Source organism: Pinus tabuliformis, chromosome 2_2 (genome assembly GCF_031772625.1).
Source record: "Pinus tabuliformis cultivar Carrire ecotype Pingquan chromosome 2_2, CPIR1, whole genome shotgun sequence".
NCBI lineage: Eukaryota > Viridiplantae > Streptophyta > Pinopsida > Pinales > Pinaceae > Pinus > Pinus tabuliformis.
Genome location: NC_142300.1, coordinates 96,662,417 through 96,806,595, shown reverse-complemented (window position 1 = coordinate 96,806,595; position 144,179 = coordinate 96,662,417). Strand labels below are relative to the sequence as shown.

At 38.7% G+C, this 144,179-nt stretch overlaps 1 protein-coding gene across 1 annotated transcript; it reads left to right on the top strand.

The window, feature by feature from the left end:
- Positions 1-35,721: 35,721 nt before the first annotated feature.
- LOC149191581 (autophagy-related protein 18a-like) lies at positions 35,722-133,975 on the top strand. The gene is made up of 4 exons (XM_089404339.1): positions 35,722-36,625; positions 132,764-133,034; positions 133,171-133,297; positions 133,415-133,975. Exons 1-4 carry the CDS (start codon positions 35,933-35,935, stop codon positions 133,512-133,514), a joined length of 1,191 nt encoding a protein of 396 aa, XP_089260465.1. The 5' UTR covers positions 35,722-35,932; the 3' UTR covers positions 133,515-133,975.
- Positions 133,976-144,179: the final 10,204 nt, after the last annotated feature.

Genomic DNA, 144,179 nt, shown 5'->3' with positions numbered 1-144,179 from the left:
AAAGAACCTGGATGGTGTCATCCTTATTCTCTTCAGTGAGGGTGTCGCATGAAGATGACTCTTCGGCGACGGTGTCATTTGAAGATGAAACTTCTGAAGGTAGAACCGGGTCAACTGCCGTATCGACCTTTGGACTTTCGTCCGGTCTGGATTCAGTAGGTTCATTTTAAGTGACTGACGCTTCAGCTGACCACTTGAGCGGGCCAGCTGGATTTTCAACTATCGAGGGATTAGGCACGAGTTTTTGGTATCCAGGAGGAAGTCGTAACGGTGATACCGGACGATCTTCCAAAACTCTCTTCGCCTCATCTAAGAATGGACATCGGTGAATGGCGTGATCGCCTTCACACAACATACAGGGTGATCTTGGTCTCCCTTTTCGTCCTTCACTCTCGCTAGTTGACGGACTGCAATCAACATGACTACCAGAGGTTGATGCTACCGGATTGTGCAACCTGGGGGACCAGTCCCTTAGTATCCGGGGAATACAAAGACAATCACGATGGAAGTGGGTCCCTTTGCAAATGACACATGGCGATTTAGGCCCGGTCGGTGCAGTGTGTGGGTTTTTGTCAGCTGTCTTTTGCTTGCCCCCAGTCACCTTCGCCATAGGCCCCTTCTGCTTCTTTTCTCTCTTCTTCTTTTCCTTCTTCTCCTTGGGAGGCTGACTTTTGCCAGCTCCACCTTGCGAAGAGGAAGGATCAGAGGAAGTATTGTAAGAAGTGGAAGGCTGGTGGGTAGTTCTAGACTGCTCTGACTGTTGATTCGACTGCTCAGGATTAGTGGCGATCTGGACTACATTAGTTGAAAAGAGCCATACAGGTAGGCCAATTGTCAATCCTGGAAGTGACAATGTTGCCATATGAGGCGCACCAACATCTCCCCAAGAGGAGAAGGGATTTGGACTTCCGCCAAAGTTGCTTCCTTGGTTGGTGGGCTCCATACTTTTCAACTGAAAGATCAACGTGGGAATAACAGGTGATTATGTTCCGCTTAAAATAAATTTTATTAACGACGCTTTTAGACACAAACTTGCTTTTTCATGTTTTAAGAGTCGAGAAAAAGCTAAAGATGACTCTAGTCGCCTTCGATGTTTTAACGAGCCCGAAGTGACAAATGCTCGGTTGGACTTTTTCAGTTATAGAGTTTGAAAAAGGCCAAAAGAAACTGCTCTGGAGATCTAGGCAGAGGGTGTGCCAAACCTTTCGCGAAACCACAAAATACGTTTTACGGTACGGGTGGTCGATCTTCGTGAATGTTGTGTTCACTGCATCGCGATCAGTAGGGCGGCCGACACGGCTTCCTAAGGATAAAGGATAAATGCCTATAGGGGTCTCCCAATATACGCGACGGTACGCGGGAGCACAAGTCCGTATTAGTGCCACCGACTCTCAGGAGGAATCACCCACCTTCGTAGAGATCGACAGTCACTATGTTTAACGACGCCGGAACACGTCTCTACCTAGACCTCTAGATGTTTGCGTTATGTTACAAAGCGTTGTTATGTAAATTGGGTTTATTTTAATGTTGATCTTGCTTAGCAATTTGCCTTTAAGGATCACCACGAGATGTATATATACAACTTCCTAAATGCAATCTAAGATGAGAAGCAAAACTTTTCAATCTTTCAACTTTGAAAACCTTAATCTACTGAGGGAAAAGAAAGACACAACTTTTCGCACAGATCATAGAACACACACTAAAATGCAAATTTTCCTAAATCGTCAAGCACACAGTCAAATGCAAAATGCACAATGCAGATATTTCTTTTCTTTTTCCTTAATGTTGATGTAAGACAGAAAGGAAACTGTTGTATAACTTCGAATCTAATTTCAAGCGAAAATAAACAAGCTTGTCCAAAATCAAAAGACACCTTAAGATCGACTTGTTTAGACACTGGAAATGTATAGATTCAAACCATAAAATAAAAAACAAACAAACTCAAACAGCCATGAACAGTAATAAAACTAGCTCTTAAGATCACAAAGACACTTTTACAGTTCAGGATCTAAGAGGCCACAGCTATACTGGTTCGCTTTTCACAATGGGAAACTGTAACTGAAGCAAGAAATACTGAAAGAACAATCACAGTTTCATCACACAACTGAGGCGGAATAATGTCAAGGAAAGTTGGTTTACAGCAAGTACAATGACAAGCAATCAGCAACAAAATAACAGTGAAAACAGGGCTAAGACACAGTGGGAAACCTCAGGAGGACATAGCCTAACTGGATCAGCGCAGGCTCTGGTCTGTCAAATTGACTCTCAGCGTAGTTCCCGAAGGGAGTACCTGCGCTGGAATGCAGACTGCCTGTGGACAGCCTGCACTGAGACACGAGAGTTGCGTTCACAAGGATTTCTGGGTCATAAAAAGCTCAAAAATTCATTGTTTTTGCTGAAATAAAAAGCTATAGGTCAAGTACAAGCTAAGGGATGATCAAGAGGATGAAAAGCTATCACAAAGAGTACAAGAGTCTTTTGTAGATCAGCTCTTCAAATCATGAATCTGCTCAAAAATGAGCAAGAGTAGCAGCCCCTCTACTTCGCTTTTGATATAGTCAAAAGCTTTTCGATTCGGTACTCTTTGGTTCAGGAAATGAATAGCAAAGATACTACCAACACCAACAAGATACTAGGCTCCCCAGCGGAGTCGCCAGTTTGTTGTGGGGAAAAGTATCCGACACGGATGACCCTATCCCTACTCTAAGGGTGACAGTCCTTAGCAACAACTGAAAGTAAAGCTTTGATATTTTCCTTTATGAAAGTACAGAGAAGGAAGAAAAGATTGACCAACCGGTGTCTTTCGCTTTTGTCGATCCTGTCCTCTCTCTTTGTCTCTTGTTCCCAGCTCCTTGCTCCCTTTGCCGGTCCAGCTACACAAAGATCCTGCACAAACAAGAGAAGGAAACTACAAGAAACATGTACTCATAACTGATGCATGGATTAGAGTGAATCAGATATACAAGTAAATACAATACATCAATGCAATACAAGTATATAGGAGAACATTCAAAGCTTTATTGATAGAAGTAACAGGGTTCTGAGAAGGTTACAACCATTAATGGCTCCAATCCAGCAGCACCTCCCCAGCAGCAAGAAATCTCCTCTTCACCTCTATAAAAGCAATCACTCAATAGCTCTAACTGTAAACCAACAGCACTTCCTTGCTTTGCACAAAATTCCAGCCTCCCTAGACCTCATAGAAGAGCTCTATATATAGGAGAGAAGAAGAAAGGATGAGTCAGCTTGAGACTGACATAACGCTGCCTTGTGTCCTCTCCCTCTTCAGTTAAACTTCAGTTCTTGAGTCCACTTGGAGATCCTTGCTTACACATGGAGATCAAGTACCTCTTACTCATCATAGGGCGAATCCCTTGAACCAAGTGTCAGTTTGGAAGCTTCCTGGGCAATTGACACCTTGCAGAATGACTGTGCCACTTGGCCAATCTCGCCCAGCGCAGGTAGCCTTCATTAGATTTGACTTTCAGCGCAGGTACAAGGAGGAGCAGTTGCATTCCAGCGCAGATGCTCAGTGGAGCAGCTGACATGATCCAAAAATAGCCTGTTTTTGAGTGTTTTCAGGTGGAGAACTGATGGGAAGTGCTGTGGTTTGCTGACCTTGTTCTTCTAGGGGTAAGAACAACATGTTTAGGGACTGAGGATCCCTGTAATTATTGACATTTCATGCTCCATGCTGCGAGGCACAAAAATTTCTATAACAAATGGGCAGCATGATGCAACATGATGAGAGGAGGTGTAGTGCGGATGCATGCTGGGAGATAGGACCAGCAACAACAAGGATGCAGCAGGAGGAATCGGTGTGATTGATGCAGTCAGAGATCAAAGTGACAGAGGCTAGAGCAGTCAGATACTGCAGAGCACAGAGGTGCAGAGTTTTCAGTTGACAGAGGCAATAGCTGTCAAAGACTTTGATGACAGAGGCATCATTCTGATTTAGGTTGTATATTTTTTGTTTCTAGAGTTGCTAGAGCAACAACACTTGAGAGAAGTGTTGCATGCAGAACATTCCAAAGGTTCAGGATCGGGTTCGAGTTGAATGCCTTTCTTGTTGAGAGGGAGTGTTGAAAGCAGCAACAAGAAATGCTAAAAATATAAATGCTAAAAACAAAATTGCTATAAATAGCATTTCCGAATATACTTCGACTCTGTTGGAAATAGCAAAAGATAGAAATGCTAAAAATAACATTGCTATAAATAGCATTTCGGGATATATTCCAATTTTGATTTGTCCTTGAATCAAAATTGAGAATTAAAATTCGAATTTAGTCTCACTAGCTGTTTGAAAAATAATTAATTAATTCATCTTGAGTTAATTAGTTGGAGAAAATCAAACATGAAGTCTTTGCGAAGACATGCAACAGTTATCCCTTTGATTGAGGAAGTTATCCCTTAATTAAGGAGATAAGGATGAGTTGTATTTGAGTTGTAATCAGTTAGCTCAGTTAACTGAGTTAAGTCCAGTTAAATTAGTTCCAAATAGTTTGAGGAACTAATTGTGAGTTCAGTCAGTTAATGCATGCATGCATGAAACTAGTGTTCTCCAGATAACTGAATATTCTCTCATAAATAACTCATGCATGTAAGTTGATAGAAAGACCCAGTTGAGATTAAAGATAGGGACATTGTACTTTCAGTTGGAGGAATTTTCCTACAAAGGAAACTCATCCACGCAGAAGGAATTAACTCCTTCAGGATTGGGCAGTTATTTCAGAGGTCAGAGCAGTGTGCGAGGTGAGAATCACACAGGTGGCAGCTGGAGGACCTAGGAGAAACTGCGCAAGGAAATAGGAGGCTTGGAGGACTAAAGGAAGGCACATGTGTTGTCTATTCTGTCTATGAGCAACAGTGAGGGATTATACTGAGAGCTGGATAGCTTGTGAGCTAAAGCTTTGTGTAATCTTGAGATATTTCCACTCTTATGATAATACGGATAGCAGGGTTTTTATCTGAGGCTTTCCCCAGAGTATTCTTCTGTGTTTCATGTGTGATTGATTCTTCTTCTCTATTATATGTGTTATGTTTTATTTTGCTCAAATCGATTAAGCTTCTGCAAAGTTTGATAGTAGAAGTAGATAAAGTATTTTGTTTTAGTTACATTGCATTATCAGGTGATCTACAGTGATAATTTCTACATGGTATCAGAGCTAGCTAATCCATAGAGAAATTTCTACATGGTATTGGAGAAAAGGTGATCAAAGTGGAGAACAGTATACAAAGAAGGGAGAAGTTCGAAGTTTGAAGTTCTTGATTATAGGTACAAAATCAATTTCTTATCACATCTCAAAGTTCACCAATGGTGTTTAATGGCTTGAGACTCGAGTATGCCCTGGATGGCAGCTCGAATTACATAGCCTGGAAGGATCGCATGGAAGCGGTGTTAGAGGACAACGGTTTGAAGGACTTCGTTTATCAAGAAGTCCCCAAGCCAGCAGTAGCTAATGCCAAAGAATTGGTGGAATGGAAGAAATGTGTGGCGAGAGTGAGGAGGATTCTTCTGGAGGGAGTTCGAGACCATATTGGCTCGAGTCTCCATGGGAAGGAGACTTCGTTTTCAATGTGGAAGACATTGAAGGATCTATATCAGAAAAACAATGACCAGAGGAAGCTGGAGCTGAAGGACAATCTTCGGGAAATCAAGTGTGAAAAGGGCGGCATGATCTCTACTTATCTGAACAAGCTCACCACCTGCAGAGATGGGCTTGGAAGTGTAGGAATCACGACAGCCAATGATGACATGGTGAGTCTTGCTCTCCTCAGTCTTCCTAAGAGCTGGCATAGCTACCAGGACTTAGTGAATAGAAGAGAGAAACTACCAGATTGGGAACAACTGTGGTCGGATCTGATGTAGGAGGAGATCAAGAGGAGCACTAGAGATGGTTCTTCATCCAAGGAGAATGAAGAAAATCTAGCCCTAGCTAGTAAGGGAAGGAAAGGGAAGGAGAAGGATTCTCATTCCAATCGAGTTCTTCCCATGGTGGGAAGAAGATTGAAAAATCTAAAGTGAGATGCTTCAATTGTCATGAGGTGAGCCATTATGCAACTAATTGTCCATTGAAGAAATCCAAGAAGGGATCATCAGAAGGATTTGAAGGTGAGGCATTGGCCTCTTAGTTCAAATTGGATTTTACCCTCATCGCATGCATGGTTTCATCGATGATATGTTGTGGTTGGTTTCTTGACAGTGGAACCTCATTCCACATGACCGATGATAAGAGTTTATTCAGCACCTTGGAGGAGAAAGACCTCTAGATGCACATCGAGATGGGTAATGATGAAAAGTATAGTGTTTCAGGAGTGGGCACGGTTGCTTTTCAGAGGGAGCATGGAGCTCTCATTACCTTGACAAATGTGAAGTATGTGCATGGACTAAAGAATAACTTGGTATTGATCGCGATGTTGGAAGACAAAGGCTACAATGTTGTCTTCAATAAGGGAAAGGTTTTCCTTAGACACATCACCACGAGACAGGTGAAGCAGATCGGTTCACGAGTCAAGAACCTGTATGCTTGAGTTTCAAGATGCATGCAAAGCCTTGAGGAGAAAGGCAACTGTTAGAGACTCGGTGGTTGAGAGGGAGAGTACATTACCTCTCAACATGCAACCTCAGAAGAAGTCTTAGACAGTTGTGGAGGAGCCACAATTGGTGAAGCAGCTTCAGGAGGTTGTGGAGTAGCCACAACTGGAGAAACCGAGAGGAGATCAAGAGGAGGCATCCACTCATGTAGAGACCTCCAGTAGGGGGGATTTTCGAGCCAAGTGGGCAGAGGGATCACATGCAGCCATTCCTCCAGGTGTGAGGTGGGACGATGTGAAGAGATAGTCCCAAGAAGGCTAAAATAGGGGCATGATCCTTTAGGTACCCAGCCTCTTTGATTAGACCTTGCTACGGGAGCCCCGACGAGGAGTAGCAAGACTAGCTGAGCGGGTCGAGACAAATGCGGATGGAGCGGTAGAGGGAGCTTTAGCATCAGATGGTGTTTCTAGCCCAACAGGGAGGTCAGTTTGATCCTTCTCAAACCGATTAAGCTTCTGCAAAGTTTAATAGTATAAGTAGATCAAGTATTTTTCTTTAGTTACATTGCATTATCAGGGGATTTATAGTGAAAATTTCTACATGGTATCAGAGCTAGCTGATCCATAGAGAAATTTCTACATGGTATCGGAACAAAGGTGATCAAAGTGGAGAACAGTATACAAAGAAGGGAGAAGTTCGAAGTTTTAAGTTCTTGATTGTAGGTACAAAATCGATTTCTTATCACATCTCAAAGTTCACCAATGGCATTCAATGGCTTGAGACTCGAGTATGCCCTAGATGGCAGGTCGAATTACAAAGCCTGGAAGGATCGCATGGAAGCAGTATTAAAGGACAATGGTTTGAAGGACTTCATTGATCAAGAAGTCCCCAACCCAGTAGCAGCTAATGCCCAAGAATTGGCGGAATGGAAGAAATGTGTGGCGAGAGAGAGGAGGATTCTTCTGGAGGGATTTCGAGACCATATTGTCTCGAGTCTCCATGGGAAGGAGACTCCGTTTTCAATGTGGAAGACATTGAAGGATCTATATCAGAACAACAGTGACTAGATGAAGCTAGTGCTGAAGGACAAGCTTCGAAAAATCAAGTGTGAAAAGGGCGACACGATCTCTACATATCTGAACAAGCTCACCACTTGTAGAGATCAGCTTGGAAGTGTAGGAATCACAATAACCAATGATGACATGGTGAGTCTTGCTCTCCTTAGTCTTCCTAAGAGCTGGCATAGCTACTAGGACCCAGTGAATGGAAGAGAGAAACTGCCAGATTGGGAACAACTGTGGTCGAATCTGATGTAGGAGGAGCACCAGAGATGGTTCTTCATCCAAGGAGGATGAAGAAAATCTAGCCTTAGCTAGTAAGGTAAAGAAAGGGAAGGAGAAGGATTCTCATTCCAAATCAAGTTCTTCCCATGGTGGGAAGAAGATTGACAAATCTAAAGTGAGATGCTTTAATTGTCATGAGGTGGGCCATTATGCAACTAATTGTCCATTGAAGAAATCCAAGAAGGGATCCTCAGAAGATCTGAAGGTGAGGCATTGGCCTTTCAGTTCGAATTGCATTTTACCCTCATCGCATGCATGGTTTCATCAATGATGGGTTGTGGTTGGTTTCTTGACAGTGGAGCCTCATTCCACATGACCGGCAATAAGAGTTATTTCAGTACCTTGGAGGACAAAGACCTCTAGATGCGCATCGAGATGGGTAATGATGAAAAGTATAGTGTTTCAGGAGTGGGTACAGTTGCTTTTCAGAGGAAGCATGGAGCTCTCATTACTTTGACAGATGTGAAGTATCTGCCTGGACTGAAGAAGAACTTGGTACCAATCGCGATGTTGGAAGACAAAGGCTATGATGTTGTCTTCAATAAGGGAAAGGTTTTCCTTAGACACATCACCACGAGACAGGTGAAGCAGATCGGTTCACGAGTCAAGAACTTGTATGCTCAAGGTTCAAGATGCATGCAAAGCCTTGAGGAGCAAGGCAACTGTTAGAGACTTGGTGGTTGAGAGGGAGAGTACATTACCTCTCAACATGCAGCCTTAGAAGAAGTCTCAGACAATTGTGGAGGAGCCACAATTGGTGAAGCAACTTCAAGAGGTTGCGGAGCAGCCACAATTGGAGAAGCTGATAGGAGATCGAGTGGAGGCATCCACTCATGCCGAGACCTCCAGTAGGGGGAAATTTCGAGACAAGTGGGCAGAGGGATCACATGCAGCCATACCTCCAGGTGTGAGGCGGGACGATGTGAAGAGATAGTTCCAAGAAGGCTGAAATAGGGGGAGGATCCTTGAGGTACCCAGCCTCTTTGATTAGACCTTGCTACGGGAGCCCCGACGAGGAGTAGTAGGACTAGCTGAGCAGGTGGAGACAGATGCGGATGGAGCGGCAGAGAGAGCTTCAGCATCAGAGGGTGTTTCTAGCCCAATAGGGAGGTGAATTGGGAGATCAGTTACTTACTTCTCAGTGACTGAGTTGTAGTGCAGCAATGGGCAGCATGATGCAACATGATGAGAGGAGGTGTAATGCGGATGCATGCTGGGAGATAGGACCAACAACAACATGGATGCAACAGGAGGAATCAATGTGATTGATGCAACCAGAGATCAAAGTGACAGAGGCTAGAGCAATCAGATACTGAAGAGCACAGAGGTGCAGAGTTTTCAGTTGACAAAGGCAATAACTGTCAGAGACTTTGATGACAGAGGCATCATTCTAATTCAGGTTGTATATTTTTTGTTTCTGGAGTTGCTAGCGCAACAACACTTGAGAGAAGTGTTGCATGCAGAACATTCCAAAGGTTCAGGATCAGGTTCGAGTTGAATGCCTTTCTTTTTGAGAGGGAGTGTTGAAAATAGCAACAAGAAATGCTAAAAATAACATTTCAGGATATATGCCAACTCTGTTGGAAATAGAAAAACATAGAAATACTAAAAATAACATTGTTATAAATAGCATTTCGGGATATATTCCAATTTTGATTTGTCCTTTAATCAAAATTAAGAATTAAAATTTGAATTTAGTCTCACTAGCTGTTTGAATAATAATTAATTAATTCATCTTGAGTTAATTAGTTGGAGAAAATCAAACATAAAGTCTTTGTGAAGACATGCAATAGTTATCCCTTTGATTGAGGAAGTTATCCCTTAATTAAGGAGATAAGGATGAGTTGTATTTGAGTTGTAATTAGTCAGCTCGGTTAATTGAGTAAAGTCAAGTTAAATTAGTTCCAAACAGTTGGAGGAACTAATTGTGAGTTCAGTTAGTTAATGCATGCATGCATGCAACTAGTGTTCTCTAGATAACTGAATATTCTCTCATAAATAACTCATGCATGTCAGTTCAGAGAAAGACTTAGTTGAGATTAAATACAGGGACATTGTACTATCAGTTGGAGGAATTTTCCTATAAAGGAAACTCATCCATGCAAAAGGAATTAACTCCTTCAGGATTGCGCAATTATTTCAAAGGTCAGAGCAGTGTGTGAGGTGAGAATCACACAGGTGGGAGCTGAAGGACCTAGGAGAAATTGCGCAAGGAAATAGGAGGCTTGGAGGACTGAAGGAAGTCACATGTGTTGTCTATTCTGTCTATCAGCAGCAGTGAGGGGTTGTACTAAGATCTAGATAGCTTGTGAGCTAAAGCTTTGTGTAATTCTGAGATATTTCCACTTGTATGATAATACAGATAGCGGGGCTTTTAGCTGAGGCTTTCCACAGAGTATTCTTCTGTGTTTCATGTGTGATTGATTCTTCTTCTCTATTATACGTGTTTTGTCTGATCTTGCTCAAATCGATTAAGCTTCTGCAAAGTTTGATAGTAGAAGTAGATCAAGTATTTTTCTTTAGTTACATTTCATTATCAAGTGATCTACAATGAGAATTTCTACATGGTATCAAAGCTAGTTGATCCATAGAGAAATTTCTATAGTTACTTGCACCAGATTGTTTCATTAAGCAGGTTGTCAGGGTAACTGGTTCCAAACACTCATTTCTATACAGTTTTTCACCTTGATCACTATGACGTTGGATTTCATCACCAACTAGTAATTATTGATCTCTCTGAAGATTCAGTTTGTATAATTTGAAATCCTAGATTTTTAGTGTGTGTTACTTTATGTTTTGTTTTTTCTTTTTAGAGACTTTAGGTGTAATTTAGATATTGTGTGCCTTATTAATTAAAATTTTGTCATTGTGGTGGAATTAACAAGACAATCACGTAGGATACTCGAGGGCCCCTCTAAGTATAAACCAAGTCAGTTAGAAAAGATAAAAGCCGAAAAATCTAAATCACCTGGATCCAGAACTACAACAGAGACTGAAACTTCTACTATTATAGACTCTGATATAAAAGGAACTGAAGTTAGTCAACCAAAAACATCTACTATCTTAGGCCTTGAAGTGAGAGAAACCGAACTAGATCAAACTCAGAAAGTAGTATCATAGTCAGGAGGAATTGATTTACAGATTACTGAACTCATTCAAACTAAACTAGATATTGGAGAATTTTTAGATACAAATCCCATTTTTGAACCATATATTGACGAACTTGAGTCTGATATTTCTGAACCTGAGTCTTATACGCCTACTATAGCGCACATTCAAGATCTTCCACATTCACCGCATGTGAAACTTATTATAATTGATAGTTCCCCTCCTGGTCTCATTAACATCGAAGAAATTGTTTCAGATGAAGAGGAAGAACCAATAGTTTCTACCAGTGAACCGTAAGATATTTCAAATCTTTTGTTTAGATCTCTTCACCCTAACCCTTGGTATTTCACACCCTTGAACTTTTTAGGACAAGGGATTCTGTAACACGCGACTCCTTACTCTATCGTACCAGGTTTTTACTGGTCTATGATGGCTTATAGAAGTACCTCATTAGACACATCTGTGTTTTCTATTTCTCCGAAGTCAACATTATATGGTGGTTTTCTGCTGCCTGGATATCACTCTCTTGTTGGAGCTTATTCAGGAGATTCTTCCTCAAATTCGTCTTCAAACATTTCAACTGGTGTAATTAATCCTACCAATGAAGGTTTGACATTTGAATAATCTATTAATATGATTTCCGGTAATGTTGGTAATCCTAAAATTAATCCAACAGGTGGTTATTACCCGCCTGGGGGGTAACCATCATATTCTCCACCCTGAGGACAACCTTTGGGTGGATCTTACCCTACAGCTGGGGAGCAACCCCCTACCACAAATTATCCTAATTATGCTCAAATGCCTCAAATCGGTTTTGTTCAACCTGTTATGCCTCAACTCGCCATCAGAATGCCTTACCCTAGAATGAATACAATTTGGAACCCTTCATTAAATCAACAGTCAATTCCATTTGCTTCTCAAGTGCCCGTGTATCAACCTGTTCAACCTATTGGACAACCTACACAACAATTACCTTTTCAAGGTATGTTGTTTCAAGTCCAACCAACTGCCCAGGTTAATCCATTGACACCTACCCATCAACCACTCCAGCATCCTCTCCCAAGTACTGCTCAAACCTTGGTTCAGTCTGTTGTACCAACGATTGTTCAGAATCCAAGTTCAGGTTCACCTCAAACTCCCATTCCAAGAGTATCATAGGTAATTGTCCCACTTACATCACAAGTAACGGTGCAACCCCTTGTTCAGTCTATCCCTCAGGTATCTGGTGTTCAATCTATTCCTACAATTCCATCCATGCCCCAAATACCTGTTGTACAACCTAATGTCCCATATATGCAAGTGTCATTTCAAGGGAAACCTTTCCAAGGTCAACCCCAAAGTCAGTTTGTTCAAGATCCGCCTTTTCAAACTCAATTTCTCCAAGGTAAACCTTTGCAAAATCAACCCTCTCGAGGGCAGTTCATTCAAGGTCAAATGGGTCAGAGTCTTCCATTTCAAAATCAACCATACCAAGTCATACATTTCAAGTACCTATGCAACCACAATATGGTATGGCTCATCCTAGATATCTAGGAGGTATGCAAATTCCAACTGCTCAAGCTTTTCTAGGATATCCCGGGTATCGTCCTCCCGGTACAGGACTTGTACCTCAAGGTTATCAGTATGCATCTTAGGATCCTAATCGTTAGTTGCCTTTCATTACAATTTTGGATTTTCTTGATCTCTCTCGGTTAACTAATGATAATCTTCTTTATTTACCGTTTTGGCCAGCCATTCCTACTAAGTTGCCCAGTGACATTCCTAAGTTTGAAGGTAAGTCGGGCAAAGACCCATCAAACCATGTTATGAATTATCATCTTTGGTGTGTGTCCAACTCATTAATTGATGATTCTATTAGATTACAACTTTTTCAACGAACCTTAACTGGTTTGGCAACGAAATGGTATGTAGAATTACCATGAGCTTCCTTCAGTACATTTAACGCCCTTGCTACAACTTTTTTGACCCATTTCCAGTTGCCCATTCAATATGATAATGGAACTGAACTTTTAACCTCTTTAAAACAGTCAACGTCAACCCATATATCATATCACATTCATGAATTGAGATGAAGAGGTCATTTGGTTAAATTTTACATTCCAGACCATGTTTTGGCCGAATGGTTCATAAAATTTCTTTTACAAGTAATAACTGAATATGTTGCCAAAGGAGGTGTTATAACTGAGGAGAAAGTAATTGCTCGTCCTCAATACCTTGATCTCATTTATACTCAGTCTGGTATTTTGTATGAAAAGATCCCAGAGTTACCCTACCCTGTTCAAATTAATCTAACCCTTACAGGATCACATGTTGTTGATGGTATAATTGGTTTTATGAGCTAAAAATCTAAGAATAAAAAGAAAAATTCTAAGAAAACTCAGATTTCGGCTCCGTCTGGTTCACTTGAAGAAGATCCCTCTCCTGAAATTACTTCAGAAATTATCGTCATAGAATCATCTACCGACAAAGGTAAGAAATCTGGAAATAAGAAAAAAGGAAAAGGCAAAGCTAAACAAGATACTCATTCTAAGCAGAAATCAAACAAGAATGAATCGTCTGATGAAAAGAAGAAGCCTCGTTATCCTTTCCTAATCTGTGATGAAGATAATTACACCAAGGAATGCCCACATCGTGCCAAAGTTTCTAAATTTGTCAAAGGTTCACCCACTCCTGCTGTTTTGAAGGACCCCTTTCCTCCCAAAGACAACAAAATGGTTTCTCATGACAAATCCTCCTCATCCGCATTGACATATATCATGATGATGTCTTCTAAAGTTATGGTAACAACAAGATCCAAATATTATACATCGAAGAGTCTTGTTGAAGATGGAGATGACTCCAATCCAATTGGTAAAACTTTGACATCTACTCCTCCTTCTTCTGAACCATTACATATTGAAAAACGAAACCCTAATATGATATTTGTCACCTTCGGCAATGTCGGCCCTTGAAGTTCTGCAGACTTTTCCAGCAAAAAGGAAGTTATTATTACTAGCCATTGGAGTAGTAGATCCTCATGACTCCAACTTGATTGTTTTCGATCTCAAGAATCATGTCCCGTGTCTCCCGCACCAATTGGCTTTTCAGATACCAGTCCATATAAAACTCGACGAGTTTTTTGAACAGTGATTAACGAATGAGCATCGACATGTATTATGTCCATTGCTTGTTGGAAAGCTTTAGGTTCTTCGACAATCAATCAATCTCCCACAACTTTGAAAGCCTTTGATGGAAGATGTTTTTGTCTTTATGGTCTTCTGAATGATTTACCAGTCGAATTAGAGGGTAAAATGGTTTCAACAGACGTTGAGATTGTTGATGCTCAACTTGACTATAACCTTTTGCTTGGTCAGAGCTGGACTTATGCCATGTCGGCAGTAGTCTCGTCATATTTTAGGATGATCATGTTTCTTCACAAAGGAAGAATTGTGAAGGTAGACCAATTATCCTACTATACCTCAGACCCTAATTCCACTGGTAGTGTGCCTTTTTTGGAAAATCAACGACTCCATATGAAGAAGTTGGTGTTGGTATTTTCAAAGACTCATCTCTGATGGGAACTTTCGTATTCCCTCCACCCAATTTCCCTCATAATGATGCCCAGATTAACATGATTACATCAAGTACTTTTGAATCGGGAGATCCGTGGAAAGTACCTTCAGATTCAGAAATAGTCTTATATGGCAGTGAGATGCCTCGCAGCCCTTTTGAGTTGACTTATGAGGCAATTCAGTCCTTTTCCAACTTATCAAAATCTAAAAACAATTGAATGAATAAGGTTATTGATTAACATTTGCATTTTTCATGCTTAGAACCAATCTCCATGTGTGATACTTTTAACACAAGTTTCTTAACTCATGAAGGGATTATGGAAGTTATGACCTTGGACGAAATGCCATGGAACAATACTCATCATCGTTCAACCTTCTTGCCATCCTTTGACAAAATTGAGAATAATTTATCGTCTATGTTTTCATCTGAGACTCTTAGTGATCCTAAATGTCCCATATCTACCCTTTCTTCCAATTCTAAACAGAATTTAGGGAACATATAGAAAATGATACCCATAGATATCTCAGTGAAACTAGGGATAACTAAAAATATTCATATAGGAGCTTCATGTTATTTATAAGAGATTCAAACTTATAAAGCCCTATTTCAGGAATTCTGCGACATCTTTGCCTGGTCATGTGAAGAAATGCCAGGAATTGACCCTAGCATAGTTGTACATGAGATAAAAACTTGTCGAGATGCTAAGCATGTTAGACAACGATTACATCCTATACATCCATGAAAAATTGTCGCTATCAAAACTAAGGTTGAATTTTTTTTGAAAGCAGGATTCATTTACCCCGTTCCTTTGACTGATTGGGTATCAAACATTGCACCTGTTAATAAAAAACAAGGGACTATTCGAGTATGTGTTGATTACAAAGATATTAATAAAGCTTGTCCCAAGGACAATTATCTAACTCCGTATATCGACCAAATTGTTGATGACTGCGTCGGGAATGATTTTTTTTCATTCATGGATGGATTTTCTCGCTACAATCAGATAAACATACTCCATGTCGATCAGTAAAAAAACCGCGTTTATATGTACATGGGGGACTTTTTCTTATCGCAAACTCCCATTTGGCCTAAAAAATGTTGGCACAACTTTTCAAGGAGCGATGTCTTATGCATTCCATGATATCAAGCATATTGTTCAGCCCTATTTAGATGACCTATTGGCTCATTCAATGAAAATGCAGGATCACCCATTGCACTTAAAAGCAATTTTTATTAGGTGCAGGCATTACAATATTTGCATGAATCTGCACAAATGTGTCTTTTGTGTACAATCAGATCAACTTTTAGGTTTCATCGTTTCGAAGGAGGGAATTCGTGTTGACCCTCTCAAGGTGGAGGCAATTCTAAATTTTCCTGCTCCTTCTAGCCTTACACAACTCCAAATTTTGCAAGGGAAAGCAAACTTTTTGCGTAGATTCATCCACAATTATGCCGAACTAACCTAGGGTTTTACTCCACTATTAAAAAAGAGCATCCCTTTTTTCTGTGATGAGATTGCCGATAAATATTTCGATTCATTAAAATATGCACTGACCGATGCATCATTACTACATCCACCTGATTATCATGGAGATTACTTTTTGTACTTAGCTGCATCCGATGCCACTATTGGCATGGTGTTAGTCCAAGAGGATGATTCTAGCAGTGAACATGTGATTTATTATTTGCGCAGAAATATAACTAAAACCGAGATTAAATACGCACATGTGGAGAAGCTAGCCTTGGAAGCTGTTCAAGTTGTTCAACAATTTCGTCACTATATACTTATCTGAAAAACAACTGTCATTTCATATTGCAACGATATGATGTATATTCTCACTAAGCAATTGCTAGGGGCAAATACTCCAAATGGATAGTTATATTACAAGAGTTTGATTTAGAATTTGAAAAATCTAAATCAAAGAAATCTTTGGTTTTCGTCGAACTATTGTGGGACTTTCCTCATACTCATATAGAAAATGTAGCAGAAGATTCATTTTCTAATGAATCTCTCTTTCTTATTAGTACGTCAGATTCATGGTATGGAGATATCATTATATATCTCCAAACGCAAACTTTTAGGCCTAAGTTATCTAAAACTGAGCAGATTTGATACCAATCCTAACAATACAATATCATTGGCGACACTCTTTACTGTCGCGGTACCGATTCTATATTTCGACATTGTTTGACTCTCCAAGAGGCCAAAAAAAATTAAATGACTGCCATTCTGGAGCATGTTGCCAATATATGTCTGGGTATGCTACTGCCCAAAAGATATTACGGGCCGATAATTTTTGGCCTTTAATGTTTAAAGATTGCATTACTGTAGACTGCAAATGCCATAATTGCCAATCTACGATCGCAAGATGCAACCACCTCTAGCTCCTCTTCACCCTATCATTGTTGTCGGTCATTTTGCCAAATGGGGAATCGATTTAGTTGCCTGTAACCCTCACTCAGCCGGGGGGCATGTGTATATTATCCTTGCAGTCAATTACTTTACGAAAAGGGCCGAGGTGATGCCTACATGTAGGGACAATGACAAAACTGCAACAATTTTCACTTTCAATCATGTGATTGCTCGGTTTGATGTCCTGCAAGCTATTGTTACAGACCATGGTAGTCATTTTCGTAAGTTTATGATGGTTGAACTATCTGCACAACTCGGCCTACGCTATGATAACTCTACTCCTTACTATCCACAAGATAATGGTCAAGTCGAAGCCGTCAATAAAGTTTTAACCAATATGATTAAACAGATAATTGGGATTCATAAATGAAACTGGAATTCCATGCTCTTTTCAACACTGTGGGCTTACCGTACTACTGCAAAAACATCAATAGGTTTTACTCCTTTCCAACTTGTTTATGGTTTGGAAGTAGTGTTACCCATTGAATTTGAAATCCCATCCCTGAAATTAGCTATCGAATTACTACCTGCTATCTCTACAGACGAAGAACGTTTTGTACATTTAGCACGTTTAGATGAAAATCGTTGTGATGTCGCACTGGCTAGCGAAGCTCACAAAAAACGCGTCAAAGCTCAATTTGATCAAAATGTCAATCCTCGTTCATATTCAAAAGGTGACCTAGTCTTGGTTTATGATCAAGCTCGTGACAAGTTAGGCGCGGGAAAGTTCGAAACAATGTGGCATGGCCCTTACATCATAAAACGTGTATTAGCTAAAGGAGCCTATGAGTTGGTTGATTACAATGGTATTCCTTTGGGAAATCCCAAAAACGGGATTTACCTAAATAAATATTATGCATAAAATTTTGGTGGAGATTTGTACAATATTTACTATTTTTTAGGTATGTGTTTTTCACATTTTCTACTACTTCTCCTGCTTATCTTGTTTTGCACTTGATTTGCAGATGTCAACGTTCCCTCAAACTTACATTGGCTTTGCTGATGGCACTAGTCATAGTACTCAGAATTTATCTTCTGCAACCTAGGTTATCTATTCACCCAATGATGAGCTAGTTTCTATTCATGGAATATGCCTCGGTCAAACAACAAATAACATAGCAGAATATAGCGTAGTCATTAAGCTATTAGTTGATTCCATCATGTTTGGTATTTAACGTTTGATCATTAGGTTATATTCGTAGCTCGTAGTATTACATTTAAATAGTGTCTATAAAGTAAGGAGTCCAACAATGTTAGGAATGTTTTTACGGGTCCGTCTTTTGGAAAGGCAATTTGGTTATATCAAATATCAACACATTTTGAGATATTTAAACACATTGACAAATGCATTGGCTAATCATGTGTTAAATAGACATCTGCGACGTTTGTAACTTAAAAACAATATCTATTCATATATTGATCAAGATGAGCAATAGGAAAAAGTAGTATTTTTTCATTAAAATAGAGTTTGGATAGAAGTGTTTCAACAAAATATGTCATCCGAGTACATAAGGCCTCATGGCCTTTTATTTTCCTAATATGCTAACACCAAAAATCAAAATGTGGTCCTAGAAACTAGAAAAACTAAGCATGATGATTCTCATGATAGCAAATGACAACACGAGTAACTCGACACAGTAATCGTCTAAGCGGCCCTGGAACCCCAACTGCATGTCTCTAATATCAGAGAGGAAAGTCATTCGTCCCAGTCTTTGGGATATCCAAAGTCAACCTCTCTAGGTTATGTTCCAGCTCTGTCAGAATCTCTACTCCCTTCAGGTTAGTTGTCGCAACTATTATAGGCTTCTCACTTCATCTTTCAAATCGCCTTAGCCCTGCTGGTTGGTTTGGGTTCACATCTGCACATGCATTTCAAATAATTAGCCTTTTAAGACAAAAACACATAAAAATAAATTAAAAAATTAAAAACATGTCAAAATGAGAAACTCTCACTTAGATCACCCCACTAAGTTCCGGTTGGAAGTGGGATATTAGGATCACCTCTATAATCCATCTCGACATATAGGAATTCCTCGACTGAAATGATATTCTGGCTTAACTAGTCAAAAACTCGGGAGTATACCTCACTACTAGTCCATCACCTCCATGACGTGCCATCAATGCAACCCACCTCATCATGCATGGATCCCTAGGTTCCTCCTCATCTACTAGAATATGTTGTGGTCAGAGAAGAGGAATCCTCTCTAGGGTGAAAGCAATAAGAATGGCGCCATAACTGAAATTCTTCAGCTTCCGATTCTTGCATCTAGTCAGTTGTCCCTTCATGTTTACCACCACTGCCTTACACCAATTGAACACTGTGGATTCCCAGCATTCCACAACAATCTGCATTTGTGCCCGCGTGGCTAAACGAAGGGCAGCGTTACCACACAACTTGCTAACAATGAAAGTAATGGTCCTTAGGGGCAACAGCTCAATGGTATGAAAATCATTTTTGCCATCCTTGGGTGGTGCACCCCTGCAAAAGCGTAGCAGATACCCATCAGTAGTATCTCCTCCTATCCTCTATCCAAATAATGAAATTTCGACTCCTCGACAAGACAATCCAGTCAAGAAATAGATTTCCTTTACATCAATGGTAATGCGGTGATCTCCGATCACAAAACATTGTTCTTGGGCATTCTAGGTTCTTACCAGCCATGTCATCAAATCTACCTGAGCTTTCATCCCAGGAATGAGCCAGTATTTCAGGAGGCCACAAGTTCTTAGAGCCTGCATGGTAGCTAGATTTGCCAAAGCTGCCAAATCATTGGCTTCATGCTCTCTTTCCCTCCACTCCATTTTTAACAATGAATTAGTCTGAAATGACCATTTTAAAAAGGTTAGAATCATTTTTTAAAACAATGTCATGTTTTTGAGGCCCCAATCTTTCAAAAAAAGTAAACCCTTGCTGCCCACATTGCGCCATTTTATAGACAGGATGCAGCAGTGCGGGTTTTTATGGAAAAAATCGGCGCAGATCATGATTTTCTATGTGGAAAATTTTACTCTATTGCATGGGCCTGACTGAAGGAAATCAATGCAGGGTCAAGGGCACATTTTTTGACAAAATCTTGCCCCAAAAAATTATCTGAAAGCTTAAAATGGAAATTTGAACAGATGAAAAGCTAAGTTAAGGAGAGATCTTCTACCTGGAAGAAGCAGTTTGCGATCTCGTCCACTGGTTAGCTCGGAATCAGTCGTGGAAGTTTGGTGGGAAAAAATCCTCTCTCTACTCTCAAATGGTAAAAATAAAAATGGTGATTTTTTTGTTACTTTTCCCACTTTTATAGGGTTTTTGAGTTAAAAATATATATATATTTTTTTATATTTAAAATATTTTAGGAGGGAAAATCTTATATTTTTTAGTAGTTATAACGATTTATTGAGTTTAAATGTGTAGGATAGGTTACAAAGCGAGGATAAATCATTTTGACTACTTAGTAGACTTTTATCACTTTTCATGCTCTTAAAAATTTACAAAAAGAGAATATCATAGAGTCCTCTTTTAAGCCTTTTTCAGACTCTTTTAAAAATGAAAATATTGTCAAGTACTTGCTTGTTCAAACTCATAAAAGTAAATGAACAAACATCCACTCAGTATAAGTTTACCCCTTTTACGGACTGAGTTAGAACTATTTACGAAAAAGATATACATTGACCGAACATGGTCAATAGAGTTCTCTCTTATATTATTTTATCCTTTTCGAACCTGAGGGACTAAAACTTACGAAAGAGAACCTGATGGAGTCTACTTATGTTTTTCTTCTGACTCCCTAAAACTGAAAATGTCTAACTTTACTTTCTCTGGGCTCATTAAAATTTTACAGTGAAAGAATGGAACGAGTTTTCTTTTTGTGTCTTTTTCAAATTCTTTAAAAGAAAACGACATCAAGTCACTCCTTTACTGGACTTGTAAAAACTAAACAATATAGGACCCGTTAAGCATAACGGGACCGAACCATTCCTTCTTAGGGTTCGTTAAAAATACTTCGATGGACCCATCTGTAGGATGAGCTTACATTACAAGCATATGTTATCCTCCTCAAGCTTGTAAAAAAGAAAGAGGTACTTGCCAGTAATGGTGGGGGGGAATTGGGAAAAGGTGTCCATTTTACATTTTCATTTCTAAAGATAGCATGTCGCTCTTGAACACGACACTCTGTCACACTCATGTTTGGGTTGGGAAATCCATTTGTCTTACAATTAATCAAACCTCATTGAAAGTCTTCATTGTTTTTGGTATTATCATTAAGTCAAATGTTGCCAAAACAATTGTCGTGTCGTTGTGTATTCAAGAGAAGTTCAACTTCAGTTCGAAGTTCCTTTGCAAATTCTAGCCTTCAATTACATCAACCATCCTTGAGTCAGTCCTTGCAAACTATTTTCAAAACTTGACATTGTGTTTCGTGTCGTAGACTTTCCTACGACGGGTCTCTTCCTATCGACTTCAACTCATTATCTAGGAAGTTGATCTAGAAACCTTCAGTACCTTGCGACCTGCATGCCCTAATGGTAGTTTTCTCGTCTTCAACGACAAGTTCTCATCATTTGTCTTCAATCGAACGATTTTATGATTGTTTGACTTAAGATCACCTATTCGCACTTCATAGATTGTAATGGAAGTACCTTGAGAACCATTGTCATTATTGGTGGTTTCTCTTGCACTTGTTAACGATTCACATCATTGATCGATAATCAAGTGGTTGCTGCCATGTTGGACTTTGAAACATTTACTCACATGGTTAGATTCGTACTATGGATCAAGAGATGAAGATCAAGACCCTGGATCTAGATTCATCAATCCAGGTTGTGAGGAGATTTTATATTCATGACCATGTAGACCCATTTATGACAAATGGTTGCGTCCATGTTGTATCTACTATCTATATGATTTTGGTTTTTCCATGCTTTTTCATTGAGTTCACTTTACTCTAAGTATGGGAATGCCCACCTCAATGATGATTATTGATATACATTTGCGTTGTAATCCTTGAATGTTCCTTGCAGGTTTTTGACCATTGTCTCTGATCCCATTCTTGGAATGATAAAGTGTTTCAATCTCTTAAACTTATTTTACATACTTCGCACTTTAGGGGGAAATTTGTTACATGTCAATTTTTCACCATGCAACTTGATCAATTTATGGGTCTTGTTACGATCAGTGAACATATTTGAATGAAATCCCTTAGAAGTCAAACAACCAAAAATATCTTGAGTTAGATGAGAAATTTGGGGAAAATAACTGTCACACCTTGTTAAGTTTCACCTGTGCTGATTTTTCTAGCTTTTCCCGTGCATTCGCTATAATTAACTCCGAGAAAAGCGCAAATATGCACTTTGTCTGTCACTATAAACTCGCGCAAGTGAATTCAAGAAAGTAAAAATAAAAAGCACATTCTAGAAACATAGTTGGCTGAATATTTTCCAACTGAAAGCTTCCAGGTGATGACTATTCGAACTATAACCCTCAGATGATGCATCTTAATCCCTTTTCTCATGGAAACCTAATCACTCAATTAAGGAGTCTCATCCTCCTCTTTTGGATCTGAAACTTCTTCCTCTTGGCCTATAAAATGACTAAAGGGTAGAGGGATTGAAAAGGTGAGAACTCAGAGAAGATAAACTTATGATGTTATTTTGAGATTGGAGAACTTGTCATCTAAGGAAGAGATTGAAGGCATTTGGGAGGAACCTCGCGGCATCAAGGCAAAGGTTGTAAGGCTCCTCTTTATCTTTGATTAATACAAATGAACACTTTCTCCCATTGATTTGTCTTATTGGAATGATGAATGGTTTATAATGTTTATTAAGGCAAATTCAATTCCTAATTTCCTTGATCATTAGGTTAAGTTTTGTTTGGATTATTATATCACATGTGCTTTTGATCCTTTGATGGTCTATGATTGCACGCCTTATCAAGCATTGAGGAGCTGCATTAAATCACAACAAGGGATATTCATCAAGTATTTTATGAAATAGGTAAGAGGATCATCCATTAGCCTTAATTCTTATAATTCAAAGAAGTCCAACTTAGGGAAAGAGTCAATTCAATTGTCTTGCTTATTTCTAGTTTCCGTCAAGGATCTAGGGAGATCGCTTGTTTTCAAGAGGGAATTGTCCGATGTAATAGGGAGAACCTATGAAACCTTTCTGTTGTTGATTATTAGTGTGTTATGGACCCCATGAGTGGGTGGAACCACTGTGTGCATGTCAAGGGTATAGAGGTCACTCTTTGTATTCCCTTGTTATTTCAAGGTGGAGGTAGTTGGCCTATGGATTCCATGCGTTCTACTAATTGCAAAGAGACTGGTGGGTGGAGGAGAGAGATATCCTTTGGAGTCCCTATTTTAGCTTGCAGTTCTACTAATTGCAAAGAGACTGGTGGGTGGAGGAGAGAGATTTCCTTTGGAGTCTCTATTTTAGCTTGCAGTTGGCATTATTTCTTAAGCAAGCCCCTCAGTCTCTGGAATTTGGCTCGGGGGTGACAATTGCAATTAATCTTGGTTGTAATTGTCTAAGGTTAGGTGGAGAGTCCTTTTCCTAGACTCAGTTGCCCAATATATTCCAAGATAAGTGCCTTATGTATTTGTTGTGTTAATGAATATGATTTTGAATTTCTAGATTGAAATGTTACTAAAAATGATAATGTGAATGTGTTGCAAATATTGGATTGTAACAGTGTTTATAAATGTGAGCAACAGAGGCATAATGCATTCTTGGCATGGGATGGTTGTTATTAATATTTGAATGTACCATTAACATGCATATTAAATAAAAATGTATAGTCGTAAACCTCATAAATGGTTCTGGAAGCAGAGCCAAACATTATAACCTATCACAGGTGAGTCCTTTATTAATAGATACAAGTTACAATAAATATAACCTATTGGCTATGTTTATGTATACACGTCTCAGTGGATGTGTGCTTGTATAATGGTTACAAGTTTGTGACCCATCTTGGGAAGCGAGTTTCACTGTCGGGGCCCAGAATTTCCTTGAGAGATTGAAACAGACTTACATTTCTAGTAGGTCTGGAGGTCTTCGATAAGCCTAGAAGGGCTGCTAGTTGTAGCCCTGGGAGCTTGAGATCGCACCTTGGTCAGCGAGGGGTACTGATCTCCTCAAGGTCCTTTTGGTATTTAACAACTCCTGTAGACTCGAGAGGAGTTATTCAAACCTAAGGTCAGAAGGATAACATCTATAAAGGCTAGTAACTCATAAATGCCACGTAGGGACATTGGCCTAGATCATGATGATTACAGAAGCTCTGCAACCAAACCTAGAAGGAGCCCATGCTCGTCGATAGTGCAAGGGGGTTGTGTGGAGACCTAACTTATAACTAAATCCTATGGATAGATACCATTGGCTGGAGGGGAGACCTAGACGTGGTAGGCCCTGATTGGTTCACTCATATTATGTATTATCATGATTGGGTGTGGGGAGGGCGACTTGAGAGAATAGAATCTCAGACTATCCTTCATGGACCAAATGGAGGTGGAGAGGGCAGAGGAAGGCCCATCAGACCCAAGTTGCGATGCCCCTTCCTCATGACGCCATCAAAGAAGGTGGCCACTAGTGAGGTGGCATAGCTCTCGTGGACCATCATATCTAGCGGGGAGATGTGGACCGCTATATTTGGGAGCTGAAGCCTTGAGTCATAACCCTGATTGCACTAGTCCCAACCAGGGTTAATAAGTGTGCAAGGCATAGTGGGACAAATCGTAGATCAGGATACCGATAGAGGAGATCCGTCAAATCGATGGATGCATAACTATCCACGGGTAGTGACATGGATGTAAGGACCGCCGGTCTGGTTGAACTATAAAAAACATAACATTATAACAATAAGAAGACTAAAAGAAGCAGTACATCGTAAGAAATATATATATATATATATATATATATATATATATATATATATATATATATATATATATATATATATATATATATATATATATATATATATATATATATATATATGATGTAAGCAATACCTCATTCCTCTAACAGAACCAGAAGATTTGGATCCTCAGTGGCACCCTGACTCACCGGTAGGAGTGGTGGGAGGGGGTTGTTACAGTGCCCCAAATAATTATCTATGACTGGAAGAATTCACATTTACTAATATTTGCATAAATATTGTGTTCTCTCAATATCTGTAGCACTACAACTAAGTGTTCTTCATTCTCCTCTTCCGTTCTTAAATATACCAATATGTCATTAACAAAGGCAAACACAAATTTGTCCAAATAAGGATGCAACACATTGTTCATTGAACACATGAAAGTGGTAGGGGAAATGATAAGCCCAAAGGATAGCACCACAAATTTATAATGCCCGTATCTGGTCTGAAATGCAGTCTTATGGATGCCTTCTTCCTTGATGCGCACTTGACGATAATCTGACCTCAAATCGATTTTGGAGAAGATTGTTGCTTCCCTCAACTGGTCAAATAGACCATCAATCAGTGGCAATGGATATCTTTTCTTGACGGCTACTTTATTTAACTGTCTGTAATCTATGCATAATTTGAGTGTAATTTCATATCAACCAGTTCATGTGTACTCATCTTGTATGGTGCGCTGGATGCTTGTGCTACTTCAAGCATTAACTGAATAGAGAAATCGACCTTTGTGAGGAGGTAGTGCAGGGATTTCCTCTAGAAAGACATCTTGGAACTGCTTTAGGACAATATATTTGGTTAAGATGTCACTGTCATTATTCTTGGCACCGTTGTTAGCTTTTTCACTATTGGAAATTTGCACAACAAATAAAATGAATCCCTTCCTACTGCTTCTCTTAGCTTGCATGGTTGTGATCAACCTCGATAAAGTAGGCTTTTGCTTCGCTTGCAATATCTTCCTTTCTCCATACCCATCTAGGCACTCGATTGACTTCTCAAAATAGTCAACTTCGGTCCTGTGTGCATACAACCAATCCATGTCCAACAACATGTTGTACGTATCCAAAGGTAGCAAATTGAGGTTTGCCACTATTGGCATCCCATTTAATTTAGTCAGAAAGCCTTCACCCAATATTCGACCCTCTTCTTTATTCTCATGGCTAATTGGATTAGCTAGGATTCCTCATGTGGTTCTTGTTTCAAATGACAACGTCCCACAAGCATTGGGCTAACAAAGCTATAATTAGAATCTGGGTCAATTAAAATATAATTAATTGATTGCAAACCTTACCTTCCATCTTGATTATGGAAGCCTAATGGTATGCCCGTCGATTATCCAGTATTGCATAGATCATGGGCATTCTACATACCACATCTCCCACATTTTGCACTTCTTTTGTGTTGTACAACTTTGGACCACCGTGCTTGTGTTGTGGGAAATCCTTCCTTAGATGATTTTATCCACACATCCAACACCTATATGGGCCCTTCCCGTAGCTCTTGGCCCATTCTTGAGTAGAATGGTCTTTGCCAATAGTGCTAAGCCTTCATTGATTCTCTTGAGTAACAAGAGTTGTGTGTGAACCATTAATCATTTTTTTCCTTTTTTCCTTTTAACTTGGTGTTGTTTTTAGACTTCCAATCAGGCTTGAACTCAACCCTGCACTTGGAATGCTCGTAACATTGTTTCATCTTTTCTATTGCATCCTCCAATGTTTTGGGTTTGTCAAACTCAATCCTATCCTTGAAGGATGGTGGCAATCCATTGACATATCTTTGAATCTTTGATTTTTCCTCTTTAAGGTAAGGAACATACCTTAACAATTCCAAAAATTTGGTGGTATATTCATCATCTGTCATATGGCCCAATTTAAGCTCATAGAATTCCTTTGCCTTGCTGTCGAAGTATCTCTTGGATAGATATTTGTTCCAGAAATAATCCTCAAACTCCCTCCAAGACAACTCCTCTTCTCTTATGCCCCTTACATTCTTTAGGTCTTCCCACCAGATGTCATCCTTGCCCTTTAGGCTGAAGGTAGCGATCTTGGCTTTCATGTTCTTTGAATAATCATGGACTCAGAATAATTTCTTCATCCCCAGTAGCCAAGCTTCTGCATCCTTTGACTTCCTTATTTCACCATCAAACGTGGGAGGTTTGGCCTTCTTGAACTCTTATGGCACAATTTCTCTTCCTCTCTTGTCTTCATGATGATGATAGTGGCAACGATGATGACGTGGCCTCTTGTATTGATTTCATACTATTGCATATGGATGCTTGACTTCCATTTGGGAGTTTGTAACAAAGTGCCTCCTTTCACCGTGTCTTCACTTGGCATCCCATGCCTCTTCCTTGACTGACTTTTGTCTGCTCCATTAGTTCTCTCTTTTGTGTGCAAGGGACCTTGCCTGTCCCCATGAGTAGTACCTAGGGTCTCTTGTCTTTATCTTTGCAAATCTAACATGCTTTGTAATATGACTCTGTTAACTTTCGCTTGTCTCTCTAGTGCTTGGACAAACTTTTCACTGTCATCTGCAACTCCTTATTTATGCCCTCGAACTCCTCAGGGTATCCCTTAAGTCAGGAGAGTCTTCCCCTCCCCCTTGGTCAATTGATCTTTCTTCTTGCCCATGTTGTGTGTGGTCAAAACTATATTCTACCATCTTGTTGTTCATTTCTTGGTCTTCAAAATTTATGTTGTACCATCCTCTACTGTTCTTGGTGATCTTCATGTGTTGTCATGCACACATACACCCCGTTAGACTTAATAGAATTCAATATACAAAGCGAAGGTTATCACCTTGATTCCTCTCGGGAGGTTGTTGATATGTGGCTAGATGAAACTAATCATATTAGGTTAGAACATAAATATCAATAAAACCATGATAAATCATTAGCATATATCACAATAAGATCAGGTCACACATTAGTATCATGCTACCTAATGAAATCATCAGGCAAGCACATCAATATACATTAAATAATTCAATCACATACCGACTTTAACACCTAAACATTTGTTTTATCCATTTTCTAAAATTCAATGCAAAACCCCCTTTGCTTCGTTCACTTTGTAACAAAGTGCCAACTTATTCCCAACGCTTGGAAAATACATTGTTGTTATTTTTCTCGTGATAGAGCCCATTCAGTCCAAATGTTGAACCTGGATGCTCTAATACCACTCTGTAAGACACCCCATCCTATTTCCCACCAAAACATAGGTTAGAAGGAGATGGCCACTATGTTGATCCGAGATCCAAGGTAACATTATGGATATGGGGTCTAAACATTTTGATCCTCTTCAATTTCCTTAAAACTTCATATGGATGCTTTCATCGCATTCATCTCGTTGAGACGATTTTGTTGATATAAATTTTATCTCAATTTGACTTATAGATCGAGAGATACGACCATTTGAATTTTAACAAATCAAATGATGCCACATCATCAACCTGCCACATGGCACCCATGTGGCTGTCCTATCCAAACTACTGACGCCACTTGGTGTTGAGCATTTGCTGCCAACCCGCTCATGTTGTTGTTCCTCACACACACACACACACACATATATTCACAAGTTGTTACGGGGACGACCTTATAGGCTAAAATGTATAATAGATCTACATTGCACCAATAAAAGGATAGTTGGGATCATGTGTATGCCACAGTGCCCCAATATTACGTCACTCTGCACCTTTCGAGTGTGCCTCACCTTTGAACTACTGGGAACCAACCTATCTCAGTGGGTCCAATACTCCACACTATCACCACTTCTGATTGGTCCACAACTCCTAATCTTACATAATATCCCCAATGACCTTGCTCTTTCCATGACACTCAGGTGTTGAATAATCCTGAATCATCCTTAGGCAATGTGCAAGACCAACTTTTGGAAACAGACTCTGGGACGAGAAATTTCCCATTATTTGTCACACCAATTCCTCATCTATGTGGGCCCACCTCAAGCCTTTTAATGATGCGATATGACCTTCCCGCATGGGCGATGTGTTCTCCCAACAACTAATGAGGAAGCTCCAACTCACCTTGGCCACCGCCACACCAACGATTTTGCCAAGTCATCCCGGTCCTAATCATGTTGGGATTTTCTTTGTGCTTTTCATTATGAACTTTGAGGAACGTGATCTCTAGGACACATCACCCTGGGCTCCTCCCTTTAAGTAAACTTTGTGCGGCCTCGCGATAAGTTTTAAATGAACAAGGGCTATAATATTAGGTCTTCCACTTGCTTTCACATTATGAGCCATTTGTGAATGAACTTGATCATGGCTTGACTATGGTAGTTCTGTAATCACTTGGATTTATGCCAAAACTATACCATTGTTGTTAAGGTTACATAGGCACACATTGGTGCTATCCCTCTTGAGCTTACAACATGATTATTCTTCCTAGGTTTCTGATAGCGAAAATGTATAACGCAACGCAGGGACTTTCCCATTCAACCTCTCAGAGGCCTGTGGTCCCTTTGAATCTTGATGATTTGCAAAAAACAGGTTGATATCATGTCATACATCTATATGCCTCTTTCAAGGAACAAATAAGCATAACAAAGCTTATAAAAGGAATGAAGAAACATACAGTGCCCAAGAAGGTTACAAGGAGATCAATATTCCATAGATAAACAAGAAGTCTCTTGTATAGTCCAAATTACTAGCACAAAGCATACATTCAGGCTCAAGGTTAACAATACAGGCCTACAGTCATCACATTCAGGTCGATTTAATCACACAATTGGTCATCAAATAAACGTTACGATAGGCCTGAAGCCAACACAGTTGAACATCCATTGCTCATACCACATACAATGACATTACTCAATACATACAACACTAGCACATATGGTTATATATGTGTGTTTCTTGCATAAAGAGCATTAGTACAACAACACTACGACAAGGCACACATTCATTAGAATTTCACCATTCCTATCACAGTGAATAATGAACCATTCACTCAATGAACATAACACCAATTTAACAATTCAACATTAACTCAATAACCATGAATGCATTTACAAACACTTATCTAGAATCAACACTGGAGTTGAAAACTGAGATCAGGACTGCAACTCTCCACCTAACCATAAACAGCTACAACCAAGCCTTACTTGCAGCTGTCACCCCCAAGCTGAATCCCAAAGCTTGATATGGGGTGCTTCCGAGTGCTTTCAGTCAACCAAAAAGTGGAAACAAGATGTCATAAGGCCATACTACCTTCATCCACCATCTAAACTCATTATAACTCACATTGTTCAGACATATTCACAGTCATGCCAACATTTCACAACACAAAAAATTCCAACTCACTTTCAGGAGAAGAGAGTTCACTATAAGGAAGGTTCTTAAGTGGTTAAGTTGTCTATGGGTAAAGAAATCATTAATCCATGTGGTTCCTTAGTGAGTCAAGCACCAAAGCTTCATCCCCAAGGCAACTCTTATTGGTTCATCAACCCTCACAAGCACTTGAGTGATTCTTCCTAGTCCAACCGGTTCATCAAACCCCAAGTTTCCAGTGGGTTCTTCAGCCTTATAGGCAAGCCATGCTCTTTGAACCAAAACACCCAGCAAGCCTCCCTTAGAGGGTTCCTCAACTGGTGCCCCACTTTTTCTAGGGTTCAATTCAATGTTAAAAATCACTTACCTCCCTTTCGACTCTCTCCATGTTTTTTTTACACAACGAACTTGAACATTGTGTTCTCTGCTAATGCCTTCCTTCCCGTATGTGAGAGAGAGAGAGAGAGTATGTATGAGTCGATGCATAATGAATGTCCTCATTCCTCCTCTCCAAAAGCCAACTAACTGCCTTCACTTCCATGATTTGCACAACAGTCCATGACTTGACAGTGCAACCCATGTTGCTCTTAAATTTTTGTCCTTTTCTTTTCTTGTTGTTTGAGCTGAAGGACACTTGGACCAGTCCTTCCTCTTTCAGTTAATTCAATGCACAATCAACACATTTAATTCTTTTTGGCCAACCAAGACTAATGTTTAAAAACAACCATTTCCTCAAGCAATGGAATCCGTGTCCCTCTCTCAACCATTTGAAATATAATTACAATTATTTACAAGAGATAAAATGTTAACTAGGGGAGTTCACACTTTGAGTCCTTTTGGATTTGAAAATTTGTTCCGCAAACTGTGATTTGTAGTTTCTGTAATTCCATAGGTATGAACTGAATCTAATGTGCCAATTGAAAGCTATAATAACTTTCCCAAAACTTATTGCTTTTTGTGGACTCTTCCCATGAGCAACTTGTATAGCGTGGCACTCGTCCAATTATTAAAATATAATTTTGGAACCTATATTTGAGGTACTTCTCGCTGTCTCCTAAAATTCCTGAAGATTTCACAATTTGAAAATTTCCAGACAAGAAGATACAAAAAAATACCAAGTTGAGCTGTTTAAAATTTATTTCATGATTGTTCACAAACCCTAACTTCCATAGGGTATAAATCCCAAAGTATAGCATACCAAATTCTGAAAATGTTACCAAATATTCCCCGAGATTTCTTTTTAATATGGTCCATATATCACTTTATGAAGCTTTACAAAAGAAAAGTTTAGTAAAAATTTCAAACTTACTTGTTTGAGACCGAATTATGGAGCATATAGAAACACTAAGTTCCTTGGAGAATATATCCTAAAATATAGTGAGCTAAGACTTGTAACTTGGACTAGATATCCACCATGATGTTCCCTCAACGTGGTTGAAGTTTCATGGTTTGAGGTTTCACATAAAACAAGTTATAGTGAAAATACCGAACTTACCTGTTTGAGACATAATTTAGGAGCCTTCAGAAACCCTAACTTCCTTGGACCATATCTTCGAGAATATAGTGACAAAATCTTAAACTTGAACCAAAAGATTGCTTGGGATGATTTCTAAATCATATCCAGGTTTCACCATATGAAATCACACAAAAAATAAGTTATAGTGAAAATGCCACGGTGACCTGTTCGAAGCAACAAAACCCTAGGATCAATAGCTATGATACCAAATGTTATGATCCTCATGCCTTAAAATGGATAAGAAACCAATAATTAGAATCAAATTCGAGGGGAAAACCTTGTTATACAATAGATATAATGAACAAGACAATATTTGATGATCCTAAGACTAGGTTTCCTTTGTATATATTTAACCACCCTCCTCCCACATCTACCCAAGTAACCGTCCAACCGGGGTATACATGTGACGAGAGAGGCCACTATGAAGGGATTCAACCTCCTTGGTAACCTTAAGGAAATGGAATCGACGGAACACATCAACCATACCTTCCACATCAACAAGAACACCCCTAGAAGACATCTCAACCACTTAGACATCCTGCCCCTGGGTCCCACTAATATTTTAGACCTCTTGATCTCTGGACACTCTCATGCTATAGGCATGCCAGCGTCCAGGGACCTCTGGACGCTCTCACAGTCCTGCAAGCTAGCGTCTAGGGACTTTTCCCAGTAGTCTTGTGCCAATGTCCCTGGAAATCAAGACACTTTTCTAGCCCAGAATTCCAGCCACTGCCTAGAACTTGTTATAACTTTCAGAATCCATCAAAGAAATGATGACAAGAATACTAAACCAAAAATCAACCTTAGGCCTAGGACTAACCATCTCCAACCTGGACTGACATTTTGTCAAACACTTGGCATCAATGCAACCTACAAGTCTAGGATACAAGACATAATATGAATGATTGCAAACTCTTATGAAACATGACAAGAAGGATCACCACCTTCTCCATTGAAATGTTGTAACACCAATGAGGTCTTGCATCCATTAATTTAACAATTACGAGTAGATACATGAGATAACCATGACATGAACCAGTCAATTAACCTTGCTTATAACCAACATAAAACCATTTAAATAACATAGATATAACAACCATTAAATCCACACATAAACAAGTGCAAAAGCAAGGGAACTTTGCTTTCATTAATCATAAGAAAATCCGACCAGGTTCGAGACCTCCACGTATCACCCGACCGTAGACATGGTTGAACCAAATATTTCTTTCAGCTAGTCACCCCTGTGCCATATTCCAAGCATGAATGTGGGGTCTCATGGATAAACCAATAAAAAATAACCAAGAGAATCCAGAGGTTAAACCACCTCCACCCTCACCAAATCGTGATCACACCAAAACCAGTGCTCCAATCACAACCGAACCGAACTTGGAATGCCATCTGGAATCCATCACTATCCTTGAGGAATTTTTCGTTTCCTTGTCTCTCAGACTTTACCGCAATCCAATCCCAGATCATTAGGCCCTAAACTGAGACCAATCTCCGAGGCTTTACCGCAATCCAAACTCGAATCACTAGGCCCTAAACCGAGACTTCACCCTCAACCTTTACAATGTATCCCACCAAAACTGGTCAAGGGATTCCTAGGCCTTTGGGAATGAGCCATGAGACCACCTCCACCTCAGATTCCGAAATCCATCCAATAAACCAAAGCTCAAAATTGAGATAAACATCCCAACACAACATGGCATCCGGAAAAAGGCAAGGCTAGGCTGAAAACCACTATCATAACCCGACAAAACCATGCCACTGACAACAAGAGAACGATACACCCACATGCAAAGCCATGCATGTCAAAACTAGTGAGGAAATCACAGATGCAATATGTCAAGTATTCCTGTTGAAGCTGTTTGATCATGCTCTTCCTTCCTTGTGCCTTGCTTCCCTTCCTTTCCCTTTGCTTGCTTTTCCTTCCTTGATCCAAAGCTAGAGTGCTCCAAGAAAACTCTAGGTGATCAAGAGTGAGAGAGAGAGAGAATAATGAGAGAGCTCCAAAACTTGAGCTAACAAAAGGTTACCAACTGATCCTTAGAAGCCTTTTTATTAATGAGGCCTCTATTTTCTTCATTTTCCTCTTCACATGCAACCTGCGACCTTTCACCTTACTTTTCTCCTAATTTTCTTTATTTTCATAAATAAATGTGCCAAAAATGCCTTTTGCCTTTTAATGCCTTTGCCTTAGCCTTTGCCAACTTCCTTAGCCAAAAACACATCCAGTGATGCCCACTAGGATATCTTTGCCCAACATTCAGCTTGGAACAAGTGTGCCTTAACTGTGGTTTTATTTTGCTTTTATTAAATTTTATTACATGAACTTTTCACTAGGGCTGTTACTATATATATATATTTAAGACAGATATATATATAAGACAAATGATACAATTATAGTAAAGTGGGACCATGAGGGGTTCTAGCCCTACATAACAATATAACAAAAGAAATGGAATCACTGAATATAAAAAGCTTAATAAGGGGTTTTTTGGGTTAACACGGGGCTTAACAATAAATTATAAAGTATTCTATCCACATTCATTTAAACTAAATGAACACTTTTCATGGTACATATAAAGGCTTTAAATGTTTTAATAATTTCCACTTAAATTAATTTGGTTTGAGGAGCGAAGAAAACAAAATTTGAAAAGTCAAATATCTTCCCTTATACACATAATCAACTTTGAAAATTCAAACACCTTTCATCACACACTCACACACTAAGGTTTATATGTCTTCTTAACGTGCACATAACTAACATTAGTAGGTCAAACACTTCCCTCACACACATAAGGGCTCTACATATCCTATTGATATCTACTTTCAACAATTTTACTTAATAATTAAAAAACCAAATCTAAATGGTTAAACACCTTACACAAACAATCTACTATAGACAAACAAATTCCTTTTTTAAACACCCACAACACACAACCAATAAATCTACTATAGGAAGACAAATTCCTTTCTTAAATACCCACACCACACAACCAATTTTAAGAGAGTAAACACTTTTCTTTATACATAGGAAAAAAAGCACTATGTACCCTATTGATTTTCACAAAATTAACCATAAAAAATCAAACTCATTTCTTTAGTCACAAAAAACTTTACATAGCCTCTTACATCCACCGGAAACCAATTTAGCTTAATACCCAGATTTTCAAAAGTCAAATACTTTCACAAACATATATAACAACTTTGGAAAATTAATGTCTAATTAATATAATTGAATTTGATTTAATAATTCTAAAAATTAATTTAAAAAATAACTTACTAATAAGAATACAAACTCTTGTTTTTTAAATATAATTTATCTTTCAAATATAACAACCAATAAATCTACTATAGGAAGACAAATTCCTTTCTTAAATACCCACACCACACAACCAATTTTAAGAAATTAAACACTTTTCTTTATACACATAGAAAAAAGCACTCTATACCCTATTAATATTCACAAAATTAACTAATAAAAATCAAACTCATTTCTTTAGTCACAAAAAAACTTTACATAGCCTCTTACATCCATTTGAAACCAATTTAGCTTAATAACCCATTTTTCAAAGGTCACATAGCTTCGCAAACATATATAACAGCTTTGGAAAGTTAATATCTAATTAATATAATTGAATTTGATTTAATAAATGTAAAAATTAATAACCAATTTTTCAAAGGTCACATACCTTCGCAAACATATATAACAGCTTTGGAAAGTTAATATCTAATTAATATAATTGAATTTGATTTAATAAATGTAAAAATTAATTTAAAAAAATAACTTACTAATAAGAATACAAACTCTTGTTTTTAAAATATAAATTATCTTTCAAATATAAAAATTTGAATTTAACTGCTCATTAATGAACTCCATCATAACTCAATCCAAAAGTGAAACACCTTCATTCACATGCATTAAAATTAGAAAGTAGGATGCCTACACTCATCTCGACAACTAAGGCCATCTAAACAACCATGTCAGACCCATAGTCCTAATGGTTTCCCACGGTGATGGTGATGTAATGATGCCAACTCACAAAAGGTCCATGTCTTGTCTCATGCAACGAATGCAATATGTCCACCCCCGCCAGTGATCTAAACATTTATCAGACCTTTCAGGGTCCAAGAATGCCAGGTAGGTGACTGTACCAGAGAAAAGAAGACATGGGATCGTAGTTGGTAACTGCGAGCGAGAGAGGTTTTGTTCAATTTTATTCCTTGGGAACCAAAAACCATGCCAGGCTGAGGCTCAGGAGCCATGGGCAGCAGCAGCCGAAAAGTGGTGTTCGTGGGATTCAACCAGGACTACGGGTGCGTGGCGTGTGGGACAGAGCGGGGCTTCAGAGTTTACAACTGCGAGCCCTTCAAGGAGATCTTTCGCAGGGAATTGATATCGAGCATTGGCGGAGGCGGAGATGGATGCGGAATAGGCATCGTGGAGATGGTCTTCCGCAGCAACATATTGGCCATCGTGGGCGGAGGTTCGAATCCCCGTTACCCACCCAACAAAGTGATGATATGGGACGACCACCAGGGCCGATGCATCGGGGAGCTGTCCTTCAGGGCGCAGGTGAGGGCGGTCAGGGTCAGTCGGGACAAGATCGTTGTGGTCTTAGAGCACAAGATCTTTGTCTATGATTTTCCTGCAGACTTGAAGCTTATTCACCAGATGGAGACCATACCGAATGCCAAAGGCCTCGTTGCCCTCTCTTCATCCACTGCACTGGGAAATGGGAATTCTGTGCTTGTGTGCCCTGGGCTTCACCGTGGAGAGGTGCGCGTTGAACATTTGAGCGCGAACAAGGGCAGCAAGACCGACTTCATCGCAGCTCACGATTCCCATCTGGCCTGCTTGGCACTTACTTCGGACGGCCATCGCCTGGCCACATCCAGCGACAAGGGTACCCTCGTTCGCATTTTCAATACACTCGATGGCACCCGATTGCAAGAGGTATTTAACTTCCATGTCTCTTTCTCTCTTTTCATTATATATGCACGTGTGTATTTTCACATTAGGTTATTTATCCTTGTTTAACTTTATTTCTCTATATAAGTACCTAATTTTATGAGAAAATCCAGGTGCATTCTAAAGTCTAATAGCATAGCTTCAGTCTATATGAAAAAGTATATCGATATTATTTATAATATTCTATTTATATAAAATAATATAGCAAAGATCCATTTCAACTTTGGATTTTTTTAAGCTATAAAGAGATTTGTACTTTAATATTTTTTTTATTCATTCTTCTTAGTGTATAATAGATCCTGCGTTGAGATGGATTTATGTATCTTTGTGCTGCTTTCAACCCTTTTCCACACATTTGTACTCGTTTTCTCTGATCTGTGCTAGCTTAATGCTGCTTTCAACCCCATTTCACACCTTTGTACTCGTTTTCTCTGATCATTGGGGAGAAGTTGCACCCAAAATATCGGATTGCAAAAATATATGCATTTTTTTGAAATCAATAGAAAATTTAATTTTAAAATATGAATGAATGATATTTTAATGCCGAGACACTAAAAATAGTCTATGGGACCGAGAAGTACGAAAATTCTGGCCCACATTTTGTGGATGGTAAGTTGGGTAAACCATCGGGGCTTCGCCCAAAGGAAATCAAAGAGAGTCGAACCCATGATCAGCAACAACCGACAACAATATCAAAGAACTTTATGTTTGATTGTAGACCACTTGAGCTAACCCTTGAGAGTACCTCAGTCTGGCAGGCTATGCAATGTGGTCTAGCAGCAACTTGGAACAATGATGACCTAAGTTCAAAACCCAGCAGTTATGCTCCTTTGTTAATGTAGCTGACTGAGTCCTTCTGAGATGTGAAGTTGTCTTAATGCGACAAACGCTGGTTCCATGCTGATACAGAAATGCTGTTAATGGTGGTCCATGTGCTAATGCAATCAGTGTGAGGCCAGGTGCAAGTCCTGGGAAATATAATGAAATATATACTCTTTAGTCATGGGGTGGTCCCTGTGATAATGCAATCAGTGTGAGGCCTGGTGCAAGTCCTGGTCCTGGGAATATGATAGAATAGATACTCAGTCATGCGAATATGATGGAATGGATACTCAGTCATGCGAATATGATGGAATGGATACTCAGTCATGCGATCGTAACAAAAGAAAGGTCATTGGATCGCAAAGCTGATATCTTTGTAACATGAGGATGCATACCTGATCTTGGGGGTGCACTTGCTCATTCCTTGCACCCCTGAGACGGGGTGTGTGACAAAAGGTTTATCCATGCCCCTTGTTTTGCTCGCTCCCCATGCTCTCAAGAGGAGGGGGCACTTTGCTAAATGTTTTGCCACACCCAAGAGGAGGGGGCACTTTGCTAAATGTTTTGCCACACGTCACTTTTTGCGACAGGCATCTTGAAAAACAAGTGTCTGCAAGCTCAGGGGCGTTCTCTGCTCACACTCCTCAGCCTCAAGATGGGGGGTGCAGTGTGAAACATTTTTCCATGGTCTTTGTTTTGCTCACTCCCTGTGCCTCCAAGATAGGGGTGTGCCTGGTGAAATGTTTTGCCATGCCCTCCTTTTTGTGAAATGCACGGTGAAATATTTCACCTATGTGCAGGCATGTATTTCAAAAAGGGGCATGTGGACACTCCCTGGTGCATGCCGCTACCCTCCCCTTTTTCTTTTTTAAGAAAACATAAAAACCAAAAACATGTAAAGAAGCAAAGTAAAACCTATTTCTTTAACCTAATCTAGCTCTCCATATGTTATTCCACCTCCTTTCACTTACCATATGATTTTATCTTGTAGCTTGGCCACCAATTTGCTTAGAGTGTTGATTTCTCTTCTATTGGAGCCACTGATGCGTCTTGAGCCTGATTTTTCAATGGGAAGGCCTTCCTCACTACGTCCAGCTGCCAAGGAAGAGGTACAGGGTGTTGTTTATAACCAAGCTGCCCAAGGAGGAAGGACTAGAAACGACAGCCAAACTGACCCAATGAGGATAGCAGTTACAGCTATCATTTTGATTGTGGGTTTTGCTGGGATAGCTTGGGTTTCACTGTAAACAGACTAATTTAAACTTACAGTTTGGTATTTAACAGCCAAGGAGATAGTTACAGCCATTTATCAGTGATTATCTAGCAATGTGGAGGTGGGGTTAAATCATTGCTGTTTTTAATTTCTGAGCAGTTTTTTTAATTATATTTCGTGTTTATCATTCCAGCCGTTAAACTCAGCCTTTGGGCATCTCATCAACCATGGAAATCTGAAAACAAATTCCGTGGATGCATTTTAATTTAAAAGTTAAAACCCTTGCTGCAAGTTGTCAAAAATTAAAAAATCTGCACAAATAGCTTCAAAGTGAGGAATGTGAGTCACTCCACCAACAGCATTAGCATTAGCAGTGACAATGATTACGTGTTCAAGCAGGGGGTCATGTTGGGACAGATATTGGAAGTGGGAGTACAACTGCCACATCATCAAGGTTAGGTCAAAATGAAATTCGAAGAAATCTCTGCCCATCAAAAGCATTGGCCGAATATGCAAAGGGAACATTTGAGGAAAAAACCACTTTTGCTATATGCAACCAAAGTACTTAGCTTCCAACCAAGAGAGAACCGAGAAGGCGAAGTGGTGGGTCACGTCATTGGACATGCAATGTTTGTGGCCACCCTTTTGTTGGGAGTTATAATTGAGTTAGGTAGCACCTTCCGAGCATAAGTGGCAAATGGGCTAAAAAATGTATCTCTGAAATTAATCATGCTACAAAGATCCAAGCTTTGAGGATGCAAATGGTAGTGGATGCAAAGGGCACTTTCTCTAGCCAAAATGTCATCTCCCAACATGATCACAATGTAGAAGTGAGTTATCAAATGAAAGCTAATCCATCCACCATTATGCCTCCGATAATGCTTTTTTTGGACTTCTTCATCTAAACAGAAGGTTTCTTGTTCTTGTGCAATAGGTGGCATGTTAATTTGGCAGCTTAGTGACAAATTCCAACCATGGGACGAGATTCTTATTTTCGAGAGGACCAATCCTGACTATTGAAGCGCTCAACTTGGACAAGGGAAAATGTATTTTTGAATTAAAGCCCACATGTGCACATTTGATCAGGTTGGCCCTAAAGCAAATTGGACACCCTTGGAAGGTTATAAATACAAGTGACCTCAACCTTATTTGGACATGATCACGAGACATTCTTCTATTCTCTTCTTTGGTTTGGCTCACATAGGTTTGAGGCAAGTTGGCGGAGATTGGTTGGCAGAGTTCCGAAATTGCAGGGTTCGAAGCTCACATCTTTGTTTTTAGGGTTTTGGGTCGCAGCTACAGGTATGTAATGGAGAAATTTCGACTGCAGTCACAAGCATGTCATGGAGAAATTTCGACCGAAGCCTTTCAGCCACATGCATGACATGTCTTCCTTGCGACTGGAATCGAAGTTTTCGCCCGTTGACTGCAGAGTTCGATAGTTGATTACAGACAATGACAGTTGACTATAGGTTCTTGAATCAGGGTTTTTGGATTATTAGCATGGTTGGGTTCACCTTATGGATATTGTTTAGTTGATTTTGTTGGATAGTTGTATGGATGAAAATATGGGTCATTGTACTATCTTTTGCTGAATCATTCAATGACAATCTAATAAGAAGAAGAATTTGAAAGGGTTTTCCTAGTAGTGGGTTTTGCCTTGGTCTCTGACCAATCCTGACATCTCTATGTGTGAATGCTTTTCTTCTATTGTTCCTTTGTGTTCTGTTGCATTGACGATGATATTGTTCTTTCTACATAGTTGCATATGTTGCTGAATAATGATGTAAAATAGAATATTGATATGATGCTATGGGGTGAATTTAAATATGTAATTAATGAAATGCAATTATCAAAGCAAAAATCAATATAGCCCTTAGAAAAAATAATATGGTATTAGAGTTGCGTTGACGAAAAGTCACCCCTTTGAAGACACCCTTAATGTATGCAAGAGAAGATGGAGGAGACCTAAAAGAATACTAGGGTTTGAAAGAAGCTCTAGGAAATTTGGTTATTAGGGTTTGATAGGTTTGGGAGAAACCCTGGTTTATGGCAAAGATTTGAGATATGTAATTTAGAAACCCTAGCATGACTGATGTGAAGATGTACAAGCACTTGTGATAGATTTGATGAAGCCCTAGATGGGATAGTCTCTATTAGCCCTGGTGGGATATTCTCTATTAGCCCTGGTTGCTGATAAAGTTGGTTGAAATATTGAAGGCAACATTGTCATATGGACAATGGACAATGATGGCTCTTGAAGGGAGATGATAACCTCTCATTGAAGATAAGTACTTTTTGATTTATGGTACTTGTTTATGTCTTTACTTTTGTTTAGACTTATTGATTTGATTATTGTTTTGATTATTACTTTTTGCATGCGTATTTGAGTATTTGGATGCTTCTAACCTCATGTTGAGTTGTGATAAGTGGATCCTTCTTGAGGATCATGGCTAGTGCAGAAAGAGAAGAACTAGCATTGTAAAAGGTAAAGAGGCACTTGATGAAAAGTTGACAAAGTGCTATCGCTGCCTATGGAAAATAAGAAGGTGCACATGTATTTGAACACTCAAGGTATGTATGGTGCTTTATTTCAATGTTATGGCTGCAATATAGGATGGCGAGGTAAGCCCTAAGGTATGATGGGAATGTCACTTTCACAAATAGCTCATGCATATGAAAGTTTGATTCATGGTACTCATGATGGGATGGTATACTTGATCGTAAACAAAGTATCTTACCTTTTAGACATGATGAAATTTTTGATTCTATGAAGCTGCTTAATATTGATCTTTGATATATTGGTATACTTTATGTTTGGCTAACTTTATCATTTTGGATATCCCATAAGGAAGGCTAGCACCTTGATTCTAATAGATGATAACTTGATACTGTTGATAATGTTTGTGATAAGCATGGTAACCTTAATGATGAAAGTTTGACAATAAGATTGATATACAGGATCTTCTTGTTGCTCTTGGTTAGGTTTTGATAAACTAAGTAATTATGTCATATGGTAAAATCTGGATGACTTGACTTGATGGACTAAGCTATGTAAGTGATATTGTGTTCATGATCTTTCAAGTATGATGAATCACCTGTCTGCTGCCCTAATCATAAGACTCTAACTCTTGACAAAAGTTTGATGTCAAGTTTATATATGATGATGAATTAGCTTACGCTGACATGTTATGAATATGATGGATATATGTTTTAGAACCCAATATAGCTAGATTATATGATTTAGCAGTTTTGCTGATGCATGACTAGTATTTTGATAGACAAGTTGATGTTTGGATGATGATGACTGAAGTGGCTTCCCTTTCAGAGGGAGAATCTATTTATAAGATCCCTTCTCCTATTGTCATTTGCATTAGATGTATAGGAGATTCTTTACTGTTGAAGTATGTTTTTCTAGACATAAATAAACAAATATATGATATTGTTGGTCTGCAGCAAGTTCTAGTTTGAGAAGGGAGAGTTTTCCTTAAGCCTCAACTGCACGAAAGTAAGCTTATCAATGCGGTTATAGCCCTCCAGCCGCACGAAAGAAGGTCTATGGGTGTTGTTGTGTCTGTAGGTCACAAAATCTGGAGCCTCATGCACAAAATCAGAAGTGCACTTGGAGTATGATAGTCCTACAGATATGGAGCAAACAACTAAAAGTTCTATGAGCAGGGAAGTTTGAATGTTTGACTTACTATAGAGAAGGTAAACATGTTGACTAAACTTGTGTTTGTAGGGGACTGAAATATGCATATTAATATGTTGTTTGATTTGATCATTGAAGTTAGTATATGACAACATTTGATAACAATTGCAAGGGTTTGACAAGATTTGGCTTGTTGGCTTGACTTGGTGAGCATATTGACTTGGATGATTGATGATGCTTTAGATTAAGTTTAGAACTTTGACATGATGCTTGATGGTTCATAGATATGTTTTGGCTTATATTCACAATGATAACAAGTTAGAGTTTTGATCTGATTTGGTACTTGATCACTGATGATTTGCCTTGATGACAATGCTATGTGGGCATAGTGACTTTCAGTGATTAATGTTGGCATTGATTTTGTATTGGCTTCATTGGCATTGGCACATTGGTTGAAGTATAAACAATTGTGACTTATCCTTGGTATATGCATGAAACTTATATGATTTGTCCTTGATATATACATCTTATTTAGTGGCAGAAATGATTCATAAGGATGGCTTGATATTTCTTACTAACAATTTGTTGACATGACAATAGATGAAGTCATAACTTGGCATTTGGATGTCTACCTGACATTTGGTCCAAAGAGTTTGTCACATGAATATTGGCAGAAACTTTTATGAGTTGTATGTTAGTTTTGATCTAGCATCTAAGGCTTGATAAGTTGACTTAGTTGATTTGATTGCACAATACTGATTTGTGTAAGGTTGAGCATATTGGTTTGATCAGTATTATGTTTTGCATAAATAATTACAGGAAGCAAGCTTCCCGAGCCTAGTATGTTTGCAATGACAGTTACCTGGTGAAGCCACGAAGATGTGTCGATCCAAACCTCTACTTCAAAAGTGGTCCAAGGTATAACTTTGATTTTGGTTTTATACGCTGATGATTTATTCTTAACAGGTAATGAGCCTTTGATGATCAAAGAAAGAGGGAGTTGGCCTTTGAAGTTCGAAATGATGAATCATGGCATGGTGAATTACTCTTTGAATTTTGGAAAAGAAAATCTATATCGTAAAGCTATTGAAGAGTTTTTGGAAAGTGGAAATGCAAATCCTTGGACACTTCGATTGAATTTCAAGAAGTTATGTAGAGATATTACTGAACTTGACTTGGCAACTAATAGTTGATTGAAGCATTGATGTTCTTATGAACACCCATTCGTGTGTATATATATATATATATATATATATATATATATATATATATATGTTTTACATAGAACCTGAGTGAATTCATGATTGAGCCGCTTCATAAGCATTGAGTTATCGCCAAGCATGCTTCAAGATATTTGCATGGGGCGATCAATTTTTTGGTTTGAGATATTCTTCCTATGATATGTGATTACATGACTGTATTGATGTTGATAAGGATTGTGATTGATGATATAAGCACATCTGTGTGTTGCCTTAGTATGAGATCTGCCATGATATTTTGGATGAGAAGTCCATAGCTTTAAGCACGACCAAGGTTGAGTACGATGTTGCTAGCATGGCTAGCTGTGAGACAAGTTGACAAAGCTCTTTGATGAGCTGTTTGAGTAGGTTCTAGATGTGACAGTGATACATTACGATAATATTGAACAGGGTCCAATTGACGAAGAATCTCGTATATAGCTAGGACTGAGATATCTTCAGCCAATGCTGTTGTATGAGACAAGCTTAGGCTTGTGGTTGCTGCCTCCGTGAGAGAGAGGATGAATATGGTATCCTTTTTGTGATACATATATATATATATTTTGTTCTAATATGATATTTGATTTGATGACCTGCATGAACACGAGACTACTACTATTGCTACTATTGAGACATGACGATTACTAGATATGAGCACGATGATATGTTTATGATCTACAGAGAGCAGGACTAATCGAGAACACTGAGCCAACTCTACCCCCCTGTCTGAGCTCCTAGGGTGAGGAATTAAGATGGAGGGCTCCTGGGGTTGAGGGATCTTTGGGCAATAGGGTCGTAGATGTTGCTCCCATATCTGTCACCCATAGGGTGTGTGTGATCCTTGTCCATTTTGACAATTCAAATATCTCCCCCTATCTTGGTCTATGCAGAGTATACCCTAGTTGGCATCATACCCACAAGTTGGGCTTGTTGGGATTGTCCCTCCCTGTTTGGCCAGCGGGTTGAGGAGGTTTGGGGTTATGTGATCCTTACCTTTGGTAAATGGGTATCTCACCCAAGCTCAAATTATGATGCAGGTGTTCTAACACATGACTTTTGAGGGTCATTGTTGGGAAGATCAGTGGGCAATAGGATGGGTTGAGATGTGCTCCCCTATATCACCTATTGCTCGATATGGGGTTGGAGATATTTTGCTCCCCCATGAGATTCCAGGTTGAGACTAAGCTCCCCGGTGTGGTTTCAGGTTGAGATGTGCTCCCTGATGTTGTTCCGAATTGAGATAGGTTCTCCGATGTTGATGCGGGTGGTAGATTTGGCTCCCGCTGATGCTTCCCGGGTAGTAGCATTGGGCTCCTCGCTGGTGGCGATTCTGAGTGGTAGTAGTGGCTCCTCGATGGATAAAAGGCAGTAGCTTAGGCTCCCCTCCGTTGTCAAATTCCTCTTCTTTTAGATTCGAGAATATTCAACATATAAGTAGAGACAATCAAGAGATGAGCAATGATGACGTTAGATGATGAGGATACTTGAAACAGGACATGATCTGATGATAGGATACTTGCGATGATTACATGATGCAATTGGAATTTCTCCCTAGTTGAAAGAGAGTGTTAGTGTGGCAACTTAGTGACAAATTCCAACCATGGGCTGAGATTCCTCTTTTCGAGAGGACCAATTTTGACTATTGAAGCGCTCAACTTGGACAAGGGAAAATGTACTTTTGAATTAAAGCACACATGTGCACATTTGATCAGGTTGGCCCTAAAGCAAATTGGACACCCTTGGAAGGTTATAAATACAAGTGACCTTAACCTCATTTGGACATGATTGTGAAACATTCTTCTATTCTCTTCTTTGGTTTGGCTTGCACAGGTCTGAGGCAAGTTTGCGGGATTGGTTAGCACAGGTCTGAAATTGTAGGGTCTGAAGCTCGCATCTTTGTTTTTAGGGTTTTGGGTCCTAGCCGTAGGCATGTCATGGAGAACTTTTGACTGCAGTTGTAGGCATGTCATGGAGAAATTTTGACTGAAGCCATTCAACCGCATGCATGACACATATTCCCTGCGACTGGAACCTAAAGGTTGAATTTTTCAGTTGACTAAAGTTTTCGCCTGTTGACTGCAAAGTTCGACAGTTGACTATAGACAGTGACAATTGACTACAAGTTCTTGAATCAGGGTTTTTGGATTATTAGCATGGTTGGGTTAACCTTATGGATATTGTTTAGTTGATTTTGTTAGATAGTTGTACTCTCTTTTGCTGAATCATTCAATGACAATCTAATAAGAAGAAGATTTTGAAAGGGTTTTTAGGGGGCGGGTTCTTGGACTAATCCTGTTGTCTCTATGTGTGAATGCTTTTCTTCTATTGTTCTTTTGTGTTCTGCTACATTAATGATGATATTGTTCTTTCTACATAGTTGCATATGTTGCTGTAAATCTGAATAATGATATGATGCTATGGGGTGAATTTAAATATGGAAATAATGAAATGCAATTATCAAAGCAAAGAACAATATAGCCCTAAAAAATATTAACATGGCACTATTACAAGGATGTATAATGGGTTGCAACATAATGATGTAGATAATGTCATTGGCAAATTTCTTTTTGCAATGGCAGTTATTTCCGTGTTACTTGCTCTCCTTGTTATAAGGAGATGGTCTATGCAAATGCAACATTGGGATCAATGTTGCAAAAATCGCGATAACATTGCCACATTGTGATTTTGTTTGGGCGTAAATTTTTTTAGTCAAAAAGTTAGACTGCTGATAAAATCACAATTTATGTAGAAAAATTGTGTAAAAATAGTGCCACGAACGAAAAATATCACCAACATGCACCCAGGCTGGATTTAAGTGAATTTCTTGTTTTTTTGACTCATTTTTCAAATAGTGAGCACGATTTGGAGAGCAGAGAAGGATGAGAACAAGGTTTTTTGAGCAGAGGAGGAGAACACGATTTTTCTGTTGAAGGAAATGTAATTAGGTTCGGTCTTCATAAATGTACTTTTGATATTTGTATTCAAAAAAAGAAATATTATTTTTATAATATATGTCAATGAGTTTCTTGCTCATTGAAATAGGTCTAGCGCATGTTAAGTGCTATACGTGAGTCAAATAGTCAAAAGGAAATGTTGAAGGCCTTAAGGGCATGTTACACCATGTATGAATATGTATTGAAGTCAAGAGAATACCTCCAAGCAAAGTCAAGTCTCCTCCTATGCAAAGGCACCATCAAAGAAGCTCCTTCAAGCATAAAAACCATTTGAAGTCTACTCAACAAGTCGGCCTGCAAGTAGGCCTAAAAGGAGGGATAGTCCTCTATAAATAGGCGCTGTCCACTCCAATACAACGCAATCAAGGAGCTCTGAAATCAGTGAAGTAAGGAGGCAAGTAAAGGGTAATAAAAGGATGAGAAAAGGGTCTCCAAGGACAACGAGGAAGAAGGAAGAAACACCGAGCCCTAGAGGTCTGTTTTAGGGCTTATTACATTCACACGTGCGAGAAAAGGAGGGCTATCTGCAGTCATTACATCAACACTATCACAATCACATATCTCTCATTGTTTGGGCTATCAAAGTAGGCCTATAAGGCCTCTCTCTCAAGCGAAGAAGAGGCTCACTCAAGCGAGGAAGAAAGGAAGACTCTATCATAAGAATCTGGAAGGAATCCTCCCACACGTGCGAGAAACTAGGGCTGCACTACAGTCATAACAAGTCTGCAACTACACATCAAGAAGGAGCTCGATTGGACAAGAGAAGGAAGGTATCCTTATAGATGAAATACTTCACTAAGTATCAAAGATATGTATCTCTTCTAGAGCTAGCATAACAAGGACTATCACCAGTTGCCAGAAGAACGAAGTGCCGAAAGAAGGAGGACGAAGTGCCAGAAGAAGGAAGGACTTGACTTGTGCTTGGAGGATATTCTTATCAAGGGTCTAGGGTTTGGCATTGATCAATAAAAGCTTCAATAAGAGAAACTCACGAAACGGTTTTCCTCTCAAGAGAAGAGAGGTTTTGGCCCTGGTAGAGAGCCAACATCTTGTGTTCTTGTTCTTATGTTTTGGTAGCAGTTTGATGAAGCACACACACATGCATTAATAATAATAAGAAGAAGATTAAGCTAACAAGAAAAGGTAAAAAGGCTCCACAAATTGTTATCAAGTAACGAAGAATCACACTACACCTAATTTGCTCAAGATTCTTCAACATTTTCTTCGCCATCACCATCAATTTTTGCAGTGGGGATCAATTTCCCTTCATAGTGGGTGCACTTGTAGGTATCAATTTCCGCCCATTTCCTTAGATTTTTCTTGGGGTTTTAGTACTCATTTTTTTCATGATTCTGCTAGGGAGAGAGAGTGTTTTTTTGCCATCATCAATTTGTTGAGTGGAGAGGGTTTCTCGACTCATGGCCAACTTCCCACAACCATTTTGCATGTTGTAGGTATGCCAATCTATTATTGCAACTTTTTTTGTCATTAAATTTGTCTTTTGTATGCGATTTTTTAAAATAATTTTAAATGTTGATTGTAAAAATGTTGATTTTTATTTTTGTTGTGTAATTTTTTGGAGTTAAACTATGTAGATTTTTCGAAACATCTGATGTTTCGAGTGGACACACCACCCATCATCAGGGACACAAAGCTTGCAAGGATGGGTGGAGTGTCCACTCGAAACATCAGACATTTTGAAATATCCACAGTGTAAATCCAAAAATTTACACAAGTTGACAAAATATGAAAAGTTCCACATTCAGATTTTTTTTTTTTCAAAATTTTTTGTGCCCTTTGTTCAATCATTACATTGAAGAGTCAAGACTAAAAAATTAAAAATGTCGAAAAATTTGGACCCTATGTGGGAATGTGGTGAACCCAAGGGGGGAGGGTTCAATAGACAAAAATGAATTGTATGTTGTAGGAACAATTGAAACTCTACCTTGCACAAATTTCGGCACATGATGTAGGAATTTGCTTAAATCAAATCCAGAAATCATTAGTATTGCCACCAAAGCAATGTAAGATAAAAATGTGGCCAAAGATAACACGACAACTATGAGAAGTCAAATTGGAAGGGGAGGAGGGTGGGAAGCAAGAGTCATTCTTTAGTTAGCATCACCTTCCATAATTGCCAATCCTGCATCTACCTCATCATTTTTTGTTCCTAGATCCACACTTGGTGCACAACTTTCTATCAAGTCGATGCTTAAAAGAAAGAAGGAAGAAGTTGAAAAGCTAGTGGGTAGGTGTTTTCTATGGAGTGACATTCCTTTCAACATTGCCAAGAACAATCCATTCTACCAGCCTATGGTTGATGCTTGCTATTGTTGGCATGGGATAAAAAAGCCCCTTTCTATGAGGAGTTGAGAGGGCCTATTATTCAAAATGACAAAGCTGATTGAACTGCTAGATTGTATGAGTTTACGATGTCATTGGAACACACTAGATGTACTGTGATGTCAAATGGTTGGACTTATCAAAAGGGTAGAACCCTTATTAAATTCTTAGTTAATTATCCCAAGGGGACAATGTTTATGAAATCTGTTGATGCATCTGCTTTTATTAAAGATACACAATTATTATGTGAGTTGTTGGATGTATTCATTTAGGAGGTGGGTCCACAAAATGTTGTTCAAGTCATAATGAACTGCAAATTATGTTGCTTATGGCAGGTTGCTTATGGAGGGGTATTCTAACTTGTTTTGGACACCTTGTGCTGCACACTATATTGATTTGATGTTAGAGGATATAATGTAATTCGTTATGTTGGGGATATTGTTGAATCGTCCAAGAGCATAACAAAATTTATATATAATCATGCATCTATGCTTAACTTGATGGGAAGATTCACAAATAACAAGGTGTTGGTGTGTCTTGCCATTACATTTTGCCACTAGCTTCATATCTCTTCAATCTCTTTTGACTTCGATGTGGGATGTGAATAGAATGTTTATTTCAAAGGAGTAGCGTGCTTTATCTTTTAGTTGGAAATATGAGGGAGAGGCCACATGCATGTTAAATTTCGAACCCTAGCATTCCTGTCGATGATTTCCTACTAGATTTAGATCTATTGAATAGAAGCACGACTAGGGTATTAACTTAAACAAAATATTCAACGAAAATGGGATCCCTTATGGAGAAAATGGTCCAAACTGAGGAAAATACATACAACAAATCTGGATCTAATCCAACAGATCAAGCCCTAGACTTGGCTAATTTGGATCTTCTTGCTACCCCCTTTACTCCTTCTTTAGGCCCAACATACTTGAGTAGAAGTCTTTCTCCACTTGCCACTGTGATGCTTCTCTCGATGTCTTGTGCCTTTGTGTGTTATGTCTTCTCCCTTGGCATAGCCTTTCTTGTTAGAAAATCGAAAAGGCGCAAAATATTCTCTTGTTGATAATTGCTTGTGATTTTCTTTGAGTTCTTATTAGCTTTTTTATGCTCTTCTTTTATCTTAGTTTCATCAAGCAATTACCAAGACTAAAACACGAAGATCAAGTACACCAGAGGTAGGCACTCAGCCAGGGCTAAAACCCCTATATAGGAGAAAACCCAGTCAAAGAACTCTTCCTTTAGTAGATTCAAAATGAGATAGACCAAGACCTTAGACCAATAGACCTTCCTCCTCCACCAAGTCAGCTTTCCAAGATGATTTAGTAGTTTTTTCTTATCCAGTAGCTTCAACCCAACAACTATCCAGAAACTCAACTTCCCAGCTAAAGAATTTTGACCCCCAGCTACAAAATTTCGGCTTAGCTTTAGCTCTGCCATTTTCAGCCCCTCCAATAGCTTCATAACTTCACACATGTGAGAGAGAGAGAGAGAGAGAGAGAGAGAGAGAGAATTTCGACTTATTATGCTTAAGAGAGACCTCCTTCTTCTTCGCTAGTCCTTTCCTTGAAATTCACACTTTTTCTGGCCCCAAAAGTTGCAGATCCGGACATCAACACTTAGGCCGACCATATGTCCTCCCAAGCATCTGCCCTTAGATGCTTCATCTCTCCTATAAACTAAACCAGATATATCCATTTGTCCAAGCATGCTTCCAAAGTGTTCAAGCTTCTTATGGAGAGATTTACCTCTACAAACACAAACCCCAATCAACAATAAACTTTCAAATATATATATACAAGTAAACAGAAACCTTCGGGGTCCTTAATCATCCTGATGCCACTTATATCATCTTAAAGTTATCCATATATATCTTGTCGGAAGCTTTTCTTCTTTTATTTCTTTAGCAACACCTAATACAACCTTAGTACTTTGCAAGTCCATATGTAGTACTTTTATTCAATCTTTGGTTTCCTTCTTTCTTCAAGGTATTTACTATGCCCTCCCTCACAATTGGGGAAATGTACACTTTCTATCTAGGCTCCCTCTTAACTTGGGGAGGTCAATAACTTCCTTATAACATCGAAGAAACTTCAACCTTTCATTCTTTCTCATGGCATCAAAGTTATCTTGCTTATCATCATTCTTATAGCTTCCTTTATCATGCTTATATGAACATCTTCATTATTTTGAAGATTATGTACTTGCAAAAACTTTAATAGCAAGTACATCAAAGTACAAATATATGAAAGCATGAATTTAACTATATCAAATATAATGGAATCATCAAAACAATCGAATACTTTAGACATCAAATACCTAAACCTAGCATAATCAACAAGAGACACATACTAGTCTTCAACCTTTTGCTAGGGTTCTGTCACAAACCCTTCGACTCCATCTCTGAGACACAAAGCCTTAAATATCAACAATTCAATCAAATAACTATCCTACTATACATCTAAGGTTTCAACAATATGCTTTACATGTCAAACTCTACTAGGGTTTGTTGCAAAGCTTAGATTTTATCAACAAAGCTAAACCATATTGAAAACAATATCATCATATCCTAGAATATCAATCTCTACTAGGGCTTTGTTACAAACCCTAGAATTAATAAATTATCAACATTTAGGTTAGCATGCTAGCATATACATATCTAGGATTTCATGCACTAGTATCAATATCCATATCTACTAGCTAAACCCAAGACACAAACATTTATACATCAAAATTAGGGATACAACAATTTCATTCAGGCTAGGTTTTCAATCAGAGGAATACACACCTAGGGTTTCATTCCTAGAATCTTATTTACAAGGGTTTTGTTCACAAACCCTAAAGATTTAGGGTTTCAATACATAACTTAGACATTAACAACAAACCTTAAAGAACTAGGGTTTCTGTCATAACAATACCAAAACCCTAAACATCGAAATAATATCAACCCTAAGTAGACTAGGGTTTCATAATCAATATTGACATACCCTTAGCAACAAGAGGCTAGGGTTTTATAGTGAACCCTAAAGGTTAGGGTTACACAAGAATTATCAAATAATATCACGAGGGTAGATTCAATCTAATGATTAATCACCCTAACAAGAATCTTTCTGATTCAAAACCTTAGACATAACATTGTCATTAATGTAAAACAAATTTGAACAAAAGAATGATCGTACCTTTTATATGAAGAAAACTTTATAACAACGCTTATAGTCTAAGGCACACCTTTGAGTTGTTTCTTAACAAACCTCGTAGGACATCAATTCTTGAAGAGCTTTTCTTTGCAACAAAACTCAATGTTCCATGGGGACTTGCCCCCCCCTAGGGGTCTAGTTTCCTCGCTCCCCCATGCTCCGGGTACTTGGGGACGAGTAGGGGACATTTCCCCACGCCCCCAAAAATGAGGAAACTTAGGGGGACGTGCCAAGGAGTCATTTCCCTTTCTTGAGGGGGCGTTTCCGAAAAAGGGGACGTGAGGAGATGTGGGGGGGGCGAGGGGGGATGTGGGGGGGCGTGGCACACATTTATGCCAAAAAAACGATTTTAATTAACTTAACCCTAAAACTAATATTTAATTAACAGTTAAACTAAGCATAGGGTTTTGGAATTTCGCTGTTTCATGTTATAAAAACGGCAGGGTGAACACATAACAACACACACAACCTTCGCGCGCTGTGTGTGTTGTTATTACTAGATCTGATCACTCCCATGCATGGAACCTCGATGGCATTTGTTGGAACATTGCAGATTGCAGAATGGACCCTTGATATGGCTATCACATTGGTAATGTGATTTGGTTATTTGCAGGAATTCTGGAGTGCACATATTAGATAGAATTGAAGACAGATCTTGAGGATTTCTATCACTATGAACCGTCGGCCCTCTGATTAGACAAATTCTGAGTTTGATCCAAACAAATTCATTTATCTGTGGTTGCTGCTCAATATTACCCTACACATTCTGTGAGGAGATCATCCCTGAAGTGGTTACTCATCAATGCTTCTTTGCTTCTCTCAAAGCTCGGCTCTTCAAGATTCACTATGGATGATCAACATCAGAGGCTCCCTCTTGTGAAGAATTCAGTTTGTGACGATAAGAAATATTAGAAGGCAAAGAAGTTCAACATCAAATTAACTTAACTTTTGTGTGGCAGTACTTGCTTTCTAAAAGACAAACCGATCACATTGAAGTATTTTTTATTTCTCTAAGTAACCCTAACTGGTGTCTTACAAGTATCTGTATAATCAAGTTACAGTAATCCTTGAGGTCATTGTAATTTGAATTTAAACAAGAGTTTCAAAGTAAAGGAGCAAAAGCTGTAATACATATAGCTAAATAGTCAGATATGGAAGCTACAGGTTTAGATTGTAGATTTTTGGAGTTATGATAGAAGTATGAGTAATGTTCTAGACACAAATGTGCATCAGTGGATAGAGGCATTAGCATCTTGTTATGCCATCAGGAGTCTGCACAACAGTCACTCTTCAACAAGGATACAATTGACAATAGAATTCACATGAGCATAACACAACACTATTGTTTTGTATATCCTTGTAATTGATACTATGTACAGATGGGCAAAACTCACCAATGATTATAGCAGTTTGGCCTAGAACTGAACAAAGTTGCCTTGATAACATATTGTTGAAGTTGCAGAGGACAGAAGTGTTAAGATTCTGAGATTAAGATCTTTTATTGATAACAAAGATGCAGGAAGAATAGATCTACAGTGATCTTCTACAACGACATTGTTGAGGTTTGCTGTGTATTATCAGAATGTTGAAGATGGTGGTATTGCTGTCTTTGTATTTTGTTATAATGTATGACCATTGATGTATGATTATAAATTAGAATTTTAAATTTATTATTTTATATGATATTAGAAATTTAAATAATGATATTCATATCAATGATCATGCTTTGCAGCTTTTCAATTCAAACCAAATTGTCATAGTGGACTCAAATAATAAACTATATTTTATATTCATAAGTTTTTAAGACCCTGACACTCCCCCAAGTTTCCTAAAAAATGGTGGGGAGCTTTTGCATAGGTCTCTCCCGCGCTCCCTCGCTCCCTTGCCCCCGAACCTTGGTGGAACATTGACAAAACTTCTTCCATGCTTCAAATTTATCCTTTGAGGTCTCCTCCATAACCTTTGTGTATTTTGCAGTCTTTCCTAACCAAAGAAAGTATAAAGAAAAAGGGTATTAGCATACAATATAAACAAGTCTTGATGTGAGGACGAATCCAAACATGAAAAGATGAAACAAAGAACAAAATACTTATCTTTTTGGTGAAATGGTGGAGGCTCCCCCTTAACCCAATCCTTTTGAGGGATACCTACAACTTATCAAAAATGTTCTAACAAGACATGTTAGACCTACAAACTCTAGCAATCAAAACATAAAGGAAAACAATACAAGACTAAGAAGGATATGTAGGATAAGGCTTAGTAGTATAAGTCCTTGACTTTTGATTCCTTAGTCTTATTCTTTTTTGGTGGTGCTTCATCGACAATATTTGCTTGATCCTTATCTCTCTTCTTATTCTTTGGATTCTCAGGACAATGACTTTTATAGTGACCCATCTTATGGCAATTATAGCATTCAATCTTTGATAGGTCAACTTTCTTCTTTGGTCCTTTGAACTTCTTGGAGGCTCCCTTCTTCTTGTGATGAGCAGAATAGGCATTAGAAGTGTTTTCTTCTTCATCTTCCTTCTTGTTGTTTACTAATGATATTCGAGCTTCTTCTTTACTGCATGTATTCCATATTTGCTCAAATGTTGGTGTATTCTTCCAACTGTTGATTCCTAATGCAAAAGCACTCCAAGATTTCGATAGTCGTAGAAGAGTAGTAATTACGAGCTCTTTTTCTGGTACAACTTCATCTATTGCTTGGAGTCAATCTCTGATTCTAGATATCCTTATAAAATATGATGAAACAATATCATCATTCATTATCTTAACAGTTCTTAGTTCATTCTTGAGGCTTGCAATTTGACCAATGTTCTTGATTGTGAATAATTTGGAGAGAGCCTCATACATTTCTTGAGCGAAATCTATGTTGGAAATGTATGGAATTAAGTTGTCCTTTACTCCATCCACTATTAGGTTCATGGCTACAATTTCAGATTCTCTAAACTTCTCTTTCTCTGCTTCATCTGTTGGTTTCTTGATTTTCCCTTGAACAAGATTCAATACTTTGTGCTTTTCGAGGATAAGATCTATCCTCTTTTTCCATGCCCTGTAGTTGGAGGCTCCTTCTAGTTTGTTTTTGTCTTCATTGAGTTTGTCATATTGATGTCTGCTACTCCTTATGACCTAACCTTGAAACTCCTTATTCTCCATTCAGTAGATCTTGAGGCTGCCCTTTTCTTCCTTCTTTCACCTTAGATTTGATTCCACGTTAGAAAATCAGAATGACAAAAAAGATTTCTCTTGTTGATAATTACTTGTGATATCTTTGAGTTCTTATTAGCTTCTTTATGTTCTTCTTTTATCTTAGTTTCGTCAAGCAATTACCAAGGACAAGACACAAAGATCAAGTACACCAGATGTAGGCACTTAGCCAGGGCTAAAACCCTATATAGGGGAAAACCCAATCAAAGAACTCTTCCTTCAGTAGATTCAAAATGAGATAGACCAAGACCTTAGACCAACAAACCTTCCTCCTCTACCAAGTCAACCTTCCAAGATGATTTAATAGTCTCTTCTTATCCAACAGCCTCAACCCAACAACAATCCAGAAATTCAACTTCCCATTTGCAAAACTTCGACCCCCAGCTACAAAATTTCAGCCCAACTTCAACTCTGCAGTTTTTGGCCCCTCCAACAGCTTCATAGCTTCACATGTGAGAGAGAGAGAGAAGACTTTCAACTCCTTATGTTTGAGAGAGACTTCCTTCTCCTTGGTTAGTACTTTCCTCTTCTTTCCTTGAAATTTGCACCTTTTCTGGCCCCAAAAGTTGTAGATCAAACTTTATGAGTGTGTGTGACAAATGAGGTCGAGTTGATGCCTTTATATAGGAGTTTTTGCCCCTTTGTTTAGGTCGACTTGTCCAGTTTGAGGCCGACTTGGTTGAGGAGGCCTAATTGACCTATTTTACAATAAAATAAATTTCTTCTTTGACAAATAGAGACCAAGAAGGGTGTTTTACAATATGACATGGACAAGGACACTTGACATAAACTCTAGAAGCCTTCAGTGGAGGCTTTGACCTAAAAGCAATTGACCCAAGCATGAAACCCATGCTTTAATAAGTCAATTTCTTTAATAATAAAATTTCTTTTTCTTTCTTTTGACAAATATATTTCATCATGTCTCAAATACAATTATGAAGACTGATACTAGTTACACTCTTCAACTTTTCTTTATAAGCTTGAGTTATAACTTATGACTAAATCCACAACCTCAATCTCCAAAGTGATTGACCGCTGAGATTAGATCTTGCCTCACTTCAAATCGATGGCTGAGATTTATATAATTCACTAATGCAAATAACCTCTACATTAGATTAGATCAACTTACTTTTTTCTTATAAAATAAATTACTTTAATCACTAAAGTAATTTGCTAAGGTTCAAGGGATATTAGGCGACTTTTTGCATGCATAGACACCTAGGCCTATGTAGAAGTACTTGCTCGAGCTACAAGCATCAACACTCCCTCTTCTACCACCTCGAACTGGCTCTGATCCTGGAGCAATGTCTCACACTACATCTGCTACCAGGGTTGCTCCCTCTAAACTATAAGCCTTCTCTGTCACCTGGTTGGTAATCTACCTCGAAGGACTGGTCCCTTTAAACTTGCTCTTAGAAGCCTCATATTCTTGAACATGCTGTAAAGTCATCTCATACCATGAGACCTTCTTGACAAACTTAGAAGGATTTGTTGACTGCTCCTCCCCACTTGAACCAGAAGGTTGACTCCCCTCTATTCTTTTATGTGATTATTGCCGAAAGTTTTTTGTTAATTGCCCCTCTATTCTGTTCAACCTTTGAAGCTTCTCGCTTCTTATTCTTGGTCACCGTCCTGCTGCTTGCCATTTCTCAAATAGGCTAGCCCTTTAGCCTATACAAGTTTCCCTCTCTAACTCCAATGACGTGGCCATCATCTGAGCTAGATCCCATGGGTCTGATCAGTGCATGTCCATATTGTAACACTACAACAAACCCCTTATTCTCTATCATAGAGATTGAGAGTAAACTTCTCCTAAGTTTTGGCACCCATAGCACGTCCTTCACTTTCACTCAAGTTGGAATAACATTATCCCAACTCCCTTCATTGCATGTTTGGTATCAACAACAAACTCCACTTGCACCTCTGAGTCCCACTCTGAGGTTGTCAAACAACTCCCATGCTTTTGTCATATGATGTGTGGCTCCACTATCTAGTAGCGACACACCAACTGGTATGGTGCTTGAGGAAAGGTAGAAATCAAGTGTAAATTCCATCTCAAAATTCTCGGTAAACTCTTTCACCTAAGCTTCAATTGATGCATTTACAATAGATTATGTACCTTTTCCGGCCTTCTTTCTCCCTGGACACTATGATGCATACTGACTTGTCTTATGACATGCAAAACACTTTACTTTAGTCAAGTTCTTCTTCTTCAACTGTGATGTTGACTCCTCACTCCCGCTTGAACCTTTTCCTTTGTTTTTCATTGTTTTACCAATAAAAGCAAGGTCCTCGTCACCTTCCTACTTGTTGGCCTTGGCCTTTGATTGCTCACTTATTTCCTCTTGGATGTAGTTAGCCCATAGCCTATCAAATGTGGGATGGTGCTCCTGAACACAGATTCCTTTGACGGACAGATCCAACATCTCCAGGATGTTGTGTAGAGCTTACGCTCATTGACTCTGTATCATCCACTTTTTCCCCCACTGCTGCAAGTTGATCATGAATTTGGGTGATCTTCATCAGGAACTCATCACCAACTCAAATTTGATCTGCGTAGATCGAAGCATATACCTTAACAAAAATTTCTTATTAAGGGTCTTGCTTTGGTATAGACCTTCCAAAGCATTGAGCATGTCCTTGGCTAACATCTTCTCAGACAAGTGAGGGATCAAATGCTCCTTCATCGCATCCAAGAGTACCCTTTTTGCCTTGTCTTCTTCTTTACTAAAGTGACCTTCTCCTGGGGATTTGTCGGCTCTGTGACCTTCTTCTCAACAATCTCTAGAGATCATTCTCCTTGAGAATGAAGGTGACCGCAGGCTTCACGACAAGAAATTTGAGGTTCCATCCAGCCTGTCTTCAAATCGAATATCCACTGCAATCATCTCACCAAATCTTGCAAAAGATATGTGCTAAGTTTATCAAGCACACTTGACTGAAGAAAATTTGCATGGTGCCTTGGGCACCTAATTGAGCTTAAAACCCCATCTAGATGCTTAGTTCTTCAAGCACCCATAAAATCTACCAGCGAAAATTCAGATTTGCTAGTTTATCTATGAAATTTGATATTGCTCTGGTGACTTCCTTGCGTGCGGTTATCTCTTGGTGTTTGTACACTGGCCCCAACGCTTTGTTGACCTGATCCATACTGTTGGTGGCACCTTGACGTTGTTGCAATTTGACTCGACCGATGGCCGTAGTGGTTAGAGTTTTCCCAGAGCTACCGAGCGACTGTTGGCTCTAACCCCTGTTGGCTGCACTTTGCCTCGCATTTGAAGTGGGTCCCTCTATGGCCCACTAAACAACCGTTATATATTTATTTCAAATTAAACTTCACCTGCCATCTTCAACCCACTGTACAACATATGTATTTTTCTTTCTCTTGGCCCCCTATGCACTGTACAAACTCAATCCTTGCGTTCTTGCTCTTGCAAAATAAATTTGGTTGCTTGTACAATTGTTGGTTGAACCTGGTCCCCTAGGGACGCCTGTACGAATATGATCTGGTGATTCCAAGATTGATCTTATTTAGAGTTTACGCTTTGATACCATGTTAAATTTGAAACCCTAGAAATCCCGATAATAAGTTCCTAGTAGATTTCATAGTAATCAAAACCGGAACCGGTGATAAGACGGTCCACCTAATAAACCAGGTTTCAAATCGGAACTAGTCAAACTGGGATAGGTTACATCTCAATGAACCGATTTTAAAAAACACATGAAATAATTAATTTTTAATGAAAAATACTATTTTTAAGATTTAAAACCATGATTCCAAACCAATAGAGACAAAATATGCAAAGTTTGCTCATATATATACACTATGTAAAGGTGAATATATCAAAATGGCACCGAGTGCAATACATATTAGCAATAAAATATGTAATCAATGAGACTCAAAATGTCCTCTAGAGTCCAAAAACAAATCCTACAAGCTATGGGGCCACTACCCTACTACAAGTCTACATATATGATATTAGTGATCAACATTATCACTTGAAACTTCTCATCATGATCAAACTCAGTTGGTTGAGTCTCGACTCTCAAACTTTGCAACTACTTGAGTCACAAACTTCTCCACTGGTTGAATGACTTGAATCTCAAACTTATGAAGGTATTCTGCCCTAATATGTCCTATTACTTCATTTGGTGCTCTACATGGCTTTACATGGCCTCCTATCCCAGCCAAGTGTTGCTTGAACATGTTAATACCCCCTCCTTCAATAGCTTTTTAGCAATATTTGCAGATCATTTTGCCATCAATCATATCACAATGAGCACATGTAGTATCCTTGGCTTTTGGAGGTATGGTGGCTACTACTCAACTCAAACTCTTTGCTGTTCCACTACTTAACAAAATCTCAACACTCTCCAACCTCACAAAAACTTCAAATGTGTGTGATGCAAATGAGAGGGAAGACCTTTTATTGGCTTGGAGGGGCTGTTTTTGGAGGGAAACAACCCTTAGCTTCCCTCAAAACCACCTCAAAAGCCAAAAAATCTGTGTTGAATGGGTCTGTGGCAATGGACTGATCAGTTTATGATTGGTTTGTCTAAAAAATTGATGACAGAGGGAGTCTGACCAGGTTTTTTAACCGATCCAGTGGGTTTAGCCAATGAACCAACTGATTTTTAATACTATGGTAGATTTAGATTTATTGGATAAAAGCATGGCTAGGGTTTAAACGTAAACAAAATATTCAATGGAAACAATAAAAGTTAACCAATCTCACACATTTACACACAAATTTTATGGCCAATCAACAATTCTTCATTTAATTAGTTAGAATCTACTTGGGCTCCATTATCAGGAAAATGACCCAAATTAAGGAAAATACATACAATAATTTGGATCTGATCCAGTTGGTCAAACCATAAACTTGGCTAATCTAGATCTCCTTGGTGACCCCTTTGCACCTTCCTCAGACCTGACAAACGAGTAGGAATCCTTCTCCACCCAACCTCTCCCAATGCCTTGTGCCTCTATGTGTTTTATCTTCTCCCTTGGCCTAGGATCTCTTTTATAAGTTTGAGTTATGATTGAATCCACAAATCTAATCTCCAAAGTGATTGATGACTAAGATTAGATCTCGCCTCACTTGAAATCGACAATTGAGATTCATCTAATTCACTAATGCAAATAACCTTTGCTTTAGATTAGATTAACTCACTTTTCTCTTAGAAAATAAATTACTTTAATCACCAAAGTAATTTGCTAAGGTTCAAGGGCTATTAGGCGACTTCTTGCAGGCCTAGACACCTAGGCTTGTGCAGAATTACCTACTTGAGCTACAAACTTCAAGAATGTAAGCTACTTTCATATCAGGACAACTTTTGAGCACGAGTAGGGTGTAGGCTTTAACCCTGTACAATTAATTACTGCAAACAAATGCTTACTTAAAACATAAAAGATGCAATGGCAAACACACACATTAACATAGAGATTTTATCCTGTAAACCCAAACATGAAAAAACCAGCAAAATTTTTCAATATATTTTTTATACAATATTACAATACAATATATATCTTGTAGCATCCACGAATTGCCAATCCATTTACCCTGGATTACAGTAAAATCGTAGTTCCTTAACCGAAACTACAAAACCATGGGCAAAACTACCATGCACCACAAAACCGCTTTTAGCAAAAACCGTGTCGAGAACTGCCAAAAATGGACGCAAAAATAGCCCAATTGTTTTTTTCAGGGTTGCCATCCCCCCTATTGTGCTCGACATAACATACAACGCATGGGACTAGTCATGTAAAGAATATTACACATACCCAACATGGAGGAGGTGTGTGTCATTACCGAACCTTTGGTAAAGGTTCTAGGGTTCTTTGGTTGCTTGATGGAGACAAACCTATAATGGCTTACTTGTATGAGGCCCCATGGATGGGGCTAAAGAAGCATCCATACCTATTATGAAGATATGTGGGATGAGGGGTTTGAGAAGCAACAATTGATATGGAGAGTGATTGATGAGTGATGGAACAATACACTACATCGTCCTATTCATGCTGTAGAGATCTATCTCAACCTTGCATTTTCTTACTCCTTAGGTTTCAGATTTGATGCTGAGTGATGGATGGATTCTTCACTCGTGTTCAAAAGATGGTGCCATCTCTACAAGAATGTGCAGAGTTTTTTAAAGAAATGGAGATATATAGGATGGCAGTTGGCACATTTAGCTTTGACATGGCTATCTAGGATAGGAAGACCAAAATGCAAGTAAGCTTAAGTTTGTTTCAAATTTCGTTGTTTCTTCATATTTTGCTTCAACTTTCAAATTTCAATGTTTTTCTTATGTTTCTCTTATTTGTTGTAGATGCTTGGTGGGCAAGCTATAGTGGCAGAGTACCCAATCTCCAAAAGTTTGCCATTCAAGTGCTTAGCCAAACATGTAGCTCGTTTGGATTTAAGCACAACTAGTGTGTTTGAAAAACACATACCAAGAAGCACAAGTTAAAAAATTTCAAATAAAATGAATTCATTATAGATTATAATTTATTATTTATAATCATTAATTTATAATTTATGACCCTCATACAAGTTGGAGTCCAAGCACCTTAATGACATGATCTACATCTACTACAATCTCTGAATTGTGGGTAAGGAAAATTCAAAAAACACCTGACACCTGACATGTAGGTCATCTCATTGGATGGGATTGACACCACTACTCCATGGAGGGTTGAGGCTGTGAGACCTATCATAGAATCAATGCTTGATTAGTTAGAGGAGGATGCTTGGTGGGCAAGTTATGGTGGCAGAGTACCCAATCTCCAAAAACTTGCCATTCGAGTGCTCAGCCCTACGTGTAGCTCCTTGGATGTGAGCGCAAGCGCAACTGGAGTGTTTGAGAAAAAACACATCAAAAAGCGCAACAAGTTAAATTCTTTTAAACAAAATTTTGAATTCATTACAAATTTATTATTTATATAATCATTAATTTATAATTTATGACCCTCATACAGGTTGGAGTCCAAGCACCTTATTGACATGGTCGACATCTGCTACCATATCCAAACTGTGGGTGAGGAAAATTCAAAAAACACTTGACGTGGAGGCCATATCTCATTAGATGGGATTGACACCACTATTCCATGGAGGGTGGAGGTTGAGAGACCTATCATAGAATCAACCCTTGATTGGTTAGAGGAGGCACAGGAGGAGGTAGTAGTAGTAGGGGAGAGAGAGGAGGAGGAGGTGACAGTGGACAATGCCTAACATGGTCAAGAATAGAGGATGTTAGGGTCTACCTCCTATTTCCTCTTCTAGAAGACGATAAAGTCTAATGACAGCCCCAGGGCCTTCTTCCTCTAGAGGAATAGCCATTAGCTTTTCTTGTAAAAGGTGCAAAGGAAACCAATAGTTAGCATTATATGTATCTAATTTCATTGTAGATGACTCATGATTATACAATTATTCTCTTATTGTTATTTTGAGGCTGAGTTAGGGCTCACGATTCAGGACATGATTCATTGTTGATGTGTGATGTAGCATTAAACATCTTATACATTAGTTTTGTTTTCATATTTATTTAGCAATGCATTTATTTGATGTTGTGGATGCTTTACATGCTTTATATATATATATATTTTAAATTAAATTAATTTTTTATTTATTGTCATTATTATTATTTATTTATTTAATTTTGTCAATGTTTTTTTATTTTTACGATTTTTTCGTTTTCCAGACCCTTGTAGATTTGATCCCCATGCTGATTTCAATAATATTGGTTGGGACCCAAATATGTGTTCTCAAGTGAACATAAGTTGTGGAAATGATTTTAGAAAAGTAAGTGTGCAATATTAATGTGTAGAAAGAGCAGATGAGACAAACATGGCTGAGTGCAGGGTTGCTCTATTGTTATGGTTGGGTGTACATACATAACTAATCATCCACTTATCGACATCATAGTTATATTAAGAGTAGATGAGACAAACATGGGTGAGCGCAAGTTGCTCTATTATTATGGTTAGGTGGACATACATAGCTAAACATCCACTTATCGACATCATAGTTATATTTGTAGTAGGGCCTTCTTTTTTTGAGCAATTTATTGTTCTGGAAAGTGCAAAGATGCATCATTTCAATTTGAGCTTTTTCGAGAAGGTATAGAGGATGTTGGCTTGCCATTGTCGTGTAGAATGTGACGAATGCAACAACGTTGTCGATCAATTAGGTTACAAATTCAGAGTAAATATACACATATTTTTTGTATCCCTTGTGCGCTTTTACTCACAATGTGTTGAAAGACTTTATCAAAATTCAATGGGTATCCACCTTGGTTAGAGATGCGAGAGATGTGCAAATATTTATTTGCAACCATATATAGGGGTCACTCAAGGAAGGAATTCTCTAGGGCCATAGATACTAGATTTGCTAGCTATTATCTCTTATTGGAGAGGATGGAGGAGGTGTATCAACATTATAGGTCATGGTTGTGACTTTGGATTGGAATATGTTTACCAAATTCAATATAGACGAGGGGAAGAAGATTAGGCTTCAGATATTGGATAATAATTGGTGGGCAAATTGTAGTTATTAGGTGTCATTATTACACACTCTAGCTTAAGTCATTTGCTACATTGACATAGATCCTCTTAGTCTTGGAGAAATTTATGAGACTTTGGATAGCATGTCAGGTCAAGCAAAGGCAATCATTTGTAAGAAAGAGCTCTCCTTAGAGTTGTCTATGAACCATATTCAACCCATCATTTGATGTAGGTGCCCACCTTTGCACGTGTCAACATATGCACCTAACCCAAAATGTATATGGAAAATATTGGTAGAATTCTTCCTAGTTATGATCCATAGATTGAGAAGAGATTTTAAATTGCCATTACAAATATATAGAACACAGAGGAAGGGGGAGCACTTCAGAGACAATGGATACAATTTGTAGGTCTCAATGGTCCCCTCGACAAGCCTGATGTAAATGAAGATCATAGAGGCTTAGGCGAAGATGATCCAATCAATTGGTGTAAAATGCATGGAGATGATGCTCTAGAGATCTAGCATCTAGCTATTTGCTTATTATTTCATATTGCTAGTTCCTTTGTAGTAGGGAGGAATTGGTCCACATATAACTTCATCCATTTGATCAAGATGAATAATCCCATCTCTAAGAGAGGAGTATTTTCCTCTATGGAGAATCATTGATGAAAAATGGAACAAACAACTCCATAGACCTTTACATGTCTATTACTTAAACACAAGGTATGTAATTTGAAAACTTATAAATTCTGTTACTCATTAGAAAATCTTAGCTAAACATTCAAAATGAATTTATAAATATTTTTTGCTGTCTGAACTTTGAAGGTACCATTACACAAAATATTTTGAAGGAGATGGAGAGGTAAAAGAAGGATTGTATAGATGCATTGAATGCATGGTCTTAGACCTAAGACTCAAGACGAGATACATAGCAAGCTCTTAATTTCAATGAGAATATTGGTACATTTGGCATATCTATGGCTTTAAAAAGAAAAACAAGGGATCCATTGGGTAAGAAATGTCCAATTTTTCAAAATTCAAATTATATAATATATTACTGATTGTAAGAGTTCAGTCCAGGTTTCAAAGTCATTTGCTAACACTTCTTTGCCTTCAACTCTTATTACAACCTATTGGTTGCAATAGTTTGGTAGCTAGTGCCCTCACTTACAAAAATTTGCAATTTGTATATTGAGCCAAACATGTAGTGCTTCGGGGTGTGAACGAAATTGGAATGTTTTTGAGCATCCGCACATCAAAAAACAAAAGTATGTGGAGTAAAAACGATTGAATGACATGGTTTATGTTCAATACAACCTTAGGTTGAGGCACAACCAATTGTTGAAGAAGACCCCTGAATCAAGCAACATAGTCTTGGGTGATTTTGATCCATCATTAGAGTGGGTTGTGGAGCGTTAGGGGCCGACAATTGACAATGAAGACCTTTCTTGGATGGACTTAGATCCACCTCCACAAGGAGAGATATCACTACCTTTAGGTTCTGGGGAATTAAGTCAGAATCCCATTGTAGAGTCTACTCATTTTGATCTTGAGTTTTGTGATATCCTAGTGGAATTTTGCCCTAGGTTTCCCTCGAACACTAGGGTACCCAACAAGATTTCTTTGAAACAAAGATTAATTCAATAGTACAACATATGAAATATAGTTCATAATGAGGTCATTGTTTACTTCAACAACATGAAATACAATATACAATATTATGACTCAACCAATTAATAGAACAATTCCAATACAAGTCTAGATTTATAGAATTTGATCAACAAAAAGATATACCCTAACTTCCTATCAAACGACTAGTGCTGCAGACAATTTGTAATTCCTTGCAAATTTTTTCATCAGAGGTGACCGAGTAACCTTAGGTTGAAACCCTAACTTTTGCTACAAGATCAATCCAAAATCCCAAACTTCCAACTTTAGGAACAATACCAAACACCTCCGGATGTTAATCAGGCTATTCAAAATGTGGTCCGAACTGTGACTCAGTATATGCCCTAATTCTTAGCTTCCAAACTGCCTCAAGAAGCCTTTCAAGTTTTTTTTTAGGGCACGAGTTTCCTCAGGGATCTTTAGGCATGTCACAGTCTCTCTGAGTCCTCAGAAAGCCCTCTGTATCTCTGTCTCATGATTATGTGCACTTCAAAAACTTTGGGATGGATTACAAAGTATTACAACCCTCTGAGTAGCTTCAGGAAGAGCTCGAATTTTGCTTATATAAAAGCATGGGTAGGGTTTAAACGTAAACTAAATATTCAATGGAAACAATAAAAGTTAACCAATCTCACACATTTACACACAAATTTTATGGCCAATCAACAATTCTTCATTTAATTAGTTAGAATCTACTTGGGCTCTGTTATCAGGAAAATGACGCAAATTAAGGAAAATACATACACTAATTTGGATCTGATCCAGTTGGTCAAGCCATAAACTTGGGTAATCTGGATCTCCTTGGTGACCCCTTTGCACCTTCTTCAGAGCTGACAAACGAGTAGGAATCCTTCACCCAATCTCTCTCAATGCCTTGTTCCTCTATTTTATCTACTCCCTTAGCCTAGTCTCTCTTTTATAAGTTTGAGTTATGATCGAATCCACGAATCTAATCTCCAAATTGATTGATGACTAAGATTAGATCTCGCCTCACTTGAAATCGACGATTGAGATTCATCTAATTCACTAATGCAAATAACCTTTGCTTTAGATTAGATTAACTCACTTTTCTCTTAGAGAATAAATTACTTTAATCACCAAAGTAATTTGCTAAGGTTCAAGGGCTATTAGGTGACTTCTTGCATACCTAGACACCTAGGCCCTGTGCAGAATTACTTACTTGAGCTACAAACATCAAGAATGTAAGCTACTTTCATATCAGGACAACTTTTGAGCAGGAGTAGAGTGTAGGCTTTAACCCTGTACAATTAATTACTGCAAACAAATGCTTAATTAAAACATAAAAGATGCAATGGCAAACACACACATTAACATAGAGATTTCATCGTGTAAACCCAAAATCGAAAACACCAGCAAAATTTTTCAATATATTTTTTGTACAATATTACAATACAATATATATCTCGTAGCATCCACGAATCGCCAATCCATTTACCCTAGATTAAAGTACAATCGTAGTTCCTTAACCAAAACTACAAAACCATGGGCAAAACCACATTGCACCACAAAACCGCTTTTAGCAAAAACTGTGTCGAGAACTGCCAAAAATGGATGCAAAAAATAGCTTAATTGTTTTTTTCAGGGTTGCCTTCCCCCCTGCTGTGCTCGACATAACATACAACGCATGGGACTAGTCATGTAAAGAATATTACACATACCCAACATGGAGGAGGTGTGTGTCATTACTGAACCTTTGGTAAAGGTTCTAGGGTTCTTCGGTTGGTTGATGGAGACAAACCTGTAATGGCCTACTTCTATGAGGCCCCATGGATAGGACCAAAGAAGCCATCCATACCTGTTATGAAGATATGTGGGATGAGGGATTTGAGAAGCAACAATTGATATGGAGAGTGATTGATGAGTGACGGAACAATACACTACATCGTCCTATTCATGCTGTAGAGATCTATTTCAACCTTGCATTCTCTTACTCCTTAGGTTTCAGATTTGATGCTGAGTGATGGATGGATTCTTCACTTGTGTTTAAAATATGGTGCCATCCTTACAAGAATGTGCAGAGTTTTTTAAAGAAATGTAGATATATAGGATGGCAGTTGGCACATTTAGCTTTGACATGGCTATCTAGGATAGGAAGACCAAAATGCAAGTAAGCTTAAGTTTGTTTCAAATTTCATTGTTTCTTCATATTTTGCTTCAACTTTCGAATTTCAATGTTTTTTCTTATGTTTCTCTTATTTGTTGTAGATGCTTGGTGGGCAAGCTATAGTGGCAGAGTACCCAATCTCCAAAAGTTTGCCATTCGAGTGCTTAGCCAAACATGTAGCTCGTTTGTATTTGAGCACAACTAGAGTGTTTGAAAAACACATACCAAGAAGCACAAGTTAAAAAATTTCAAATAAAATGAATTCATTATAAATTATATTATTTATAATCATTAATTTATAATTTATGACCCTCATACAGGTTGGAGTCCAAGCACCTTAATGACATGGTCTACATCTACTACAATCTCCGAATTGTGGGTAAGGAAAATTCAAAAAACACCTGACATGGAGGTCATCTCATTGGATGAGATTGACACCACAACTCTATGGCGGGTTGATGCTGTGAGACCTATCTTAGAATCAATGCTTGATTAGTTAGAGGAGGATGCTTGGTGGGCAAGCTATGGTGGCAGAGTACCCAATCTCCAAAAACTTGCCAATTGAGTGCTCAACCTTATGTGTAGCTCCTTGGATGTGAGCGCAAGCGCAATTGGAGTGTTTGAAAAAAACACATCAAAAAGCACAACAGGTTAAATTTTTTTAAACAAAATTTTGAATTCATTATAAATTTATTATTTATATAATCATTAATTTATAATTTATGACCCTCATATAGGTTGGAGTCCAAGCACCTTAGTGACATGGTCGACATCTACTGCCATCTCCAAACTGTGGGTGAGGAAAATTCAAAAAACACTTGACATGGAGGCCATCTCATTAGATGGGATTGACACCACTACTCCATGAAGGGTTGAGGTTGAGAGACCTATCATGGAATCAACCCTTGATTGGTTAGAGGAGGCACAGGAGGAGGTAGTAGTAGTAGGGGAGAGAGAGGAGGAGGAGGTGATAGTGGGTAATGCCTAACATGGTCAATAATAGTGGATGTTAGGGTCTACCTCTTATTTCCCCTTCCAGAAGATGATAAAGTTTAATGCCAACCCTAGGGCCTTCTTCCTCTAGAGGAATAGCCATTAGCTTTTCTTGTAAAAGGTGCAAAGGAAGCCACTAGTTAGCATTATATGTATTTAATTTCATTGTAGATGACTCATGATTATACAATTATTCTCTTATTGTTATTTTGAGGCTGAGTTAGGGATCACGATTCAGGACATGATTCATTGTTGATGTGTGATGTAGCATTAAACATCTTATACATTAGTTTTGTTTTCATATTTATTTAGCAATGCATTTATTTGATGTTCTGGATGCTTTAGATGCTTTATATATATATATATATATATTAAATTATTATTTTTTATTTATTGTCATTATTATTATTTATTTATTTAATTTTGTCAATGTTTTTTTATTTTTATGATTTTTTCGTTTTCCAGACCCTTGTAGATTTGATCACCATGCTGATTTCAATAACATTGGTTGGGACCCAAATATGTGTTCTCAAGTGAACATAAGTTGTGGAAATGATTTTAGAAAAGTAAGTGTGAAATATTAATGTGTAGAAAGAGCAGATGAGACAAACATGGCTGAGTGTAGGTTTGCTCTATTGTTATGGTTGGGTGTACATACATAACTAATCATCCACTTATCGACATCATAGTTATATTAAGAGTAGATGAGACAAACATGGGTGAGCCCAAGTTGCTCTATTATTATGGTTAGGTGGACATACATAGCTAAACATCCACTTATCGACATCATAATTATATTTGTAGTAGGGCTTTCTTTTTTAGAGCAATTTATTGTTTTGGAACGTGCAAAGATGCATCATTTCAATTTGAGCTTTTTCGAGAAGGTATAGAGGATGTTGGCTTGCCATTGTTGTGTAGAATGTGACGAGTGCAACAACGGTGTCGATCAATTAGGTTACAAATTTAGAGTAAATATACACATATTTTTTGTATTCCCTGTGTGCTTTTACTCACAATGTGTTGAAAGACTTTAGCAAAATTCAATGGGTATCCACCTTGGTTAGAGATGCGAGAGATGTGTAAATATTTATTTGCAACGATATATAGGGGTCACTCAAGGAAGGAATTCTCTAGGGCCATAGATACTAGATTTGCTAGCTATTCTCTCTTATTGGAGAGGATGGAGGAGGTGTATCAACATTATAGGTCATGGTTGTGACTTTGGATTGGAATATGTTTACCAAATTCAATATAAACGAGGGGAAGAAGATTAGGCTTCAGATATTGGATAATCAATGGTGGGCAAATTATAGTTATTTGGTGTCATTATTACACACTCTATTTTAAGTCATTTGCTACATTGACATAGATCCTCTTAGTCTTGGAGAAATTTATGAGACTTTGGATAGCATGTCAGGTCAAGCAAAGGCAATCATTCGTAAGAAAGAGCTCTCCTTAGAGTTGTCTATGAACCATATTCAACCCATCATTTGACGTAGGTGCCCACCTTTGCACGTGTCAACATATGCACCTAACCCAAAATGTATATGGAAAATATTGGTAGAATTCTTCCTAGTGATGATCCACAGATTGAGAAGAGATTTTAAGTTGCGATTACAAAGATATAGAACACAGACGAAGGGGGAGCACTTCAGAGACAATGGATACAATTTGTAGGTCTCAATGGTCCCCTCGACAAGCCTGACGTAAAAGAAGATCATAGAGGCTTAGGCAAAGATGATCCAATCAGTTGGTGTAGAATGCATGGAGATGATGCTCTAGAGATCTAGCATCTAGCTATTTGCTTATTGTTTCATATTGCTAGTTCTTTTGTAGTAGGGAGGAATTGGCCCACATATAACTTCATCCATTTTATCAAGAGGAATAATCCCATCTCTAAGAGAGGAGTATTTTCCTCTATGGAGAATCATTGATGAAAAATGGAACAAACAACTCCATAGACCTTTACATGTCTATTACTTAAACACAAGGTATGTAATTTGAAAATAAATAAATTCTGTTACTCATTAGAAAATATTAGCTAAACATTCAAAATGAATTTATAAATATTTTTTGTTGTCTGAACTTTGAAGGTACCATTACACAAAATATTTTGAAGGAGATGGAGAGGTAAAAGAAGGATTGTATTGATGCATTGAGTGCATGGTCTTAGACCTAAGACTCAAGACGATATATATAGCAAGCTCTTAATTTCAATGAGAATATTGGTACATTTGGCATATCTATGGCTTTAAAAAGAAAAACAAAGGATCCATTCGGTAAGAAATGTCCAATTTTTCAAAATTCAAATTATATAATATATTAGTGATTGCAAGAGTTGAGTCCAAGTTTCAAAGTTATTTTCTAACACTTCTTTGCCTTGAAGTCTTATTACAACCTATTGATTGCAATAGTTTGGTAGCTAGTGCCCCCAGTGATGATCCATAGATTGAGAAGAGATTTTAAGTTGCGATTACAAAGATATAGAACACAGAGGAAGGGGGAGCACTTCAGAGACAATGGATACAATTTGTAGGTCTCAATGGTCCCCTCGACAAGCCTGACGTAAAAGAAGATCATAGAGGCTTAGGCAAAGATGATCCAATCAGTGGGTGTAGAATGCATGGAGATGATGCTCTATAGATCTAGCATCTAGCTATTTGCTTATTGTTTCATATTGCTAGTTCTTTTGTAGTAGGGAGGAATTGGTCCACATATAACTTCATCCATTTTATCAAAAGGAATAATCCAATCTCTAAGAGAGGAGTATTTTCCTCTATGGAGAATCATTGATGGAAAATGGAACAAACAACTCCGTAGACCTTTACATGTCTATTACTTAAACACAAGGTACGTAATTTGAAAATTTATAAATTCTGTTACTTATTAGAAAATATTAGCTAAACATTCAAAATGAATTTATAAATATTTTTTGTTGTCTGAACTTTGAAGGTACCATTACACAAAATATTTTGAAGGAGATGGAGAGGTAAAAGAAGGATTGTATTGATGCATTGAGTGCATGGTCTTAGACCTAAGACTCAAGATGATATACATAGCAAGCTCTTAATTTCAATGAGAATATTGGTACATCTGGCATATCTATGGCTTTAAAAAGAAAAACAAAGGATCCATTCGGTAAGAAATGTCCAATTTTTCAAAATTCAAAGTATATAAGATATTAGTGATTGCAAGAGTTGAGTCCAAGTTTCAAAGTCATTTTCTAACACTTCTTTGCCTTGAAGTCTTATTACAACCTATTGATTGCAATAGTTTGGTAGCTAGTGCCCCCACTTACAAAAATTTGCAATTTGTATATTGAGCCAAACATGTAGTGCTTCGGGGTGTGAACGAAATTGGAATGTTTTTGAGCATCTGCACATCAAAAAACAAAACTATGTGGAGTAAAAATGATTGAATAACATGGTTTATGTTCAATACAACCTTAAGTTGAGGCACAACCAATTGTTGAAGAAGACCCCTGAATCAAGCAACATAGTCTTGGGTGATTTTGATCCATCATGAGAGTGGGTTGTGGAGCGTTAGGGACCGACAATTGACAATGAAGACCTTTCTTGGATGGACTTAGATCCACCTCCACAAGGAGAGATATCACTACCTTTAGGTTCTGGGGAATCAAGTCAGAATCCCATTGTAGAGTCTACTCATTTTGATCTTCAGGTTTGTGATATCCTAGTGGAATTTTGCCCTAGGTTTCACTCGAACACTAGGGTACCCAACAAGATTTCTTTGAAACAAAGATTCACTCAATAGTACAACATATGAAATATAGTTCATAACGAGGTCACTGTTTACTTCAGCAACATGAAATACAATATACAATATTATGACTCAACCAATTAATAGAACAATTCCAGTACAAGTCTAGATTTATAAAGTTTGATCAACAAAAAGATATACCATAACTTCCTATCAAACGACTAGTGCTGCAGACAATTTGTAATTCCTTGCAAATTTTGTCATTAGAGGTGACCGAGTAACCTTAGGTTGAAACCCTAATTTCTGCTACAAAGATCAATCCAAAATCCCAAACTTCAACTTTAGGAACAATACTAAACACCTCCGGATGTTAATCAGGCTGTTCAAAATGTGGTCCGAACTGTGACTCAGTGTATGCCCTAATTTTTAGCTTCCAAACTGCCTCAGGAAGCCTTTCAAGTTTTGTTTTAGGGCATGAGTTTCCTTAGGGATCTTCAGGCATGTCACAGTCTCTCCGAGTGCCTCAGAAAGCCCTCTGTATCTCTGTCTCATGATTATGGGCACTTCAAAAACTTTGGGATGGATTACAAAGTGTTACAACCCTCTGAGTAGCGTCAGGAAGAGCTCGAATTTTGCTTATATAACCTTGGATTTGCCATAGATTCTAACCAAACCTTCGTATGGCCTCAGAGAGGGTTCAAATCTTCTTGTATAAACTTTGTGGATGCTCAGAACACTTCTGACTATCGTAGGAGGTTTACCACTGGTTTGCCTTAGGATAATTTTGCACAGTTTTAATTTCAGAGTCTGTCTACCTCAAGAAATTTAGTACCTTGGCCTCAAAATAGATTTGCCTCAGAAATTCCACAAAAGATTTTGTTGCTCCTTCAAATAGATGACTTTCACTACTTGTTAGAACAAAATAAAAAAGATGAAAAAATAGGTTTACTAACTAGGGTGGAATCTTTCACCACAAAAAGTAGTGGGAGAAATGGGATCTTGAAACCCTCATAGCCACAACTCAAGAAAGAAAATGTATTAGATTCAATTTGATGATGATTGATTTGATCTCAACTCTTTTTTTTATAGATTTCTCTATGGGCTCCAAAAAGTGAGGTGTTGTGGGTGCAACACCGAATTTTGGGTTTTTTTGCCCCAACCGACCTAACTTTTGCACAATGTTGCCCCAACATTGGAAGAATTGGGTTTTTACCCCTTTATCAAGACCATAGCCTATGTGGTTGGATAGGCTATTTCGTCCACAGCCCATGAATTTGGAGAAGACATTATAGTCCCCCTTCCTAAAATTGCTTGCCTTCAAGCAATTGCAAATTGGGATGCTGTAAAACTCATTCTCCTTCGCATGTGGCGTCTTCTTCTGGTAGATTCTTCCATCTTACAAGATATATTAAACTTATTGTGCCCCTTAATTTCTTTTCTTACATTGCCATGATTGCTTTTGGAATCAACTCTAGTTGCCCTTCTTCGTCCAACAGGGGCAAGTCGATAGAAGTAGTGACCTACAGCCCGACAACCTTCTTGAGACATGATGCATGGAAGACGTTATGAATTCTGCTCTCTTGGCAGTTCTAACTCATACATCACTTCACCAATCCTTTGGAGAACTTTGTAAGGCCCATAAAACCTCGGCTTCAATTTTTCTGCACTGCTTTTCTTGATTATAGATTGTTTATACGGCTGCAATCTCAAGAAGACTAAGTCTCCTACCTCAAAACTGTGTTTTGTTCGATGCTAGTTTGCATACATCTTTTATCGGTTTTGGGCGGCCTGTATGTTTTCCTTGAGTACCTTGAGAATGTCTTGGCTCTCTTGTATCCAGTGTTTTGCAATTGGGGCCTTGCTATCTCCAAAAAACCCGTCGATAAGGGACTGTGCATCATAACCATATAGTGCTTTGAAAGGTGTCGTCGCAATAGATAAATGGTAAGTGGTATTGTAATAATCAATGTTGCATGAAGCGGGGACGAAGCAGGGATGCGGAAGCGCCATTTTCCAAAAATCTAGGAAGCGAAGCGTCTGCTATATACATATATATTTTTATATTTTTTTGCATTTATACTCAAAACAAACATCCCAACTACCAAATTAGTTGTAGAAGACATGAAAACATGCATATTTTTGCATAAATCAAGATAGATATAGCATCCATTGTACATTAATGATTAATTATTTGAGCATCAACCATCTAGAATCTAAATTCTTCTCCTCTTGTCTAGGCTTTGCCTCTACCTCGATTGTCTAGGGATATTAGTCAACATTGCCCAATTTGATCAAACTACCTAATTCAAGACTTAAAATATGGTAGAAAAAGCTTAACATGCTTGATTGATGATTTTGACTTGATTGAAAGGTAATTTTTTGCTAAGGGCGTGACAGAGGAGTTCAACAATTAACACCACCAACACTAGGATACATATAGGGCTTGGTGCTCTTGATTAAATGCTAATCGCATACCTTCATACTTGATATAATCTAATGAAATGCCACAATCCCATTCATCCTGAATTCCTGAAAACTGTTAAGTCTGCTGAATTTTGAATAGGATATGAAATTCTATTTTCTCCATATGAAGTCCAATGAGGCTGGAACCACTCTCAAACATCCTGAGTCATTTCATGGTAATGTTAAAAATTTAAGTAAAATGATGAAAATGAAAAATAAAGGAGAATGTCACTTTTACTTTAAGAATTTAACATTACTATGAGGGAGTATCTGTTATATTTATATATATATATATTTATTTTTTTGCCTTCATTCCTCACCCTAACCTAAGGTGGACCCACCCTCGATATGCAAACTCACCTAAAAATAAAAAAATCGATTTTCTAAACTGCGTGGCGCTTTTTCCGGAAGCGTGTACGGAACTGTACGGGTACCATACACTTTGCCCTCCGAAGCGCCGCACTTCGTACGATCGAAGCGCCATACGAAGCGTGCTTTGGAGGGACGCTTCTGGAATTTCCAGGAAGCGTCCAAAACAGGGGGAACCGCGTTTCCGAATTTTGGAGTCGCGCTTCCGGTGACGCTTTCTGTACGAATCCATACGGGACGCGCTTCGGGCATTAGATACGCGCGGGGGGGGAGGGCGTTTCCTGCAACATTGGTAATAATGCTCACCGAGGTAGAACCATTTGTTGACTAGTTACATAGTTACGTAAGTATCCTTTAATTCACTTATTCACGATCTCTGTCTGACCATTCGTTTGTGGGTGGTAACTAGTGCTAGGGGTTAATTCTGTTCCCACTAGCCTGAAAAGTTCCTGCCAAAATGCACCCATAAATCTACTATCCCAATCACTGACTATATTTTTAGGTAGCCCATGGAGTTTGAAGGCTTCTTTGAAGAACAATTCTGCTACCTGTTTGACCAAATAATCGGTCGATATTGCAAGAAAATGTGCGAATTTTGTCAACCTGTCAACCACGGTGTATATACAATCTTTGCCTTCTGCTTTGGGTAGCCTTGTGATGAAGTCCATTGAGAGACTCTCCCATTTTTTCTTTGGAATTGGTAAAGGTTGGAGTAAACCAACAGGGTGCGTATGCTCGACCTTATTTTGCTGACATGTCATGCGTTCCTTGACGTATTTCAAGACGTCATCCGTGAAACCTTTCCATGAAAATAGTTCCCTAATTTGTCGGTGAGTTTTGAAAAATACCTAGTGTCCTGCTAATGGTATGTCATGTGTAACTCTCAAGATCTTTTCCTTGAGTGTGGATTTAGGGATCAAGTATATCCTGTCTTTATAGTAAATAATATTGTCGACTATTTTGTAGTTGTCATCTTGAATGAGTCCATACATCAGTGTGCAAACAAACTTGTTCTTGGAGTATTCCACTGAGAGATGAGCCTTCTATTCTTTTGTAAGCTCCATGAAGGAACATGTCGCTGGTTTTCTGGATAGTGCATCGGCCATGTTGATCACTGGGATGACACCTGATGATTATATGAAAGATTCCATGCCCAACGATGATCCAGAGGACACTTGTACCATCATATATCATCAATGAACAAAGTTTTTTAACTCTACTTCTATCTTCTCATCATCTTTCTTGTACCTAGATTCCACATCCTGCGGGGAATTATAAAAAGTGATACTAGTAATGATGAGTTTTGAGTCTGTAACAGGCCTAGGATGTTGGGACTCGATCATCAAACGAGTACACCTTGAAGTGTTTTTTTTATCTGTTTAATTATCCCTTCTTTTTCAAAGGCGGATAATTTTCTGGGTTTTTTCACTCAATTTTTACCCCAAAGCCAGGGTGACAGTTTGAAGGTTGATCCCCTAACACATCTTAGTGTGTAGAGTCGATGTATATTACCATACTAGATCACACAAAAAATTTCGTGAAATTTGGTTAGGTCTAGGTAGTCATTTTTTTAATTTTTTAGATTTCTCGTAGCTAAAAAATTGCAAATAAAATTGTATTTAAATTGTAATAAGTGTAGTCTAGAGAAGTTGTATGGGATATGAGTAATAAAAATTACACCTCTCATCCTCAACTTTCTACTATGACACACTTTGAGGGGTTAATAATGTGTGTTTTGGACCTTCAAAACCCACATTTTCTAAATTTAATGGAAATTGTGGCATTTAATTAGGCTAGAATTAAATAACATAGGGAGAAATAAATTATTCCATGTGACAAAATGACGTGGAAATGACTTGGAAATTATCCTAAGTCAAAGAGTTGAGTCAACGGACATGTGGAATGTTGAAATTTTTAAGCCTAACCCGTTAGAATTTTTCCTGCACTATTTGGTTTATTTTGCCTACTTCTTTAATTACTGAACAAGTTATTTAACCATATAAATACTAAAATAAACACAATGCAGTCTCAACCATCTACATATCAACAACTGAAATAAATAGACAAACACACAAGAGACATCGTTATTTTTGGACAATCGTCCCTAGAAAAACCCAACTTGGGAAAACCAATGCAGCAGTTCTAAGGGTTTTATTATTAAGAAGCTTTTCTTGAGTACAACTGGGTGCCAAATTGGCTCACCCGACAAAGAAATCTATCTGACAGTAACACCTCTCTTCGGAAGCAGATATTCTGAAACTTTGCTCCACAAAACTCTCTCCAGCACCTCTCTGAGGCTCATCGTGAGCCCTTCTGGCCTCTGCGTCAACTTGAAACCCTTTGCATCAACCCTCTTAGGCTCTGCGTAGCCTCTTTGGCCTTCTACGTCACTTCTGCAGCCTCTGCGTCACTCACGTAGGCCCTCTGGCCCTTTGCACCACTTCTGCAACCTCTGTGTCACTCATGCAGGTCCTCTGGCCCTCTGCGCAGTCACTCTGGCCTCTGCGTGGCTCTTGCTTGATCTGCGTCTGCCTCTCTGCCTCTGTGCTGGTCTTCTGGCACTATCTCTGCTTCTTTGTTATGCACTCACTGCCCCTCGCTGCAACTATGATCACTGGTTCGATTTCTCTTAGCAAACCCCGCTCTAGAAAATCGAACTGACTGATCAATCTGGTGTATCTCCAACTGACCCTCAAGCCTCCTCTTATACTTTTTTCTGTTGAGTCTTCAACGACCGAGATTACATCTCTAATCAACGACTAAGATTAGATTTGGTTTGATCCATGTCATTTAGAACCTTCTCACCCAATTTTATATGAATGCCCATTAATATTTTTATTTTCGTAAGTTTAGACTTAGGATCCCATTAAAAATATTAATTATTTTAATATCTCCTTAACCGGGTAGAATTTCCCCAAACCATTTCTGGGTCTTGGAGATCTCCTGTGCTTTAACCTCTCCACCAATTTTCATGGCTAGAGCACATCCGATGCTACCCTAAATCAACGCTCCCTCTTATCGAGGAATGTGCTCTAGTAATACTCCACCACTGAGCATCAACCTAATTATCTGACATCGGTATCTGTGCTAATGTTTGGCCTTCTTGCCCAACATTCTCTGCACTGTTGCCCATGGCTCTACCACTGCCACTGCTACATCTGTACGACAACTCCCTCTGCATCCGTCCTGTTGCTGGTCCTTCCTCCCAACACTGCAACCCTCTCTCATCATGCTACATTGTGATGCCCATAACACTACCACTGCTACTGTTGCACTGCAACTGAGTTACTGAGACGATGGTAATTGATCTACCCAACCACTGACATCCTTGTCAGGCTAGAAGTCGTCCTGATGTTGAAGCTCTCTTTGTTGCTGTCATGTGCTCCCTCTGCTGCCTCTGCGCTGCTGTAACAACTCTGTGCCTCTCGCACTGCTGCAAACACCTCTGTGCCTTCCTGCACTGCTGCAACCACCTCTGTTCCTCTTGCACTGCTGCAACCCTCTCCGCGCTGCCTGGGACTACTGCACTCTAGCACTCTCTGCTGCTCCATCCGCATCCGCTTTTATCGACATCCGCCATCCTGCCACTGTCACTTAGGGGCTCCCGTAGCCGAATATGATCCAAGAGTTTGGGTACCTCAAGGATCTTTCTCCTCATCTTTTGTAGTCCTCTGGACTACACCTCAATGTCTCCCCACCTCTTCTCTAGAGGTACATGAGCACTCATGGCACAATCGTCATCATCCACTACCTCCTTTTCTGCCTTAGCTGGCACTACCTTGGAGTCAAACGCCTCTCCCTTATTCTTCTTCCTAGGAAACTGGGTTGCATAATGGCCCAACTCCCCACAGTTGAAACACTTAATCTTGGAGAGGTCCTTTTTCTTCCTCTTCTCTTACTGCCCCGCAGATGCCAGAGCCACATCCTCTTCCTCCTCTTTCTTGACCAGGGTTTCTTTGCCACTACTTCCCGCTTTGGTCAGCTGTCTGATCTCTTCTTGGCGAAGCGCTGCCCACAATTATTCCCATCTTGGAAGATTTGCTTTGCCCAAAATGCTTTGGACGAATGTCTCCCACTCTTCAGAGACTATGTTCAAGGTGGTCTTCACCATTAACTCTTGATCGACATGGCCCCTATGGAAGTCAGTTGGTCCCAAATCTCCTGCAACTTGCTGAGGAAGTGATCTATCTGCTCCCCCTTTTGCATCTCTGGTCCCAAATCTCCTGCAACTTGCTGAGGAAGTGATCTATCTACTCCCCCTTTTGCATCTGATCTGATCTATCTGCTCTCCCTTATTCTTCTTCCTAGGAAACTGGGTTGCATAATGGCCCAGCTCCCCACAGTTGAAACACTTAATCTTGGAGAGGTCCTTTTTCTTCCTCTTCCCTTGCTGCCCCGCAAATGCCAGAGCCACATTCTCTTCCTCCTCTTTCTTGACCAGGGCTCCTTTGCCACTACTTCCCGCCTTGGTCAGCTGTCTGATCTTTTCTTGGGGAAGTGCTGCCCACAATTATTCTCATCTTGGAAGATTTGCTTTGCCCAAAATGCTTTGGACGAATGTCTCCCACTCTTCAGAGACTGTGTTCAGGGTGGTCCTCACCATTAACTCTTGATCGGCATGGCCCCTATGGAAGTCGGTCCCAAATCTCCTGCAACTTGCTGAGGAAGTGATCTATCTGCTCCCCATTTTGCATCTGATACGACCACAGCTGATTCTCCAGTAGCATCTTCCTCTGCACAAAAGTGCCTTGATACAATGTCGTCAAGGTGTCCCACATCTCCTTTGTCGTATTCTTCTTGGCAATATGTTGAACTACATGATCCTTGACCCCATCAAGGATTATGCACTTTGCCTTGGCCATCACATCCTCATACTCTTCATTATGAGCTGGGTCGACTGGGATAGCCATGGTTCTCAAGGCGAAGGCCTTGATGCTATGTTTATCTAGAACATATAAGATCCTGGCCTTCCAGATGACAAAGTTGGATGCCCCGTCCAGCCTGTCCTGATCCCTCAGTCCGTACATGGCCATCTCTGCTCTTCTTTTCAACTCCCTCTGAGTCTCTACTGCCCTCCTGGAAGTTCTCTTCTAGACTCCCTTTGAGTCTCGATTTCCCTCCTGGAAATCCTCCTGCCAAGAATCAAATCGCACCTCTTTGATCTCCTTTGCTCCTGCAACACTGATCTGGATTTCTTGGCTAGAAATCTGCCTAGGTAGTGACTCCCTCTACCTTGGTTTTGTCCCGTTAGGTACTGTTATGCCTCGACAACAACAACACCCCGCTAGCTTCACACTCCACAATCTGCCCACAGCGCCCTATGCCCCAACAACTGAAGAATTGAGCCTATAGGCTCTGCGCAATCCCAACAGTGGCTGAATCACTCCACTAGCCAACTGCGTCACTCCTACTTGGCTGAGCAGGAGGACGTGACTCTTCGTGAGCCTCTTCTGCCTCTCACTAGTTCTGCACTGGCCCTTTCTCTGGCTCGAACTAATGACGCAGGCCCTCTGCGTCACCCCTTCTCTGCTGCTTTCTGCTTAGGAACAACTTCTGTCACTCGAGACAACTATTTCTGCTACAAATTCGTTGATTCAACGGGTGCCTTCAACTCTGCTTTGATTTGCAAGCCTCTGATACCATGTTGAAATTTCTAAGCCTAACCTGTTAGAAATTTTCCTGCACTATCTGGTTTATTTCGCCTACTTGTTTAATTATTGAACAAGTTATTTAACCATATAAATACTAAAATAAACCCAATGCAGTCTCAACCATCTACAGATCAACAACAAAAAGAAATAGACAAACACACAAGGGACACTGTTATTTTTGGACAATCATCCCCGGAAAAACCCAACTTGGGAAAACCGGTGCAACAATTTTGAGAGTTTTATTATTAAGCAACTTTTCTTGAGTACAACTGGGTGCCAAACTAGCTCACCCGACAGACTGACAGAGAAATCTATTTGGCAGTAATACCTCTCTTCCGAAGCAGATATTCTGAAAGTCTGCTCCACGAAACTTTCTCCAACACCTCTCTGAGGCTTAGCGTCAACCCTCCTGGCCTCTGCGTCAGCCTGAAACCCTCTATGTCAACCCTCTGAGGCTCTGCGCAAGCTCTCTGGTCCTCTGCGTCACTCGCGCAAGCTCTCTGGCCCTCTGCGCAATCACTCTGGCCTCTGTGTGGCTCTTGTTGGATCTGCGTCTGCCTCTTTGCCTCTGCGCTGGTCTTCCGACACTATCTCTGTTTCTCTGCTATGCACTCACTGCCTCTCGCTGCAACTCTGATCATTGGTTCGATTTCTCTTAGCAAACCCTACTCTAGTAAATCAAACTGACTGATGAATCTGCTGTATCTCCAACTGACCCTCAAGCCTCCTCTTATACTTTTTCTGTTGAGTCTTCAACGGCCGAGATTACATCTCTAATCAACGACTAAGATTAAATTTGACTTAATCCATGTCATTTAGAACCTTTTCACCTAGTTTTATATTAATACCCATTAATATTTTTATTTTCCTAAGTTTAGACTTAAGAACCCATTAAAAATATTAATTATTTTAATATCTCCTTAACGGGGTAGAATTTCCCCAAACCATTTCTGGGTCTTGGAGATCTCCTGTGCTATAGGCTCTCCACCAATTTTCATGGCTAGAGCACATTCGATGCTACCCCAAATCAACATGGAAGATGACTGAGCACACTCCATCATAAATATACCATTATTTCATAAAATCGAATTTCCCTGAGATAAAGCAATAGTTGCACATGTGGAAAATCGAATTTATTAGAGGAACTCATGTACTGAAGGAATATTCTATGGTATATTTGGCCTAAAGATTATGTGGGGCCTCATCTCATAGTTATCTTAGGTTCTTCTACTCTTAACACCCTAATCTTGAGGATTACAAGTTCCACTTGGCTAGACTACGAGTTGCACATGGAGGAATCAAGCAGTTCTTAGGGACCTACGCAGAGCTATCTTGGGATCATCTACATATGTGGCATCACTTAGTTCGAGTTTGCATTTGTTGACTGGAGTTATCATGGTACTTAGATTCACTCATGGATGAATTTACTATGCAATATATGGAATTTGATTTCCCTTGATGTGCACATATGGAATTCAAGTTGCACATGGAGGAATCAAGCAGTTCATGGGGACCTACGCAGAGCTATCTTGGGATCATCTACATATGTGGCATCACTTAGTTCGAGTTTGCATTTGTTGACTGGAGTTATCACGGTACTTAGATTCACTCATGGATGAGTTTACTATGCCATATATGGAATTCGATTTCCCTTGATGTGCACATATGGAATTTGATTTGCTGTGGTGTCTCTATTTTCTCCACATTGAACTTGACTTATTTTTCCTTGGGATTTGCTCCAAGTCCAGCTCTCATATGCATTCTTCCTTGGGATTTGCTCACAACTCTCTATATAGTGAAGCTATATGCTCTCATATTGTATCATATAATACGAGCTATTGTGCTTGAGGAGACTGCGGGATTGTATTCACTACTTGTAATATAATACAACAGTCTTTGAGGTAAAGTGTGATGGTGTTCTTCTCTTTGCATGTGTGGTAAATTCTTGACTACTTGTTATGCTTCTATTTATTTCTTCATGTCATTGTTTTTTTTCATGCTTGTTTCAAGTTATGTTAGTATGCAACTATTTCATATTAGCATAAGAATTAATTATTTGCTTTAGGAAACGAAATCTTTTAGTGGATAATAGATGTATCTCTAGGAATTCTGTCCAGTGCACTTATTTAATTTCATGTCGATTTAATAATTTGTGGTGAAGTTTTGTAGATGAATAATTATTTGCTCAAGCTTTTCAAGCTTGAGCGGAAATTCTCGGAGGAATCAACCCATTCTTGAAAAACATTCAAGGATAACCCACATGTGTTGAACTCCAAAGTCTCATCTATATCTTATTTGTGTCTTGCAAGGATTCTTTCAAGTTTTTTAAAGCTTTTATTTCTTGCATCAAAATATCAAACTTGGAAAAATTTATTTTTTACGTATTGTACTTCATTTTTCAATATTTGGCTATTTAAAAGAGCTAAGTCATGGTTAGTCAAAGAGGAGTGCTTGCTCATACTCGTTGGCCTAGCCTCTTGTAGATTATTTTTTGTAACATACTTTGTAGTTATCTTGAGCTAACATTTGTTGTTGTAGATTGTTTATAACCTGTTCTCTTGCAGCTACTTGCGGGATTCATCATTGGAAAATTACTTACAAGTTTGCATGCAAGACTTTGGAGCTCAGATTTAGTGATTACTTCCATCTTTAGGCCAGATTCATCTTGGATAAGGCCGTGTTATTCTTGAGGGACTCCGAGTTCGTTTTGGCCACTTCTTTTTCTCTCTTGACTGTGGCCGTAGAGGAGGCTTATCTTCTTCAAAAAATCTGCATTTTGTTGAGCCTTTGTGGGCCTCAAATTGCAGAAATTTTCAGCGAGGAAAGATCTATGGTTTGATGCCAATTTGTTAAGACTTTCCTTGGATTTTAGAGAAGACTTCATCGTCTTTTCCTTCTTGTAACAACTGATAAAATTTCTGATTTTGGGAGCGTGGGTTTTACCCATTGATATCTCTATCTCTCCACCTTTTGGAGAGGCTTGACAGTTTGACTTTGTTGGTTTATTTCATTTTGCATGCATATCATTTAATTGAAAAATTAACACAACATGTGTCACACTCATTTTGCATACACTTTAATTTAATTTACTACATGTTTGAAATCCATAACAAGTTCAGATTTTTTGTATGCAAGCATTTTTTACTTGATCTTATTTGGCTTGAACATAGTTCCAAGTTTACTTATGTTTCACCATTAAACACATTTTACATGCATCAAGTATTTGGAAATTTTTTCTCCATAAAGTAACATTTTATTTCATATCAAGCAAGTACATTTCAAGTAGAAGTTAATTCTCATTGTTTGGTTAATTTATGTACATGCCCCAAACATCACTAAAAGTTACCTCCAACTTAAGTTGGTTGAATAAGTTTTTTAGGGACCATTCAACCTCTATTGACTCCTCATTGTGAGATCCAAATATTTGAGCGATGATGAGGTCTGAGGACTAGAGTTCAATTGTAACTTTGCCTTAGCACTAATTAATAAAATAAACCAAGAACAACATTCCATCACATTTACTTTGTTTGCAAAGTTCTTAAATTTCTTGCTATCTTGATGGTTTAAGTCTCAATGCAAATCTTATTTCAAGAGACACCTTGGATGCAAGCATTGTAATCTCTTTTAATTTGGCAACAAGTTTAATTTTCTTGTACTTGGAAATTGGCTCATCTTTTGGTTTAATTGCATATTGTCATGAATGGTTGATTTCACTTTCAAGTACCATTATTTTGGGGTTGCAAATTTAATTGCATGTTGCCATCTTGGTCTAACATTTGAGTTCTTTTTTAGTAAGATAGTTTCCATGTTTTGATTTGTAAACTTATTCATCTTAAAAGCATTTATAATATCTTGTACTAACAATTTATTGTTTCACTTTTCAGGATTACTTTGGCTTTCCATTTGAAAGCATTTCACTTCATTTTAAGCAAATACAATTTCATTTCTTAAAGAGCAAATACTTTGAAGGCACTGGCTGTTTATGTATTTCATGCTTATCTTATGTATTTATGGTTATTGCTCATATCAGTTTTTGCTTATAAATCTTAAAAAGAAGTAATCTATTTAACACTAACAATTCTCCTAGAAAATCACATCTTTTTAACTTAACTTTTCATTAGGGACCACCCCCCTTAGCTAACCTTGGAGATAGCTCAAACAGAGAGAGTTGGGATTAGTTTGACAACCCCTTCTCTAAGTTCCTTGCCACCAACCACACCTTGTGGGGTTGAAGGTTTTTTCTTACTAACTTGTAGGTAGGTGTAGGCGGCAAGGTCAACATGCCACAATATTCTTTTTCCCTTTTACGTATTCAATATCAAAATCATAAGCTTGGACCTTAATCACACACTTCTGTTGTCTTTCATTTAGGTCTTTTTGTTCCAAAAAAATATGCAAGTTGTTGTGGTCTGTCTTCACTATGTACTTGTTTCCCACCAAGTATTGCCTGAACTTTGCCAAGGTGTGCATAATAGCCAACATTTCCTTGTCATATATGGAGTAAAGTCTTTTTGAGTCCTGGAATTTCTGACTTTCGAATGCAATTGGATGGCCTTTCTGCATTAACACTGCTCCTATTCCTTCTCCTAATGCATCACATTCTAATACAAAGGGTTGACTGAAGTCAGGAAATGCCAACATGGGGCATGAGCTCATTACTTGAGCTTATTGAATGTCTTTCCCAATTCCTTCGTCCACCTGAATGCTCCTTCTTTGTCAAATCTGTTAATGGTGCACTTAGTTGAGAGAAGCCTTTGACAAATCGTCGGTAATAGTTGCAAATTCCAAAAAATCCTTGTAACTCGGTCAAATTCTTGGGTGTAGGCTAGTCCAAGATTGCTTGAATCTTCTCTTGATGTAATTGCACTCCTTTCACGTTAATTATGTGTCCAAAATAAAGAATCTTTGTCATTCCAAATTCGCATTTTGATGCCTTGGCATAGAGTGGTTGTTGCATTATGCTCAAAATTTCATCCATATGTCCCAAGCGAGCTTTCCATGGCTGTATATGAGAAGGTCGTAAAAAAACTAGTTAGAATTTTCTTAACTACTTGTTGAAGATGCTATTCATGCAAGATTGGAATGTGGTGGGAGAATTTGTTAGCCCAAATGGCATGACCAAAAACTCAAAGTGCCCATAGTGGCATCAAAACGTTGTTTTTTGCACATCTTGCTCTTGAACCCGAATTTGATATATCTTGATTGTAGGTTAGTTTTGGAAAATTATACTGCTCCATGTAATTCATCTAATAATTCATTGATCCTGGGAATGGGGTAAATGTTCTTGATGGTCTTTTTGTTGAGTGCCCGGTAGTCAATTCAGATCCTCACGTTCCATCCTTCGTTTTAACTAAAACCACTGACAAGGCGAATGGACTTGAGTTGGGTCTGATGTGGCCCATAGCTAGCAATTCTTAGATTTCCTTCTCTATCTTGTCCTTAAATTTTTTTGGGTGCCGATATCGTGTGGTGATTACGGGCTTGGTCCCTTCTTCCAACTCTATAGTATGTTCAAATCCTCTTTTAGGAGGCAATCCTGGGGGAATATCACCAAATACCTGGCCATGCTTGTCCAACACTTGTACTGCGCGTTGTTACTGCTGGGTGTCTTTTGGCTCGTAATCATGCATTTTGCAGCATATGCTACATCTCCATGGCTAAATATGGCCTCCATTTCCCTGGCGGAAACGACTTGTGGGCTACCATTTGCCATGCCTCTCAATACTACTTTATTGCCATTTGATGCTTTGAATTCCATCTCCATTGATCAGTAGTCCATAGTGAATTTTCTCAACGAGTATAACCATTGAACTCCCAACATTGCATTAATATCTGCAAGATCTATTACATAAAAATCACTAGTGAAAGTGTAATTACCAAGCATTATGCTCAAACCTGGAATTACTCGTGTGCAGTCCAAGCTGTACCCATCCGCAACTATCACATCAAGGCCTTCGAACTCTTCTATGGGAAGTCCTCTCTTTGCCAATAATGCTGCATCAATGAAGTTCTGTGTAGCTCCTCCATCAACCAAAGCTATGATGTGTTGTCTTGAAAGTGTAATACCTGGGAGTTCTTGATAGAGACACAATCTTAACTTGCGGTCGAGGTTTCTTCTCTTTGCGGGGCTTTTCCTCTTCTTTAGCTTCTGCATGGGGTTGTTCTTTTTTTGGGTTGGTAGGCTCATCATTTGGGGTGGGCTCTTCTTCTTCATTCTTGTCACTGGAGACTACTTCAATATAGTGGATTTTCCCTTTGCCTAAACATTGATGTCTTGGCTCCCACATTTCTGTGCAAGTGAAACAAAGCTTCTTCCACATTAGTTCACTTCGGGTTTCATCATCCAATCTATCCCTTTTGGGCCAGTCATGTTGAAAGGGTTTCTTCTCCTTATCTTTTTGAGGGATGAAAGGCTTGGATGGGGCCTTAGTTTTGGTTCTTGCATTTCCCATAAGCAGCTATCGAGGGGATACGCTATGGGAGATAACCCAGAATACTGCTAAGGTGACGAGGCGGTGAGAGAGCAGCCATCTAGGGAGAGAGATGTGGGTGGATGCCCAGACAGCCTGCATTGAAAGGAGATGCTTTTATAACACTTACTTTCGGGAACTGGAATTGCTGGTGCTGGTTATGGATCAACTGATTCAACTGGTGCTGGTGGTGAAACTGCTTGGGGGCTCTGCTGATTATGCTGGTTCTGGATCAACTATAACTGATCAAACTGGATCAACAACTGCAACTGTCTTCAGCCAGTGTTCTCTAGCCTAGCCCTCGCCCTGTGTTCTCAAGCCTGTGGTTGTTCTTCAGCCCTGTGTTGTTTCCCAAGGCTAGCCAGGGAGTAATATATCAGTTTACGCCCGTTATTGACTCTTTTAAGAGGGACACCGTTCCACCTCTATACTTCCCACTGAAGAGTTTTGATTCTTCCAATCCAATATAGTCACTCACATTATGAATTTATTTAGGGCCTCTGCTTCACCGACTGCTTTTTCAACTGGATCAACCGGTGCTTCCGCTGGTCAAGAAGCAGATCCTATAGAAGGAACCAAGCGAAGGGATGCTAGGACTACTACTAGTGGGTATGCTGGCCCGGATGCTGGCTCTGTTGTTGTTGGTGCTTAGTCAATGGGTTCCGATCCAAAGTCTTCTTGATGGCTTCTTGAAGGGTCGTAGGGTTAAATGCCTTAACCCAGCCTTGTAGGGGTTCGGATAAGGCCTCCGTGAAAAGCATGATTAACTTTTCGTCATATATGGTTGTGACCATGGCTGTGGTTTGTTCAAATGCTGCAGTGAACTCTTCCGGTGACACTATCTGTTTGATTCGAACCAACTCTCTAAAGTGTATATCAGGTTTTTTCCGATCGAATCGATCTATCAACCTCTACCTAAATTCTTCATAGGAAGTGATGTTTGCATGCCCTAACATAACCAATCCAATGCCATCATTCATGTACTTCTCCTTCTAGGTGTAGTGTGGTGGATTGGATAGCGTCTGTTTCTATCATAGGATTGATCCGAAAATAGGTGTCCAATTTTTGCACCCAAGCCCTTGCCAAACATTTAGAGGATCCATCAAAAGAAGGGAGAGATAGTTTACTTACCTTGTGCATTAGTTTAGAATTTTGTAGGCCGTTCTTGTATTTGATGTTGTAGAATTCTTGAAAAATCAAGGCGGCCCGTGTATCATCCCTTAGTGTTGCATATTCCTGGAGGTACTCATCAAAGACTCTAGTTTGCTCTGCTGCTCCGTGGTTTTCCGTTGCTTGATTACTTAAAAATTGAGGAAGTAACGGTTTGTAACTTCTTCCGCTGGCTTGTCCTCGTATTAGTGCATATAGTGGGACTAGGATTATGGCTACTGCTGCCTTAAGTAGTGGCTCTGTTAGCGTTGTTGCCAACAATGTTTGGGTTCCCTACAAACTAGGCCATTCGCTGGGCTAATTGTTGCTGTCCTTGAGCTAACACCCGAGCTATTTCTTTTTTCCCTTGAATCAACTGTTATCCTTGTTGTTGTCCCTACAATAACAGGTTACTCATTTCTTGCTGTCCATGAATTATTGCATTTAGTAAGATAGCAGGATCCTGTTCTCCTTGCCCTGTTCTATCTCCCATGGTTGAATGATGGGTGTGTTCTTTTTTCTCCTTACTGTGACGTTGCTTATATCTTCTGGAAGCATGCAAAACTCATATACTCACCGCTGGCAGGATGCACAACTCTGATACCACTGTGATATCTTAGGGAAATTTTGCCCTAGGTTTCCCTGGAACACTAGGGTACCCAACAAGATTTCTTTGAAACAGAGATTCACTCAACAGTACAACATATGAAATATAGTCCACAATGAGTTCACTGTTTACTTTAGCAACATGAAATACAATATATAATATTATGTCTCAACCAATTAATAGAGCAATTCCAGTACAAGTCCAGAATTATAGAATTTGATCAACAGACAGATATACCCTAACTTCCTATCAAATGACTAGTGCTGTAGACAATTTGTAATTCCTTGCAATTTCTGTTATTAGAGGTGACAGAGTAACCTCAGGTTGAAACCCTAACTTCTGCTACAAAGATCAATCAAAATCCCAGACTTCAACTTCATGAACAATACGAAACACCTCCAGATGTTAATCGGGCTGTTCAAAATGTGGTACAAACTCTGGCTCAGTATATGCCCTAATTTTTAGCTTCCAAACTGCCTCAGGAAGCCTTTTGAGTTCTGCTTCAGGGCATGAGTTTTCTCAGCATCTTCGGGCCTGTCATAGTCTCCCAAGTGCCTCAGAAAACCCTCTGTGTCTTTGTCACGCACAGCTTCAGAAAGTTTGGGTTGGATTACAAAGTGTTACAACCTTTCGAATAGCTTCACGAAGAGCTCGGATTTTGCTTATATAACCTTGGATCTGGCGCAAATTCTAACCAGACCTCTGTCTGGAATCAGAGAGGGCTCAGATTTTGCTTGTATAACCTCTGTGGATGCTGAGAACACTTGGGATTGTTGCAGGAGATTTACCATTGGTTTGCTTCAGGGTAATTTCGCACAGTTTCAGCCTCAAAGTCAGTCTACCTCAGGAAATTCGGTACCTTGGCCTCAGAACAGATTTACCTCATAAATTCCACAAAAGATTTTGCTGCTCCTTCAGATAGATGATTTTCGTTGCTTGCCAAAACATAATAGAAAAAATGAAAGTAATACGTTTACTAACTAGGGTGGAATCTTCCACCATTCTCAGAGCTCGCTTACACCAAATATACCATCAGTGGTAACTTCGCTTTCTGGTTGGGAAGTGTCTCTGTCTCTTCCACTCCTTATCACTCTTTCCGTTCGAATTAATAAGAGAAATTGGGTCTTAAAACCCTCACAGCCACAGCCCAAGAAAACAGATGTATTAGATTCAATCTGATGATGATTGATTTGATCTTAACTCTCCTCTATTTATAGATTTCTCTATGAGCTCCAAAATGTGAGGGGTTGTGGGTGCAACCCCTAATTTTGGGTTTTTTTAACCTAGCCGACTCAACTTTTGCACAATGTTGCCCCAACATTGGGAAAATTGGGTTTTTAGCCCTTTATCAAGACTGTAGCCTACGGGGTTGGATATGCTATTTCGTCCTCCATTAGCCCATCAATTTGGAAAGGACATTACAAGGATGATGAGGATGAGAAATCTGATGATAGCTGTTAGTAGTACTATGCTTATTTTTGGACCCTAGAGGCCATTCAGACTTGTTTCTTAATGTGTTTTGGTTCTGAGATGTATTGCACAAAGTGCTATTTTGGTTTTATCCACTCTTGCTATATAAATGATAATTTTTGCATATTTGTGTATAAATGGGTTGGATTTCATATGGATGTACATGAATATAATATATATATGTTTTTTTGTTTCTTTAATTTGAAGATTTTATGTATTTTTTTATCAACTGGTATTTGGTCTGGTTCCCAGTTTTGGGGTCGACTGGTATGATGACCGGTCTAGTTCTGATCACATTGGTTGTTGTTTTTCTTCCTTTTTTATTAAATTTTAGAGATGGGGCTACCACCCCTCATGGCATTCTCTAAATTTGAGGGGTGTCTCCACATGCCCCAAAAGTGCGCTTCCATGCTTCTGCTTCCACATGTCATGGAAATTTAGTGTAACATTGGCTGATATTGAAAGAAATTTGACCCTTTCCTGTTTAAAAAGGGCTTAACTCAACCCATAAATAAGAAAAATAATCATAATCATATAAAACATGATTGCAAACAGAAATCGGCCATGGCTTTTTAACTAACTGGCTAGGAGATTTTCAGCATTCATGGATGCTAGAGGGGTTGAAATTGTTTGACAGAATACCTTGTCACTAGCTGTACAAAGTTCAAAAAGATTTACAAATTGCTTTTCACTAGATTTGATGGATTTTTTCAACTTCCTAATAATAACTTCATCAACAGTCAGATTAAAATAGTTTGTCTAATGGAACAACTTAGATCTGAAAGTATAGGTCATTTTCATAATCAATTATGAACAGTTTGTACTACATGAGAGATCAGTCCAATGTGTTGGTTAATTCTCTCTGTCTATTGGAATGTGACATTCTCTCACAATATACATTTGCAATAGACAAAAAATACTCAGTTTGCTAGAATATTAAAAGGAAATTAAGTGCTTGGAGATGTAGATTCACTTATCTCAAGATGTCATCCTTCATTAAGGAAATGCTTGAGCGGGAAAGACAGAAAAATGGTGAAAGGTGTGCTCAATTATTTGAAAGTATTCTTTCATTGGAATAAACAGATAAAAATCCAATTGATAGGCTACAATATGATTCACTTATCTCAAGATGTCATCCTTCATTAAGGAAATGCTTGAGCGGGAAAGACAGAAAAATGGTGAAAGGCGTGCTCAATTATTTGAAAGTATTCTTTCATTGGAATAAACAGATAAAAATCCAATTGATAGGCTACAATATTAAGAATGAAGATCAGTCCAATGTGTTGGTTAATTCTCTCTGTCTATTGGAATGTGACATTCTCTCACAATCTACATTTGCAATAGACAAAAAATACTCAGTTTGCTAGAATATTAAAAGGAAATTAAGTGCTTGGAGATGTAGATTCACTTATCTCAAGATGTCATCCTTCATTAAGGAAATGCTTGAGCGGGAAAGACAGAAAAATGGTGAAAGGCGTGCTCAATTATTTGAAAGTATTCTTTCATTGGAATAAACAGATAAAAATCCAATTGATAGGCTACAATATTAAGAATGACAGAAAACTAGGATTCATTTTATCTCTAAAAAGCAGTTAATGACTTATCTAAAGCTCCTTTCAGGAGGTGTATGAGTTTGTTGTCACAAAGTTACTGATCTTTCTAATAAATTTAACAGGTACAGATGCACAAAGTTACCTATCTTTCCAATACATATGGAAAGCACAGATGCACCAAGGACTATCATATTTTAGCTTTTGACATCTATTGCACAGTATCAATTACCATTACTAGTTGGTACATAAAGCAGAAGTTGACCAAATTAATCTGGTAAACAAGTGTGAAGTGCAAGATTTCGTTCCTGTTTTCTGGAAAAGACCTGTTAGCTCTCAAATTCTATCATAGGAGGAAAAGTCCTACCTGAAATAGGAGAGTCTAGTGGTACAATAGGCAAGCTGCCCATTGTCACTAAGCTACCCTAGCCTTGGGGAAATCTCTACAAGTCTAATATCTATGTAGCTCAATCAGCTGCAGCGATGAGAGTTATTCAGACTAGATTGACAAGCAACTTTCTCAACTTACTCTTAATGACTAAGTCACATGGTTCAGGTTTGAGTTCGACAACGATTAAGTTCGATTCAAATTCAACTTTTTTGATAAGGCTTGGATGAGGTTCACCATTAAATACGAATATATATATATATATATATATATATATATATATATATACACCATAAAATAATAAATAATGTATACATATGCATTTATTTAATTTCTTTTTTCGGGTGGTTCAAGAACATTGGGTGGCCGTTACATCCACGGAAATATATGGGTTGATCAACTTCGAAGGGAATCAAGCCATGCGGCCAATAGCTAGGCCTAACCCCAAGGGCGTCGAGGAGAATTGACCCTGTGACCTCCCGATCGGCGAGGTACTTAACAACGGGGATTCGACCGGTTGAGCTAACCCTTGGGGCTATATGCATTTATTTAATATATATATATACCATAAAATAATAAATTATGTATGCATATGCATTTATTTAATTTTATATATATATATATATATCTATTTTTTATTATTATTTTAATTCTATAATTTAATAATTATAATTTGTAAAATCTTTATAAATCATAAAAATAATGAATTTGAACCATGTCTAGCATAAAAATATATGATATACTATTATATTACAAGTTTTAAAATATATAAATTTATATTGTAGCCCATGGCTTTGAAAAGTGCACCTTGCCCAAAGCACGCAATTTCACAGGTTAGCAACGAAAGCCATATTTGCAATCAGCCAAATTGTCGTGCTGAGATGGACAAGCTATCGAACAGATCGAGTCCTTGCATCAGGTGCTCCCTATGGTCAAGAGCAAAAATGGTTAGATTGAGGCTCAAGTGCCGTGGTTGAGCTCTATTGTTAGGTCAAGGACAACTATATAGTGATCGAGGTACATGTAAATTTTTTGGAGGGAAAAGAAGAAAACTACTTTTCTTTTAAATTGTATTTTTGACTTATTTCCTTATAGGTTTACTCAAATGTCAAGTGTAGACACTTGTGGGATGCGGAATTAAATTCCACATCCAACGAGTACCCATTTTGCATACTTTTGAGAAGACCCACATGGATAAAAATTGAAGATACATAAAGAAGTGTGCCAAAAATACAATTAAAAATAGTTTTTTTTTGTTCCCTCCAAAATTCATAACTCTTATTTTATTATTTTTCCTTAGGAGGCCACTTTTAAGCTGAAATTTCCTCTAATGTAGAAGATAGCATTAAAAAAGTGATTTAGACAAGTAGAATCCAAATACAATGAGATCTAGCAAGTTAAATCAAAACTAAGACTTGGATGTAGGTTGTAGTAATCTAAATCAATTATAATTAATTTTGAACCTTAGGTTGGTTTAAAAAAACAAAGTTTTAAAAGAAAGGGGAAAATTTAAAATTGACATGGTTAGAAAATAAATGAGAGAATCAAATACTACCATTGGGCATGGTGTCTAATTTATTCCTTGAGTAGATGTCCATTACCTTGATGGTTGAAGTCCTCAAGCATCTCTTGGAGAATGCTTGGTGAGCATCAAACCTTATAATTTGATCTATGCAAGAGCCACAGGGTGGTTAACCCAAAAGAAAGGTATCAACCTAGGTATTGCAAACTGTAAAATTATAAACATAAATGAGAGTAAAGAGGTAAAACCCCTAGATATTCATCTCTAATACTAAGATCTAGCCTAACATTTTAACAAAGGAATGACATAGAAAGATTCATACCTCATTTGCTTTGATTTCCTTGCAATGGCCCTTTTCTCAATGTATCTGATGGGCCAAATCCATTTATTTTTTACTTAGAACAATATATTCAAGAAAATAATTAAGAAACTAGACTAATAGAGAGCAAGAGTCTTCCATTTCAACCATGGGAAAGTGAGGGATGCACCATCATTATATAGATGGAGGCCTTGTCAACACCTCCTTTGTTGGAGAATGCAATAGGGCAACTATTAATTCGATTTCTCCTTAACCTTAATAATTGCCTGTGAACTTTATTTATCTTCTTATGTTTCTTTATTAGATCTTCTTCATCAAACAAAAACAATAAAGACAATGGGCACAAAAATTAGGCTCCAAGCTAGGGCAAAACCCCTCCAAGGGGAAAACCTAGAAAATCTCTTCTCTTCCTATAGAATTTGCTTCAAATAAGAAAACGAAGACCCAAGCCCTAGACCAAGTCCTCCTCCAAGTGCCAAGTCAACCCTTCAACAAAGCCCTTTCAAGATGACAAAATCAACTTCTAGTCAACAAGAGTCAACCCTCTTCAATCTTGCTTCAATCACAGATTTCGGCCCTCTAGTTCAGAAATTCTGACCTGCAGTAACTTAATAATTTCGGCCTCCCTGCAACAAGATAAAAACTCCAATTCACATGTGAGAGAGAATTGGTCCAAAACAGAGGCTTCCTTCTTTGCTTTGCTTTTCTCCTTTTATCCTTGTCTTTTTTGCTCTTATTTCGTCCTCCTTATTACAGATTGAACTTGTATGTGTGTGAGTGCCAAATGAGGTCGAAGTTCCTTCTATATATAGCCTTTCCAAGAGGTCGAATAACCCTCTCTAGGCTGACTTGTCCTTGACTAGGTCCGACTTGTACTTGGAGGACCATGGGACTTTCTAGACTCAAAATCATTAACTTTTACATGGTACAATTTGCCCAATAGTGTCTTATACAAAATATAATAACTCTCTTGACTCAAGAAAAATATTCTTTGACATGAAAAACCCTAGGAGCATGAAGAACGTGCTTTACCTAGATGACCATCAAATTGGAGCATGAAACCCATGCTCAAAAATAATATTTTTCTTCTTTTTCTTGTAACATAAAATATAAATAATGATTTGAGTACATTGACAATTATTAAGACCGAAAGTAGTTGCTTTTTCCAACATCCTCAACACCATATAATGAAAACCATGAGCTAGAGTGAAACAACGAGCTCATACCATGTGCTAAGATGAAACCATGAGCCTAAAATTATGTTCCCAAGTCAAAACCTTGAGAAATTCCTCAAATTGTTATAACAAACTCTTTAAAGGTGGGGCACCCTCCTCATAATGAGCAAATGATTAACTAATTCCACACGTGTGGTCAAAGCGCACGACAATTAATTTTAATGTGGCAATTTCAGTAGCATCATAACTTGGTCGATTTTTGCGTGATTTTCTGTTATAACCCCATTTCAAAGATCTCATGGCTATTTGGCATCCAACAATGTTGATTAATGGAATTCTAAGCACTCCATCAAAAGAAATTGCCCCTATAGTTGGCTTTTCTCAAAACATGTGCTAAAATTACCTCATAACCACCTCTAACCACCCATACATGTGAGAATATTCCTCCAAGCGGCTCATGCATGCTTCATATGTTGATAGGTGTAGAATATGTTGATGTGGACACTTTTGTGATGATGTGACATCCTTGTCATTGTCCAATGTGTTGTCACAACATGGATTCAATGTAGGTAGATATGGCTAAATATAGATAAATCGATTCCAATGCTGGTACATGGATCCTGAGGTGATGTCACAGATCTTGAGGCATTTTGCAAAGATCCCAATATAGGGGTACCCACCTATAATGATGCATCAAGCTCCAAACCAGTCATTAGACAATGCACATTAAGTAATTCTCTTCTAACAACATCTTAACATAGGTTAATTTTATAAATTTGCCTAAGTTTACCATGGTGGGAAACTCACCATCATTACAAGTGTCAATTCCTAGGACATAAAATATTTCCTAGGTCACTTGGTTTGAGATAGGTAAAATGGTGATTAATTAATGGAAAAAGGAAGGGAAACCTTATGTTTTGACTCAAAATTTTACTGATATATAAGGTCCTTTACTAGTCCAACTAGCAATTTTGAGCTAGAAATCTTCATTTTTTGTACTTGTAAGCCTTTGAGAGGGAGCTTTACTTAGGTTTACCACCTTGGCACCTTTTGTTGCCCCTTTTACATTTTCTTTGATTGTCCTTAGTCCTTTTCTTTATATTTGCTTTTTTGGCATAGGACATTGGGGTTGGGCCTTTTTAATAAGGTGGATTCATTAATTTTTCATTTCTTAACATTATATCCTCTTCATCTCTAGCCTTTTATGGCTTTAATTTACTTTGGCTTACATTTTTCTTCATATTTACTTGATTAGACCTTGTTGTATGACATTTGATAAGTCAAACATAAGTGGAGTTAATATATTTTATGGATTGGACAGTAGTGAAAGGGAAATGATGGAAAATGTTAAAGTATTGTTAGGATATGTGTACATTACTCACCTAGATCACCAGTAGCACAATTTGGCCAGAGTCAAGACAATACTTATCTAAAGATAATCATGTCCCCCTATGGTACACGAGACAAAATAATATAACTTGTACATTTAAGAAGTGTTATTAGATCAAATCCAATTTTTATTACTTTCATGACAAGGTTAGAAACTTAGAAACCATCACACCACTTGAAGATAAGAAACCCACACACGAAATCATAGCACATCGACTGTAATAAAGATGAGCACGAAGTACCATCTTTGGGGCGCACACATCATCTGAGGTGTAAGGCATAAGAGCTGATATACCATGGTAGAGTCATTTGAATAATTTATAGATGATGTAAGGCTGGGCCGCTGGATCATCAATAATCTGATGGAAGAACTGGAAGAACAGGTTTGAATCAGAAAAAATGAGCAAGGGAGTTCATCCAAGCAGCATCATTGCACCCCTAAGAGTGTGGTTTGGAAGTAGTTTTCCTTGAGGGGGCAACGAGACCTATGACTGTGAAATGAAATGGAAATTAGAGGTTCATTCACACTCATAAGTAGTAAAAGGAATAGGAACTATCACAAGTAAATAATCGATACATTTTTTTTTTCAAAAACAAGCTTGTGATAAAGATGTACATAAATTTGGTTCTGTAGGAAATTATTGAACCTGAAAATGATCAGAAATGTAGATTCTAGGGGCATTTGTTGGCCCAATTCCAACAGAAATGATTTGGTTGAATCAAGGCAAAAAAGTTGCTTTCACTAGCCTATGGTATTACAAACGAGGTTTAATTAATGAAAATTTTCAAAATTCATGATATTCCAGGATTTTCTTCTTACTTGTAGCTTAGGTTTCTGAATGATATTCTTTAGAAATAAGGCACTTTTCAACTGTAAATTTGTGGGAGGCTTCTAGTGGTTTGAATGAGCAGAGTAAATTTGTACTCTTCATATGTAGGAGTTAGAGGAATGTTGGTGTTTACATAGATGATAGTATAATCTCAGTTTTATTGCAAAGTAACTTGAATAGACTTGGAAATTAGAACCAGTGCATGTGCATTTAGTATATTTCTTTTCATGGTAAACCTTGTGGAGAAACCCAAGTGATGCTTCACATTCATGAATGGCATCCGTAGTAAACCTGTCGGCATAGAATGGTGTGTCTAACCCAGGGGGATTTGAACCAGCCACTCTATTCACGGAACTAGCCTAAGTTCCCAACAACATTGGTGACAACTGGTTGAGCTAATCCCATGGGCTAATGCATTTAGCACACAAGTATATAGGTAAGCATACAATAGACAGAAAATGTTAATGGCCTGCACTTGAAATGTGTAGGAAGTAAGGAGTACCTAAATGTTATAACTTACATGATATAGAAGAAGAGTAGAAGTTGCACGGTAAACTGGCTGGGCTATTTGAAAAATTCAAGTGCTTGTAAATATTGGATCAATGACCAATTACCTGCGGATGGTATCCTTCCCTTGGGAAGTGCCTCATCTAGAAAGGAAAACAAAAGGGAAAGTGTGTGCCACCCACTTGGAAAGTCTTCACTTTCATCCCTGAAACAGAAAGAAAAAGCTAACGTTATTTCTGAGTCTAAAATCTTAAAATGACCCTTACTAAAAAAACTCAATAAGGTAAGAAAGCTTTGTACCCTGCAACTGGTCGAGCATATTCTTGGCAAGGGTTATTTGTCCTTAATCATATCTTTTTAAGTCATCTAGAATTGAATACCCAATCTACAAGTGCCATCTTTCTTTAAGGCCAGTACTATTTGGGTCACATGCTGAGTATTAAGTTTGATGTGTTCTAACCTAGCAGTTTCTGCAACTGGTTCTTAATATCCCTACAGTGCACTCTTAACTGAAATGTTCTGCATGATCTGCAACAAATTATCTAACCAATTCTCCTACATCTTTGTTTAGCCTATTCATGTGTGCATATGGGCTATCTTGGATAGATCTTTTATTTGTGCTGCTGCTGTTGCATTCAGATTTTCTGTTTAATGGAAATATCGGCTGTTACTTGGTTCCCCTTCTGTTTGTTGCTCAACAAGCACTATAGCCAAGGAGGCCCTGAAATATATGTGATATAAAGGATTTGCAAATGGAGATAGAAGGTCGATAGGTTTTAAATGATGAAAAGAAGTAAATCTCAAGAAGGTTACGAGGAAGGGAAGAATCTCATCCCTAATTTGAAGCTAAATTACCAGATACATCCCCATAGGGTCTCAGAAATGTTGTATCCCATGTCGAATGTCAATAATCCATTTCTCACATCTGATACGGATATGGACCGAATGTGGCTCAAAGATGACTTGGATACATATCTTGTATTTATACAATTAGGACATGGCTGGGATATTTTCAAGATAGATACATAAGAATCAAGATAAGATTAGATAAATTTATTAATATCCAACAAATGACCATATGGCTATGATATGTACTGAATACTGCTGGTAGGGAAATCCCAGTCCTATCCTTCATTCAAAAAAAAGAAACAAGGAAAAAATGAACTGAGACCAAGAGTAAAAAGGTGACATATAAATGAAAGTTTGATGCCTTATTTCTTGAAACGACTCATGCAAGTTTGAGCTGCAATTTACCTCTATTTTGCCGAATTTGAGCAACTCTCTTGAGCAAGGTGTGCAATGTATGTATATATATGTGTGTGTGTGTGTGTGTGTGTGTGTGTGTGTATATATATATGATAAAATACTTCCTTTAACTATTAATATACACAAATATGTACAGGGTATTCTATACAAAAAAGTCAGGTTGCACAATGCAACTGCCACAAGCATAGAGTGAAAAATGTAGAAGCCTACGAGCCTATGAGTCTGTATTTTTTTACAAAATTGCTAGTAAGGTCAAAAACTTAAACTGTCAAAATGCTGTACTGAATTGGAAGAACATAACAGAAATCCAACTGGTTTGATCTAAGACCAGAGGGGAGGCATGCAGCAATAAGGAGCATGCTCGAGCCAGGTGGCCTTCATCCTTCAATAGTCGGTTCAAACTTCAAACTCTGTAATAGTGGGATCACACCCACCCATTCCTTGATCTAGCTCAGGGGTTTTTCCCGGTTCAGAGATGGTGAGGGGTACAGCAGGGAACTTGTCATTAGTTGGCTGAGGAGGAGGGGGCTAGTTGTGGTGCCTTTCATGCCACTCCTAAAAAGTTGATCATCACAAAGGTGTGAGCAATCTTAATAGTGATACTGGGATGATGGACCTAGCTCCACCACCCCACTAATCAATCAAGTGGTGCAAATCCATCTCTGCCTACACCTTTTGAAACTGTATAGAGATCTGCAGGTGCAGATTAGCTAGATCAGTGCACCGTCAACCCAGGTGATCTTCCTGTGATCCTTAACACCTTAAACCTTCACTTTGAATATGCTGCAAAGCTGCTCGAAATTCAACGTCCCAAGGAAGCATATCCCCGAGGAGGACTTCTTTGCAAGAAATTCAAAGCACTACAGAGAAATTAGACCTATTTCTAAGATGACTCAGCAAAGATGCAATACCAAATAACATACTAGATGGTCTCATTTTCCCCATAGAGTAGGTATTTGGTTTGTGATATTTACACAATGAAAGATTTCCACGAGGGTGAGTTTTGAAATAGCCAAGTCCTTTGTCTAGATTTAAGACACCAAATCGTATTGTGCCTGATGTCATTTAATAGCTTTGGACATGTTACCCATCCATATGCATGGGTAACCCAAGGATAAATTTTTTCTCCTATGATGCAGTTGCCATCCAATAGCCCCTACCATGATCCATAGATAGTCAGCCTCAGATTTCTCTTACCTATTCTCTAGTTAGTAAATTCATTGTTCTAGCCTACTCATTCGATGAAGGTGGGTCATCTATTGTGAGGTACATTAACCATTTCTGCATTCAAGTGCTTTCATTCAGAGTTTAAGGCATTAAAGTATGGATCATAGATTGAAATTGGATTATAGACCAGTATTAGTTGTGTACTTGTTCCATTACTTCACCTTGGAGGTTATCATTTGGCCCTAGTCTAGTGTGGCCTTCCTTGGTGTCTTTATTTCACTGTCTAGGAGGGGCACACATAGGAGGTTTTGATGATGGTAGCATGATGTGGTATTCATACTTAACATTTGTCATCAGTCCCCTCATTTTGTTGTCCTATCCTTTGATTTGTTGTTGTCAGTTTCTTGTACTGGTTCCTTGTTGGCCTTGTCCTATGAAAAGAAGAAGGGGTTGGAAAAACTCAAGGTTGATGCATCTGTAAGAAAAGAAAAAGCATAATCCAAATGTAAAGCAATCAAATCCAACTATAGCTTGAGCTGTACCCCCTCTTATATAGCCACTCATCCTTGAGATTATCTATGTATAACACACCTATCAAAGTAAAAGGAACTCTCAAAGAACATCATGAACTCGATGAAGCAATAAATTGCCCATCATTAGAGGGAGATTATATCATCATTGTTAGTTGATAAATCAACGAAACTTGTTATACAAGCCATATCAAATGAAGAAAAAGACAAATAAGAGGGCTTCGAAAAACAAAGGCAAGGGTAAGTAACTCAAGTAGTGAAGCACTTCCTCTACAAAGTCGCTCATGGAAAATGGTTTTACAACCTAGTATAAGGGTATGAGGCCTTTCTTGAAGTAAAACACCTATCGCTTGTACCTATCATTTGAAAGGGTCAGCCTAGGAGTTGTTCCTCACCCTACGGTTGGAAGCACCTAATAGGGTCATGTGATAACCCTTCCATACCTAAGTAGTTGGAAGCACCTAATAGGGTCATGTGATAACCCTTCCATACCTAAGTATGGTAACCTGTATACAATCAATAACTTGTAAGACATTTGAAGATGATACTTGTGTGAAGTACTTTGATGGATTTCACATTGAATATGGTCCACCTTGATGCTCTTATGGCTTTGATGTTGTTATTGAAGAGGACAACAAGTGACCACCAAAGGATATGATCATTGAAAGGGAGCCTTGACTCTTGAATGAAGAGAATCTCTCTAATGGAGCTTGGATTTGATGGCCTTATAGGCCTCCAACATGTTCTTGTCTACAAAAGTACTTTTTATCTTTGGATGAGGAGTGGTAAGTAGGCTCTACAAATTTTAAATGCCAGGGGGAGTTCCTTGAATGTGTAGTTTCTAGGTCTCATTGTCATCAACAACTTGAATGACCCATGTTGCTCACCTGGAAGGCTGGATGTTGTTGTGGATGGCTCTAGCCATCCATAGTCCCTTGGTAGGTACTAGGTAGTAGGGGTTCTACTTCACATGGAAAAAACATGTTTTACCTTGAATAATGGTCCAAAGGAAATTCCTAAGGAACCTTTCCAATGTTTGGCAGGAACTTTGGGAAGGAACCCAACACAAGGATTAATAACCATGTGCGAATATTGACACATTGGTGCAAATATGGAACACATCGGATACAGAAAACAACCTAATGATTCATTTGTTGATCTTTCCCTTGATTATCTAAATCATGTTGGGTATGTGTTATATTCTTTGCATGAATATCCCCTCGTGTTGTAAAAATGCGCGATGCACAACAGAGCAATCATGGGGAGCTGGGGTTGTTGGTGGGGTAGTGCCCTCAAAAATTTGTTTTTGGGTTGATTTTGTGTTTGTTTTTGGCTGTTTTCGGCATGGTTTTTGCTAAAAGCGGTTTCATGACGCATGGTGGTTTTTCCCATGGTTTTGTTTAAGGAACTATGGTTGGATTCTAATCTAGGGAAAATGGATTTGGCGGTTCATGGATGCCGTGGGATATATATTGTATTATAACACTATATGGAAGAATATATATTAAAAAATCTTGTCGGTTTTCCTGGTTTTGGGTTTTCAAAATAAAATCTCTATGTTAATATGTGTGTTTTCCATTCCATCTTTTTTGTTCTAATTAAGAATATGTTTGTAGCAATTAATTGTATAGAGTTAAAAACTTTAGATCGCCCTATTCCAAACTTCTTTAAGGGAAACCTAAAAGCAACGGGGATGCTTAGGAACTTGAAGATATTGCTTGGCCAAATCTAAGACCAACCTTGCTTTGCCAACGATTAAAGCAATTCACTTTGACTTTGACCATTGCATTATGTTTTTTCTTCTTGATATTGGATCTAGAGGTATTGCATAAAATTTGAACACAATCTAATGTGTTATATAGTGAGCACTTATTTGTAACAAGGAGACAAAATCATCAACAGAGTGGCCATTGGCCATTGGCTAGCCATCAAAGGTTGGGTAATGAGACACCTTTGGTCAACCCCAGGGCCGTTCTATTATGATTAAGATAGGCAAGGGCTTTAGTTGCAGTCACACACAAGGTGGGGGCTAGTGGAGTACCTTGCATAATTGATATGAAAAGACCAATCTCTTCATATTTCATTTGGTTGATGGAGAGATAGGTGACCATTGAATAGGATAAATGGCTACTCTTTCACATCTACGCATATGGAGACCATTTCACTGTTGATTTCCTCTGATTTTTTCTTTTGAAAAAAATTGTGTAAATATTTTTTGGTGTGAATCAACCGTTATTCCCCATGATATTATTTTCTTGTCCATGTTTCTTCACATGTAGTTCCTTTCAAAATGACTTTGGGTTCTCTCTTGCCATATTTAGTAGCTTTGCTTGCCCAATTTTTGTGAACTTGCTCTTCTGAAATTATATCACTTGCTTTTAGGTCTTGAGGTTTTCATTGGTGTTATTCTTGGCTTCCTTTCATTCATTGTTGAACCACAGGTTCACAGGGAAGCTCTCTTTTTTGTCCTTGTCCTTTTGGACCTACAATACTCAGGACACAATTGGACAACCATCAACAATTTGTTGCATCTATCATTTATCCTTTCCATGTGGTGATTTTCTTAGGTCCCCTCTTTAACATTTCTTCATTTTGCTGTTCGATTGGTATTGCTTTATGAGGTATTTTTGTTTTGGATTTCTATCCTTTTTTAATCTCCTTTTGCCACTTAAGCACAACAAATATTGGGTGATGGTCCAAAGTCATCTCTTTGTGACAATTGTGAATCATGAAGTTTTTGAGTTTGTGTACTAAATAAAATCATGACATAGTCCACAACACTCATGCATTGTGGGTAAAATGTTATTTTATGTGTGTGTAGCACGCATTGTGTTCTAGCTATGATACCCTTTTTCCAACAAAGTAGATAGTAGCAATAATTGTCCTCCTTTGGTAGTCTTGTATAAGAGAAATAAGGTTACACAAACATTTATGGATAGAGAGATAGGAGGCGCATGCATGCACCATCCTTAGTTCAGTTCTCAATTTAGATGATTTTCTTTGTTTAGCAATTCGATTCTAATTTTGAGCTTTGCTTTATTTAGTAGTTGCATGCACAGTTAATTAGAGGGTACAATTTCCTAGTTAAGCAAGGCACTCATGTATGTGGATTCCCAGTGTCAGTTAAGGGTGTAATTTCCTAGTTAACTAAGACACTTATGCATGTGGATTCCCAATGCCAATTAAGGGGGCACATCTCTAGGAGGATACATGCTTGCATCCCTCATTTGAGCTCCTGGAGGCATACTTCACTTGGCTTATTTATCCATGCAAGGAAGGCGCATTAGGTTTAGGGGTTAATACCTTAATACCTTTAGTTGTGGCACTATTGTGCATGTGTTTAGTTTCATTGTAATTTTATTCCTAGTCTGTAAAGGAGAAGTGAGACACACCACTATGATGTTTTGAGAGTTCTAGTTTTGAGCTATAACCTTTAGTTTATTCTTTTCAGACTTTATATAAAAACAATGATGTTGTTTTGAAAGTTTAGATTAGTGGGTTTGTGGTTTATACTATCAACACTATTTCTTCATAGGTTCAAATACTCCATAGTTGTTATTTTGGTTGGTGTTTTCAATTTTAACTATCTAGAGTTTTAGGTTAAATTCTTTAGTGTAGAGTTTTCTTACTATGGTTTGCTTTTCGACATGGTATTAGAGTGTATTTGTTGAAACTTTCCAACACTCTGTGTATGGCTAGTGAGGCTTCTACTTGGGATAGGGAGTTGTTGGAAGGTTCAATGGTGAGATGCTTGACAAAAGCATTGGGAGGTCATATGAAAAGACCTTCTTATTAGAGATCGTATGTTTGGAATATGTTTTTATGATGAAAAACATAGGATATATTATTGAATTTAGGCTTTTGTGATCCATATCAAGTTCATTAAGAAGGTTTTCGGCGATAATCACATCAAAATTCATTTGTTGACGCGTTTTGAACCAACAAGTGTGGTTCACCGTCAGGACGAGATGAAGAATCAGATCATGGCCACAAGTTAAATAGAGATACTGATCATTCAACGACTATGAAAACAACTACTTTTGACCAAGGAAACAACTACAGAGGATTGGGCAACAACTACATTTGATTGGACCAAGAGACAAGGAAAGGAATATTAATCAATTAATTAAATAATTAGTTTCTTAAATCAATTCATTATTATTTTTATTTGTAACAAATAAACCTGTTTATATTTAACTAAATTGTTTTAATGAACTTAAACTCAAAACCTAAAACCTAAATAATTTAATATCCTCTTTAATATTTTAAAAATAAACTACCCAAAGATTTGTATTATTATAGGACTATTATAAAACTAATAACTAGTTAGTTAATTAGTTAACATGATTACTAAGTTTATTTATTTATTTATTTTCACTATATATGTAACTAAATAAGTAATAAAATAAGGGTTAATTCTATGAAGAATTATGGGATAAATTGTTTATAATTAATTAGTTAATTTAAATATTAAATTTATTTATTTTCATTTACTAAAGGTATCATGGGATAAATAGGGAATAATCCTAAATGTTTATTAATTAACCAACTAATTAGTTAATAAGTTTTATATTTAAATTTTATATATATCACAAATAATAAAAACTAGGTAAAGTGTAAAACTATTTTAGAACTAAAACTAAGAAATTTAACTTAATAAAATGAAAAGAGGGAAGCTTTATTAACCTTTTATTTTCAATTTGAAAATAGAATCTAAGCGAACTAATAAGAATAAAATATTAATAATATTAATTAAATAAAAAGTTAATGAGAACCAAAGGAAAAAACAAATCAATAGTAAAGGGAATAAAGGGGAAAATTAAACAATCCCGAAGATGAGGGAGCAAAAACCAGAGTAAAAAGGCCAAAATGGAACCAAACAGGGGGGGAAGGGGCGGGCGCGGGCTAGAGGAAAAGGGCGGGGATCCAACTACTAATCTTCCAGCCATTGAATGATCGGTCTCTCTATTTAACTTGTTTCCATGATCTAATTCTTCATCTCGTCCTGACAATGAACCACACTTGTTGGTTCGAAACGCGTCGACAAATGAATTTTGATGTGATTATCGCCGAAAACATTCTTAATAAAATAGAATATATTGTCGAGGTTGATGATTAACAAGTACTTATTCGAAAGAGATGCTTGGATCCTGGTCAGGTTTTAGCCAGAGGTATTTGATAGGGTGGTTTTGGTAAGTTGTAGGGAGATCTTGTGACAATGAAAACTTGTGTAAGCTATGGCACAAGAAGCCAAATCACTTGCATTATTGAGTGTTTTCAATCTTGACGGTCATAGTATAGGGATTGTCTGTTAGAAAATGTAACTAGGTTCGGTTTTCATAATGATCTTTGTAATTATATCATTGTATACTTTATATAAAAGAAAAGGAGGAACAAATATTTTTATTATTATTATTTTATTAGATAAGCATGTTCTTCATGCTTCTAGGATTTGTTGTGTCGAAGAGTCAAAGTCCTATTTGGACCTATTGTAAAGAAAAAGGAAAAGAATTTTTAATTATGTAATTTGGGTCAAAAACCCCTTTAGAGGCCAAGTCGGCCCTGCCCCAATGGACATGTCTATTCGCCCCCCTCTGGACATTATAAATAGGAGAGTTGAGCTCATTTGGACACACACAATTCACATGAGTTGGTTTGAAATATCGCAGGAAGGAATAGTGAAGAAGAGGAGGGCCGAAATCTTGGATTGAAGAAGGGTTTCTTGTAATATCCCATATCAGGAATATACCCCAAACATAAGCAAACTCCAACCAGAGATGGACTGGGAGGGCATTTACCAAATATGTCGCCTCTAAAAAGAGGGCGAGATCCGGAGGCTACCTGGCCCTTTCCAGACTCTGTCTAATAGTATAATAGAAACACACAAGTGGTATAATAGCCGAGAATGCTCATAGAGATACAAGTAACAATGATACTATATATATCAAATAAACCATAAACAAATACACAAGAAATGCAGCGAGAAATGCTAAGCCATTTTATTATACTGAGCAATAAATGAGTACAAGAGGTGATTAGACAGATGGCACCTCGACTTGCACAAGGCAAGTGAAGAAATACTCTCAGAATGACAAGAATGGCCTCTTTGCATGGATGCTGCTGCTGCTAGAAAACAAATGATGATTTGGGGCTGCTCCCCTCCTCGGAAAAAGCTAAAACTCTGGAATCAGACTCTACTAAAAAAACCCAGAAAAACCCAAAAAGCTTTCCTGAAATGGCCGACCCCCGAAAATCACCCCGTTAAGGTTCTGCGCAGTTCCTCAAAGACGCTGATGAAACTGCTGCTGAAACGCTGATGAAACTGCTGTTGAAATTCTAATGAATCTACTGTTGGAATGCCAATGGAAATACCTTGCCCGAGCAGGCACTCGAAGTCCCCCGGGGCTAAGGGTGAGATCTCCAAACGGAGACACTCAATGCACTAAACAGTGTTGCAGACTAGCTAAACAACCAGCGTGCTCTAAGTCGAAATGACTATCACAAATGCTCATAACCAGAATGATCCAAAATGAGGGGGCTCCTCTCTATTTTATAGCCTTTGCCTCTCACAATTCCTAGGCTCACCTCCTCCTGCGTGATTCCCCTCTTGCCATGTGTTCTTCCTTCCTGCGCAGTCCCTCCATGTGTCTGCGTGGGCCCCATTTTTGCGTCCCCCTTTGGCCCCCATGGCTCCTCCTTAAGTCACAACGTTGTGCTACTAGGAAGTGACTTTTTATTCTTAAAGTGAGTTATGTCCCCCGTCCTCACCTTTTTATTTATAAATAACTATAGAAGGCAAAAATTGGGCAAAATCGAATATTCCAATTAGCCATGGCTAATTAGGAATATTACAGTCTCCCTCGGCAAAATGTTGCTTGTCCTCAAGCAACTGGATGCTGCAAGATCTTCTCACTCTCCCAAGTGGCATCCTCATCCGGCAAATTCTTCCACCTCACCAAGAATTCCCAGACCATCCTGCTCTGCAGCTGCCTCTCCCTGGTATCAATGATAGCCTTCGGCTGCAATACCAAATGCCCCTCGTCATCCATGGGTGGTAGCTCATCTGTCACTGTCACCTGCTGCCCCAATGCCTTTTTCAGGCATGATACATGGAAAACGTTATGAATCTTGCTGCCTTGGGGCAACTCCAACTCATATGCAACCTGTCCAACCCTGCGTATCACCCTATACAACCCATAAAAGCGGGGCTTAAGCTTCTCAACCCCCTTCTGCTTTAGTGACGACTGTCGGTATGGCTGTAACCGTAGGTAGACCATGTCCCCTACCTCGAACTGTCTCTCCACCCGACCCCTGTCGGCATACAGCTTCTGCTGGTTCTGTGCTGTAGCCATGTTATCCTTGAGAGCTCGGAGAATATCCTGACTCTCTTGGATCCATATCTTGGCTCTGGGAGCCTTGCTATCACCAAACATCACGTCAGCAAAAGATAAAGGATGATACCCATATAAAGCATAGAATGGTGACATACCAATGGACATGTGATGTGAAGTATTGTAGTAGTACTCCCCTAGATGCAGCCACCTCAACCATGCTCGTTGCTGCCCACTGACATAGTTACGCAAGTAGCCCTCTAGCCACTTGTTAACTATCTCTGTCTGCCCATCCGTCTGTGGGTGATAACTGGTACTCGGTGTCAACTCCGTCCCCACCAATCGGAAAAGCTCCTGCCAAAACCCGCCCATGAAACGGCTGTCCCTGTCACTGACGATGGTCTTAGGAAGACCATGTAGCCTGAAGATCTCCCTGAAGAACAACTCGGCCACCTGTGCTGCTGTATAGTGTGCGGATATGGCAAAGAAATGTGCGTACTTTGTCAGTCGATCAACAACGACAAAGATGTAATCCTTGCCCTGCACCATGGGCAACCCTGTGATGAAATCCATCGAAATACTCTCCCATTTCTTCTTCGGAATGGGAAGAGGCTACAATAATCCTGCGGGATGGCTCATCTCTCCCTTGTTCCTTTGGCAAACATCGCACTCCCGGATGTGTTGGAGTACGTCCTCCTTGAGGCCCTTCCATGAGAACCTCTCCCTAATGGCCCTGTAGGTTTTGGTAAAACCTTGATGTCCTGCCAATGGGGAATCATGTGATGCCTGGAGTATCTTCTTCTTGAGCTGAGACCCCCCAGTCAAGAAGATCCGGTCCCTATAGTAGATGATCTCATCAACCACCCTGTACCTGTCATCTGCCACTTGCCCATCCAGAACCTCACATGCAAACCTGTCCTTGGAGTACTCTACTAAGAGTCAAGCCCTCTAATCTGTATCCAAGCTCATAAGAGACAATGTGGTTGGTCTACGTGAAAGGGCATCTGCTACCACTTTGTTCCTACCTTTGACATACTCAATGTCAAAGTCATATGCTTGGATCTTACTGATCCACTTCTGCTACCTCTCCTGTAGCTGCTTCTGCTCCAAAAAGAACTTGAGGCTGTTGTGATCAGTCCTCACCCTGAACCTATTGCCTACCAAATGCTGCCTGTACTTAGCCAATGCATGCATGATGGCCAGCATCTCCTTGTCGTATATGGAATACAACCTCTCGTGCGGAAGGAGCTTCCGGCTCTCAAATGCTATTGGGTGACCTCCCTGCATCAATACTGCGCTGATCCCCTCTCTCGACGCATCACACTCCAAGACAAATGGTTGCGTAAAATCTGGCAACGTAAGCACTGGGCAACTGCTCATAACCTCCTTGAGCCTGTTAAAGGCTTGTTGCGCTGTATCTGACCAACTGAATGCCCCCTTCTTCGTCAAATCTGTCAGGGGTGTAGCAAGCTGTGAGAAACCTTTGACGAACTTCCGGTAATAAGTGCAAATGCCAATGAATCCTCGAAGTTCCGTCACGTTTCTTGGCTCCGGCCATTCCCTGATGGCCCTGATCTTCTCCTCGTGGACCCTCACTCCGTCCACCCCTATGATGTGTCCCAGATACAACATCTCCATCAACCCAAACTCACACTTGGAGAGTTTGGCATAGAACTGCTGCTCCTGTAAGATACACAGTACTGTCTCAATGTGCTGGAGATGCTCCTCCCAAGTCCTGCTGTAAATGAGAATATCATCGAAGAATACCAACACAAACTTCCTCAAATGACTACGGAAGATGTGATTCATGCAGGACTGAAATGTAGTTGGGGTGTTGGTTAGCCCAAAAGGCATCACCAAGAACTCAAAGTGCCCATAGTGACACCTGAAGGCGGTCTTGGGAATATCCTGCTCCCTCACGCGAATCTGATGGTACCTAGATCTCAAATCAATCTTTGAGAAGAATCGTGCTCCCCTCAACTCGTCCATCAACTCATCGATCCTGGGTATAGGGTACCTGTTCTTCAGGGTCTTCTTGTTCAGGGCCCTGTAGTCGATGCACATCCTCAATGTATCGTCCTTCTTCTTCACCAACACCACAGAAGAAGCAAAAGGACCCGTGCTCGGTCGAATGTGCCCAAGCAATGTTGCACGAAGCGGGAGCGAAGCGGAAGCGCGGAGCGCGGAAGTGTCATTTTCCAAAAATCTAGGAAGCGAAGCGTCCGCGGAAGCGTCTGCTATATATATATATTTTTTTTTATATTTTTTTGCATTTATACTCAAAACAAACATCCCAAATACCAAATTAATTGTAGAAGACATGAAAACATGCATATTTTTGCATAAATCAAGATAGATATGGCATCCATGATTCCATTGTAGTTACTTACTAGTACAACAATCATCTATATTCTAGCTATTACAAACATACATCAAATTTTTAAGCATATTATAAAACATAAAACATTTAAGCATATTATAAAACATAAAACATAGAGCATATTATGATTTATCTAGCAAGTGAGCAACTGTCAACATTTGTCATGTCCAAAATTCAAATAATAATGTTTACAAAATATGTCACTTGGTCACCGCCAAGCCAAAAAGGTTCAAAATTCAAATTCACAAGTCTACAAGTCTAATGAGTAATCTATGACAAAAAGAAGTAGATTGTGAATATATCTACTAATCTCTCCTCCTTCCACCACGAATAGAACGTGATGGCGGGCCTCCACGTGGTGGCAATGAAGAAGATGGTCCCTGTGTAAGTCGTGGCACTGGAACTGATGAAGAAGAACCCCCTGCTGTTGGTGTTGAACCATGGAACCTAGGAACCAAGGGACCAGATGGGGGTGGGGGTGGGGGTGGTGGCATATCAACACGGTCATCATCATCCTAGAATCGCTCAAAAAATTCATGGAAAAAAAAAAACACTAGTTAACAAAAAAATTAAAAACATGAATTAGAGAAATGCTTTATAAGGGAAAATTGGAAAATTCATACCACAATGGACATACCTGGATAAGAGCATCCTCTAATTGCTCTAGTCGCAACGCTCCATCCTCCAAATTGGGCTCCTCTGGATTCTTGTCCCAAGTCAACAAGTCTTTATTAGACTTTGCATCTTCACAGTAATGGGACAACAATCGCAAGTTGTAATGAACATAAACCAAGCTCTCTGCCCGGTCTAAATTCAACCTGTTCCTTTTAACACTGTGGATGAAAGAATAAGAGCTCCAACACCTCTCTGCAGAAGAAGTGTTTACCACCTGTGATAGCACCCGCAATGCCAAACTCTGTAGAAGTGGAGTAGCCCCTCCATGCATGTTCCACCACTCAAGAGCAGAAAAATGCTCTCGATCTTGAATTGCATGCATGCTCCCAAATGGACCAGTGTTGAGCGTATAGTTGCTCACCTGTCTCCGTACCAATGCAGCCTCCTCATTATCAGGGATTAATCTACTCAATGCAGCCATATATTTTTCGTGAACCTCTCTATCTTGGTGTGGTTTTTTCCTGCTTCCCCCCCCCAGGTGCTGGTGTTGAAAGCCATGATGGATGATAGTATTTAGGTGTCAAAACATATGCTAATGCATGCAATGGAATATTTAGCATTTCCCATCGGTTTTGCACCTCTACACGAATATAATTGTACAAGGTGGTATCTCTAGGCTCAACAATGTCTTTAATCTGCCCCAACATGCTATCCATTTGCTCATACACCTCCCCAATTACTGGTCGATCTGAATCTGCAAACTTGATCATGTAATAAATTGGTTTGGTGAATTGCAAAACATATTTAACCTGTGACCAAAAGTAACTGTCAAGAACAGTGTCCTTGACTACATTAGCACCATCTGTGTCAGTGTTAATTTCATCCCATGTTTCAGCACACACCAGATTAGTTAAAGCTTGTCTCACCCTCACTAGCCGCCTAAAGGTGAGGTAATAACTAGCAAATCTTGTCTTTGCAATTTTAAGCAATTGCAACTTGGAGTAAGTGCCATAGAAGTAGTTTACCCTTGTATGCCCTGTGAGGAATTTAATGAGCTGCTTCCCTTTCCTGTAAACCTCAGCAATCCACCCACAATCTTTGTGTTTCACAATATCATGCATCAAAAGGTTCAATGTGTGAACCAGGCACCCAGACCAAAAGATGTGTGGATGAGTACGCTCAATAATTTTTCCTGCTGCCTTACAATTTGCTGCATTATCTGTGATCACTTGAACCACATTATTCGGACCAACATCTTTGATTGATTTCAATAGGAGATCTGCAATGTTTTGTGCAGTTGCACTGATGGAGGAGGAGTCATGACATGCAATAAATACTGCACCACTAGAAGAAACACCAAGAACATTTATCAAATGTTGGTTTCTAATATTTGTCCACCCATCTGATACAATGGATACCCCAGAATCCACCCACTCATGTGTAAAACGTGTCAAAGCTCTTTGAACCTTAGCTTTTTCTCTTTCTAATAACACTGTTCTAGCTTTCTCATAGTTGGGGGCCTTGTATCCTTTTGGGGCTTCATTGATGGCCTTTACCATGTCATGCCAATAGGGAGAGCGAAGCACATTGAATGGTACACCGCAAGCACAAAGAAAACGGACTATCTTTCCATCCACATCATCCCTCCCAGAAACATTAAGGAAATCCCCTATTGTTTTTCTACCTCCAGAGGTTGCAGAAGTACCATGAGGAGATGGGCAACTACCAAATTTAGAGGTTGCACTTGATTCAGAATGAGTTTTTTGTTTCTTGTTTTTTCGTTGTGCAGCCATCTCTATTTGGATGTATTTTCTTCTTTCTTCAGTTGAAATGTTTGGGCAAATTTGTACCCCCACAGAACCCTTTTTTTCATCACTGTCCAGCACCCCACAAAGATGCCTCCTCAGACGGGTATATGAACCCGTATATGGTTTTCCTCCATGACAACCATGAGGGCACACAAATTTGTAAGATCCACCACCCTTTCCCCCATCAACTTTGGTCACATAGTTCCACAAGGGATTTGATGTACCTTTCCCATCTTGTGCTTCAGTGTCCCCTTCAAGTTCATCCCCTTCCTCTTCAAACCCTTCCTCCTCATCATACATTGGGTCACTACTATTAGGACCAAGTTCATCCCCTTCCTCTTCCCCTCTATTCCTCACCCTTGCCATCATTAAAACCAAGAGTGGAATGATACATAGAAGCCAAAAGAACACCATCTTGGAATATGGATATAGGTGGTGGACAACCTGTAAATAAAGGAGCAAGTAGAAACAATGGGAAAGAGTAGGAGAGGGAGGAGAAAAATACAATTTTTTTTTCAAAAAAACAAGGGAGTTTGGGGTTTGAACTTACCTCTTTAGCTCTTGTAGATGAAGTCCTCCAAGCTCTTGCTCCAAGCTCCTCCTCCTTCTCCTAGCTCCTCCTTCTTCACTCCTCCAAGCTCTCCTCTCTTCTCCTCTCCTTTCCTCTCTTCTCTTCTCCTCTCCTCTCTTCTCTTCTCCAACTCTCATAAACTCAAAGTGAGAAAATGAGAAGAGAATGGGGGCTTTATTCTTTTCTAAGCTCACCCTAAACTCACCCTAACCCACCCCCTCATGCTAAGTTAAGTTAACTTTTAAAAGAAATTAAAAAAAATTTAAGTTAATTTTTGCTGCCCGCGGGTTGCGTCCGGGTTGCGTACGGGTTGCGTGCGCTTCCGGGCGGGTTGCGTGGCGCAACCGGATGCCCGAATCGCCCTCCGAAGCGCGGATCCGGGGCAACGCCACCTAAAAACCAGGAATCGTTTTTAAAAAACGGAATCGCGCAACCTAAAATTTGGAATCGCGCTTCGCCTGGAGATTCCGGAACGATTCCGTACGGGTCGCGATTCCGGCTTAGGATCCGGGGGGGGGGGGGGCGATTCCTGCAACTATGTGCCCAAGAGCCAGCAACTCCTGGATAGCCCGCTCGATCTCGTCCTGATAGGCCTTGGGGTGCCTATAGGGGGTGGTGATCACTGCTTGGATGCCCTGCTCAAGCTCGATAGTGTGCTCAAACCCCCGGTCCAGTGGCTTTCCTGGCAGAATCTCCCCAAACACTATGGCATACCGATCAAGGATGGATTGTATCTCTGGATGTACCGTCCGCCCTGTAGTCCTTGCCTCTGATGCACGTATCTCTATTGCCCACTCTATGTCTCCCTTTCGGAAGACTGCCTCCATCCGATGAGCCAAAACAGTCTGAGGCAGATATGTGTGCTGTCCCCGTATCTTCTCATGCCTCCTTGTCTTCTCATCATCCCACTCCATCTCCAGGGTCTTCCAATCTGTCGTGATCTTCCTTAGAGTGATGAGCCACTGAACACCCAGTATCATGTTGGTGTCCGGAATATCGACCACGAAAAAGTGGTCAGTCAATGTGTAGGTGCCCATTGTCACTCATAGCGTCGGAACATAACGAGCACACATCATAGTCTGATCTCCTGGGACCAATACTAAAAACCCATCGAAGCTCTCTGTCTGTATACCTCTCCGTTCAACCATCTGGGCATCGATGAAGTTGTGGGTTGTCCCATTGTCAACCAAAACTGATATGCGCTGGCCACGTACTCTCCCTCGTACGCGTAGCGTCAGATACTTGGGAACTCCCTGCAACGCTGCAAGGGACCCTCCGGTGGGTGCAAAAGATGCACCACCTGTTGGTGGTGGTGGAGGTGGCAAAGGTCCCTGTATGGCATGGCTATCTCCTGCCTCCACATCCTCCTCGTCATCCTCTTCTCCACTGCTCTCAGAGAAGACCTCAATAAAATGTGCTTTACCAACAGCACATCTATGTCCTGGTGCCCATGGCTCCTGACAAGTGAAGCACAACCGCTTCTTCTTCAGCTCCCTCCTAGCATCATCGTCAAGCTGTACTCGTCCTAGATTCCCCTTTGGAGGTGGAATCCTCACATCCTTCCCCTTAGACTGGAAAGTCTGTCTCTGGGGGTAAGGTGTCCGGGTCTTGGGTAAGACATCCTGTAAGTCTTGGGTCCTGCTGATAGCGTCCTGGAGCGTAGCTGGTCTAGTGGATCGGACTAGACCCCGAAGTGGCTCTGCTAACCCCTCAACATACATATAGACCCTCCGTGCCGTGGATAGGTCTGGCACCATCACAGAGACCCTCAAGAAATCTGCAATGTAGGTCTCTGGGCTCCCTGTTTGTTTGAGCCTTGTCAGCTCAACAAAATGCTGCTTTGGATCCTCCGATCAAATCGCTTCATTAGTCTCTTGGTAAACTCGGCATATGTCATCACTGTGGAGTGCCCTAGTTTAACCATCCCATGAAACCACCAATTCTGGGCCTCACCATCCAAATGCAATGTTGCCACCTTGATGGCCTCTGTCTCTGACATCTGGTTAAGCTGGAAATAAATGTCCAGCTTCTCCACCCAAGACTTTGCCGAACTGTTTGCTGAACCATCAAATGTAGGCAAGTGGATCTACTCACTGCACGGTGGGTGTCACCATCATGGTAATGCCAGTACCCTCTGTGATGGTCGCAGGGTCTACAAAATCTCTGAATGAGAGGGCTTCCCTGAACTCCTGCCCATAGGCCTGGTACTCTGCAAAATAATCGCCCATATGTCCGGGCTCTGCCTCCTGCTGGGCTGCGGCCCCCGTGTCTGCTCCTAAGAAGGTCGACATGGTAGAGTGTGTAGGGGCATGTGAGGCCCCCTGCTGCGTAGTATCACGCTGCTCTGGCAAGTGATGGGATGCACCTGATCCCTCACTGATTTGAAAAACTCGTGGGCTCTCCCGCTGTCTGGCCTCTACTGCCGTGACTCTCTGCCCCATCACCTCAATCTGTCTTGACAGATCTTGCATTGATTTGAGGAGCATATCCACAAATCTCTTCCCGTCCTCGTCTGCCATCTGCTCTGCGTCCACTACTGGCTCTCTCTGTTCTGCGTCTACCACAGGTTCCTCTTGTTCTGCGTCTGCCACAGAAACACAATCTCCCTCTCCGTAGGTATTTTCCAACCTACGCCCAGTGTCTCTGTGTCTCTGACCTCTGTAACAGATATAGGGTATTTCCCTCGGTGTCATAGATTGCTAGCTCCACAGGCTGAGTCAGATTTATGCTCTGATACTACTGTAATATCCCATATCAGGAATATACCCCAAACACAAACAAACTCCAACCAGAGATGGACTGGGAGGGCATTTACTAGATATGTTGCCTCTAAAAAGAGGACGAGATCCGAAGGCTACTTGGCCCTTTCCAGACTCTGTCTAAGAGTATAATAGAAACACACAAGTGGTATAATAGCCGAGAATGCTCATAGAGATACAAGTAACAATGATACTATATATATCAAATAAACCATAAACAGATACACAAGAAATGCAATGAGAAATGCTAAGCCATTTTATTATACTGAGCAATAAATGAGTACAAGAGGTGATTAGACAGATGGCACCTCGACTTGCACAAGGCAAGTGAAGAAATACTCTCAGAATGACAAGAATGGCCTCTCTGCGTGGATGTTGTCGCTGTTAGAAAACAAATGATGATTTGGGGCTGCTCCTCTCCTCGGAAAAAGTTGAAACTCTGGAATCGGACTCTACTGAAAAAACCCAAAAAAACCCAAAAAGCTTTCCTGAAATGGCCGACCCCCGAAAATCACCCCCTTGGGGTTCTGCGCATTTCCTCAAAGACGCTGATGAAACTGCTACTGAAATGCTGATGAATCTACTGCTGGAATGCCAATGGAAATACCTTGCCCAAGTAGGCACTCGAAGTCCCCTGAGGCTAAGGGTGAGATCTCCAAACGAAGACACTCAATGCACTAAACAATGCTGCAGACTAGCTAAACAGCCAACGTGCTCTAAGTCGAAATGACTATCACAAATGCTCATAACCAGAATGATCCAAAATGAGGGGGCTCCTCTATATTTTATAGCCTCTGCCTCTCACAATCCCTAGGCTCACCTCCTCCTGCGTGATTCCCCTCTTGCCATGTGTTCTTCCCTTTTGCGCAGTCCCTCCATGTGTCTGCGTGGGCCCCATTTCTGCGTCCCCCTTTGGTCCCCTTGGATCCTCCTTAAGTCACAACGTTGTGCTACTAGGAAGTGACTTTTTATTCTTAAAGTGAGTTATGTCCCCGGCCTCACCTTTCTATTTATAAATAACTATAGAAGGCAAAAATTGGGCAAAATCGAATATTCCAATTAGCCATGGCTAATTAGGAATATTACATTTCTCTTGACGTTAGATTTGTGGAAGTTCTTCCTTGTTGAAGATTTGTTTCTGGTCTCTTACTGATGGATTTGCTGCGTAGGAGGGTTTGACTTGGCATCTAAAGGGTTGGTCATGGGTCTTGGATATTTCACTTCGATCTGATTCTATAAGAAGAGGATCAGGTGCATCCCAACATGTGCATGGGACCCAATACACAAAAAACACAAGATATAGGATCCAAGCATGGGCATGGGACCCACATTTGTGGTTTGAAGAAGGTTCGTTATTGGTTGAATAAGATACCATGTGCATAATACTCCAAGATTGATTTCTACTTTTTAGTTTTGGGTTTCACTAAAACAGAGATAAATTCCAATCTTTACTATTTGTTTGATTATGGTAATTTGCTAGTTTTAGCCTTGTATGTAAATGATCTTTTAGTTGGAGGAAGTTCAAAGAAACTCATAACATGATGTAAGGAAAGGGTGGCCAAAGAATTTGATATGAAGGACATTGGCTTGATGCACCACTTCTTGGGTCTAGAGGTGTGGTAGAGTCCAATTGAGGTTTTCCTTGGACAAGGTAATTACGTAGTTGAGATTTTGAAGAGATATGGATGATGGACTATAAATCCCAATGTTCCACCAAGACTCTGGGATGGGGAGACACAGGTGCAGGGAGACGCACAAGGGGGACGTGTGGGAGTACCCTCAAATTTTAGGGAAATTTAGGGGGGGCGGGGACGTTGGGGTATATAATTTTATATATATATATATATATATTTCAACTTCATATTCAATAATGAAAGCATAAATACAATGATACATACGTAATTGAATTAAGTAATGAAATACATTGATCCATACTCATCATTCTTACTAATACATAAATGATTCATCCGTAGACCACGAGATTTAATAATGAAATACTTTGATACATATTCATCATTCATTATTCACCATTCTAGAATCTACATTGATTAAAAAATTAAATTCATCATTCATCATTCTAGATTTTAAATTGATTTAAAATTAAAATTCATTATTCATCATTCTAGAATCTAATTAGTACTAAGCAAAATAGACTATAATAGATACTGAAATCTAAAGACTGGAATAGTATTTTGATATAACTAAACTCAAAAACAATGGAGTTATGAGTCTAAAAGTCATTCTAAAGTACACATAGGGCTTGGTGCTCTTGATTAAATACTAATTCCATACCTTTGTACATGACAAAATGCAACATTGCAATCCATCGAATCTTGAATTCCTGAAAAACTGTTAAGTCTGCTGGATTTTGAGTGAGTTCTAAAATTCTACTTTCTGCATATGAAATCCAAAGAGGTCGGAACCACTCTCAAACATCCTGAGTCATTTCATGGTAATGTTAAAAATTTAAGTAAAATGATGAAAATGAAAGATAAAGGAGAATGTCGCTTTTACTTTAAGAATTTAACATTATCATGAATTGCATAGCATTAGTAGGGCAATATGATCAAATATTAGGTTTCCCCTGTCATAAATCATTGTTTACAAGCAAATTTAAGGGGGACGCATAGCCCATTTTGAGGGGGGATGCCCAGGCGTCCCCCTTTTGGGGAGTCGCGTCCCCCACACTAGGGAAACGTCCCCCCTTGCGTCTCCCCAAAAGGGGGACGTGGGGAAACGTTTCCCCAGATGTTTCCCCGGGTGCGTGGGGTGCGAGGGGTGCGCGCACCCGACCCTAGGTGACGCGTCCCCGTGGAACACTGATAAATCCATGGCTAGTCCTATGGTAGCAAGTCTCAAGTCATTTGTTTATTTAGGTTTAGATATGATTGATGCATCTGTGTACAAACAGTTGATAAGTTCTCTTATGTATTTGTTAAATAAGATACTTGATATTTGTTTTGTAGTCGACACCTTGAGCCAATATATGGTGGAGCCCAACAGGTCCATTGGGTTGCTATAAAACACGAGTTTCAGTATTTGAATGGAAAATGCATTTTGGTTTGAGGTAGGCTGATGATTGAGAGTTGGTGCTACATGGGTTTATAGATTTTAATTGGGTAGTTAATGTTAGTGACAAGTACTTTATGGTGTTGCTTCAGTTAGGGTTTAAGTATGGTTTCCTGGTTCAACAGGAAGCATGCTTGAGCGACACTTAGCTCAGTGGAGGGAGAGTACATGGCAACCAACTCTACTAGTTGTGAAATCATCTGGCTTTGCAAGTTATTAGTAGAGTTGATAGATTGGACTTTGGACACTATCCTGATTTCTTGTGACAATTAGGGTTGTATCAAATTCTTTATGAATCTAGTGTTTCATGCTTGGTCCAAGCATATTGAGATCAGGTACCACTTCAATAGAGAGCTTGGTGTGGTGGAGAACAATTTCATTGCTAAAAGGAGTGTTAGTTTTACTTGTGTATAGCTCGGACTATGTTCCAACTATGACCCTTCTTCGTTTAGCGGAGTAGATGGCAGCAACAGTGGCCCTCCTTCAGTACTTTTGTATGACGCAATTAGGGCACATGCATGCTTTTAACATACATGCCCCATCCTCAATTCAGTTCCAGTTTAGGTGCTTTTCCTTATTGACTAGTTTAGTTCTAATTTTGAGTTTTGCTTTATTTAGTAGTTGCATGCACAATTAATTAGAGGGTACAATTTCCTAGTTAAGCAAGGTGCTCATGCATCTGGATTCCCAGTCTCAGTTAAGGGTGCAAATCTCTAGGTGGATGCATGCTTTCATGCCTCAATTCGTCTCCAATAGAGGTGCACTTCTCTTGGCTCATTTATTCATGTAAGGAAAGTGCATTAGGGTTAGGGGTTACTACCTTCACTTGAGGTGTTGTTGTGTATGTGCCCTGGTCTAAGCATATGGGAAACGTCCCTCCCAACCCCCAGAAATGCCGTTCAACGTTTCAGAAACAGATACTTGTACAATTCAACAATGAGCATTGAACCATCAAAGATACGTTTCTTGGGCATTTCACTTTTTTGGAAATGGCGAATCTCAATTCAAAAACTTTTGGGGCCATTTTAAAATTATTTTGGATACTTTTTTCAGAGATCCAGATATGTATCACGAAAACCGTGATACATATTTGGATTTTCGAAAACGTATCCAAGCGTAAAGTGCAAAAACTAGGAATGGATAATGTGTTTTAACTGTTTTTGCATGGGAAAAACACTGAGTTGAAGGGCCCACCCCCCTCTTGACGTATGTCACTCAATAAAAGGACCACTTTACCATATTTTCATGCCATTTTGTTACTTGGAGGAGGCCGTCATTTGCATGCTTGGAGTTGGAGGAGGTCATCACCGCTTGGAGGAGAAGACCGTCTCAGCTTGGAGGAGAGCTTAGAGCCTTTGCTATTGGTGCTTGGAGCTTGGTTGCTAGAGCCTAGAGATCGTGTGGAGCTTGGAGATTGGAGGTTTTTATAGTTTACTCCTAAATTTGAATCAAGATTCAAGCTTGAAAGTTGAAATATTGAAATATAAATTTATAGATTATGTAACATGTTGCTTGTTGAAACTTGAAATATAAATAGAAATAGATTCAAAAATTTATTTTATTTTATTTTGTAGTTTCCATTTACATCATCATCATGGCATCTTCAAGTTCATCCATTCATAATGAGGAACAAGAAATTGAATCGGCCCCTAAAGTTGATCCAAAGTCACCACTTTGGAAATATGTAACTGTTGTAGGGAAGATCCAAGGAGGGGGATCATTGGTATGGGTTTGCAGTGAGTGTCAAAAGGAGTTTAAGGGATCATATATCCGAGTTAAAGCAAATTTATTTGTGTTAAGAAACAATGGGATTCGAATATGCACTGACCCATCTAAAGAGAATGGGATAGAGGGAAAATGTTTACGGAAGGAAAAAATTGCAAAATATTAGAAAGAACAAGATGAGGCAGATGCAAATGAGGAAAATCTTGCCTCTCAATTCAAACAACCAACAATGTTGGGAGCATCTTCATCAAAGCCTCCACTTCCCTCTTATGGAATTGGTAGGTGGGATAGGGATGAGGATCAAACAATAGAGTAGAGCTATTGGTTCTTTGGGGTGTTCTTTATTGTGCAAAGTGGCTAGAGATTGATGAGATCAATGTATTCAAGGATTCCAAAGTGATAATTGAATGGGTACAAAGGAGATCTTCCTTTGAGTTGTCTTCACTCACAAATTGGATGCATTGTATTAGGTAGTTGATAAAGTCTTTCAAGAGAACTTTTTTCACACATTTATAGAGAAAAATTTTGTTGCAGATGGGTTGTCTAAAGATGGATGTAGTGGTGATCCTGGCAAAATAAAGTAATCTGCCTTTGCAGAGGGATCCTTTCAGCACTTGGAGCTCATTATACTCTGAAGTGTATATATCATCTATTATATCATTCTGTCTTTATGGATTGGTTATATATGTTGAGAAATCCATTAGGGCAACATTTATTCTTGATTTCTCTTACTTGACATTTACCTGTGATATTATATTTGTCTTTTGTTCATTATTTTAGTGTTCTTATTATCAAATATATGCCAAAAAGACATGAAGATCACAACCATACAAGATGAACACAAGATGTAGGCACTCAACCAGGGAAAAACACCTCTTCTAGGGGAAAACCCAAAAATTCTTCTTCTCTTCTTTAGAATCAAATCAAATGAGACAACCTTGACCTTTCGCTAAAAAACAAAGACTCCCTCCATCCACCACGTCAACCCTCAACATAAGTCATTTGAAGTCATCTAGAATCTCGTTTCTTCTTTCCTGAAATTTTTGCAACTTGACCTTTCATCCTCGGCTCCTGCAACTAGCTTCAAGTTTGCATGTGTGACAAAAAACATCAAGATTTCGGTTCTCTTTAGCTTGACAGAGTTATCTTCCTTCTTCGCTTGGGTTGACTCTTCTTTTTAAGCCTTCATATTCCTTTCTTCTTCTATTCAAATGGCAAATCGAACTTGTCATGGTGGTGTCTCAAATAGGTCAAATTCATCGCTATTTATAGTTGTTGGAAGCTCTTCTATTAGGCTGACATGAAGGACTTGAGGTTGACTTGAAGGGGTGAGGAAGCCGACTCGGTGGAGGAGTATAAGACACATAAAAAATAACTTTCTTTTCTTGACATAAGGAGCCTAAGAAGGGTCTTATACATTATGACTTTGACTTAAGCACAAGCCTAGAAGCCTTCAATGGAGGCTTGACCTAGAGACAAAATAAATATAGTGTGAAACCCATGCTCATAAAATAATTTTATTTTATATATTTTTTCTTTTCTTTTCTTTCTTTTGACAAATACATTGCATCATGACTCAAGCACAATTATGAAGACTGATACTAGTTACATTTCTCAACAATATAGTACTGTGCTTTTTTTGTAGTAACAATTTTGATTGATTGTATGGCCCTGTGCAGGCTCAAAATTTGATTGAAGAAGCCTTAAAATTTAATTGCTTGCTGAAACATGTGAGATCATTGTAGAAATGATAGAGGAATCTAAAGGGAAATTAGTCATATGTTTAGTTTTGAGGGCAAATAGTGGTATTTGGAATGTAAGGGAATGGGAAAGATCTATGTAAAAAGAAACTACTTTTTAATGAAATTATGTGTGTTTTTTCTTTTTGGAAAAATAATGGTGGGATAAGGTGGAGTACCTCTTGGCATTTACTAAGGCCAATTGTGGATTTGCTACACATGTTTGACAAAGATATGCCTAATTTGGGAGAAGTGTATGAGGGCATTGACTCCATGATAGAGAAGATAAGGGTGGTTATAAATACCAAGGAGAAGGACCCAAATGAAGTCTTTTACAAAGAAGTAAAAGATATATTGACCAAAAGGTGGAACAAGATGACCACCCCATTGCACCTTTTGGCCTATGCAGTGAATCCAAAATATTATTCAGCAGAGTTGCTAAGTAATCTAGAAATAACTTCACCAAACAAAGACCCAAAAGTTTCACAAGGATTTAAGAAAGCTTTTAGAAGGGTATTTGTAGATCCTGATATTGGGATTCAAATTCATTTAGAGTTTGCTCATTTTGTGGGATCAAAGAGTTTGGGTGTAGATCTTGATTCTATGCCATATTAAGTCCAATTAATTGGTGGAACTACTATGGTGGGGTGTTGAAGAATCTAGGGCACATGTGGTTAATGAGATTCTTCTTTTTTGATAAATATTTGTGAGGCCTTTTTAATTTTCTTATTAGCACAATCTTCTCTTTGACATTATTAGAGTGTGTGTTTCTTATTTCATCAAATAGCTACCAAAAACAAAGAGACAAGAATACAAGATGTTGGCATTCTGCTAGGGCCAAAACCTCTCCCTCTTGGAGAGGAAAACCCACACATAATTCTTCTTATAGAGATTCCAATTGACGAATACCAAGACCATGACACTTGACCTTCTACGCCACTCCAAGACCAAGACACCAATCCTCTTCTTTGTCACTGCTGAGATCATCATCATCGCTGCACCACTGAGGCCATTACTACTGCACCACTGAGATCTTCATTACTGCTGCAACATCATTGCTGCACCTTCACCGAGGTCTTCACGAGATCTCCATATGAATGAGAGCTGCTCTTAGATCCATCGAGATCATGATTGTTTCATCATAGTTGTGCCTTCCTCGAGATCATAATTGCACTTCTACTGAGGTTATCACTATGTCAACGAGGTCTCTACCTTGTCTTCATCATGACTTTGATAACATGTCTTTATCAATGCACCGAGATCTGCATCGTGACCTTGTCTTCACTAGGATTATAACCGAGACCATGGTTGCCATTATGACTGTGTCTAGTATGCCGAGAGTGTCTTATTGTGGGATCACAATTATGTTGAGACAGTGATCATTACTACTGTGAGGAGGCTGAGACACATATGCTTGATCGAATTCCTTATGACTGTAATTTCTTGCACCATGATTACACCCGAAATTGCAGAGACATTGTGTTCACTGCACCCATCCGAAATACTGTACTTTTGTACTTATTTGAAACACTGTAACCCTGTACCTTATCCGAAATACTGTACCCTGAACTTCATCCGCAATTTCAGAGATATTCGAGATCTTGTTTCTTCTTTTCTACGCAGACCTTGACTGGGTATATATAGTGGTTTTCCCCTGTATTTGAGCTGACATGTCCACCGAAAAGATGTGTCTTCATATGTGAGCCGACTTGATGTTAATATTCATTTTGAGGCCGACTTTAACTGTTCTCTTCATCGTTTTGCAGGTAGACTTCTTTGTGCTTGTCTTGGAGGATTGTGCTTCATCTTGGATGGCTAATCTAGTCACTAGGTAGACTCATATACATTACATATATGCTCAAGAAGAGCTCTTTACACATGTTTGATTCTTTTGACTTTCCTAGACCTATAGAATGAGCAAGAAACTCATTCTTATAATTTACAAAAATAATTTTTATTTTTCTTGACAAGTACAAAGATCAAAATTACATTTGTAAACACTGAACCTAGTTACACTTTCTTCAACATGGGGAACTTCCACATATCCAAAAATTGGCCATCAAGATCTTGTCACAGGTTACTAGTTCCTCTTCAGCAGAGAGAAATTGGAGTACATATGGCTTCATCCATTCTATGAAACAAAACGGATTGGGCTCTAAGAAGGTTGAGGAACTAGTGTAAGTTCATTCGAACCTTCGCCTTTTGTCATACAAGAGTGACAAATATAAATTTGGGCCCACCAAACTACGGGATGTGAAACTAGAGTTGTCTGACTTGGATATGACGTTGAATGCCATGTCTCATATGACTTTTTTTTGATGAAGAGGCATCAATAATTGCATCTTCAAGTGGACATGGCAACAATGCTCCCACTCCTAGAGAGGATTCAAATGTTGATGTAGATTTTGACTCTTAATTATATAGATGACAACATATTTGATGATATGTAAATGTAATTTATGATGATGTTTTAAACTTTTGAACAATGAACATTGAATACCATAATGTCATATGTTAGTACACTGGCAGTCACAGTTCATTTTTAATTTGTACTTTGTAGTTTGCGTTATTAATTTTGGTGAAGATGTTAATGAGTGAAATTTGAAACAGAAACTTGATGATATGTTGAATCTTATAACTATCATTGATGATGATGACAATGTTTATGTTGGATTGATGATGATGACTTGTTTATGTTGAATTCATGATGATGATTATGTATTTTTAAATATAGAATCTAGATTATAAAAGATGAACGGTAATATGAAATTTTTATTGCATTATATATATATATATGCTATTTCTTGGATGTATCGTATCCAAAGCTTTTGAAAATTTGTCGTATCCATTTCAAACCCCGTTTCCGTATCCGTTTCAGTGCAACTTAGGTCCTGGTTTGTTTAACTGCTTTTCTTCCTAGTCTATAAAGGAGAAGCAAGGCTCACCATTGTGACGGTCTTGAGTTTTAGTTTTGAGCTATAGTATTTAGTTTAGAGTTTTCATATTTAATATAAAACAGTGATGCTGTTTTGAGAGTTCAGATTGGTGCCTTTGCCATTCATATTATCAGTAGTCTGTGTTCATAGTTTGAAGCAATCTATAGCTGTTACTTTGTTTGGTGTTTTCAATTTTAGCTATCTAAGGTTTTAGGTTAAACACCTGAGTGCAAAATCTGCTTACCATGGTTTGTTTTTTGACATAAAAACTTGGCTTCTTCCAAGCATTGCACATGCAAATTTAATCCTCCAATAGTGGACCATTTCTTTGTTTGCAACCTGCCTAGTTTCTCTTCCATGTGTCCTCATCTTTAAGTAACCAATGGAGATTCCCATTTTCTCTGTGCTTTGCCATCTGTAAGTTTCATGTACCCCCATTGATGTCCCCAACCACCATTATGTTTCCTTTGTTTTGACAATCTGTTATGTCACTCAATAGTTGGTTGGGTGATTCTTCATTAGTTAGGCATTGTTTCAACTGTGAAAATTAGAGAATCCCACTCGAATCAAACTACTGCAGCAACTGATTAAACTTCTCCTATCTGTTAAATACTAAAACAAATTATTTACTGTTTTCTACAGCAAATATCAAAGCCAATACAACTGCAGCCTTCACTTAATTAATTAATTTGCCCAAAACAAGAACAGAACAATAGAGAAAAATCCACACAAGTGACACATTATTTTTTAGACAAATGCCCCTAGAAAAACCCAATGCGGGAAAACTAGTGCAACAGCTCTAAGGTTTTTATATTGTTAAGCAGTAGTTTCTGAATATAACTTTGGATGCCTTCCGACAATCCAGTTATAGAGAAAATAAACTGACAAAAAAACTTAGTGAGATTACCTCACTCTACCCGGCAAGTCCTGACTGTTCTGGCAGCTGAACCCACTGTCCCTGGATATCTCTACCCTGGCCTCGTGTTAGCCTCAAAAGGCCTTGCGTCAACTCAATTGGGAAACGTCTTGCCTTTTGGAGCAGTGTCCAGCCTTCCTGGCTCAGAAATGTCAACTCCTCTGCAAAACTTGGACTTCTGCTCTGGATGACTGCGCTGTCTCTGCGTAAGCCCTTCTAGCTCAGCATTAAGCCCTGCGTGAGCCCTTCTGGCCCATCGTCAACCCTTCTGGTGTCCTTGCCTCTTTGCTACATATCTTGGGTCTTGGAGAAGATACTCCAACCCAACTATCCTTGCCCCTCACTGTAATAGCCCACTATCAAAAATCTCCCGGCAGTTACTTTGCTTTAGAAAATCGAACTTCTGAATTCTCTGCGTGTCTTTCCAAGTGACCCTCAAGCCTCATTAAATAATCTCCTCGTTGACATTCAATGACCCAGACTAGAAGCTAATCAATGGCTGCTTGATCCGCGTCTTCTTTTAGAAGTTACACCCACAGTTTATATTAATACCCTTTAATTATTTTTTTTCCTAAGTTTAGACTTAGGGTCCCATTAAAAATAATTAATTATTTTAATAAAACTGTTTCTGGGTGGAATTTCCAAAACACTTTCTCGGTTCTTTGGAATACATGTGCCTAAGCCCCGTACAAAATTTGAGACTTAGAGCACATCCGATGCTACCAGAAATCAACGCATCCTCTTAGCGAGGAATGTGCTCTAGTAATGCCTCCAATTGAAGCATCACCCTGACTTCATAACATCTTCGTCTGCGCTGTTGATGTCTGACATGCTGTCCACCAACTACTCTGCAAACGCTGCATCTGTACTGCTATTGACCTTGCCACTGTCAATACTGCATCCGTTTTGCAACTCCCTTTGAAATTCTGCATCCATGCTGCTGCTGGCACTGGCACTACCAACTGCCACTCCACTGCAAACTATAGCTGCTACTCCATCAACAATGGAAAACATCCCAAATTACTGAACTAACTGTGTTCAGTATGATGCCATGTGAATGCTGGAGCTTGACTGCTGCTAGTCTCTGCGCTGACCCTCTAAATCCATTGCGCTACTGTTGACTACTGCTCTTTGCCATTTGCACTGCTGCCAACTTTGCTCTACGCTGCTCAGTCTCTGGCGCTCCTAGCACTGCAACTGTCTCTCCGACACTCCTCAACACCATTCGACACTAGTCCATCCTACTACTTCTGATATGGGCTCTCATAGCAAGGAATTGATCCAAGAGGTGGGCTCCTTAAGGATCCTGTCCATCTGCAGCTCTTTCAATCTGCAACTCCAAATCAGCCCACCTCCCTCTTGGAGGTATCTCGGCTTGCCGAACTCCTCCTTCTCGATCTTTGCTGGTGCAGCCTTCGGATTGTGCTTCTCATCCTTGTCCTTCTTCTTGAGAGGACACTGTGTAGCGTATTGACCCATTTCACCACACCTGAACCACTTTATCTTCGAGACGTCCTTCTTCTGCCTCCGCTGCTCCTGCTGCCCCTTCAATGCAAGGGCTGCATTCTCCTCCTCCTCCTTGGGCTTTCGACTCACTACTGTTGCTTTCGTCAAGTTTACACTTGATCAAGTCTCTCCTCAGCTCCTTGCTTGAGAACTGCCCACATCTCATCCCAATTCGATAAAGTCGCCCTGCCTAGGATACTCTAGACAAAGACTTGCCACTCATTTGAGATAGAATTGAGGGCCGGCCTAACCAACTATGAGTCTTGAGGTGTAGACCCCACAACAGATAACTCATCACGGGTCTCCTGAAGCTTCGTGAGGAAGGGATCCACACGCTCTCCCTTTTGCATCTGAGCAAATCTTAGCTTCTACTCCAAGTACATCTTCCGTTGCGCGGAAGATCCCTGATACAATGTAGACAATGCGTCCCACATCTCCTTGGTAGTACCTCTGCTAGCGATGTGACAGACCACATGATCTTTGACTTCGTCGAGGATCATTCTTTTCACCTTCGCCATCTCAGCTCGTTACTTTCTCAACGGATTTGCATCTGCAGGCACAACCAACACACTGTCGACATATGTCTTGAGGGCATGCTCATCTAGAAGGAATGACATTCTAGCCTTCCAAATGACATAGTTGGATGCTTCGTCCAACCTTTCCTGATCCCTCAATCCACTGGTTGCCATCTCTACCACAAATGTCAAAAATCTCCTCTCTGGTTCTTACTGTTGCTGCTCAGGCAATAAGAAAACGAACTTCTTGGTGGGAAGTCTTACTGAGGAAGAAATTCCCTCAACTGTGCTTCTTTCTTCTCTTTTGACGTCCTTCTACACAGCAAAACGACGTGCAGAAAAGACAACGTCCCACCAACTTCTCCTCACGCTGAGGCTTCAACGCTGCTCCCTTTGCCCCAACAAACTTTCGAATTGGGAGTCCTTCCTCTCTGTCAACTCGGTCAGAGAGAGACTGCCTCGAAAATCAACCCTCCGGCTAGGATTGCGCAAACCCTCTGCGGTTTCGAACTGCTACCTCCTGCAACTTTTTCATCTCCCACTTCTCCTCAGCGTTGGGTTCTTTGGCACTGTTCTTCTTGCTTCACCTCCAATCCTCTGATACCATGTGAAAATTCGAGAATCCCACCCGAATCAACTACACAACAACTGATTAAACTTCTCCTATCTATTAAACACTGAAGCAAATTATTTACTGTTTTCTACAACAAATATTGAAGCTAATACAACTGCAACCTTCACTTAATTAAATAAATTTGCCCAAACAAGAACAGAACAATAGAGAAAAATCCACACAAGTGACACAATATTTTTTGGACAAATGTCCCTAGAAAAACCCAATGCGGGAAAACCGATGCAACAACTTTGAGGGTTTTATATTATTAAGCAGTAGTTTCTGAATACAACTCTGGATGCCCTTCCGGCAATCCAGTTACAGAGAAAATAAACTGGCAGAAAAACTTAGTGAGATTACCTCACTCTACTCGGCAAGTCTCGACTGTTTCAGCAGTTGAACCAACTGTTCCCGACTATCTTTGTGCTGGCCCTATGTAGGCCTTGCGTCAGCTTAACTGGGAAACATCTTGCCTTCTGGAGCAGTTTCCAGTCTTCTCGACTCAGAAATGTCAGCTCCTCTGCAAAACTCAGACTTCTGCTCTGGATGACTGTGCTGTCTCTGCATGAGCCCTTCTGACTCAACATCAAGCTCTGCATGGGCCTTTCTAGCCCAGCGTCAACCCTTCTAGTGTCTCTTTGCCTCTCTGCTGCGTATCGTGGGTTCTGGAGAAGATACACCGACCCAACTATGCCCGCTCCTCACTGCTATAGACCACTATCGAAAATCTCCCGGCAGTTGCTCTGCTTCAGAAAATCGAACTTCTGAACTCTCTGTCTTTCCAAGTGACCCTCAAGCCTCCTTAAATAATCTCCTCGTTGACATTCAATGACCTAGATTAGAAGCTAATCAATGACTGAGATCATTTCTCCTTGATCCTCATCTTCTGCTAGAAGTTACACCCACAGTTTATATTAATACCCTTTAATTATTTAAAATTTTATTTTCCTAAGTGTAGACTTAGGGTCGCATTAAAAACAATTAATTATTTTAATTAATCTGTTTCTGGGTGGAATTTCCCAAAACGCTTTCTGGCTTCTTTAGAATACATGTGCCTAAGCCTCCCACAAAATTTGAGACTTAGAGCACATCCGATGCTACCAGAAATCAACATCAATAAAAACCTCATTTTTCTGGGGCGAAATAGCTTGCTGCTGTTAAGGTGCCAGTACTGCTGTTCTTTTATTTTGGGCCATATGTGTCTTACCTTTTTCAGATTTATATGTTTTTGCCATATTTCTCTCAGTATACAAGTAATTCCTCCATGTCATTTGTGGTTGTCTGGCACTTGGTTCCAGACAAACCATTTTTTATATCCTAATATGTTTTGAATTCTGCATCCTTCATATTCATGTGTTTCAACTACGGTTATTATGTCCTGTCCTGTAGTTATTGGCCCTAGACTATGACCTCTTTTTCATGGATACTCTATACAGTTCTTGTTTTAAATTTCTCTACCTTGGGAGACAAATTATACCCACGGCAAATCTACATGATCAAAGTTAGCTTGGAACAATAGGGGTTCCCTGTAGCTCTGAATCTTAGGTTTTGTTTGGGTTCTCTAAATGCTCTATCAATCAGAGTTGGACCTTAATCCATTACATGATATAATCATTCTATGACCTTTGTTTCTGCATGGATTCCTTGGGTGATTTTATTTTGAAGTCCCAAGCCATGATATCTAGTATACTAGAATAGCGGCATGCCAAATTAATCATTTTCTAGAAAATAGCCAAACTAAGTCATTGGCTGGCTCATGTTATACTGGTTAAGGCCGTGTTAGTCCATATAAATCAGCTAAGTGGAAACATCAATGAAAGATGTTAAAAGTATATCAATGATCAATAGGTGCCAGGGAAGATATTATAGTTATGTATTCCAGAGATTGGTCCTCGCAACTGGAGGACATGTTTCTCATACCAAAAACTGTCTGAGCTGTTTCCAGGAGGCCAAGAAAACCAGGGAGTGGTTTATAATTGTCCAAAACACTGCTGAGAAAAATTTGGCAGAGGCTTCCATCTGGTTTTCAATCCTTACATTTTTTTTATTTTCTCTCAAAATCTAACCAAACCCAACGTGAACTAACAACTATCCTGGCATTCAAGTTTTATTTTTTTCTCCCCATTTTTGTTGGTTTTCATATTTTGTGGCATTTCTTCATTTCCTACCTTTTCCTACAGATTGCTACCTGGAGTTTCTGCCCATAGTAGAACCCAGCTGTTCCTGTTTCAAGCCTTTTTCTGTTTTGAATTCTCGAGGTTTTTTGATAACTTACCAAAGTAGCTTTTAATCCCAAATATTTTGACTCTTAATCAGTTGCTCTCTTGGACTGGTAACAAGATTGTTGGAATTGAATTACAACCAAAATATCATTTAATCCCAACTGTCTTGACTCTTAATCAGTTGCTCTCTTGGACTGGTAATAAGAATGTTGCAATTGAATCACAGGTCATCCTGTGGGTTTGATTAAATAAATAAAATAAGCATAGGTGCTTTCAGCCTCCTGAAAGAAATGTATGTTTTTTAACATCAATTACTGGTAACTGGACTATAGTCCAATCTCCTATTGGCTGAGAATGGCATAAGTTTCGTTAGTGGCTGGTAGATATAGACTGGAGCCCATAGCATGAATTTCTGCTTTGGCTTTGCTGAGTAAGAATAATATCAACTGAAGAAGAGATTTAAATATGATACGCGATCTTTTTAAAATCTAGCAAGCAACATGGTTGAGCAAGCTCAAGCAGGTGACATATTTTGCATGAATTCATCTTTTTTTCGAAAACAAGGGCTTCTTTGTAGAAAATCGACAAGTATTGTGGCTTATTGTATGCTTTTACTTGAACTTGCTTTTGTCTGGTCTAAAGTTATGTAAAAGAATTATCTTTGCAGTCATATGATAAGTTGTCATATCATAGGAACCTCACATTTTTCTCATTTGGTCACCTGGTGTGTATGCAAGGAAACATTTATTAATTACCTTTGCACTCATATGATAAGTTGTCATATCATAGGAACCTAGCATTTTTCTCACCTGGTCACCTGGTCACCTTGTGTGTATGCAAGGAAACATTTATTAAGATATGGATGTATTTGTTCTGTTAAAAACAGACCATTCAGTTTTACCTTCTTTTCCAGTTTTCAATTCAAATAGTAGGGTTTATCTAGAACTTCTCAATTTTTTCCAGTTGAGACGTGGAGCTGACAGAGCACAAATATACAGTTTAGCATTTTCTCTCAATGCTCAGTGGCTTGCACTTTCAAGTGACAAAGGAACAGTGCATGTGTTTGGGCTCAGGACATTTGCCTCCCAAGACGATAGAGCAGATGTTGCTCACTTGGCATATAGCCAACCTTCAAAGGATGACACTCACGCAGGCAATAACAGAGGCATATTTGACTCCAACTCCTCTGCTTTTCTTTCTTCCAACCCTGGTTCAAGCCTTGCTTTCATGAAAGGTAAGATGAGATTATGCCCTTTGTGTTCGTTTACGATATGCCATTTAAGATATGAGTTTTAGATGTGTTAATTTTAACTAGTTTACAATTGCCATTACATTTTTATCTGAGATCATTCCTTTTCTGTCTTAACAAGGAGTTCTACCTAGCTACTTCAGTTCAGAATGGTCATTTGCTCAATTCCACTTGCCAGAGGAAATTCGGGCAGTTGTTGCATTTGGCGAACAAAAGAATACCATCCTAATTGTAGGCACAGATGGAAGGTATGCTATGGTCATTCTTTTGTTATTTTGATTCTTCTTTTCTTTTCCCAGTTGCTCCTGGTTTTTTGTATGGTGCAATCAATCTCTTACGGTCATTTCAAATTGTGATACATGCAGCTTTTACAAGTGTAGCTTTGATCCTCTGCATGGAGGTGAAATGGTGCAACAAGAATTTATAAAATTTGTGAGACCTTATGAAGATGAACCTCAGTTATAGTACTTTAAAAAGCTATATTCTGGGAGAGGAGCTGTAAACTTGTATGTAATTCAGCTGGAAAGTTGAAGAACTCATTTCTAAGCGTGAACGTCCTCTTGTAAATATTGTAACTTAGTTATTCCTATTGAATGTTTTAAAAACCGAATTGACTAAAATACATGTCTGTAGTGACTTGCTGATGGCCTATGCGTACATATCTTTGCCATCAGATTCAATATCCAGTGTGTGGATGTGTATATTCCGTTTCTTCTGTAGAGAGTAGGTCACAAAACCTTTCTCCTAGCACCCCTAGTTACTTCAATTTATCTATTTAGGTTACCAATAGGTGTGGCTTTTGATCATTACTTTGTCTAAATATATCTTTGAACTATTGTGACCTTTTTTGGAATGATCTTTTGGTTGTACCACCAAGGATTCGGTAAACATAATACTTGTAAATTTTAAATTCTCACTTTTTTCAAGCACAGTTGACTCTAATTTGTTATCTTATTATTGGAAAATCTTAGGCATCGGAGGATTTAGATGGATATAAAGGCTTCATATAATTGACTATTGAGATATCTTTCTCGCCTGTAGATGATGTTTCATTTGTTTGCAACATTGATTTAATAACCATCAAAACAGGTTTTAAGAATTCAAGAAGGGAAATGTAAACCTTAACATGACTCTTTCGAACAGCAGTCATATTAGTGGAACCAAATAGAGCACGGTCACAACAAATATTGAAGGGAAGACAACTTCTACTTTCTGCTTATTGTTTGGTCGTCTAAATGCCAAGTCATATCCTAAGAATTGATCAACAAATGGATACTATTTTACAAGTCCAAGGAAAGTTGTGTATGACTTGATTTTTAGGATTAAGTATACACATGAACTAAACCCACAAACACAACATATGGAAAGACTAAATTGTCATTCATCAAATAGTATGCCGCAGGAGTATGTCGAGATTCAACAGAGTGCGAGATGGACGACCTGGTATACACAAATATCATTCTTTCATGTATGTCGTCATACATTGTGTCATATATAGAACCCTAAGACGGCTAGGTCATCTAACTGTCTAACATTAACCATTAATACATTAATATTTGCTTCTCCAACACCCACCTTCAAACAGAGCTCCAATAAAGCTATTAAATAGTTGATCTGACCACGTTTATGGGCCTTTCTATTGCGTTACCTAAAACCAATAAGATGGGTTTTACTGATGACCCCTAGCCAAATGGGTTTTAACAGATGAGTATTAATCCAGTATTGAACTCCAACAAACATGGGTTTTATGGATAACCCCCAACCAAATATGGGCTTTAACGGATGACCCTAACTATTTAGATTTAGGCAACTCAATATGCAACTTGACATACATATCAGAAATGGTTGATCATGGAATGGGAAGTATTCTAATGTTGAGATCACCCCTCTCAACATCCGAATTCAGAGCCTACAATGCTGATATTGACAGTCTCAACACTAGAAATTCAGATTTTACTTGGGACCATATTTTTAGGGGCTTTATCAAAATATTCATGTGCACCCAATTTTTTTTCCCAACCTCAATTACAGTCAACTCAAAAGTTGTCCCTCTGTTGTTACTGTTAGATTCACCAAACAAACATTGTGTGTCGTCCAACCAAATTACAAACAAAATCTTCTCGTAAGATACCATAGAAAATATTGCGCTAAAGAAATACTCTGCAAATGAATAGAAAACACTTCAGTGAAATTATATCGTACATTTCTGTTGTGTGTAAAACGTTCACACTGCATCTATCATTTACGCCTCTGCACTTCCGTGAATTTTTATGCACATAATATAGATATTATGAGAGATTTAAAACAGAAATTTTATACCTCACTTCACAACAATCTTGCATTCATGCCTTTTAGCATATTAGTGTTTGAGATTTTCGAGCTCTGGCTACATCGCGCAATTCGATTTCTGTCTACCTCTAAATCTTTGTGGATTTCTTTGCATAAAGGGACTAACAGGAAATCTCTTATCCGCATGTATCTTAGCATCGAAATATTCTCCAGTTGGGAACTCCCATAACATTCCTGCTTTTCACATGTCACAATTTCTATACACTAAAGATTTTTTGGAGTGTGTTTTATAACCTGGAGAGAATCCTTCCTCTGGGACTAACAACCAAGGCACTGACTTCCATATCCAGCCACACATTAAATTTACCCTTAGGTTACTTACCATCGAATCTTTTGCCGGCAAATTGCATTAAAATGGATTTTTTTTAGTAGAATGCCCACACAAGTGCATTCTGCATTTTTCCTAATGGATTTTTTTAGTAGAATGCTCGCAAAAGTGCATTCTGCATTTTCCCTCTTGTCCAACTATAGTGTGTAGTAGATTGTCGTCCAATTCTTCTTGGACAAACAATTGCTACAGCTGCATCAAGAATAATAAATTAGGGACCAACCCATTGTTCTCCTTCTATAATTGCTTTGATACAATGTTTTTAGATCGAATATACACATGAAATAAACCCACAAACAAACAATGACTGTTATTCATCATATAGTATGCTGTAGTTATAACAAACAATATACAGAGAGAATAATAACTGTTATTCATCATATAGTATGCTGTAGTGATACATCCAAGTAACCTGCCATAGGCTACTTGGTGTACACAAATATCACTCTCATGTATCTCATTGTACATTGCGCCATATATAGAACCCTAGGATAGGTCATTTAACTACCTACCGTTAACAATTATGTTTCTTTTTCCTTGGCAATAATTCCTTGAAAAATTCTTTGGCAATAATTCCTTGAAAAATTCTTGAGCACTTCCTCCTGCTCTGGGGCTGGAACCTAGTGCAAAGCAGGCGGTGTAGATTTAGTGCATCTAAGCGATGTAGATTTAGTGCATCTAAGCTTCTGTGAATTGAACCGGGAACCTACACAACAATGGCCAAATCATTGGCCATGCATTGGCAATAATGGCACCAACCAATTGAGTGAACACTCAAAGTTGTTTATTTGGAACACTTTGTTCCACCCTTGAGCACTTGTGAGAGAGATTGTGGGCAATAATGGCACCAACCAATTGAGTGAACACTCAAAGCTGTTTTTTTGAAACACTTTGTTCCACCCTTGGGCATTTTCTCTCTGGCTAGATACTTCTTGGTTTTGGGACGTTAACCTGTTCACTATTATGTTACATTAGAATGTTTTTTTGAAACACTTTGTTCCACCCTTGGGCATTTTCTCTCTGGCTAGATACTTCTTGGTTTTGGGACTTTAACCTGTTCACTATTATGTTACATTAGAATATTAATTCATGGCCATTTTGTATTATTCAAATTTAGTTATTGGATTAAAATGACAGTCTATTAATACTTGCTGATTTACCTAAGGTTAATTACTGCTTGTTTTAACTTTTATATTTCTATTAAATATTTATTCATGGCCATTTTGTATTTTTCAAATTTAGTTATTCGATTAAAATGACATAATCTATTAATACTTGCTGATTTCCCTAAGGTTAATTACTGCTTGTTTTAACTTTTACATTTCTATTTAATTAATTCAAACAATGTAGAGCTTTGTAGTTCAAATAGGCATGATACAAGTGTATTGCAAGTTTTCACCTTGGTTACAAAATAATGATCTAAAAGTTTTTCTGGTTTTCAAAAGACTGATGAACATTGACTATTTCATTAAATATGTTGTAAGTTTTAACTCGTACTAATTTAAATGGTTAAGAAGTCATCCTTTGTTATAATATCAAGTTTGATAAGAGTGGGCCCATTTAAATAAAATCTGTTATGTTTATTTCTTGTTAATTTAATGAAGATGAGAAAAAAATTATTATATCAAAATATAAAAAATTATAGACAGAAGGGAAGCATAGGCATAAGCAATAAAATATATTGAAATTAAACATTGCAAAAATTAACAAAAAAAATTGTTACTAATTATACATTGAAAATGAAGCATAAACAATTAAATATACATAACTACATACAAGGATAACATAAAGGTAACAAAAGCACTAAGAGTGTTACTTGATATTATTATCTTCCTCTTTAACTCCAACACTATGAAATATTCAATCTTTGAACTTCTATTTTTGCACTAATGCACTTTAAATATATTGGAGATAAATTTTTGCTTTTAAGTAGCATAGACACCCTTTTAAGTAGCATAGACACCCTAATTTAGCATGATTAAGATGCCTTTCAATTTTTTAACCTATCTTCTTTGAACATATTAGTCATGATCTAAAGTTACACATTCTCCATGGATTTGTTTATGTTTATTGTCATTTTTAAATAGCCACCTTTAAATATTTATTTTATTTTTGTCTTAGGTGTTGTAAATCCTATCATTTAAGTAGATAATAAAATTCATGTTGACTTTTCAGTATGGAGATGGAGAAAAATAGAAGAGAATGCATTAAAATACTAGGGATAAAGCTATGTGACTTTTCACACCGATTTTATTGTTTTTCATGTTCCTTGTTGCTGAAAAGTAGGAAGGAATCACAACAAACATCATGAATGAACTTTCTATGAAAATCTAATGACCAAAGGTTTCTTGAGATGATGTAATTATTCTTTAAAAGTGTTCCTTTAAATCAAGAAAAGGTATACACCATTTGAAACTTAAAATATAAGTGTTTTATTTTTATTGTAAAATTTCTTAGTTCAATCTTTCTTCTTCTAGAGAGGAGATTACCTTAGCACGAGAGCGATTTTCTAATTATATTCTACGAGTCCACCCAAAATGGTTCAACAAAATCCTTAATTGAAATGTGATTCCCTTGAAGATGCTCTTAAATTTGGATTTGAAAATTTTAAATCCCTATCCAAGTAATTTTGAAGTTTGGTGTCTCAAAATTTTTACATGTTTGATCCTAATCAAAATTCACAATTTGACCCTCTTCAAGATTAACACATTTGATAATGTTATCAATAATAAAATTTGCATCCAATTTGTAGTTTTTTTGCCTTTTATTTTGAAGATGCAAGGCTTCGCTTGCTTGCTAGTATTGTGAAACTTTACAACCTCCACTAAGAAATAGATAATCATCAATAATGGGAGGACATCCCTAGAAAATTGATAATCAAATTTGACTTATTTCAACTCATAACTTTCCAATCTTGAGAGAGCTTCACTTTATGTTTTTATTTTCAAGATCACAATGACAAAGAATAAATAAATTTGCATCACATCCCATCATTCACTTTGATTTGAGGCTAAATTATTTTTATTATTTAAAAACAAATTAGAATCAAATTTCTTCCTGTTATGGCTTCCATACTTGGACAATGATGTAATTCAGTTTCCTCAATTGACATTGTTTATTGAATAATAATTTTACGTTAACTTTAATACCACTATGTAATGTAATTAATCTTGTCATTGGACAAGATTGTGTTTTGATTCAACTTAAATAGTCCAAAGCCATTACAACCCAGCAATTTCATTGTTTCATTGCAATTGAAGGGGTCCTCAATACTAATGAAATCCATAATCAAGCCAAATCTATACATGCCAAATCCATGCAAAGCAACCATAATAACTAGATTTAAATAAAGAATATTAATATACAAAATCAAAATATTATATATACTAAAAAATTAAATATTTGATAATTTATTTTGCACATCTAAATCATTGCCAATGAGTGATTCGACACCCAACGATAGGCAAGCCTTCCTTAATTTCCACTCTTAGGGCTATCACATGACAAAGGTTTACAAATTGATTTGCAAGTTATCTTGTCGTCTTATATAGTCCCTATCAACACACAATCAAGGTATATGGGCTACAACACATGATTTTGAGAGCCTGCAACCTTGTTACTAGTGATGGGCTACAACCCAACAATAAAATAAGAGGCTACAACCTAAAATTGTGGTATCATGGGAGCAATATGATCAATTTTGTTTTGTACCAAAGCTCACTTTCAAACCCTATGCTCTTAAATATCATAATATTGATAAAACATGAGAAATTAGCCCTTGACCTTTGACAACATGGTTTCATCCTCTCTATCTTGACAAAGATCTATGCAACTTCAATCACAATTCTAAAATATATCTTAAGGAGAGAGCACAAGGAGGAAGATAACCCTTAGAGGAGTTTATATATCAATGGATACGGTTGGTGAACATTAATATCCCTGGAAAATGAGATGTCAATTTATTTTGTAGATTTTATATATGCTTAAGCTTAAGCCACCTTTTACCTCTCAAAGGTTTGGTAATGTGAACCACTTATCATATCATAGCTCCCCCACAATGATTCCTTGACATCCATCCACACTTTCATCTTATATTATCTTCATGTTTCATGCTTACATCATAAATTTATATCCAAAAGAAATATAGTCTCAAGTAAGCTAATTGCATTCACTAGTGGGGCAATACAACCCAACAATAAAATAGGAGGCTACAACCTAAATTTGTAGTATCATGGGAGCAATATGGTCAATTTTGTTTTGTACCAAAGCTCACTATCAAACCCTATGCTCTTAAATCTCATAATATTGATAAAACATGGGAATTTAGCCTTTGACCTTTGACAACATGGTTTCATCCTCTCTATCTTGACAAAGATCTACGCAACTTCAACCACAATTCTAAAATATATCTCAATGAGAGAGCACACGAAGGAAGAGAACCATGACATGAGTCTATATATCAATGGATAAGGTTCGTGAACATTAATATTCATGGAAAATGAGATGTCAATTTATTTTGTAGATTTTATATATGCTTAAGCCACCTTTTACCTCTCAAAGGTCTGGTAATGTGAACCACTTATCATATCATAACTCCCCTACAATTATTCCTCGACATCCATCCACGCTTTCATTTTATATTATATTCATGTTTCATGCTTACATCATAGCTTTATATCCAAAAGAAATATAGTCTCAAGTAAGCTAATTACATTCACTAGTGGGGCAACTACAACCCAACAATAAAATAAGAGGCTACAAACTAAATTTGTAGTATCATGGGAGCGCAATATGATCAATTTTGTTTTGTACCAAAGCTCACTATCAAACCCTATGCTCTTACATCTCATAATATTGATAAAAAATGGGACTTTAGCCCATGACCTTTGACAACATGGTTTCATCCTCTCTATCTTGAGAAATATCTACGCAACTTCAACCACAATTCTAAAATATATTTTAAGGAGAGAGCACAAGAAGGAAGAAAACAATGAAAGGAGTTTATATATCAATGGATAAGGTTGGTGAACTTTAATATCCATGGAAAGTGAGATGTCAATTTATTTTGTAGTTTTTATACATGCTTAAGCCACCTTTTACCTCTCAAAGGTTTGGTAATGTGAACCACTTATCATATCATAACTCCCCCACAATGATTCCTTGGCATCCATCCACGCTTTCATTTTATATTATCTTCATGTTTCATGCTTACATCATAACTTGATATCCAAAAGAAATATAGTCTAAAATAAGCTAATTGCATTCACTAGTGGGGCCTTGGCCTTGGTATTCCACTCAAAACCTTCACATGGTGCTTTCTTTTCAAAGACCAATATATCAACACAAGTAAAATATCCACATGTACACAACATTTAGACATCAATAGTAGGTATTATATTCCCCTTCGCCTTAGAAAAACATCAATGTCAGTGATTTGTAAACTGTCGTGGATATTCCACTAGATAGGTTGTCACAATAGAGTTATTAAGCTATAATGAAAGTCCGAAATATACACCGTGAGGATTAATTTTTCCTTATATTTATGGATTTGTTAATTATTGTGTTATGCTTATGCATGCAATATATGAAATACAAAATATAGAGAACAAACACAAATACAATCATTCACAACCAAAATAACACAAGATATGAAGTGGGAAACCCTTATGAGAAAAAAACTTAGTTGGAAGATGAGGCTACTCCACACTATCTTTCTCTGAATGGAAATGGATGCTCGTGGGCTGCTATAGTACACAAACCCACTTTGTTTTCTCTCTCTATATCTACTCTCATCTATTGTACTCATCTACGGAACAAAATGTGCTTCAATAGAATGGACCCCTTTTCCTCCTAGTGGCCCGATTATAACACAACCTGATACCCTACTAGTGATTAAACTCAACTCCAACTCTTAATAGAGCTACAGTATTGACTTGTCTAGTGTCATCTTCATCATGATCATGTGGATAGCCCATTTTCCATGAATAATGGGAGTTGATGTGGTATTCTCTTGAATCATGGTGGTAAAAATAGGAAGGTCAACTTCTAGGTGGCATAAATTTTGCATACAAATCCTAATTGAGGCGATTCTTGCACCATTAGAGAAGTATTTGTGTGCATGATAGAAATAGGTGTTGATGAAATTAAGAAACAAAGTTTTACCCCAAAAAATGTGCCATTTACCGCCTTAAACTATTTTCAAAATGTTTTCAGATACCAATTCCCCAAATTGGGACCCATCAGTAAAAATGGTCCTCTAAGTTGATTCCCCCAGTTTTCCACTTTGAAAGCATCAATATGGATGACAAATAATATAATGATCCAATCCAAATCATACCTCCCCATTTTGGGAGGCTTTTGGTCCCAAAAATATTTTAATGAAAGAGGTGAGGAAAATTTTCCCCCACATTCTCTTGTGTGTACCATTTAGCCTTACACGGAAGATGTCTTTTCAACTCAATTTGCAAAAGGTCACGCTGCCCACTTCTTGTAGTTTTGAATCTTTTTTGCAATAATGTATTCTCTGTCAACTCAATCTAATCATATGGTGGTAAGTCCTTTACAGAAGGGAGGACTTCTTCTTCTTATTTATCCAACATGGAAAGCTCATAGAGTTTCAAATTCTCTACATCCACCTTTGACTAAATGCACATGTATGAGGGTAGATTGAGTCTATAGGTGTTATGTCCAGACTTTTCCAATATCTCAGAGGGACCATATTATAGAGCCTTGATTTACTTACCAAGGCCTTATAGCCTCTCCTTGTTCAACTATAACCATACTCTCTTTCCCACCTTGAATGACTTCTTTGTTCTATGCTAATCATGCCTAGCCTTTTATTTTTCTTATGAATTCTATAGTGTCTCTTGTACATGTATATGGATTTTCCTTATCTTTTAACAATTTTTTCTTCCCTCAAGGAATTCCCTATAAGATGCTCCCTCACACCTCCTTGTTACCCATATGCAATATCCAAAGGTGAGGGTGGAAAACATCCAAAACAAGTTTCAAATGGGGACTTACTCATAGAAGTGTTGTCCGTTATGTTGTAAGATTATTGTATATATACCATATTTTCAGCCCAAGTATTAGGATGGTCTAATTGTAACCCCTCAATAGTTGTACCAAAGTCCTATTAACTACTTATGTTTTCCCATCTATATGTGGATGGAAAGTTGTAGACCTCTTCAACTTTGTGTCCATCTTCTCCTACAATATAATCCAAATTCATTGATAAATCTTGTGTCCTTGTTTGAAATGATGCTCCTTGGTATCCCAAAGTGCACCTAGACTTGTCCAAAGAACAAGTTTCAATGTTTCATGTCCGTTGATTGTATTTTTATAGGGCATCAAAACACACATATTATTCAACCTTTCAACTAACACAAATAGGTAGTCATGATGTCCCTTCCTGGTTATTGGTAAACTTCCTACAAATTCCATTGAAATGCTTTCCCAAGGACGAGTGGGTATAGGAAAGGGATGATATCAACCTTGTTTCATGTTACTAGGCTTGTTGGTACAACAAAGAATGCATCCTCTTATGAACTTAGCTGTCTCTTTTTACATCCTGGGCCAATACACATACTTTTGCAAATTAGCCATTGTCTTCCCTACACCAAAATTCTTTGCAATCTTAGAGATGTGTGCCTTTCTAATCAGTTGCAGTCACTCACCTTTAGGCACACATATCTAATCTTTAGAGTAACCCATTATGGAGATGGTAGTCAATTGTGCTATCACTATCATGCACATGACTCTCACTCTGAAACAATTGGAACACCTCCTTGAATTCCTCATCCTCTATGTATGCCTCTTTGTACACATCATGGGTGAAAGGATCCATGTGCATGAGTTCCCAAAGTCATGATATTTGATGTGGGTGACCTTGAAAGCATGTTTCCCAATTTATTTACACTGCCCCAATTTCGAGCCTGTTTGAAGCCTTGGTTCGAAAACCACAAGGCCCAAATTATCCTCAAAAGGTGCGTCTTGAAATCCCAAAATTAGAAATATAATTCTCTTTTAAATTATTATATAATTTAAGTGGGAAGATTTGCAAAGACAATACAAAAGCCACTGGATTCAAGTATCATTTAATCATAGCGACCCGAGCCAATATCCCAACAAAACCACCGTGGCACGAGACGATACCATATTAATGAACCAACGCCAAACCCGAAAGAACCACCACAACCTCAACTTTCTCCTTTCACGAGCATGAAAAGAATTATGACATGAGTCCCTTACCTTTGTAATAGTCGTCGTATCCAAGATATTTTTGGCGACACCGCAAAAGGAAAAGGTCCTTCATACGACCTTCCTATATAACTTGGATCTCGATTCTCCACCTTTTAACATTCATGCACAATCCAATCCTTTATCCGTCAAGACAACTCAACACTCTATGTTCTTATTGCCGTTCATTCCTCACTTTGCCACCTGATTGTTTA

Excerpts from the sequence above, each read along its gene's own strand:
- LOC149191581 (XM_089404339.1), top strand. The coding sequence starts at position 35,933 with ATGGGCAGCAGCAGCCGAAAAGTGGTGTTCGTGGGATTCAACCAGGAC. Across the intron at positions 36,626-132,763 it reads ATGGCACCCGATTGCAAGAG|TTGAGACGTGGAGCTGACAG; the intron begins GTATTTAACTTC and ends AATTTTTTCCAG. Across the intron at positions 133,035-133,170 it reads AAGCCTTGCTTTCATGAAAG|GAGTTCTACCTAGCTACTTC; the intron begins GTAAGATGAGAT and ends TGTCTTAACAAG.